Raw genomic sequence first — 122,871 nt, forward strand, 5'->3', positions numbered from 1 at the left:
CTGAGACGTTCATTTCAGTGTTCGGTGTCATCCCGGCAGGATCTGACAACTCGGTACGCTCGAAACAATCTGGAGTTTGGGCTCGACCATGCCACACCACAACACACGATCCGGGGGGTGTAAATAATAATATTGGATTTGATAAACATCTAAACATTTATTTTCCAGAGCTACGTATTCTCGAGTACATTTGTCAACTATTAACATACGACGGGCAATGGTTTTTAGTGTAGCCGTATATATGTGTGCATTTAAAAAAAAAGTAAAATTTACATGTTTAAATGTTTCCCCCCCCCCCGGCCCCAGGAGTTGAGTTGGTTTGGCCCGGCGTGACGACATCTCCAGTGGCGGCGCAGGGAGCGCGTGTTTGACTGTCGTGCCTCCACCTCAGTTTCTCTCTCGCCTGTCCGCGCGAAACCCTCGGGCCACGGACAGAGACCGGGGCAAACCCAGGCACTCTGGACACCCCCCGTGCATCACGCCGTCGACGTCTGCGTCCTCCACGTTGCAACGCGAATCAAAGTAAGGTAGACTTTGAGAAAGGAGACGCAAGCCTCTTGTGAGTTAAGCCTGCGGCCTACGCGAAACAGGCTTCAGCTTTTTACTCTCGCCCGTTGTGAAACGTTAGTTCGGTTTTACGTAATCTACTCGTCTCCCCTTGCACTCCAGTACACTCTTGTACTAAACTACCAACATTGCAACTCGATTAGCCGTTGTCCAAGGCACTGCTGGGTGAATGAACCAAGTCCATGCAAACACTTCGCCACCTCCGTGTGCGCTGCAGCCTGTTGCACTATAAAGTTGCTGCGTGCACTGTGACCATGTCAAGCCATAGCAACGCGGAGTGTATAAGTGTTCGTTAGAGCACAGGCAACAGTGAATTAACACGATTTTACACGCGCGACTCTCATGGAATCACTGGGTCTCGCCACGATAACGTGGAGTGTGCACGACTGGCCTCGGCAGTTGGAGCCCCCCCCCCCGCCCATATCACCGGGAATGAACCGAGATCGTCAAAATCACGGAAGCTAATCGCCGGGCTCGATCCCGTTGATAGTTGCTTGGATGGGCGACCACCTAAATCCTTCGAAGGCTGCTGCTGCTACGGAGTCCAATGCGGTGGGCAGGAGACGCCAATGCAGCAGCATCTGCTATTGTACTTATTTAGTTGCACCTCGTAATGGGTCTCACGTCCATGCCACCACCACCACCACCTTCGGCAAACCCGCACCGACCGGCTTGGTGAAGTTTGGTTAAATAACCCCCAACCCCCGTAACCCGCACGACGTAGAGAGTGCCTCAGCCAGCAGTGGATTGACTAAAGGGCTGTACGTGTATAATACATAATGTGTGCTGACATCGCGCAAGGCGTGTCACGTACGGAGTGGGATTGCCGTGTGATTTAAAATTAGTTTTAACAGCGTGCAAGATTTGCTGTCACATTCACGTACAAAGCGTTACTATGCTATTCGCCTTTTGGCGTCATCTGGTCCAACACCAGTGGAGACTAGGCTCTAAGAAAAGCCGTCTCGGGTGTGGACCAATCAAATTCAAGGACAGTGCATATTATTATCAGAGTTGTCTCTTTTGTTTGCATTTTGACTGCTTGTGTTGTGGTTATTGCAAACATGATGCCTTGAATAAAGGTGTCAGTTTTTGTGCCAGTTAAAAGGGTAAAACCTATTACTACCACTATGCTATTCTTGCGAATGATGGCAATGTGCTCAAGGAGCTAAATGTCAACAACGTCCAGGTCTGCTAGCCACGAGGAGAGGGCTTCAGGAGAGCGAGAGTTCGTGTAGTTTTGCAATTCCTCCGTTGACAGGGCGCAGACTACAGCGGTTTAACTGTATGGTCCGTAGTTTGTGCCACCGATGAGAAGATGTGCTTATTAATAATTACGTTAAGATATGGAACACGAATCCAAGAGGACAATTATGCAGTTATAGTTTAGAATTGTATCCTGCAAGTGTGCAAACTATTATAAATGTCACGAGCAATGGGTGTAGATCATGAATCGAGAGCCCTGGTTCCAATCCAGGCAATTGTTAGCGATTAAACCGGAGCCTCGAGTGTAGTTAGTTGATGGTCTCTGCTTAGTCACCAATTACTACATACAAACGATCACAGTGCATTTCTTTTTTCTGCACTGAAAATGTTAATATCATTTTGACGGTCATAGGAGAATTTACTGTCAGTGGTTGGAAATTGTTACCCTCATTTACGTGGAAACAGCGGTTTATGTGAAGGGATCAAGAGTATTTTTTTCCAGAGATCACGTTCCTGGACCGCTCAATAACGAAAGGTTGCGTTACTCTGCGAGCTATCTGAATGGGTACTTTATCACATGACATGGAAAACACAATCAGGATAAAATTGGGTAACATTACACTATTTTTTATGAAATAAATGTGATCATATTGGGGGATATAATGTCCCTGTTTTAGTCGTGGGTCCTGTGAATTTTGTCACATTTTAAAGGTGATCTTTACAAACAACGTTCACCTCCTAAACTTGTCATGTCCTCTTCTTTGGTTCTTTCGGTAAAGTCACGTAGAATGAGAATAAAATAATAAAATAAAACAATAAAATTCTCACGACGTTTCGGCCACAACACAAGTGGCCTTCTTCAGGTGAAAGGAACAACCTGTCTGGACGACAGAGCTACAGTTCATTGTAGCTCTGTCGTCCCGAAACGTCGTGAGAATTTTATTGTTTTATTTTATTCTCATTCTACGTGACTTTACCGAAAGAACCAAAGAAGATGAATCCTTGCAGTCACGGAAGCTTTAAATCGAAATTGTCATGTCCTATTATTAATCTAATGCTCGATAAGGCCATTCCCCTGCTGATGCCTCTTTCACTGATCTATAAGTAGGCGCAATCCATCTCCCACATTCCCTCTTATTTTATTTCTCCATTTGTCTTTCCCTGTCCCTAGCCGATCACCATTATGTCACCAGTTTGGCTGTTTGTTCCCTTCTTATATAATGGATGGCCCTGCTAAGAGTTCGAAGGTATTAAGTGTAATGTTTTTAATTTAGACTGCTGTTTCATGCAGTGTTTCCCATCTGCAATTTCATTATGTTCAGGATGCATCAGTACATTATAAGACATTTTATCGGTCATTTAATTGTAGTGTATGAGTAAAACACTTAATGCAGGTGGCATTGTTGTGTTGCAGAGTGCTTTGACTTGACTTCACTTGGTAATGATTGAAAATCTTGGTCAGGAGTCCACTGCCCATAATTTTTCCACGGTCGATAAAATGCATACAGTACCGTTTTGTTGAGATGGCAGTGGTGGGTTTCCATTGGATCAACTGGCACCCCACTTTAGCAATGTGGAATTTTAATCACTGGCCTCATGAGTGCCAGTCGAAGCTTTGAATATAATGAAATAAATAAAAATGTATATATCATGATGCCATAACAAGAAGAGTGCTTGCATATGAATGCCAGAACATTATGGATTCTATTTTAAAAGTTTGATCACAACTTAATGTATTCCAGAAAATGGCAATGTTTCAACTTACAATTTAAATGCTGGTCACAGTGTGTGCAGTACAAAAAAATAACCATCTTCAAACACATGGCGTAAACAGATAAAATTCAGAACTTTTAATGTACACTTTTCACTTGCATAATGTCTGGCATTTCACATTGAATTTGGCTCACAGATTGTGAATATGCTTTTATTGAGATATAGTGGATAATTGAAACAAATATGAAATATCCCATTACATACTAGTCCTTGTGCAAGTTTAAGGCCAGGTGCAAATGCAATTGTCATTTTTTGCATTGCAGTACTGTATGCATATCAATGTACAGTATTTTTTGGGGGGATTTATTTTTTTATATATAGATGTCCAATTTAAATTTAATACTGCACAGTAAAGCCTCTAATCGGTAAGCCAGTTTGTCAGGTTAGACTCATTGTAATGTTCTGACCTGCCCCGACTTGAAATCTGTGAAAAAGAGCTTTATAGCTCATAAGATTCCTCCACTATAAACAAACATGCAGATTTTGATTCTGGTTGAACTAAGAAGCTCTCATTGGCGACAAATTAATCCTTAATTTGCATACACTGAAATGTTGACCTCTGCTTCATTGTGTCGTTGATGGTAAGTGGCTTGGATTAAACTGTAGAGCTAATGTTCTTTCATAGTGTTCTTAAACAGTAAACATTTCATTGTGCATATTTAGTCATTTGTTTTTACCTCATTACTTGTTAATAAGATGTGTAAATGTAATTTAGCTGGAATAATTGCTCATTGTTATATGCAGTATTCTGGACATCCCACAGCTTTGAGAGGTTTCACTATAGTTAGGTTTAGTATCACTTCCAAATACCAAGCAAGCTCTAGGCACAAAACAATTACGATTGTAATAATAGGGGTTTTCCCCTTTTTCCTGGCAACAAAACTGAAACCTTTTATAAGGATTCATGTCTGCTTTAACCACAATACCTGCAGTACAAATGCAAACAAAAAACATACTATGATAATATATGCATTGTCCTTTAAACTGATTGGTCCACACCAAGGTACGGCTTTCTTTTGAGCCTCGACCCAATTGGTGCTCGACCAGATGACGCCAAAATGCGTTACACAGCTCAAAGACAATGCACTATCAAAGTTATGAGGGCTTGGGGTGAGCATCTACATCACTAGACTTCCTTTGCCAGTACCAAATATATAATAATAGGGTTTAATGATTGTGTTAATCCAATGAGGGTAATCGTGAACATATGGACACATCCTTTGATTTGATGCTGTGTTCTCTCCTATTCTAATTGTATAGTATAATTTCCACATTCAGCTCATGTTAACCACACTCTCGATAGGAACTACCATTATCCACCACCAAAAATGTTATACTAATTTTCTTTAAACCAAAGGGATATCGGGTCGAGTTTGACCCATGGCTGCGATTATAACTGAGGCAGATGCTAACCACAGCGCCATCAGTCCAAATAATGTATAATTTAAATGCAGTTATAAACATAGTAACTTTCCCCATGGTACTTTAGATCTTCCTTGCAAATAACAACTCTTCCAAGAGTGGTTTCACCCCGTAAAATAAAAGAGATGTATTAATTGATATGTACGAGTGAAATCATAATTTAGCAATATGCACAATGATACTAACCAGCGGTATGTAAACCCTGTTCCTGGGCATCTCCTAGGTCCATGCAACCTTGAACGGTCACTTGGTACTGTGTGTGTGTGTGAAAATCAACAAAGGCTAGACAAAAGATGGCTGAGGTTGGTGCTGGACACATGTGCTGTTATAGACTTAGTAGGTGCTGAATAACAACACTTGCCAGAACAATTGACTAAATGAAGGCTCTTTGTATGTTTGTGTGTTTGTGTGCAGACAAGGCATTGGAAAAGGAGCTGGGAGAGGAGTCACAATGCCCGTCCGAGCTCAGTGTACCATCTGTTCTGACCTTTTTGATAACAAAAGCAACATATCGGCCATTCTTTGCGGACACACATTCCATGAAGAGTGGTATGTGCCTACATTACATTACAGCACTATTCATACGTATAGGTGGGATCATCTTTAAAAACATTAACACAAATGTCAATTTCTGGCTCTTGAGTAATTATTCATTGGTTTTTTCGGTAAAGTCACGTATAAATTTTGATTTAAAGCTTTCGTGACTGTAGTAATTCATATTCTTAGCTCTTTCGGTAAAGTCACGTTAAAGGGAAACAAAATAATAAAATATATAAAACAATAAAAAATTCTCACGACGTTTCGACCATAACACAAACGGTCATCATCACCGGTCATCATCACCGTTTGTGTTATGGTCGAAACGTCGTGAGAATTTGTTATTGTTTTATATATATTTTATTATTTTATTGTTTCCCTTTTACGTGACTTTACCGAAAGAGCTAAGAATATAAACAAGTCACGTATGTAGGAATACCATAACACATTAAAACAAATCAATCACGACGTTTCGACCGCAACACAAGCGATCTTCATCAGGCGTAAGAAACAAATCACGGAGGTAAATACAACAAGAAGATGAGAGACGAGAATTGAACACACCTAAGGAAAAAAAACATGTGATACACAACCAGTCAGGTCAACAACACAGTTAGACACTTGCCTGGCGGACCACGAATTTCATAAGAGTGTTAAATTTCGTGTTCAACCACTGGATTGAATATACCAGCATAGACAGAGTGAACAAATACGAGGTACAAGTCAGAAATACATATACAGAAACACCAAGAGGCAAGGACGGACAGAGAAGTAAGGTCGGATGAAACGGAAGCCTTAAATAAGAAGTGAAGGCGGGGGGAGGGGCCAGAGAGAAAGGGCGGGGCAGGAGGAATCACGTGCTGCTACTCAGCAGAGGCGGGGGGGGGGAGGAGCACGTAAGGGGCACACCACGTTTAGGACAGAATTGTAAAGGTAACTTCCCCGTAGAAGTGTGTTAATAAAGAGTTAAAGCTTTCGTGACTGCATAAATTACTCATTGGTTTTTTCGGTAAAGTCACCTATGTAGGAATACCATAAAATTATATTAAAACAAATCAATCACGACGTTTCGACCGCAACACAAGCGATCTTCATCAGGTGTAAAAAAACAAATAGCGAAGGAGCATATAGAGCGACACCAACGCAACACGTAGAGAGCGTTAGACTTACACGGAGGTAAAAACAACAAGAAGATGAGAGACGAGAATTCAACAAACCTAAGAAAAAATTATGTGATGCAAAACCAGTCAGGCCAACAACACAGAGTTAGACACTTGCCTGGTGGACCACGAATTTCATAAGAGTGCTAAATTTCGTGTTCATCTTCTGGATTGAACATACCAGCATAGAGAGAGTGAATAAATACGAGGTACAAGTCAGCAGAAATACATATAGAGGGACACCAAGAGGCAAGGAGAGGACAGACGGACAGAGAAGCAAGGAAAAAGAAAAAGGGCCAGACAGAGGCCTTAAATAAGAAGTAGAGGTGAGGGGGAAGGGCCGGAGAGAGAGGGCACGGCAGCAGAGGCGGGGGAGGTGTGCTTACTCCTGCCCCGCCCTTTCTCTCTGGCCCCTCCCTCCACCTTCACTTCTTATTTAAGGCTTCCGTTTCATCTGACCTTACTTCTCTGTCCGTCCTTGCCTCTTGGTGTCTCTGTATATGTATTTCTGACTTGTACCTCGTATTTGTTCACTCTGTCTATGCTGGTATATTCAATCCAGTGGTTGAACACGAAATTTAACACTCTTATGAAATTCGTGGTCCGCCAGGTGAGTGTCTAACTGTGTTGTTGACCTGACTGGTTGTGTATCACGTGTTTTTTCCTTAGGTGTGTTGAATTCTCGTCTCTCATCTTCTTGTTGTATTTACCGCCGTGATTTGTTTCTTACGCCTGATGAAGATCGCTTGTGTTGCGGTCGAAACGTCGTGATTGATTTGTTTTAATATAATGTTATGGTATTCCTACATACGTGACTTTACCGAAAAAAAACAATGAGTAATTTATGCAGTCACGAAAGCTTTAATTCTTTATTATTTCTTGAGTAATTCCTGTCGACTTTTTAAGCTATTGATGTTGCTGGATTATTCACAGGGTTAATGTTTTTTAGCAAAGCACTGTGTGCCATCATGACTCGGATTAAGGGTTCAAGATCTAAATACTTTGAATGTGTATGAAATAAAATAAAATGATCAGTTTCGGTGTTATGCTTCTCGAGCAAAGGTTAGTTATTGTGTAACGTTAGTGTAAAACTGATTTAAGGATATTCACAGACAACAATTAACCTTTGGGTCCATAGTTTTGCTCACTGGGAGAAATTGAGTAAGAATCTTAAAGAGCAATGAAGGTGGACAAAAGGAACAGTATATAACGTTATATTATTCTGACTTGTCCTCCTCACTTCTTCACAAAATGGGCCTCAGGTGTAACATTGTTTTGTTTTATCTCACTTTTCACGGGAAATGAAAAATGCTCAATATGGCTTTGGAGGCTCATGGGGTTAACTTATGTCCATATCAGAGATACTGAACCAGCACTGCTGAGACTTGGGCTTTGAGTCCTGGGCTCCCAATGGAAATACGTTTTTCATGCGTATTGAGTTGATGGTCTCCACCTGGTCAACCACTGATTGCAGCGAAAAATAATGATAATCTTCGGAGCATAACACCGAGGGATGCGTCTTATCCGGCTCAGTGGTGGGGTATTTAGAGTTGCTCGACTCAAAATTGGGAGCCTGAAAGTAATATCCCACGTGGGGTTTGACCCAAGCCCATCAGCTCTCCAGGGACCATAAATTAAAATACTATTTTGTGGGAAGTCAACAGTGGTGCTATGGACAGAATGGACTTTGCCATACAAGTGTTGAATGGCTGTCCGTGGCTCAGGGCAGTCGGTGCTTATGAATACTGCCCAGTTGAGCAAGGAGACACTGACTTGATTTAAAATGTACAATTAATAAACACTTTAATTGGCGAAAGGGTGTACATGTATGGCTTCGCCTATTTCCTTGTGTATGGATAATGCTTCGTATATATGTTTTACTTACTGTTGAACTATAATCAAATTAAACTGTGAATTTAAAATCAAATTGCAAATGTCATAGGACTTTGTGATGAAGACTCGTCACATCACAATGATTATAGCTTTTTTTGTCACCATTAAAGTTTAATTTCATCTGTATCACACATTCTTGAGACAGCTGTGTAGAACGCAAGACATTTTCATTCTTTGTCTGGGACTGGAGCCAAAAATCATCTTTTGGGCATAATTTAATGATTACATTAGGTTCTCTCCGAGGGGTTTTAGAGAAAATTGTGAAAGGTCATACTGCGCATGTACATTAGAATGGTGTAATAATGATAATAGTATCACCCCCTTACAGAAATAGCCTTACACTGTTCACTTTCAGAAAAGGTCAGGAGGACAATGGTTATTCTACATGCTTTTGCCGGGTGGCAACTGTTTCTGTATAAAGTGCAAGACGTATGAATAACATGTTTTCTGACACGTGTCTCTCTCTTTTAAAAAAAAACAAAATAGTTTGACGCACTGGCTGCAGACTGCTGCCCGCAAAACATGCCCACAGTGCCGCGTCAGCGTAAGTATTTCTTGCCTCTTCCAGATTTCTCCGCGTGAAAATATGTCAGTTTAACACGTAGGCTTTCGCGACCAATATTATTCATAATAAAGGTTTTTGGGTTAGATCGCGTTATTTATAAATGTGTCGTAACCCTCCACCACCCGACACGGCCAATCGGCAAAAAAGTGTCACGTTGACAAAAGACAATTGGTTCTCTACTTTAGCCCACCGGTGTGTTGAAGAGTGAATCCACAACATTTACAGTTTGAATACGACGTTTCGCTGGTAATTACATCCAGCATCATCGGGCAATTCGCCAGACTGGTAAAGCCCTCACTTGCTCCCGGTCTTAAATAGAGCAGCAGGGTGACGTCATCATTTAACTCATTCAGGTGCAGTAATTATATAATCGATTGGTAATCAGTCAATGGTTATGATTAGTACTGAGTTGTTAGTTGTAATATGTGTTATTGTGATTATATGCTACGTTAGTAATCTGTAAATTAGTATGTGTTTCCCCTATAAGGAATTGTAATGTATTATTTAATAGTATGCTTCCAAGCCGCACTAAGCCTATAGCTATCAGAGCGATTAAAGTAATTTCTGTTTCTCTCAATTTCAATGGATTCTCTAATTAGTCTTTGCCAGTAATCATTAGTTTTACACAACACTTCAACGTTATCAAAATCAATTGAGTGTCCTTGTTGAAGCATGTTCTGCCTCTGCCGACAGTTGTGTTTGAGATAATTTAATATTTATTTGGTGTTCTTTTAGTCTTATGCTGATGTTACGTCCTGTCTGTCCAATATAGCATCTACCACAAACAATTCATCCGATATACACCTTCTGTTGATAATTTAGGTAATTCGTCTTTAGTGCAAGATACTAGTTTTTTAATTTTTTGTACTTTACCAAATCTAATTGTAATCTTTTGCTTTTGCAAAACACGGGATAATTGGTCAGTTACTCCTGAGATATATGGAATTTTAATTGTTTTAACAATCTGATCGCTTTCAGCAGTGTTGCATTGCGATCGTGATTTGGCATTCAGTGCTCTGTTAGTGCTCTGTTAATTTGAAAATATGTATTACCCCATGGCAGGTTACTCAACCAACGCCTCCTGAGAGAGTTGGTAACAAGCCCGAAGCTTGGATGGGCATAGATTGGCCATCCTAGCTGAGACGCTTGCATTAATAGATTATAGTTTTTCGGGCCGTTTTGAAGTGGTAGGCCTCGTGTGGCTGCTGGCCTTTGGAAATTAAGTCAGGGGTCATAGCCGGTGCTACAGCATCCTCATTTGAAATACAGTACAGCAAGTCCTCGCTTAACTAAATGGGGCTGCCGCATGAACCGTATTTGCACTGAGCGAGAGTAATTTTTGTCGAAAGGTAATAATGAGAGAGTGAAAAAGATAAGGGAGTGATATGACACTGCGCACACAAAGATGCCGGAACAAAGAGTGCGGATGAGTAGGGGACGCCATGTATCACAGCGCTCACCAGTGCAGTACCAGCTCCCAGCATCACCCAACGATGCTGCCACTCCCTATGCCGCTCATAAAAGTAGTCCCTGACGCGCTAGACTTCTGGCGCCATCGCGGGCACGGTACACTTTAAGCGAAAACGTTCCATTTAAGAAAAAAACGCGTTAAGGCGAAGACGCGTAGTGTAAGCGCGCGTTCATCGAGGATTTACGGCACTAAAATAGTCACTCCATGCCTGGACTTGTACTGCAGCATTCTTTATTGTTTACCAATGGCGGCGTGATCTTCACTAATTATGATGTGTTTCAGGACACGTCCTAATTACTTAGATCATGATGGTGTGGAATCCAATTGTGAGTGCTGCATCCGTGGCACGTGATTTATACTGGCTCCTATCAAAACGCCATCTTTCAGCAGCCCTTAGTACTCGGCATACGTCAAGAACACAACAGCCCATCTGTCAGAATGCAGGCTGTAATTTCTGCTGTTAATAATGAAGAGGACAGTCAATTATGTGGTTTATATGGTTATCCTGAACATCCGCGTACTAGAGTTTATGGAACATCTGTGAATTTTAAAGCATGAATTATAATAAATGCTGAGGTGGCTGGGTACCTTAGGGGCTTCATGTCAGAGCACTAACTCAGCACCTCTGAGAACTTGGGTTTGAACCCAGGGGTCGGTCACCTGATATTTAACTGGGGTCTTCAGTAGTAATTTGTCACATCCCGGCCAACAATAGCTGTGCAAAACAATACTACATTGGTTTTAACACGTATAAAATATGGGTGATTCTGGTGATTTCTGGGTCATATCAGGGATTGCCACTAGATAGCATGCTATAACCCTGTTATCATTTCATTTAGGCAAATTCAAATTTCAACTTGGGTATTGCCCATAAAATAATTCTGGCTCATACAGGAGTCACCCATGTTAGAATTTCGAGATTCAAAGATGATTTCTGAAAGAATCGTCCGCTAGTAATCACTTAGTTAAATATTCATCCATGGTGCATGCTGCTGTGCAGATGCATTATTTCCAAGAGGGGAGCCTCTTTTGTGATCATATCACAAATCCAAGTCTCAAACGATATGCTTACTAAATTTAATATCCTAATAATAGGTATCTCAGAAAAGAGTCACGAAGTACCCATGCTTTAATGAGCATTCTGTGATACGTTTCACTGTTGACAGCCCTGAGCCAGTGATAGAAAATACACAGTTGTCTGGTAGGAGTCAGTCTTTCCAGAATGTAAGCAGTATGCTATTCGTCAACTAAAACAGATTGGCTTAATCTGAAACAAGAAAGGGGATTGCTTATAGAGCTGAAAATAGATGTAAAAATTAAATCGATTGTAATATATGAATAGGCTCATCCATTTAGCATCGGTAACGTGAGTGCTGCTTTCATACTTTATATGTGCAAGTAAAAATCGGCCAACGTTTATTTAAGCTCGGAGCTCATCATACTTTTGGGCCGTCTAAAGTGAGCACCATTTGGTAAGGCTGCATCAATGAGAACGAATTCAACAGTGGCTGTACTGTGCAGAAACTGATACCACAGCAATGTAGAATTCCCACTTATGGCTCGGCGCTACCAATTGAGATGAGCGCCACCCATTGCTTGTTTGAACATGGATGTTTTTTTTATGTTGCATAAAATGCCTCCATAATGGTTGAACATTGTGTAAAAAATATATTGATTCCCCCCCACCCCCCGATTGTGCTATAAATGTCAAATGTTGAACAAAGCACTTTTTCCCCCCATTAAGGATAACCCCCTGCAGACCTCAGAGAAACACATCTTGGCAGGGAACCGCTTCAGAATGAGACACCATGGGGGCCTGTCCCAGTGTATCTCAATGAATCGCGGTTACCTGCAGGCCCAGACCAAGGTCACAAGTGTAACCGTGACATTATTTACTTGTGACGTTAACCAAAATGAAAACGCATCATTTTTTTTAACCATCTTTTCTTACCAGCACATCATCAAATAAACACGAGCAGGTTGGTTCGTTGACACGCAACACCGTTGAATATCACACGTGGATCATTTTTATGGCTTTGCCCTTATCCAACACAAGAGTATTATTATGAGATTGATGGCCCCTTATCCAAAGCCTTTGGGGCACTGCTGTCACCCATCTACCCACCAACTCCTGAGTTTTGATTCTCTGTCGGCCCACAGGTAATGGCCTTCACTGGGTGTAGTGTAATGAGGGCCTGACTGACAGTGCTCACTGGGGTGTTATTCCATGACTGAGCTCATGGCGACGGTGAGCAGTGGGGGAAATCCTTGAACTTATACCAAATTATATCCTGTAGAAATGAGCGCTATCTGTGGGCTGTTGTGTCTCGCTGAATAGAAACATGCGGGCCTGATCACCTGCGCTGTGCGCAAGATACAGGGAAAGCTTTTGAGTGTGTTGTGGTGGCACGCGCTTATAAACAGGTGCTTTGGTGGCACGGTGGTAGGTGGCTCATGAAGAGAACATCAAGTGCTGTGGCACTTCAAACTTTTTTGTATTGTGTCAGACATTCTGTAGCGCAGTTCTCCTGAAAATGTTGCCTTCATTAAGGATTTCCAAGCTATCCAAGTTATATTCTATTTACATGATCTTTTGTTGATCCTTGGAGAAATTCAGGTGTTTGAAGTTGAGCTCTGGGTCTAATTAGATGCTAGCTAAGCTGCCCGAAGCTTCCAGCTGCCTTTCGTAATGATTTTTTTTTAAACAAAGTATTTGTTTACACTGCACGAGCACAAATATCCAACGACTCAACGCATTCATAATTAACACTGGTCTTAATAAGAAAGATATATATAAACAGGTGACGTGTCAAGGCAATGGCCCTTCCAGTGATTAAAGAGGCCAGAGACGAGAATGACAGGTGCTGACAGGTGCCATCACATGCCCAAATCTGCCGGTGCTCTGGCCAGCACTCAGTGAGAATGGTCATTTAAATCTGGGAGTTCAAATAATGACTGGGTTATTCATGTAGTGGGGAGCGTACCAGTGACCACTTATGAAAACCGGGTAAAACTTGAGGACTAAAATCTAGTTGTACTATGCCCATCGACACTAACTGCTCAATAAAATGGACACCAATTAAACGCGAAGTCAACAGCAGATGTGCTTTGGAGAGACTCGTCCCTGTTATTGTAATTTGAAGTTTCCACAATCAGCTGTGAGGTACCACGACTTGAGGTGCGCATCACCCAGTGCTCATTTGAGCGGAGGAAGAGTTTGACATGAGCTGAAGTATCGTGAGGTGGATTTACAGCCACGCACATGGCTGTAGGGACTGCCCTGTAAGGAAATAATGTGATGTGTCTCCATGGCAATCGTATCCATTGATTTTTATGCTAAAATTAGCTCATCTCTTAACATGTGGTGATGTATTGAAAATCAATTTGCATGTTAATAAGCTTTCCACTTAACGATCAACTGCTAAGAAGAATAACCTGAATCCTAACAAGCCTAGCCTTTATCCTTACCCGAGTATTAGAAGTAACACACCTAAAATGCACCCTAGCATATACCCCTTTGCTATAATCCTAACACGCCTATAACTAACAAGCTAACTCTAAGCAGGACGCTTATTTAACCTGACATAATAGCAACATAGGATTTCCCGTAGCTATTATTTTGAAACAGTCGTATGCTTTTTTGAGGTCCCCCGAAACATCCACGGCTCATTCTAAGTGCTTCTTCATTAACGACGTGAAGGTTAACAATGTTCAGTACAACCCTACCTGCCTCCGAAACCACGCGGGCTTTCGTTTGCTTGTTTGTTCCATCGTTAAACACCTTGCCTGAAAGGCTTCATTACATTACCTCTCTCACCTCTTTTAGGCCTCTTCCTAGCCGAATAAACCGATACCTTATCCTCACCATAACATATCTAGCGTTTGCTAGTCACCCAGTAATATGCTGAACTCTTAACTGTTAAGTTAATCTGCAACGAAGGCTTTTCTGGTTTACTAACTGCTTGACGTACCTTGTATATTTCCACATGTTAAGCTATCATTTGTGGCCAGGTCGCCTCTGAAAAATGAGTTAATAGCTCAGTTCAGTTTTATTTGTACGTATTTACATTTTTTAAGTGATTTGTTAACCTTTCCTATACTTTGCACTCCTATCGTGTTTTTGTATTGTCGTAACGATCTGACCCGTCCCCGACTGGACACCTGTCAAAAAGTACTTCGTAGCCCATCGGATTCCTCCAGTATAAATACATACATATTCTGATTCTGAACTGGAACGTTCACCTTTTAGTTTATTATGAATGAATGCCATAACAAATACCATCATGCACATTCCCAAAATAATGCTTTATCTGCCAATCCAACCAGCTTTGATGCATAAACTGCAACTGGCAGGTGAACATTTGACCCCAGTCTCATGCAGATGTCTTAAAATGCCACCTTATAATATACTGACCACTCACTGACATTTGCTGACTGCATCATGGGAGTGTCTGATTTATAGCAGTACATTTAGTGTTATTTTGGAGCATAAATCAATAAGTGGATGGTGGAGAATGTCAATCTAATCGTGGTCTGGATTTCAAAGTGTGTAACAGCTGTTCTCTCCAGGGTGTGCTGTGTTATCTTTTCTCATTTTTTCCATGTGCTCTTGTTTTATACATGTCATTTGTACTTTTTTTAAATTTCAGGGTACGTAGTCTGCTCTCATCTCGGCGTTTTGTGTTCTATTTTACAGGCGTGCTGTGTCCTTTCTTAGGAGTGTGGCTCTATGGTTTTGCCTTTTGTGTGTTAAAGGGGCCACTCTCCAAAAGGTCTGATTGGTTTATATTTTTATGTTTTGTGGCAATACAAGTTTCGAAGGTGGCCAGTCTATGATTTGTTCTCGTCAGTGCGGTTCGTTATTTTTATTATTTGTCTCGGGTATTGACACCTCCATGTTACTTAAATTGTGAATGAATGCTGTTTGCAAAACGTTCTTTAAAAAGTAATATTTTAAAATGCTTTTTTTTAAAACACGCTTTAATGAAATGTACCGTACGAGTAACGGCAGAACTCCACGACTCCAGGAAGTGGCCCCGAAGGGACCGTGGTGATTTACAGCCAACGTGAGTTGAGCGTGGACAATTAGACCCAAGCCGAAACATAAGATATAAAAAAGATTGCTTAAATATATATACTTTTTTATTATAGAATATAGTATTGTCATCAGTATGACATAAGTATGCCAAGTTTGCAGTCGATACGACATTGGGAAGTGGGTTAAAATTAAGTTACAAGATTTGAGGATATGACAACTGACAGAGTTGAGGATACAACAGACGGAGTGAGTTAAATAAAAGCGTGTCAAAAACAGGGGGCTTCCAGTGGTTTTATGGTGGGTGTGTGTGTGCGTGTGTGGCCTGCGCGTGTGTATGTGGCAAAATGTTATTCCCTAGTTTCCTATCACATTACAGCAATACTTGAAACAAAGGAATTGACCTTACGTCTTCATCAGGATTCTGAATAATAGTCTTGAGTACACAGTAGGGCATTCTTGCACTCATTGAGCACTTGCTGGATAAATATTTGAAATCTGTCTTAATCGTCAGCCGCTGTTTATCCGCTGCTGGATGAAAATACCCCGAAGGCAGCGCCACAGTTCTCCGAGGCAACAATCCATCTGCCTCGTCCACCTGACCTGATCTGATCATCGTGGGAGCGTGAGAGCAACAGAGTGGAGGTTTAGGAGTGGTAATTCACTAATGAAGCCCTCGGGGGGGGGGGGGGGGGCAAGAGATGGAACCGTAATATATAATAGATATCTTATAATAATGTCAGATATCGGGATAAATGTGTATATTCAGAGACTCAAAATCATGTTTCGGATAGAGACGGAAGGTACGTGAAAAATATGCAAAGAGAGTTTTTAAATAGCCGTGACAATGCAATTGTGATATTAACGAGGAACCCTTACAAATTTGTCACCTTGGTTGAAGATTCTGCCCATGTTTTGCGTGAAGTATTTCACAGAGCCGATATGTGTAACTCAGAGGTGTGAAGAGCGGTTAATTGTTGCAATCTTTGTTCTCCCCTTTGAATGTCAGCACGACGCTGGCTCTGTGTGCTAAACATAGGCATCTTTGTGTCTGTGTTGTCCTGACCTCATGCCGGTTCTTGCGTGAGAGGTGCATTCTCAGCATTGTGCACAGGAGGCACTCTGGGAATCAATAAAGTTGAAGGAATGCAACAATGGCATGTTTTGCCCCTTGTCAGGAAATGAATGTATCATCAATATTTCACTGGCCACAATTACACGTTTTTCACGTGGTTTTTCGTGCAGAAAAAAGTATTTTGCCAGTCTGGTATTTTGTTCCCGCTGTTGTGAGCAAAAGTTACAATGTGTCGGACATTGATCATTATTTTTACATGACTGGCTAATTTTGTCCTGTGGTGCTGTGGTTATAATCTCCACCTTATACCTCATATCCTGATTGGGGATCGACTCGAGTCATCGCCCCAACGTATGGCCTTAAAATGAGCATTACCACCTTGTGGTGAGTCAGTAGTGGTTGCCCGATGGAGGGAGCGGGCCCCCCCTCCCAACAATGAGTTTTACATTTCCACCACTGGTTTGGGATTGCCAGAAAGGATGAGTACCATCAACACATTCTTATTGGAGCATGACAACTATTTTGACTTGAGTTTTTCGTGCGAATGCCCCGCGTTTATACGTTGCGCTGTGAGATGTCTACCGTCGTTCTGTGTTCACAGGTGAATGCCCACAACATAATCAGCAAGCTTTTCTTTGATGTGGCTGAGGAAAGTAGCTTACCGTTGGACCCAGAAACACTGCAGGTAAAGTCCTTCAACTGGCTAATCATTTCAAGGCTTGTGTGACTTGAAGGTGTGGATTTGTCTTAATTAGTGAGACTGAACCTACTTTCGCCCTGTCATTAACAATCGCTTAAACAGCCAAGTAAAATTGTGGTTAGAATGATCGATTTATATTCGGAAGCAATGGTGTGGGTTAACATTCTAGTCAGTTTTTTGTTACTCTATTCATAAAAAAATTAGTATCTTATTGTCCTTACGGCGTTTAAGCCTGACCGAGACACCTTCAAAATTGAAATGCATGGATGTAATATTTTTGGTCATGCACCACATTTGCAGTAATAATACATGGTAAAGGGCTTACAGGAAATGTCTTCAGAAAGACACATTGGGCCATATATCTATTTGAATGCATATTGCATCGTTATTTCTCTTTGTTTTTTTTTACAAATATTCGTTTTGCGAGTGTAAATGGTGAGTGCAAGTATTGGTATTCAAGAACTGCATGTGAAAAACTGCATGTTAAATTAATTCCTTTTCGGAGAAATGCATTTGCATACATATATACCGGATATGCAATTTAAACAAAATAAGCTATTTAAATTTTATACATCTTACAAACATTGAAATAGCTTGTTACCGTTTTTTTTGTAGCCTCTCTGTTTGCATTTATAGTGGCACTATATACATGTTGGTGAGATCCAATTAAAAATGGAACAAAAGCTTCTTCATTTATCTTCTTGTGTTCGCATTCGAGGATTTACACTTTGCAGATTAATTTTAACTCCGCTACAGCTGGGCCATGTTGTTTTAATCTTTAGTCTGGTGGGTGCTTGATAGGAATGTACAATACAGTGCTCCTCAAATCCACATTCCAGTTTATGGATAACCAAATAGATATGTTCATACTTATATTAAATTAATGGAAATGTATGCATAACGTCAAAATAATCCAATAGTCTTCATATTCAAATGAGCCTTGGGCTCTGCTCATCCCTGTTGATGGCTCTGAGCCAGTGGTGTGAATTTCACTTTCCTTTGGCAGGGCCCATCTTTCCACAGGATAAACGTCATTCCAGCTGTGGATAAATCAAATATAATATATTTCTATATTATATATTTACTTTTAACACAGTTGATGAGCAGAGGTTCAGCGGAACCGTAACACCAAGTGGCCAGCAACCCACGGCACTGCCTTAAGTTACAGTAGATAAGATTTAACACGTTTCTTCAAAAGAACGAGGTTTTTAATTGGAGTTTATTGGGGTAAACAACTATGGGGAAGAATTTCAGATTTGTCCTAATTACAAAGGAATAAAGCCATTAAAGGGAGGTGTTGTGCCCTGCAATGTGGTGGCTGAACGCAGCGTGGAAGAATCAGAATCTTTATTTATCCTGGAGAAATCTGATGAGCGATTCAGCTGTTAGATGTCCAGTATCTCGCAATCAGATGAAACAGCCAGTCTTGTAGACCCGAGTTCTCTTAACTTGGGTGGAGCCATCGATGAGTAAAGTTTACAGGAACGGTAACCATTGTAGGAGCACTAAAAGAGTGATGAGGCAACTGGCCGCCGGTAAGCGAGTGACTGGAATGAGCGACTGCCTACCATTAGAGGACGTGCCAAATACAGCGAGAGCAGGGAAATACTGCATCCGGTACTCGGCCAACAATCTCAAGCAGGGCCAAAAATAGCGCAGAGGCCCTTGAGAAAACCTCTCGTGTGAAGCACTGGTACTTGGCCACTCGGTGTGTTCAGACACCGCTACTGAGGACACACCGGTGTATCGACCAGAATTGGCGATGGAACATATCATACAGGGATGTGTTTCAGTGGGGAATTCACTTTGCTGGCCAAGCCCCTACTTACAGAGCTTCATTTTTAGCCTGAACACCAGGCAATGCTCCAGGCAGTCTATCTCACCCACAATTGTATTATTATGCTGATCCTATGTCCCCGTTAGGAATCATTTTCAGTTGTAAAGGATGGATTCCACAATTTGAAATCGTCAGAACTTCCCAGCCATCGTGAAAATTGTATGAATATGAGCATGTCTTTTAAGAGGTATTTTAATTTCAGAAAGTATGTTCAACCCAAATAATCTTGCTTGGTTCAATGCCATTCGGGCTTACATAATGTCAAAATAACATACAGATTGTCACTGTATTTGCTTGACGGGTTCTTTTATATTTTAAATGAATGTTTTCCATAACTTTCTTGTCTGCTGGGCAGCATGCATTGCTTCCTGCCCACCAAGAGACGTGACACCGAATAGCACGCATACATTTTTAAATAGCATATGCTTTACATAACCGTTAATACCCCCAATGCCATACGCACATTTATCCTAATGATGCATTAACTCGTTGCCCTATACAGCTGAGGTATGCCACTGGGAATAATTTATGTTTGACAAAAATACAGAAGGAAAAATCGACTCGTATGATGTCGCTCTTGACCTTCTTGCTTCTGGGCTGATAATCCCTCAAGCTTTAATCACATCGGGGGGCCCGCTGTCGTCATCTTGCTTGGCTCGGATTGTGAACGTTTGTGAGTTTTAATTCCCTCTGTGGGAAGTTAAGTTTGGCTTTTGCCCTGTCTTCAAGTAATGCGAACTTTCCACCACACTGGCTCAAGGCTGCCAACATAGCTGAGCGGTTGTCCCCATGCTCTTTTTTTTGAGCCGGGAGAAACTTTGACGTCTTTCACATTTAAGTCGATTCAGTTTGTATCTGATCAGTAATGAAGCGAGCACCAAATTAACATTATTGAGGTCGGCTCATACATGTTTTAAGCCCTAATTTTAATGGTAAGAAAAAACATTTCTTAAAGATTACTTAACCAGCTTCACCATGTTGATATTTGGAAAATAAATGCATCAATTTATAGGAGCATTGGTGACGCACACACATGCATACATATTTGATATTGTGACTGCTTTTTAGGGAATTAGTAACGATTTATTGCTTTTGAATGAAAATATGGAGTCATTATTTGTTCATGTATGCTCTTTTAAACATATATAGAACAGTGTATGCCATTGCTCTCTTTTGATCTTTCCTTTGACCCATTTTAATCGATATACTTGTTTCGTTTTAGAATGAATTGGACAAGGTTAAAGCACAACTTTTGGTGAAAGGTGAGTCGGAGCATTTAATAAACATGCAGGCACTGCATTATAGTTTTAGGCACATACGTATGATGTCACCCAATGCATATGAGAAAGCAAGCTTCAAATTACTTGAATCACACCCTCCTCACCAATGTGTGCTACTCTTTTGTGCAATAGTCAGCAGCTGAGAATGTCATTGTAATCTTTTGATATTTGTATATAGGTCTAGCTCAGAAACCACCTCCTACCTCTCTGCATCTATGCCACAACCATGGCTATGCATTGACCTCAATGCGTTATGAAACTCCGTTGAGCAACTGATGCATTTTGAACGATTGACTTCACAGTGCTTCGGCGTAACGATGCAAATGAATACACCCTGGAGGCATGACCTTGAATTGAACAAACTTGAGTTTTAAGTGGCGCAATTATGTTTTTGTTTTTACTTTAATCATTGTTTCATGTTCAATACCTTTTGAAATAGAATGTTAAATTGTAATACAATGCCATCAAATTCGTTTCGCTGAAAGCCTTGGCAAGTAATCAACAATGGATGTGGCTGGTGATTGAAATTGAACTTCTGATCTTCCGAATGAGATTTGAATGCTCTGCCAAAGTGCTCCCCGATAGGATATACACATATATACGCATACACATACGCAAATAAAAGACTAGAATATAATATAACTCAACTTTAGTCAATGAGAATTGTCATATTTTACTTGACATTGTGTCAAGTTGACAATGATATTGACTTTTAAAAACATATTTCAAGCAAATCCAATTTTATATTTTACGTCACATGTTATTAACCCAATTTCACATTCTTTACATGGTGAGATTTTATGATTTTAAAATTAATATTGTAAGGAAATTGCCTCCAGCAACGTGGGTGCCAGGAATCAATGCATTATTAAATGCTGTTGGATTCATTTCTAAAAACGCATGAAATATTCATCCACGTTCAGGGACTGCATGAAAGGCATTTTGAAAATCTAGTACATTAAGCCACATTACGGAAGGTGGGATGGACCATTAATTTCCAACATCTTCTCCCATGCAAAGACATGCCACAAGGACATTGGCCCAGTGATGCTATTACAAAAATGGGACATTCTCAGACTGAGAAGTGTCTATGAACCCTTATTTTTAGCGTCTGTTAAATCGGTGTCCTCATGATCAAACAAGATTTGATTGTTTGTATTTTTCTTTACTGATTCTGTGCAAGGGCTGGACATTCCACATGCCCATGGCAAGTACAATTCCTTACCCTGACCCACCATTGATTTTCCACCAGTTTGTGAGCGCCAGTCAAGAGAATATTTGTTCTCATTATTTGGAAGGATTGACCTACCAACAGGACAATATAGTTCTCACATTCTCTATATTAGCTGTGAATAATCAATGGAAACTTGCGAAAGCTATATCTAATAGTTGTACTCGATTAAATGTTAGTCTTGGCAGTGGCGTACAAGCACAACACTGCCAACTGACAGTAAAGTATAGTGGGCTAACCACGCTACATTTGAATTTCTCTGCCTGAATCGGGTGGTGGAGGGTTTTAAGAACACACACTCGGCCAGATAATTCCATGAGCCAACCCACAAATCGATGAACGACAACAAGGGGGAATTTGTTCACCAAAAGCACCGTTGACTTCCGCGTCCTCTCAGAGAAGGAATTGACGGAGGACAAGAAAGCGATGGTGGCCCTGCGGGACTCCCTGGGGAAGAAGGCCGCGCAGGTGGAGGTGGCGCACAAGCAGCTGCAGGAGAGCGAAGACACCTGCGTAGCCCTCCAGGTACAACATTCCGTCGCCAGTCGCCAACTTGCTGTCCGCCACTTTGGGCTATCCGCGAATCGCTTCCGGAACTCTTCACGACTGCTGCGTCGAGGAGGAGAGAGAAAGTCACGAGAGAGAGAATGGTGATGCGAGAAAGTGATAAGATGAAGTGATAATGCACAGCATCATCATGAATTAAGCTAAGTTAATTTATAAGCTATTATTACATTTAGTTATATATGTTTTTATTTACTTTGTTTATTCTAACCAATTTTTATTGTTGTATAATATTTTTCATGTATTTAATAGCTTATTTATGTATTTATTTTAATCGGTTCAATATTTTCCGTGACATTGCTATTCACGAGCATCTCCGGAATGTGTCCCTGTATTGCAGTGGAAACCTGACAACAACGCATTGGCCCATTAATGGGAGCCTGGTGTAGGTGATCCCATAGAAATTGTGTTTCATGCTGTGCATATTTAAATATAAATATGATACACTTTGTTTGAACATGTTAGACTTTTACACACTGCTTATATTTATTAGGCCTCATTATTGTGTTTGCATAAATGCGGTATCTCCCAGCTGTTTGGAAACATGCACATTTTTCCAGTTTTTTAATTCCGCCAAGAAATGTGGAAATTTCCTCGAAGCCTACAAATAAATCAAACACATTTCCTCACGAGCATCTCCGGAATGTGTCCCTGTATTGCAGTGGAAACCTGACAACAACGCATTGGCCCATTAATGGGAGCCTGGTGTAGGTGATCCCATAGAAATTGTGTTTCATGCTGTGCATATTTAAATATAAATATGATACACTTTGTTTGAACATGTTAGACTTTTACACACTGCTTATATTTATTAGGCCTCATTATTGTGTTTGCATAAATGCGGTATCTCCCAGCTGTTTGGAAACATGCACATTTTTCCAGTTTTTTAATTCCGCCAAGAAATGTGGAAATTTCCTCGAAGCCTACAAATAAATCAAACACATTTCCTCGCAGCAATTTTTCATATTGCGATTCCAGCTTTGACAATGGTACATAATTGTCTGTCAAGTATGTCACATATCTATATTCCAGTAGATAATGCACTTTGGTAAATACTTTTGAAATGACCAGGCAGCTGCTGGAATAGAGCCGATGTGTCTGCACAAGCCGGCAAGTAACATGCCCACTAATATGCCGTTAAGTCGATAATTCACGTGGCTTCAGTGGGACAGTCAACCCTGCCTTGAGGGTTGCTTTCATAACGTGACTTTACCGAAATAACTAAGAATATGAATTACTGCAGTCACGAAAGCTTTAAATCAAAATTTGTGTTATTCATTATTGGTCATTGCGAACATTGATGTGCATTCTGCAGAAACAAATGAAGATTTTTGAGAAGCAGAATGCAGATGCCAAGGCAGCCAAGGCTGAGCTTCATCGCCTTCGAACCAAGATGCAGAGTATGGAGAGGTATTGTACAATCGTGTCTTTTTTGTTGTAGAGCCACCCATTCATTCTTGTCAGTCTACGCTCATTAAGAGGTGGCCGGGTGGCTCAGTGGTCAGAACATGGAGCTGGCACCGTTGAGATCCTCGGTTAGAATTTAGGCCTGTGATTAAACCACCTCCCTCAAGTGTAGTTAGTTGGTTGTCAAGAGCCCGGGTCACCTGTGACTGCACAATAATACCATCGCATGACATTTGTCCTTGCACTTTGGCCAATTCTAACGCTGAGAATGAAAATTACTGGTTGGATTCTAATGCATAAATATGACTCTCAGTGGCGGAGCAGGCGGGAAAGTGTTGCCCCCTTTTGTGGAAAAGAGATCACTTAAAGATATCTCATTGGCAGCTTTGTGATGTATGCTTCTGTGGGCTGTTCTGTAATGTGAAGGGATGCACTGTTATAAGAGATCTATACGTGGACTTGATCACTTGATATGACACAATATCACGAGTGTAATACATTTGTGGGAAAAGGTTTAAAAGATAAAAGCAAGTCTACATTCGCTGTGTGTGTGATGATGATTTGTTGGCACGTGTGTCATTGCTGTGAATTAATGTTAGTGGGAGTTTCAGTCGATGGCTTACGCGTGCATTTTGTGGGTGTTGCTTTAGGCTCGAGAGCTTTCTTAGTGCACAAGGAGAGGAGGTGCAGGCCCTGGTTCGAGATGTTGGCAAGGGTGCATTTGCTGTGGAACATCTCTCCATCTACTGCATTTCTATGAAAAGGTACCTGATGTCATCCTCACCATCACCTTTGTTACTGTTATGATAATTAACAACGACTGGACACACTGCGGCTTGGAACCTATGCCACTAAGATGGCAGTTTGGGGAGGGTTCAGTAGCTCGGCTCTACGGTGCGAAAGAAGTTCAACATCTATACAGCTCACATCAACCTTGATAATGGCCTCAAATCAGGCCATGAAATCAGGCCATTATCAAAGCATATTTAGAAAGTAAAAAATATTATCTTCTTGGTTCTTTCGGTAAAGTCACGTAGAATGGAAATAAAATAATAAAAATAAAACATAATAAGATAAATTTCGATTTAAAGCTTTCGTGACTGCAATGATTCATCTTCTTTGGTTCTTTCGGTAAAGTCACGTAGAATGATAATAAAATAATACATTGATAAAATAAAATAACACAATAATATTCTCACGACGTTTCGGCCACAACACAAGCGGCCTTCATCAGGTGAAGGGGGGCGAGACTGTCTGGTAGGACAGCGCTGGAGTGAAAGAGCCACGTTCAGATACGGCCTTTAAGCTGTGTGAGAGGAACAAAGCGCCTTGACAAAGGAATTAGCATATAATTTAGCATTGAAATGGCTGAATGATTAGCTTGTGACTGGTCACAGAAATAGCTATGTTAAAAGTTAAAGCATACACACCCGCAGAGGCACCCATTGTTAAAGGGATTAGCATAGAATTTAGCATTGAGAAAGCTGAGTGATTAGCTTGTACCTGCTGCAGAAATAGAGCTTGTACCTGCTGCAGAAATAGCTACGTTAAAGTCAGAGCATACACATTCACCGAGGTCCTTAGTACAAATCAAACAGGAGAATTTAGCATTGAAATAACTAGGCGAATCCAGCATTGAAACAACTGAGTGATTAGCTAGTGACTGGTCACAGAAATGACTACACATCTGAGCTATTCACAGTACTATATAGTGAACCAATAAAAACTAAAATATAAATTACCTTCATGTTATCAATAAACTCTATATTCTCCAATCAGCTAAGCTACCAACAATAAGTCGTTATATATCACAATGCTATATGGCGAAAAAATGTGTGGATTCTTACCCTCAAATTTCAGCACCACGGATAGCTACGGGCCCCGTTCAGACGGACGAGTTCGTCCATGGTCGGAACAGAGGAGGGGGAGAGAGACAGCTGCGAGGCCCTAGTATGCTCCATATTGTAAAACTATACCATTAACCGTGGTGTGAGAGGTATTAAGAGGCAATGCTGGCGAAAGAGCTGCGGTCTGAAGGTCATCGTAAAAATACAATTAATTAAGAACAGAAATGATTTAAAACATCTTTCCAGTGGTTACTAAGCCTGAATCCATCTTCTCGGTTGAAATTGTCTCTGTGCTTGTATATGTGAATGGCCTCATGAACGAATCTCTCATGGTAGCCGGTTGGTTTCAATTCCATACACCCAGCCATCAGATTTACCATGGAGGTCGAAAAAGATGGCAAACTACCCTTTTTGGATGTCTTAATTAAAAGAAGACATGATGGTTCAATGAGCCACTCTGTCTACAGGAAAGCTACCCATACAGATGCTTACTTGAAACCGGATTCCCACCACCATCCATCCCAGAAGAACTCCCTCATCAAGACTCTATACCATAGAGCCCAATGCATTTCCGACCAGGAACACATTACCAGTGAACTCAAGCACGTACACCAGGCTCTCAGGGCTAATGGCTACTCCGACTACACAATCCGCAAAGCCATCACTCCAGTCATGAAGAAGGATCCTCTTGTGGAGCCACTCAAAACCATCACCTTACCCTACATTGCAGGGGTCACTAAAAAGATCTCCAAAATCCTGAACAAACACAAGATCCAGGTCCGATTCAACACAGTACATAAAATCCGTGATTTAGTTCCATCTGTAAAAGATGCTGTTCCAGACATACAGTACCCGGGCGTTTACAAACTAAAGTGCCTCTGTGGTAGTAGCTACATTGGAGAAACCAAAAGACATATCTCGGACCGCATCCGCGAACACAAAGCAGACTTGAAACACGGTAGGACGAACTCCTCTGCCGTGGCAGATCACTGTTATAATTCAGTGGGCTCACATGACATTGACTTCTCCAAGACGGAGGTTCTTTGCAAACCAACCGGCTACCATGAGAGATTCGTTCATGAGGCCATTCACATATACAAGCACAGAGACAATTTCAACCGAGAAGATGGATTCAGGCTTAGTAACCACTGGAAAGATGTTTTAAATCATTTCTGTTCTTAATTAATTGTATTTTTACGATGACCTTCAGACCGCAGCTCTTTCGCCAGCATTGCCTCTTAATACCTCTCACACCACGGTTAATGGTATAGTTTTACAATATGGAGCATACTAGGGCCTCGCAGCTGTCTCTCTCCCCCTCCTCTGTTCCGACCATGGACGAACTCGTCCGTCTGAACGGGGCCCGTAGCTATCCGTGGTGCTGAAATTTGAGGGTAAGAATCCACACATTTTTTCGCCATATAGCATTGTGATATATAACGACTTATTGTTGGTAGCTTAGCTGATTGGAGAATATAGAGTTTATTGATAACATGAAGGTAATTTATATTTTAGTTTTTATTGGTTCACTATATAGTACTGTGAATAGCTCAGATGTGTAGTCATTTCTGTGACCAGTCACTAGCTAATCACTCAGTTGTTTCAATGCTGGATTCGCCTAGTTATTTCAATGCTAAATTCTCCTGTTTGATTTGTACTAAGGACCTCGGTGAATGTGTATGCTCTGACTTTAACGTAGCTATTTCTGCAGCAGGTACAAGCTCTATTTCTGCAGCAGGTACAAGCTAATCACTCAGCTTTCTCAATGCTAAATTCTATGCTAATTCCATTGTCAAGATGTGTATGCCTTAACTTAGCTATTTCAATGCTAAATTCTATGCTAATCCCTTTAACAATGGGTGCCTCTGCGGGTGTGTATGCTTTAACTTTTAACATAGCTATTTCTGTGACCAGTCACAAGCTAATCATTCAGCCATTTCAATGCTAAATTATATGCTAATTCCTTTGTCAAGGCGCTTTGTTCCTCTCACACAGCTTAAAGGCCGTATCTGAACGTGGCTCTTTCACTCCAGCACTGTCCTACCAGACAGTCTCGCCCCCCTTCACCTGATGAAGGCCGCTTGTGTTGTGGCCGAAACGTCGTGAGAATATTATTGTGTTATTTTATTTTATCAATGTATTATTTTATTATCATTCTACGTGACTTTACCGAAAGAACCAAAGAAGATAATAAGATAAAATTCTCACGACGTTTCGGTCACAACACAAGTAGCCTTCTTCAGGTGAAGAAACAGGACTGTCCAGAAGACAGCGCTTGAGTGATCACTGCCAAGCATGGACAGCGTCTTTTAAGCTGTGTGGGAGGAATTAACATATGAATTAGCATGTTAATATGAGGGACAAGCTTCAGAACGGAGGGGGGGGGGCGATAAAAAAAATAAGAAGACAGCCACAGTGTGCTGCTCTGTCCTGTGTTGCGTTGTAACTCTGCTACAAACTGGACTACTATACACTACAATATTATACCTTCCAATCTAAACTACACGGTATAATATCATATCCATAGACAAATTCCACCTTTGAATTATACAATGCTTATTATACACTACCCTATACTTTTTTACTATCAAATATTAGACTTGTAATATTACACTATGTCTTATTCTGTCAACCCTACTGTATACCACACTGCTGTATATTCACTATACAATTACGATACTATATATTGCCTTATGAATTATGTTAAACATTGCAATGTTATACTATTTATTATTATACAACATGCTATAAACCATACCATTGACCGTCGTGTGAAAGGTATTAAGAGGCAGTGGAAGTCGAAAAAGATGGCAAGCTACCCTTTTTGGATGTCCTAATTAAAAGGAGACCTGATGGTTCAATGAGCAACTCTGTCTACAGGAAAGCTACCCATACGGATGCTTACTTAAAACCGGATTCCCACCACCATCCATCCCAGAAGAACTCCCTCATCAAGACTCTGCACCATAGAGCCCAATGTATTTCCGACCAGGAACACATAGCCAGTGAACTCAAGCACGTACACCAAGCTCTCAAGCCTAATGGCTACTCCGACTACACAATCTGCAAAGCCATCACTCCAGCCATGAAGAAGGATCCTCTTGAGGAGCCATTCAAACCCATCACCTTACCCTACATTGCTGGGGTCACAAAACAGATCTCCAAAATCCTGAATAAACACAAGCTCCAGGTCCGATTCAACACAGTACATAAAATCTGTGATCTGGTTCCGTCTGTAAAAGATGTGGTTCCAGACATACAGTACCCGGGCGTTTACAAACTAAGTTGCCTCTGTGGTAGCAGCTACATTGGAGAAGCTAAACGACATATCTCGGACCGCATCCGTGAACATAAAGCAGACTTGAAACACGGTAGGACTAACTCCTCAGCCGTGGCAGATCACTGTTATAATTCAGTGGGCTCACATGACAATGACTTCTCCAAGATGGAGGTTCTCTGCAAGCCATCCGGCTACCATGAGAGATTCGTTCATGAGGCCATCCACATATACAAACACAGAGACAATTTCAACCGAGAAGATGGATTCTGGCTTAGTAACCATTGGAAAGACGTTATAAACCATTTCGGTTCTTAATTGATTGTATTTTACGGTGACCTTCAGACCGCAGTCCATTCGCTGGCACTGCCTCTTAATACCTTTCACACGTCAGTCAATGGTATGGTTTATACCATGTGGTATAATAGTATAACATTGTAATGTTTAACATAATTCACAAGGCAATATATAGTATCGTAATTGTATAGTGAATATACAGTAGTGTGGTATACAGTAGGGTTGATAGAATAACACACAGTGTAATATTACAAGTCTAATATTTTTTAGTCTAAAGTATAGGATAGTGTATAGTAACGCATTGTATAATTCAAAGGTGGACTTTGTCTATGGATATCATATTATACCATGTAGTTTAGATTGGAAGGTATAACATTGTACTGTATAGTAGTCCAGTTTGTAGCAGAGTTACAACGCAACACAGGACAGAGCAGCACACTGTGGCTGTCTTCTTATTTTTTTACCCCCCCCCCTCCGTTCTGAAGCTTGCCCCTCATATTAACATGCTAATTCATGTCAATTCCTCCCACACAGCTTAAAAGACGCTGTCCATGCTTGGCAGTGTTCACTCAAGCGCTGTCTTCTGGACAGTCCTGTTTCTTCACCTGAAGAAGGCTACTTGTGTTGTGGCCGAAACGTTGTGAGAATTTTATTCTGTTATTATGTTTTATTTTTATTATTTTATTTCCATTCTACGTGGTGACTTTACCGAAAGAACCAAGAAGATGGATCCCTGCAGTCACGAAAGCTTTAAATCGAAAAATATATTTTTTTAACTATCTTTTTGCTCAAACTAGCGATGGTGTGATGCTTGCGTTCATTGCCAGTCCTGAGGCATTTGTGAAAATTTAACATTTCCGTGGCCAGGATCAGTCCATGCAATAATTCCTTTTGTTTCTTACAAAGTGTGGTGCTCACTGTATCGACCAAGGCTGGATAATAGGCTGAACGAATCCCCTACAGGACTTTAAACTCATGACCTTCTGATTGTGATTCATGCTTTCTTGCCACGTGGCTACTTGGCTAGATACTGATAAAGTCACGTGTACATTACCGTGATGTCACCTTCACAAGAGCAGGTTATTGTGTGCTGGTGTCATGACCCAGTTTTATGAATGTTAAAATAACCTCTGTTTTGAAAGTTGGAGATAATTAATAATAGCGGTCCATTCTCGTCACATTTGCCATCATAAGAAATCCAATTCCTTAGCCTGGATTAGGGTCTGGAGGGGGGAAGATTCCTTTTGACCACTTTTTTTAAAGGTGAGCATTTCGCATTCACATGACGAATGAATTGGCCCTTCCTAACAATATGGCACGTAGGCTAGCGGCTGCTGTTGTAAACGTATATTCATTTAAATGGGTAATAGTTCATGTCTTATCTAAAAATATGTTAAACTTTAAATACACCTTTAAACAAGGCGCATTATTGTCAGTGCACGTTGAGCACGTTCATTTCAATATTTTGCACCATCTCTCATAAGTGAGGTCACACGGGAAATAGCTTATCCCTACACGCATTGTTACCAGCTTGGCCCAAAAATCTTAAGCGAGAGGGATAGATGCAGCACTCTCCTGACCACAAGAACATAAGTTCAAATCCCGGTCAGAGTTGACTTTGCCCTGACATCCCTTTGGGGTATAAGAAAATGAGCTTCACATGGTGAGGCTGCTCTATTTTAAGAGAAGCCAGCTGTTGTTGGGGTAACGAAAGACTGATCTCTATGGAATACAAATTTAGAATATTCACGGTTTCGGATCAGACGGTGGATGTATGCACTGCCCATTGATAAAAACAGGGCAGAATTCTTTGAATGTTTTCCATTGGTAAATTCACTATGTTCCAGGGTCAATAAAATGATTGTCTGCAGACTGACCCTGCCATAGTAATGTGGACACCAGCGCAGATGAGTGCTGCAATCATTGGTCGATGGCCAATAGAAAGATTTCACTGACTTCACTATATTCTTTAAAAATATCAGTTTAGCATTTTTAAAGAAAAGTATTCATTGGTTGAGTATTGTACATTTTTTGTATTCTAAAAATCAGCTGCACGAAAAAATACATTGTGATATTAACATGCATTTATTTTCGATATAATTTAGTAAATTTAGTAAAAACTAAATTAGTTTAAAACATTTTAAGTTCATTGTTGGTATGTATTTTTTATTATCCCAAAGTTTTTGTGTAAATGATATTCATAGTTTTTAATGTTTGGCTGTGCATAGATATGAAGGAAACTTTAAATAATGCAATTATTTCTCAGTGAGAGCTAGATGTGGTTGATGTTGCTACGTCTATAAATTAGCAATTTTAAACGAGAAGTAATTGTAATTGTGTTTCCAAATATCAAGGTCTGTAGGATCTAATATTTAGCATATGCTAAATGTGTTACTGTTAACAAAGCATGAATGCCATATTCTTTGATATTTAGACATTACAGTAAAACCTTGGATTGCGAGTAACTTGGTCTGCGAGTGTTTTGCAAGACGAGCAAAATTTTTAAATAAATATTAATTTGATAAGCGAGCGAGGTCTTGCAATATGATTAGTACGTATACGCTTTGTCTGCCGAGCGTCACGTGATCACAACTGATATACGAGTGCTTTGACATACGAGTGCTTTGGATTACAAGCACGTTTCCGGAACGACTTATGCTCGCAATCCAAGGTTTTACTGTACTTTATATTTAATCATCCCGTGTGCTTTATTTGATGTTCATGGGAAGATGTAATACAAAAACATTATTTCATACCTACGTGACTTTACCGAAAGAACCAAAGAGTATGGATTCCTGCAGTGATGAAAGCTTTAAATCTAGATTAGGAAGTGTATCACATTGTGTTTTTTTAAAATTGCTTTCCTTAGGGAGTATGACAAACTGAAAGAGAATCTCAAATTGGTGGTAGAAGAAAAGGATCGAATGCAAAGGGAGCGTCTTTCATTCCAAAGTCGGGTAAGATGCTGGCTGCTGCTCTTAAGTGTGAACAGGACCTGGTGGCCAATTGTGTTGGATGCCACAACACTTCACTGTCACTTAAAAGCACCGCACAATCTGCCTTTACATCATCCTGGTCCCCAGCTTGCTGATAACGCACGGTTAGACAACGGCCAACACGAGCCCCATGTGATGATGTGCAAACATGTTGAAGCCCTCTATCTGGCAAGGTAAAATTCCTACATCGCTCCATGTCAATAAATGACTGTTCATTTGAGAGCCTTTAATAAAAAAAACCCTATTTTACGATGATGAATTTGATTTTATTCCAAGGATATAATTGCGATTCCAGGCTAGGAAACATGACTCGAAAAAGCACTCACCCATCGTTAACTTGTGTGGGTGGTATTGTGGATTTCCCCATAATACTGCATAGAATAAATAAATGCATTTAATCCGGTCATTTTGTATTGCTTGATATTGTTGTTCTCGCATGTCTTGTTATCCAGCTGCAGAGAGTATCCGCAAAGTTAGAACAGACAGAGGAGCAGCTGAAGGTCACCACGGAAGACGTCCAACAAGCAGACAAGGAAATTCTGGTACTCCCTGGCATAGCTGTTTAATATAAGAATCCGTTCACGTAAAATTGCTTCCGTGCTCAAACTAGAATAGGGCGGTGCTAACCTTGTAGTGACGCTGAACCACTTTCCCATGGTAGGAGGCCAGTCTCTCTGTAGGAAATCACCGAGTACAGCGAACCCTTCATATCTGCGGGTTTTATAATCGTGTTTTTTTGCATATTCGCGACAATTATCCGAGTGCTATTTGAAACTCCTGGGGGGGGTTCTCTTTTCAATATTCGGGGCCGTAGCACGCTGCTAACCATCAAGAAAGTGACCTATTTACCTTTCCTACACTTTGCACTCCTATAGTGTTTTTTGAAATTGTTGTTTGTTGTAACGTTCTGGAGCGGTGCTAATCACGTAGTGACACTGAACCACTTTCCCACGGTAGGAGGCAAATTTCTCCGTAGGCAATCGCCGATTCCAGCAAATTTTTCCGATTCACGGGTTTTACAATCGCAGATTTTTGCTCTTTTGCCACAGTTATCGGAGTGCTATTTGACGTTCCTGGAGTTGTGTTTTCTATATTTGGGGCCGTTGCACGGTGCTACTCGACAAGAAAGCGATTTGCTTACCTTTCCTATGCCTTTGCACTGCTGTCGTGTTTTTTTGTACTGTTGTTGCTACGTACTGATCTGCCCCCCCTACTGGACATCTGTGATAAAGGGTTTTGTGGCCCATCAGATTCCTCCAGCGTTATAATTTAATATTCTGATTCTCAGTCCGCCTTCGTGCTCCGCACTGTTTACAGGCGGAGTGCTTTCCTTGACGGATTTTTTTTGGAATTGCGTACCGTGTAAGCATTCGTTTGTTCATGAAAAATTAGAATAGGTTTTACCCTTTCTGGCAATAAAACAGGAGGTGTTAAGATGTTCAAACACCAAATGGGATACATTTTTGAAGGAATCAAGTCTGCATTAATTACACGTACTTGTGGTGAACATGCAAACAAACATCCTCTGATAATATACTTGCATTGTCCTTGAAACGGATTGGCCTACACCAGAGACGGCCTTCTCTACGGCCTAGTCTCACCAGTGTCATACCATACTATGATACTGGCAAAGAGGTCCTGCGATGATTATTTATTTATATTTGCACTTTTTAAAATGTGTTTATTTTCATCATAATTAAAGGTAAGTTAAATAACACAATACCGTATAATATACTTATTAATTTATATATACATACAGTTTATATGTTTATGTTTAAATGTCATATATATTCTTAGCTCTTTCGGTAAAGTCACGTTGAAGGGAAACAATAAAATAATAAAATATATTTAAAACAATAAAAATTCTCACGACGTTTCGACCATAACACAAACGGTCGTCATCACACCTGATGAGAATTTTTATTGTTTTATATATATTTTATTATTTAATTGTTTCTCTTCGACGTGACTTTACCGAAAGAGCTAAGAATATGAATTACTGCAGTCACGAAAGCTTTAAATAAAAAAATGTCATATATGTTTATGCTGCCCCTTAACCATATTTCCCTGTAGCTTTGAATATTGATTTTCGCGGATTTAATATTCGTGCCATATCCCCAGCGAATACTCTGGGTTTACTTTAGTGCTTACTTACCCACGTCTGACTGGGATCCCAACTCGCAACCTTCCAATTGTGGGTGGAGCGCTAAACACGGCACTTACCCGGCCCATATATTAGCGGTATACGTGCGCTCACTTATGTATGTATGTATGTGGTGAGCGGGAGCTCGGTTGTCAGCACACTTCGCTGCAAACCCGGCGACCCCAAGTTCTGTTACCGTGCATGTCCAACATCGGTGACACATGTCTGATCCGGCCGTGGGCCTCCCCTCGGTCGACCGAGTCTTAAATTAGTATCTGGTGCTGTGTCAACATTGCCACTCGGGAGACAAAAGCGGCCGGGCGTGGCGCTGGCCACCCACTCCCTAATGCGCAGTGCCGGCCTTCATAGGTGCTCGTTAATATCGCTTGCTCCTACAGCCTGTTAAAGGCTGTATGGGGGATTTTCCTATGTACATAGGCATGCATATGTAGGACCGTGCCATCATGGTGAGTAGGATACATGTTCTTTCGGTGAAGTAGGTATCAAAATAAAAATAAATGAAATCACGACGTTACGATCGCAACACAAGCAATCATCATCAGGTGGGAAAACGACAGCAAGAAGATGTTTTTGCTGAAGTGGGAGAGAGATGCCGTGGTAGAGAGGTAATATAGGTAAGAGAGGGGGGAGGAGCCAGGGAGGGGGGTAGGGGGAGGGGAGCGTTGCGTGGACGCCGGGAGAGGGAGACGTGAAGCTTGGACGGGGGGGGGGGGGGAAGTGGGGGGCAGGGAGTTGCAGCAATGCCAAACGCTAGGGATGTCGACTCAGCAAAATAAACTAGTGCCCGGTAAATATGGTGGAACAACCATAAAGTATTTAAGATTTTACCTGGTTAATAACATCCTTCCAATGATTGCTTAATTTGTATCCATTTTCTGTATTGACTCGGACCTGGATCTTGTGTTTGTTTAAGATTTTGGCTATCTTTTGGTAACGCCTGCTATGTATGGTAGCGTGATAGTTTTGATCGGCTTTACCATACATAGCAGGCGTTACCAAAAGATTGCCAAAATCCTAAACAAACACAAGATCCAGGTCCGATTCAATACAGTACACAAAATCCGTGATCTAATCCCATCTGTGAAGGATGTCATTCCTGACATGCAATATCCTGGAGTCTACAAACTAAGTTGCTCCTGTGGTGATTGTTACATTGGGGAAACGAAACGACATGTCTCGGACCGTGTTCGCGAGCACAAGGCAGATCTGAAACACGGCAGGACTAATACCTCTGTCGTGGCTGACCATTGCTATAGAACTGTGGGCTCTCATGATATTGTTTTTTTCCGAGACCAAGGTACTCTGCAAACCTTCGGGCTACTATCAAAGGTTTGTTCATGAAGCCATCCAGATATATAAACATAGACATAACTTCAACCGAGAAGATGGATACAAATTAAGCAATCATTGGAAGGATGTTATTAACCAGGTAAAATCTTAAATACTTTATAGTTGTTCCACCATATTTACCGGGCACTAGTCTATTTTGCCGAGTTAACTACAGCCCTAGCGTTTGGCATTGCTGCTGCATGGGGGTTGGTTGTTGCCTTTATTGGTGCTGCTGCTTTGTTCTAGCGTCCTCCCACCCCCCCCCCGTGCATCCCCAGCACTCCCAGCCCCGCCCACTCCCAGCCCCGCCCACTCCCAGCCCCGCCCACTTCCCCCCGTCCTAGCTTCACGTCTCCCTCTCCCGGCGTCCACGCAACGCTCCCCTACCCCCCTCCCTTGCTCCTCCCCCCTCTCTTACCTCTATAACCTCTTACCACGGCATCTCTCTCCCACTTCAGCAAACACAATTGTTGCTGTGGTTTTCCCACCTGATGATGATTGATTGTGTTGCGATCGAAACGTCGTGATTTTATTTATTTTATTTTTCTACCTACGTGACTTTACCGAAAGAACCAAAGAGTATGGATCCCTGCAGTCACGAAAACTTCAAATCTAGAAGGATACATGTTACTCCTTGATCGCTTGTTTCCGTTCCTGGCCATGGGTGGGTAATTTGTATCTGAACCCAGTGTAGTGTTTCACAGGTTGGATTTTCACAACCACCATGAGGTAAAGGCTTAAAGTGGTGACGCTCACCCTTAACCTAACCTTTTATGTCGGTCATTATATGTTTACACTTTACGTACTTGCAGACTACAGAGGCAGACTGAGAGGCCTGTGTGTGTGTGAGAGTGTGTAGGCAGCAGTGCTACAGTTGTAGGAATCTGTATTCAGTCCCTGACCGTGCGTAGTTTACAATAGGTTTGGATCTATCATAGGCTGCCTCGGGGTTAAAAAAAAAACAAAACATCAGATTTGAGGAGACAATGTTAGATGGGCATGGAGCTGGAAATAACAACCCCTCATTGCTAACAGCACTCACTGACATTCTGTAAGGCTGGAAAGGAGATTTTTTTTCTTTGTGTGTGATTGTGTGTACGCATCAACATGTCTTAGACTATCTGTCAGTGTTCGTTGTGTATTGTTCACTGATTGTGATATCCATAATCTAGGTTTTTTGGGTTAGATCGCGTAAATATAAAGTTGTGCTGTACTTGTTCTGGTTACGTGACAAACCTTACTAATTGGCTGTGTCGGGTGGTGGCGGGTTTAACGACACATTTATATATTTACTCGATCTAACCCAAAAAAAACCCTATATTATTGATGATATTGGTTGCGAAAGTCTACGTGTTAAACTAATTGTGATGTGCACAATATTTAGATATGACGGTCCACCTTACTCTAAATAGTGAAGTAAAAGTGTTCCCTTCTTCATATACGCAATGGGTGATGATCATCTCCATTATTAACCATTTGCCAGTGGTGACAATTCCACATTCATTTGGCAGGGCTTATTTTCTCTATAGGACAACGATCCTTGACTTTCCCATGTCGTGGAACTCATAATGTCGACTTAGTAGGCACCATGGTTTGAGGCGACTCCTGTGGATAAGCTAATAAGTCTGTTAATGGTTATAGCATGCCAACAAAAAATAACAAAAAGCTACGGCGTTTCGATCACAACACAAGCGGTTTGTGTGTGTTGCGATCGAAACGTCGTAGTATTTTGTTATTTTTTGTTATTTTATTTGAACCTATCTCCGTGACTTTACCGAAAGACCCAATGATATGAATCCCTGCAGTCACGAAAGCTTTAAGTCAACAATTTATTTAATTGTCCATACACTGGCTAGAACTTCGACTCATCAGACTTGTCCTTCAGAGGCCGGAGGACAAGGTGATTGGAAAGCGAGTGTCCCTGTGCGCTGTGACAGTTTGACAGCATTGGCTGTGTTGAACCAGCAAGGGCCCTCTGCGCCGCGGTTGACCAATTGGAGAATCCTTCCTTCTTCTAGGCTGGGCAGAGACGATAGGGGTACGACGCGTTGCTCGGCACTTTGCCGGCATGACAAACACGGTGGTAAAGTGGCTCGGCTGTGGACCAGTAGGTACTGGAGGTTTGGGGCCTGTATCCCGCAGGGTTTCAGCAGATCGTGGATCGGGTCTGTCTTTCTATGGTTCATCTTTAATGTGAAAATGCTGAGCTCTTGCTTGCAATTCAGAGAGAAGCCAGATTGGGTCATTAAAACGTTGTTAGTCCCAATGAACCAAGGCTAGGTGTATGCATTTCCACCTCAGAAAGTCATCCAAGTTCAGAGAGGAGACACAAATTTATGTGATTCCACTTTGTGCCATGAAATAATGGTTTTACAACCTAAACGCTCTCATGGTAGAAAGACTGCACCACCTCCCCGATCATTCTGACCTCCCACAGAGAGCGATCTGCGCAAGTAAATTTGTTTTTTTATGTGACTATGGCACCAAGTCGTTGTGCTTCGTCCCAACGTTTAAGAAGTCACTTTAGACAGTGGCAGATGTCATTCAGCACTCAAAACCGGGACACATTCTAGACAGCTTTCTGCTCCAATATAGCAACTAACATTCTACAATTCAGTTTTTTGGCTGCTTAGTTGCCCAACTACATGCCCTCCACTGCTGTGTCATATCCTCTTTTGCCTCTGGACATTGTTTTTCGATAGGGGAGAGTGGCTGTTGCAAAGTGTGCTGGTTGATCTGGGTTCTACTTGGTGTTATAAACTATGTTCCTAAGCTTGTTGTGTTATTTACCAGTGCACACAAAAGTCCCAGCTAATCCCTGATGGTGATTTTGACCTCAGAATCTTTCGATTGTGAGTCCAATTCGGTAACCGCCTTCCGATCCATTGAGATGTAGAGTGTGAGTGCACGCAAAAGGCAACCTTTGTCACGTTGCATTTACTCGGCGTAGATTTGCTCACCTTCCTGTGTGGTGGCTCTTTGTGAGGCCTCAATTAATCAAGCCCACCTGTCACCGCGATCCATCACAATTCTTCCGCTTACCTGCGTGGGTAGGAAAGATCGTCTGTGCCCCCGTGCGTAGCCCTATCAATCACGGCGTGAAAGATTTCCTGTCAAAACATGTCACCAGCCACCTGACACTGACTCATTATCGGGGACCAAGCAGGCATGAGAAAGTCGTCAAGGGAACATAGCAAGCACACGTTACGACTTGTGACAGAGCGCACAAGTCTTAACGCATGCAAGACCCACTGAGCTACATAGCTGTTTTTTTTTAGATGTGACCTGACCACAAATGATAGCCCATCGAAGTATCTTATCGTGTGGAAATTAATAGCAGCTAAACGTTCTTGAAGGCATGTTTCTAAATGTGAAGGGGAAAAACCGGAGGACCTGGAGAAAAATAGACGCGCCTATTAACCTGCTCGCTTACATATTCACCTGTCGACCCACCCAATCCCTTACTCGCAAACTCACGAATGCACTCAGTAATGCACTCACTCACGTGCTCAGCCACTCCGTCACCGTTTACGTGGCGTTGGCCAATATACGTGGAACTCATTGCTGGCCACTGTCTGCAGTTTGTCACAACCTGAGCCAGTTCCGCAGTAGACTCAAGATGGACATGTTCTGTAAAGCCCACAAAGTAAACCCACGGGGCATTCATGATATCTTTTTTACTCTAAGGATTGCACTTATGCCAAATGTGGCAACTTGTCTTTTCGGTTCGTTTATGACTATTTGTCAATGATTATTCTCATTTTGAGCAGACATACTTCGCCTTGATTTGTCCTTTCAGTTTTCCTCGTGTCTGATGTAATTCCTAATTTCTAAATTCTTCCGATCTGTGTTTTGTAGTGCACACTACGTGCGAGCGGTGCGCCCGCATGCTGTTAAACGGGGAAATGTGTGCTCTGGATGCCGCGCCAACCCCTGCATGATTTATATTTGGTAGCTGTGCACCACACACGGTGCTCAACTTGTTCGCTGATCTGCACGCTGTTCTCCTTCTCTGTGCGCCTTGTTGCGCTCGCCCAGCTCCCGCTATGCCTCCCGGTGGCAACACAAAACCCGGCTGCTTGCTGCTGTGTTGGCGTTGCCGACGCTGTGCGCGACTCCACATGACACGCACTTGCTTAAACGTGTCAGTCATACAGTGAGGGAAAAAAGTATTTGATTCCCTGCTGATTTTGTACGTTTGCCCACTGACAAAGAAATGATCAGTCTATAATTTTAATGGTAGGTTTATTTGAACAGTGAGAGACAGAATAACAACAAAGAAATCCAGAAAAACGCATGTCAAAAATGTTATAAATTGATTTGCATTTTAATGAGGGAAATAAGTATTTGACCCCCTCTCAATGAGATAGATTTCTGGCTCCCAGGTGTTTTTTATACAGGTAATGAGCTGAGATTAGGAGCACACTCTTAAAGGGAATGTTTCTAATCTCAGCTTGTTACCTGTATAAAAGACACCTGTCCACAGAAGCAATCAATCAATCAGATTCCAAACTCTCCACCATGGCCAAGACCAAAAAGCTCTCCAAGGATGTCAGGGACAAGATTGTAGACCTACACAAGGCTGGAATGGGCTACAAGACCATTGCCAAGCAGCTTGGTGAGAAGGTGACAACAGTTGGTGCGATTGTTTGCAAATGGAAAAAAACACAAAATAACTGTCAATCTCCCTCGGCCTGGGGCTCCATGCAAAATCTCACCTCGTGGAGTTGCAATGATCATGAGAACGGTGAGGAATCAGCCCAGAACTACACGGAAGGATCTTGTCAATGATCTCAAGGCAGCTGGGACCATAGTCACCAAGAAAACAATTGGTAACACACTACGCCGTGAAGGACTGAAATCCTGCAGCACCCGCAAGGTCCCCCTGCTCAAGAAAGCACATATACATGCCCGTCTGAAGTTTGCCAATGAACATCTGAATGATTCAGAGGACAACTGGGTGAAAGTGTTGTGGTCAGATGAGACCAAAATGGAGCTCTTTGGCATCAACTGAACTCGCCGTGTTTGGAGGAGGAATGCTGCCTATGACCTCAAGAACACCATCCCCATCGTCAACATGGAGGTGGAAACATTATGCTTTGGGGGTGTTTTTCTGCTAAGGGGACAGGACAACTTCACCGCATCAAAGGGACGATGGACGGGGCCATGTACCATCAAATCTTGGGTGAGAACCTCCTTCCCTCAGCCAGGGCATTGAAAATGGGTCGTGGATGGGTATTCCAGCATGACAATGACCCAAAACACACGGCCAAGGCAACAAAGGAGTGGCTCAAGAAGAAGCACATTAAGGTCCTGGTGTGGCCTAGCCAGACTCCAGACCTTAATCCCATAGAAAATCTGTGGAGGGAGCTGAAGGTTCGAATTGCCAAACGTCAGCCTCGAAACCTTAATGACATGGAGAAGATCTGCAAAGAGGAGTGGGACAAAATCCCTCCTGAGATGTGTGCAAACCTGGTGGCCAACTACAAGAAACGTCTGACCTCTGTGATTGCCAACAAGGGTTTTGCCACCAAGTACTGAGTCATGTTTTGCAGAGGGGTCAAATACTTATTTCCCTCATTAAAATGCAAATCAATTTATAACATTTTTTGACATGCATTTTTTGTTGTTGTTATTCTGTCTCCTACTGTTTAAATAAACCTACCATTAAAATTATAGACTGATCATTTCTTTGTCAGTGGGCAAACGTACAAATCAGCAGGGGATCAAATGCTGTTTTCTCTCACTGTATCTCTCTGTGCATTACTGGTGGCGCGCTGTCGACGGCACGCAAGCCAACGGAGTGACCTTTCGCATTGGTCATGACGTTGCACAGAAGACGTTTTCCTTCAAAGTGGCTCCGTCCTCAAGCATATGCCTTCCTGGGCTAGTGCTAGAATTGCCATATTCCAATAATACTCTTATTTAAGCGCACAACTTTATCAGGTGATGGACGCTGCACTTTCCGTCGTTTTCATGCAGGGGGCGCTGTAACCCCACACGCCCCCTGCATGAACGACGGAGGCGCAGGGACAGACGCTCGATTACGTTGGAATCGATCTGCAGACGGCGGTATTCTCGCACGGCCAGCTCTATGTCGCCTTATCTCGATCCCCGCAATCCCAAACAGGTGAAAGTCCGCATCGAACCGAACCCCCAGCAAGGCCATCTACTTAACGACGAGAGAAAATTCACACGAAATGCCCTTTTCAATTAAGTCTTCCAGATGGAAAATTAAGTCTTCCAGATGCAAAATGATATAAGCTTTTAATGAAGAAATACAATTATCTCATTCAAAACATAATACGGATGCTTGCGTGAACGTGTTGTTCGTGTGCAATTTTTTTCGTGACTTTCCTCGCCGAAGGCCGTAAATGGTTGTGAGGGGCGCCACAGGCACCCGCGAACAACCCCTAGTCTATATATACACACACGCACGCACACCGGACAACTGCCATGTAAAGTTAAACATATGTAACTTGTCTCCTTTCTCAAATGAGCCACAGGGAAGTGGTCATCTCCACCGTTTGCTTCCGGGCCAGCGGTGGGAATTTCCTGTGTCCACGGTGGGGACCAGTCTCTCCAGAGGACATCGACTCTTGACTAGCCACAAAACGGTTTAACATTTTTAATTTTTAATTATCAATCCTTGAAGGATGACGGGCAGACGACACCCTCCCAACAGTGCTCGAACCGCACAGCACCGTTTGTGAATTGTCCCCAACAAAACGTATTAATTCACCCAGTTCTCCATTGTGAAACAGCACATCTACCGGGACTGCCTTTATCGGCGATGCATTGATGAGCTTTTCTTTTTCGATCTAGGTTCATGTTATTTGGGGGGAAAAAATGGTGCCTTATTGAATCAAATAATAATGGCCATTATTTGTGTCGCATAATGACGAGGAATGAAATTAATTGCCCTTCACACAATTCGAAGGATTGTGACAATTTGGGGTCACGATTCAACTCAAGAATGGACATTTTTTTTTGCCATCGCAATGCTTTTAGAATTTTTGAGGCTGCAGGCTTCATGCAAAGCAGTATAACACACACATTGAAGTAATTGCTTCATAAATGCATGATTCGATACGTGCGTCACGAGCATAATAATAAATGTCGGTTAATGATTACAGTTATCTTGCCTGATAATCGATTAATCTTTCCTAATAATTTCCCAGCACAATGTATCTTGTTTTCCCTGCACCCCTCAGTGGGGTCTCCGCTCTTGATGTTGTCGGACAATTGGATGTGTTTATGTGTCCTCCCTTGTAGAGCCTTAAGAAGAAGGTGGATTTCCTGCAGAAGACCCTCAGTTCACCATGCCGAGCTAATGAAGCCATCATCCGGCTAATACAGGAAAGGTGAGTAATGGAGCGGGTACAAGGACAGAGATTTTTCGGGCAAGTGGCGTTAGGTAGCACCATTGAAGGTCGGCACGGCACATAAGGGGGTTGGGTGGTCAGCACCACGCTTGACGGCTGTTGTTTCCCCAGTGGCGATGTTTACACACCTTAACCAGGTCGAGTCACACACCTTAACCAGGTCGAGTCACACACCTTAACCAGGTCGAGTCACACACCTTAACCAGGTCGAGTCGACCTAGGGGAGGCCCAGGACCCGTTCAGATAATCGTCACTGGTGCTGGTGGCCGTGAGCTGGATTCTTACATTCTTCTTGCTTTAACCCAAGCCACCCTTGCAATAGAAGCAATGTTTCACGTGTCTCAGTGGGTTTATTTCTTCTGATTAAACAGGATACAATAACACGAACCATTTACTACTTGCATAGAACCACTTACTTGACTGACCACGGGGATGTGATGAGTTTATGTGCTGAGTCAACTCCTGACCATGATTTGTGTTCTGTGCTGCGCTGATTATTTAATGTCTCAACCCCTGGCATTGGTAGACATATGCAGTTGGTTGGTCCATATGTGCAATCTGTCCCAGGCTCGTGACCTAAAGTGAGTTTGTGGAGCCACCGTGTGGTAGCTCTTGAAATAACCTGACGTGATATTTAATGCAAAGTGGGACAGGCTCAAAATAGCACTCATGCAGTTTGATCAACGATAGCAGATGGCACCATACATTTGGTATTTATGACAAGAGATTAAACATTTTTTGCGGGGGGTGGGACAGCTTATAATTTTAGCAGCGCACAGAGGTGTGAATTGAATGTATAAGAGCTCTCGGCCCAGACCACCAGCTTAAAAGAACCTGAATGAATATCGCCAAGACCAATTCAGAGTTGAGAAAATGTGGCCATCCCAACAGGAAGCAATGTAACAAAAATACATAACTGTAGACCGTTTTTTTTTAATCATTTGGACTCGTCGGTCAGAGTACAGTTAATGTTTGCTGCTGCCGTATGCCTCTGGGAGCCCCATATATGGAGAGGCCTTGTGAGCACTTGCCCCAGAGTAATGATAATTTATATCTGTAATTGAAGATAATTTATCACAAAGTCATTAATGTAGACTTGGAAACAAACAGCTTTCACAACACACTTTGGTGTGTGTTGAGAATAGCGTCCTGAATTCACATTTCAGCTATTGGCAAAAAGCTGTAACCTTTTGGTGGTTTGGTAACTTACTCTTTGGTTCTTTCCGTAAAGTCAACCACAGAAAGAAAACTGCTGAAGTAGTCTTTGTTGTTCCACCTGATGAAGATTGCTCATGTTGCGATCGAAAAGTCGTGATTTGTTTTATTTTATTTCTGCCTATGTGACTTTACCGAAAGAACCAAAGAGTATGGATTCCTGCAGTCACAAAAGCCTCAAATCAAGGTTTGGTAACTTGTTATTACCTTCCTCTAAGCCTTGACCCAGTTTCGGAGTTCAAATCCAAGACACCCACTGGACATTAAACACGCACTCATGTTTTGCGTATGTGGTGTTCTTTGTGCAACAATCTTTTCACTGGAAGTAATCTTAATTTTGTCATCCGTGCCAATTGCTTCTCACAACGATGGTCACACGCAAATGTGTTTGCTGAATTCAGGCCGCCGCCTTGGTGGCACCGTAAGCGGCCGCATTCCTCCGCAATGTCACGAGTTCAGATCCGAGTCTGGGTTCGACTCGGAGCCCCATCCTTCTCACGGTGGAATAAACAAATTGCCTGCCGGAGAGAAGCCAACCGGGGTTGTCTTATGGAGAGACTGGCTCTTGCCCCTTCACGAATGTCGTATCGCCACTGCTGGCTTTTAGGGGACACCATCGGAGGTGAACACGGTCCAAGCCTCGTGAGAGCAGGGGAACCACTTGGACATTGACAATGTTCTTCACTCTAATGGGCTTTAAGAGCTTTTTTAAAATCTATATACGGGTGCTACGTTCCATTAGGTTTTAGAACAATACAGAGGAAATTCGATTTCTCAAGCATCTTAATGTGACCGCGTACCAAGATGCTGTACAGGGAGTGAGGCACTTGCGTGCGCCTTGGGGCTTGTGATAGAGGAAGGATTATTTTAAGAAGCCAAGGTGGTGATTTTTGTTTGGTGAAGAGCAGGCTAGCACATGGCAGAAAGGAACGGAAGACTTAAATATCAGAGGTCATGCTCAAATACAGTGAGGGAAAAAAGTATTTGGTCCCCTGCTGATTTTGTATGTTTGCCCACTGACAAATAAATGATCAGTCTATAATTTTAATGGTAGGTTTATTTGAACAGTGATAGACAGAATAACAACAACAAAATCCAGCAAAACGCATGTCAAAAATGTTTGAAATTGATTTGCATTTTAATGAGGGAAATAAGTATTTGGCCCCCTCTCAATCAGAAAGATTTCTGGCTCCCAGGTGTCTTTTATACGGGTAACGAGCTGAGATTAGGAGCACACTCTTAAAGGGAATGCTCCTAATCTCAGCTTGTTACCTGTATAAAAGACACCTGTTCCTCAGAAGCAATCAATCAGATTCCAAACTCTCCACCATGGCCAAGACCAAAGAGCTCTCCAAGGATGTCAGGGACAAGATTGTAGACCTACACAAGGCGGGAATGGGCTACAAGACCATTGCCAAGCAGCTTGGTGAGAAGGTGACAACAGTTGGTGCGATTATTCGCAAATGGAAGAAACACAAAAGAACTGTCAATTTTCCTCGGCCTGGGGCTCCATGCAAGATCTCACCTCGTGGAGTTGTAATGATCATGAGAACGGTGAGGAATCAGCCCAGAACTACATGGGAGGATCTTGTCAATGATCTCAAGGCAGCTGGGACCATAGTCACCAAGAAAACAATTGGTAACACACTACGTGGTGAAGGACTGAAATCCTGCAGCGCCCACAAGGTCCCCCTGCTCAGGAAAGCACATATACATGCCCGTCTGAAGTTTGCCAATGAACATCTGAATGATTCGGAGGACAACTGGGTGAAAGTGTTGTGGTCAGATGAGACCAAAATGGAGCTCTTTGGCATCAACTCAACTCGCCGTGTTTGGAGGAGGAGGAATGCTGCCTATGACCCCAAGAACACCATCCCCACCGTCAAACGTGGAGGTGGAAAAATTATGCTTTGGGGATGTTTTTCTGCTAAGGGGACAGGACAACTTCACCGCATCAAAGGGACGATGGACGGGGCCATGTACCGTCAATTCTTGGGTGAGAACCTCCTTCCCTCAGCCAGGGCATTGAAAATGGGTCACGGATGGGTATTCATGCATGACAATGACCCAAAACACACGGCCAAGGGGACAAAGGAGTGGCTCAAGAAGAAGCACACTAAGGTCCTGGAGTGGCCTAGCCAGTCTCCAGACCTTAATCCCATAGAAAATCTGTGGAGGGAGCTGAAGGTTCGAGTTGCCAAACGTCAGCCTCGAAACCTTAATGACATGGAGAAGATCTGCAAAGAGGAGTGGGACAAAATCCTTCTTTGAGATGTGTGCAAACCTGGTGGCCAACTACAATAAACGTCTGACCTCTGTGATTGCCAACAAGGGTTTTGCCACCAAGTACTAAGTCATGTTTTGCAGAGGGGTCAAATACTTATTTCCCTCATGAAAATGCAAATCAATTTATAACATTTTTGACATGCATTTTTCTGGATTTTGTTGTTGTTATTCTGTCCCTCACTGTTGAAATAAACCTACCATTAAAATTATAGACTGATCATTTCTTTGTCAGTGGGCAAACGTACAAAATCAGCAGGGGGTTCGAATACTTTTTTCCCTCACTGTATGGTACGAAATTGTTCACGGGACTGTGTTGGGCTATTGTGTGACGTTTGAGTGAATGGCACCACAGATGCATAGGTTGGAAACAGGTGGGATGATGTATGCACGAATGTATGGGTAGATTGGTGAAAGATGAAGGAAGATGAGCTAGTCCAAAATGTAAATGTTCAATATTAGTACATAACCATTAAGAGTAACAGACAACTGCATGGATGATTCATTATTAATATTATGCTTATTTACCCAGAAATGCCTCACTGAGTCTCAATACACTCTTTGAAGGTCCTGCCAAGTTTGCAGAGTAGGGGGCAATTTTGCTGCGTGTCATCTTAATTGAGTAATTTACAGGTAATTTTTCAACATTGGGATTTCTTTTTGCCAGCACCATTTACATTGACTGGGATTTTTTGTTTATTTGTTCTTTAGCTATGATAGGAAACCGGAGAACCCAGTGGAACCCCATGCGGAACAGGGGGTGAATATGCACAGTCCACACAGAAAGGCATCCAGGACATGAATCGAACCCAGGCTCTTCTTTGTGCGAGGCACTTGTGTTACCACTGCGCCTCCCCTGCCACCCTGTAGAGGGAAATTTAGTCGGTCATGGGCAGAGGAAGAGAGTAACCACAGTGATGCTGTGTCGGTTCTGCATACATGCAGTAGATAAGGCGATTGATTGATTGATGGTTGGGTTGGACCATGTGACGTGCAGCCCAGCGCCACTGGAGCTGCGGAGGCCAGAAAGGGGGCAGTTCGTGCATCTCGACCCGGACGGATTCTACAGCCCGGACACGCCGGAGCCGCCTCCCCAGCCGGGCACCTCCGCAGGCGGCCCTGCCAAGCGCAAGCACGCCGACGGCTTGGCCGAGAAGTACGGCCTCCACCCCAACTCATTCACACGCACACACACGCACTTGTGTGTTCGCGTGCACATACACACATGTCTCTCTCCCCGTGGTCTTGTGGGATTTTTCTCTGGGTCCTCTGGCTTTTCCCTCCATATTTATAATCAATATCGCGCGTTTAGAGTATATGGCTGTTTTGCAATTTTCACGTAATAAGCCACTTCGTTGAGCTATCATTTGTGGCCAGGTCCTTTATGAAGCGGAGCTATATGGCTCAGTGGGCCTTACCTGGTAAAACATTTTTTTTTAATGAGATGAGATTGCGAAATGGATTAGACTGATGAATGCACGTTTAGAGGAGTATATGGCTGGATGGAGTCGATGGACAAGTAGAAGGGTGGATGAGTCAACGAATGGATGGCTGATTACAGGGGGTTCAGCTGCGTTGCCATTGTGGCTGTTAAAAGATGATGTGAATCTCTCCGCAGGAAGATGATTCTTCATAACAGGTGCAGTGTCTCGATACTTCTTTAGAGATATTAGCCACACTTGACAAAAAAAAACAAAGATCCCCCCCCATATAGCCTTAACCGACTGTTTGGGCAAGGGCTCATCGCGAACAGCACCTATGAAGGCCGACGCGGCACATGAGGGTGTGGGTGGCCAGCACCAATGCTGATGTTTACACACAGAACCTGGTACTCATTTGAAGCTAGATCGACCTTGGAGAGAGGCCCGGGGACTGGTAATGCTCTCTGATGTTGGCCGTAAGCAGAAATCGAACTTGTTAGCAGCACGGTGAGCTAACCGCTACATATATACTGCCTCCAAACATTCACACATGCAGCAGTGTACACATACCCACGCCTGCAAGCACGTGAGTGCACGAGCGCACTTGCGCAAGTGTACACGTGTGTACACATCTAACCACAAAGGCAAAGAACCTTTAACAGACTGCTTGGGCAAGTGCTGTGCGCGAGCGCATGGAATCTTTGCTAAGCTGGATTCACAATAGAATTGTGGCAGAAACCCATACAGTTATCTCCGTTAGAATCACATTTTTACGTGGGAATATAAATGGCCAATTAGAATTTGGGGTTGAAACATGGGATTTGAATGTAGTTCCTTGACCATCGCCCCACCCTCCTGGTATGCAAGTGTGATCAATTCCCCACAATTCACACAAAAACACATGGATGCAATGTGTAATGTGCATTGCTTGGTAATGGGAATAATTTTATTTTGTGCTAATCATGTGAAAACTAGTTATTTAAAGACTCACATTGCAGGCATTCATCGTTGTCAATATACGTCTTGTTTCCACTCCCGTTTCAGTCGACAGGCTGCCATTCATTTCTCCGAGCTTAATAAAATAAGTACCACTTTTGTAAGAAATTAATAGTGGTCATTCTTCTAAGTACAGAGTGGCCCCTGCCATTAGAATATAGAATTTATATGACTGGTCTCGGGACCACTGACAGAGTAGAGCACTGTTGTCTTGTTCGTTAGAGCGGGGCAACGGCAGATTTATTTTAGGTTTTACGGCTTAACAAGCATCTGTGTCGCCCCTTGCGCCAAATCGCTTAAACAGTGCTTGTTGTTCGGATAATGTCCGTATTGCAGGCAATTTGTGGCCTACGCCCCATTTGCCAGCTACAAAAGCAACAACGGAGAATGTATTGCTCCGTTTTGCCTCGGATGGTTGAACGGAAGGGGCTGCTGCTCGCAAGAGTAATGGTTTGCTGTAATGAAGCTTGGCACGTGAGGCTAACTGCGGTGTAAATCACTTAGGGGGTTGGGGCCTTCGTCATGCCTATCTAAAATGTGGTGTGCCCAGAGGTTAATTTCCTTACTCGCCTGCATTTTCGTCAATCTTACCTTTTAAATTATAGGGTAAAAATAAAAAAAAAATGTATTGCTTGTAATTTCTTCGTCGGAGCATTGAGCCTGCCTCTGACGTTGAGGGACCCGAGGTTAAAATGCGGCGTTGTATCCATCTGTGATTGAAACCAGATGTTCAGGTCGAATTATAAATGATCGTCTCAAGCCAGTGAGCTGCATGGAAGAAACCATAATGTAATCTCCTGGTGACCATACGTCTTAGAGAGAACTCGTATCTGTTGCCCACCATGAACCAATGCTGAAATGTTGAAAATTCCACCTTTGTGGGAAATGTAATTAGGAGGTTGGTGATTATTCACTCTTACCTTTCTACAAGTAAAGAACCCCCCCTTTTTTTAAATAAATTTGTGGATGGGCCACTGTATTGTGTTAAGTTGCATTGAAAACTATACATTAGCTCATACAGTGCACGGTCAATATTTAAAATGTGCTTACGTGAGGGGACATTTTACATTCCCAGAGCATAGGCCAGTCTATCGGGCAATGTTGACGCTTTCTCAATGAACCCCCTACCAGGACCCAAGCTTGTTGTAACCTTCGACATTGCTAGCAAGTGCTACTGCCGCAACTTTGGACGGGATTGTTACGCGACGTAAAATGTGGCAGCCTTGGCTGTAAAGCGTGGACTTCACGATAGTGCTACGTTACACAGCACACTCTTCATAATGTTGCACACGACACACACACACACACAGATGATCGCCACACGTGTAAAACTGTGTGCTTGTGTTTCTTTTTGTGCGCATTTACAGAGCCGCAAAGCTTAGCAAGGCAGCTCCTTCTCACAACAAGGCAAGTTCTCACATTGGACACACACACACACACACGCGCATTCCAACGTTTAACATTTCACTGCTGGATGAAGGGTCTCCTCACACATGGCTGGCTGAGAGAGACATTTGATCATTATTTCAGCAGTACAGGTTTGTCAAGGTGGGTGGGAGAATGCAAAAGAATAGGGTTTTTTTTTTCCTGTACTGCTGTCTGCTGCACACAGCACATCTATTGCACCTGTCCTTTGTGCATTGTGGTCACCCGTCTTTTGTGCATTGTGGTCACCTGTCCTTTATGCATTGTGATCACCCGTCCTGTGTGCATTGTGATCACCCGTACTTTATGCATTGTGATCACCTGTCCTTTGTGCGTTGTGATCACCTGTCCTTTGTGCGTTGTGATCACCCGTCCTTTGTGCATTGTGATCACCCGTCCTTTGTGCATTGTGATCACCTGTCCTTTGTGCATTGTGATCACCCGTCCTTTGTGCATTGTGGTCACCTGTTCTTTGTGCATTGTGATCACCCGTTCTTTGTGCATTGTGATCACCTGTACTTTGTGCATTGTGATCACCTGTTCTTTGTGCATTGTGGTCACCCGTCCTTTGTGCATTGTGGTCACCTGTTGGGCATTGTGGTCACCTGTCCATGCACTAATCCAGCCTCAACCCGGCTTTGTTGCTGGGGGGGGTCTGGCGGAATCAGGCACATTAACGGGTGTTGTGATCTTGGGGCTTCATGTAATTACTGAAACAGTATCGATCTACGGCAGTGCTCTCAGATTGCCTCTCAACAATTTCTGGTTCCTGGCCACAAGAGAGGTGTTGCCCCCACTGTGGGGTTAAAACGCCTCGCCATCATGCGATGGGCACAATGGACTGACCATGGGTCTGAAAACACCAAAAGCGTAGCCATAGTCACAGGGCTCTCCCACATTATGACTCGGAGCAGTGGTTCTTGACCTGGTGTGCACGCACCCTCTGGGGGTGCGTGATGCCCTTTCTGGCGGTGCGAGGCATAGCCAGATTATTTTAGAAGGTAAATCTTCAAAGCGCAAATTAAGCACGGGCACCGAAGTACAACTACTTTGGTTCATGAAACCTACGTATTTATTAACATTCTACATTTTTTAACAGTTGGGAACCATAGGGGTGCAAGGCTGTGGTAAAGGTTAAGAACTGCTGACTTAGAAGGATGGTCACATGGCCCAGCAGGAGCAATCCACAATGACCTGCATAATGAAGTATGGTCAAACAAATCCCATGTGGAGGCCTTCATCCAGCACTTCAGAATCAGAATATTTATTTATGCTGGAGGAATCCGATGAGCTATGAAGCTCGTTTTCACAGATGTCGGGGCGGGTCAGAAAGTTCTAGCAACAAACAACACAAAAATATGATAGGAGTGCAAAGTGTACGAACGGTAATCAAATCACGAAAACTATTTTTTTATTTTTCCAGATAAGGCCCACTGAGCTATAAGCCTATTTTACACAAGCGACCTGGCCACAAACGACAGCTCAACGAAGTGGCTTATCATTATGAAATGTCTAGCAGCCAAATAATCTAAATAATCTGAATGCATGTTTCTAAATGTGGTGGGAAAAACCGGAGGACCCGGAGAAAAAAATCCAAGTGACCACGGGATCAAAAATGCAAACTTCAAATATGCAGACGTCAGGGTCGGTATTGAACGCCCCCGACCTCCTGCATACCAGGCGAGGAATATACCATCACACCACCATGGCAAAGGGCTGTAAAAGCAGTGGAAATTAATATGACGTTGGCTTATGCTTGTATACCACGAACCATGTAGACTCACGTGCTTTATTCAAATGTGTTAATGTAGCATTTGTTTTTGTACAGTCATGTGTCTAAGGCGAGATGCAAATTATCATGAAAGTGGATGGCCATAATAACCTCAGTGTTGCTGGCTGGCTGAAACTGGGACACATGCATTTGCTGAAAAATATTTGTTATGTTGTATTGGGATGTTTTATACTACTGCAATATGCTCAGCATAGTAAAGGTTAAATATGTGGGTAGGAATAAGTGGACTGATGTTGATAAATTAGGTGGGATTTATTGTAATTTTCAATCATTTAAATGTGTGTGTGTTTTGTGATTAATAATTTAAGAATTTTTCAATTATTGAGCACATTATGTGTGACAGTGAATGTACTATGTGGAACACAACGTGATTAATTATTCAGTGTCAGCATAGATGTTTTCTTATTAAATAATAATTATTTTAATCTGGAAGATATTTATACACTTTTTTCAAACGGTGTTTATTACGCACAAACACTGCCATTATTAAGTTGATAATTTATAATAATTTCGGCATTGTTGAGAAATCATTTCTATAATGTATGCATGAATGTATGATTGTGTGTGCGTGTTATATGTGGGCAGGCATTTGTATTATGGGGAACTGTGGGGCAGTGATTAGTGCACTCCATTACAATCCTGGGTAATGGATTGCGTTCCCAACCATGAATATGTAAATCTTAATCTTTCCTGGGCCTCCCCCTAGGTTGACTCGGCCACAAACGAGTGCTTTCTCAAATGTTTCGTGCTTACACACAGATTTGGTCAGAAATTATGCTGTCCACAATACTCGCTTTGCGTGGTGTGATTGCCTTAATAGGCGCTGGCTAACTGCACCTTACGAGACAGCCTTAAAGGCTTAAGTTGAAGACATTTGTTTTACGTAAATGCATTATAAAATTTGCACTGTGACAACAAGCCGAACACATATGTGCTTAAGTACAGCACAGTTATTTTTAGTATGTTACATTTTACATATTTTGTACACTTCCAAAGCCACATTGTATCAATTATTATTTGCAGCTAGTACTGTCTGTACATTTGCCCGCTTGTACATTGCATAAGGATTTGGCAGTAAGTGTGATGATGTCATCGCGTCATTATTCAGGCCTATAGAGTGATGTCACTGCAGCATAGCCATATGTTTGTTTTAAGAGACGATGACGTCTTGTTGAATGGGTTTCAATATAAGTACAGGCAGCCCCCAAGATACTAACGTCCGACTTACTTACGAACGAACCGCCGTAAGATGTTATTATTTTTACCGTCCGACCTGAGAACGTTCGGTCGTACTTACAAACCGAACCGCGGGACTATTTTGTTCGGCGGAGCGATCCTCCGCGAGACGTAATGAGTCCCAGCACAACGCCCCTCCCGACAAGCAAACCAGCACCAGGACTCAAGTTAAGTGAAAATATATTTTTAAAAAAATATTCTTTTCACGTTACTTTATGTTGTAATTTTATTTACTCTACAGTATTTATTAGAGTATCGCATGCAAATGTACAATATTTCTTCTTATTCATGAGTTGAAAAATGATTTCACTTTTTTGTTGAGCCATGACACATTTCAGAACGGGTCTCGGGAGCGTAACCCGTTGGTAAGTCGAGGACTGCCTGTGAATGGGAAAGCACAGCCTCCCAATAGTTCAACTCTACCAATACGACACGGGTCACCATTCTGGACGATTTTGGCTCCCTTACGTTTGTATTGGACGTTTTGTTAATATTTTGGGCGCGAATTGTTGATTGGGAAAGGCGACGATTTAGCTAAAAATGTCGTGTAGAGATATTTTTTGTTGTTGTGTGACTTAGCGGTTTGCGAGATGCAGCGCGTGACGGCCAGACTGGTGCATCTTATGTATAGATTCGTTGGGTGATTGAAACTGGCAGAGTGAATTTACAAAGATCAAATTGTAGCATGCACAATCTCTTCATTGTGGGAAGTTGAAAATAAATGTGTGGGGAAAACAGAATGTTTCACCCCGCATTTAATGGCTTTAAAGTAATTGCCAAAATAGCATTGTGAAAATTGTCGTAATTTTTGTACTTAAAAGTTAGTGTACATTGATATTAATGTGTTGCAATTGCAAGTGCTAGCAGTAAACGTGATTAAAAAGTTTTGATTTAAAGCTTTTGTGACTGCAGGGATTCATATTATTGGTTATTTCGGTAAAGTCGCGTAGAAGGGAAACAATAAAATAATAAAAATATAAATCAATCAATATAAATCAATAAAATAGTTTTATGTTTTTTTATTATTTTATTGTTTTCCTTCTACGTGACTTTACCGAAAGAACCAAGAATGTGATTGAAAAGGTTAATGAAAAGTGAATCGCATAAAAGTACTCTGGAAAAAAAAGAACTGGAAGCCTGGGGGAGTTCTGATTATGTTCCAAAGCATTGTGGGTAATGCTGAACACATTTGTGGAATAATTAGAATTGCGTTGAATAATTAATTGAACGGTTATGTTGAACAAACGACTTGTTATATCACATTGTTAAAAAGAAATGTTGGAATAAATTTAGCATGATAAGTCAATTATATTGTGGCTTATGGCACTGCTGTTGGATGCCCATAGTCTGGAGAATGCATATTCATGAGTTCATGATTACCAGTGGGATTTAAAAAATAATAACACAATGGGCTTTGTCAATTTGTTTTACAACGCTTGCTTCGGAGATGGTGAAATCAAAATTTGTTGTAATCATCTGCTTGTCTCGTTTGTTCAGGTGTACGTTTGCATTTCTTGTGCTGTGCTATCTGCAGTTGAATACGTTGAAGGGAAATAGTTTGATATTCGCCATAACATACACACGTGGCTGGCAATACAATTATTTGTAGTAATCCAGAATTAAATTGCATGCGTCCTTGTATTTCTTTCATCCGTTATAGGTTAATGCTCATCAGTGCTCGGCTCGCAGAAATCTGATTTTGGCGCGGCAAGACCTTACGATGGGGGGGGGGGTGATTCGCTGCTCTCACCCGAGTGGGGATCGCGTGCAGGGGCATGAAGGTTTATATGGGGATTTAGCGAGTTTACATCCTGCTCTTGGTCCAACTTAGCCACCCCGCTAGTCCATCGTCTCTCCTAGGGCAATACAATTAGGTCGTCTGTAGGAGGTGACGATGATTTTCTATATCACCCTGCCAGAGGAATATGGAATTTCGAGCAGTGGCTCAGAGAAGCCACCTGAGCTCAATTTACTATCCCTGTGGGTCATTTGTGAAAAGGAGAGATGCTGATATTTTTGGGTGCGTCAAAGGTTTCTATAAAGTGAGTGCAATGTGCATTGCAAAGTTTCGTAATTGTTTGCTTGCTAAAGATGCGAACATCCTCCCCATGTTAACGTTGACCACTTTTAGATAGCAAATTGTTATTCGGTAGTCTTTGCTTTTGTATACTTGTTCACTGCATTGATTGCCTGCCCCATACACAGTCACAGCGTGTCCCTGCCAGCATTGGCACAGGGATGTGCTCCTATTCATTGGTAAGCTTGACGCGTCCGTGTATATTTCATAATGCATACCGTGGGGGAGCCGGTCTCCTCGGTACAACCGCTGTTGATGTCACAAGACTGGAGATTGTCTGGCTGAGCTCACCCTCAATTGGAATTTGAACCTACGGGAATCTAAGTCGAGTGCTCTAGCCACTGTGCCACACAGCTGGAAGACGCGCGTAGTTAAAGTTGGAATTTAATTTGAAGCAACAATTTTATCGTTTTCATATAACTGCTGAAATAGCATTTTGTGGATTATACCACCGAAAAATATGATCATGTTTTTTTATCTAGGGTTTATTATGGTGCTCATATTTCAAATGTATTCTGATTAAATTGTGCACTTCTCACGTCGTATTTTTGTTTACATGAAAGAAAAACAAATTAACTTAAAATTGAACATTAGAAGTTTTCATTGCAAGAAGATAGCACAACCTAATCCATATTGCAAAAAAATAATGTTTAAGTCAAACCTGATAAAATGGCCAATTCTTATTCCTTTTGTAGATTACATTTTTAGCATGCATTAAATCTTTTCTAGTTTGGTACGAAAGATCTGTTTTATAATTTATCGTACATGGACAAATGCTTGATTAAAATTTCGTATGTGATATCAAAGCTGCTTAGCATTGCCTTTGGCACTTACTTTGACATGAACTTTGTGTTTCAATGTTATATGCTGCTTCATGTCAGGACTGTTTTATTGATAATTTACCCAGCTTTTTTATATTCTTGGTTCTTTCGGTAAAGTCACATAGAAGGGAAACAATACAATAATAAAAATATAAAACAAAATTCTCACGACGTTTCAACTGCAACACGAGCAATCATCAGGTGTGAAAACCACAGCAAGAAAATTTGAAAAAAGTGGCGGGTTTTTTTAACGTTAGCACCACGGAGAGCGATTTGGCAGTTATTCAGATGGACGAGTCCATCTATGTTCGGAAAAGAGGAGGGGGGAGACGAAAATAATGGATGCGGTCTGAAAGCCGCCGTAAGCGTGAACAATCAATTAAGACCCGAAATGGTTTATCAAATCCTTCCAATGATTGCTAAGCCAGAATCCATCTTCTCTGTTGAAATTTTCTCTGTGTTTGTATATGTGGATAGCCTCATGAATGAATCTCTCATGGTAGCCAGATGGCTTGCAAATAATCTCTGTCTTGGAGAAGTCAATGTCATGTGAGCCTACTGAATTATAACAGTGATCTGCCATGGCCGAAGTGTTGGTCCTACCGTGTTTTAGGTCTGCTTTGTGTTCACGAATGCGGTCCGAGACATGGCGTTTGGTTTATCCAATGTAACTACTACCACAGAGGCAACTTAGTTTGTAGACACCAGGGTACTGTATGTCCGGAATCACATCTTTTACAGACAGAACCAGATCACGGATTTTATGTAATGTGTTGAATCGGACCTGGATCTTGTGTTTATTCAAGATTTTGGAGATCTTTTTTGTGATCCCCGCAATGTAGGGTAAAGTGATGGTTTTGAAAAGCTCCTCAAGAGGGTCCTTCTTCATGGTTGGAGTGATAGCTTTGCGGATTGTGTAGTCGGAGTAACCATTAGCCTTCAGAGTTACATTGGAGAAACCAAACGACATGTCTCGGACCGCATTCGTGAACACAAAGCAGACCTAAAACACGGTAGGACCAACACCTCGGCCTTGGCAGATTACTGTTATAATTCAGCAGGCTCACATGACATTGACTTCTCCAATACAGAGGTTATTTGCAAGCCATCTGGCTACCATGAGAGATTCGTTCATGAGGCTATCCACATATACAAGCACAGAGACAATTTCAACCGAGAAGATGGATTCTATCTTAGCAATCATTGGAAAGATTTGATAAACCATTTCAGTTCTTAATTGATTGTTCACGCTTACATTGGCTTTCAGACAGCATACATTATGAAATTTCGTCTCCCCCCTCCTCTTTTCAAAATATAGATGGACTAGTCCTGGGTAAACTGCCAAATCGCTGCGCGTGACGCTAACGTTTTTTTTTTAAATAAATAAATGCGCCGTTTAAAAATACATTTATGCAAACCAACACACCTGAAGATGACCGTTTGAGTTATGGTCGAAACGTCGTGAGAATTTTTTTTATTGTTTTATATATATATTTTATTATTTTGTTGTTTCTCTTCAACGTGACTTTACCGAAAAAACTAAGAATATAGATGGACTCGTCCATCAGAATAACTGCCAAATCGCTCTCCGTGGTGCTAATGTTAAAAAAACGCCACTTTTTTCAAATTTTCTTGCTGTGGTTTTCATACCTGATGATGATTGCTTGTGTTGCAGTCGAAACGTCGTGAGAATTTTATTGTTTTATATTTTCATTATTTTATTGTTTCCCTTCTACGTGACTTTATCGAAAGAACCAAGAATATGAATCCCTCCAGTCACGAAAGCTTTAAATCAAAATTTAAACAGCTTTTGTTTACATTTCATGAATTCATATTGCTTTTTAAGATTTAAAATAATTATTGTTCAGGGATTGGCACGCTGTTGTACAATTATTTACATTGCAGTTTTTGGCTGACGTACGACATCAGAATAATTTGAGAAACATTCTAGGAGTGTTAAATCTTGCATAAAATTGATCCTGTCAACAAAGTGAAAGTGTCTCACTTCTTAAACAAGCAGTAGGGTGGTGCTTGCATCCTTTTCCAGCTCTGAACAGTGGCACATTTTTATGGTAATGGACAGTTTTTCACATAGGGCAAACACTTTTGGATTACATAGAGTAGTTGTATCGACCTTAGAGGGATGACTTGCTGGACGCTGTTAGACTTGGGAGGTAGGTTTTGTGACTATGCTATGCCTTGTGGAAGTGTTGAGGCAGCATTTCAGACGTGGGTTCCCAGGAACATTGTGTCGTGAAAGCGGAGAGCGCCCTGCACGTACTTAAAAGCCTCTTATTTACGTACGTACTTAAACGCTCATAATTAGACCATCAAGGAAGAGCCTTGCCGGCAGACATTGATGGCTGCGATGACGACGAAGCTGAGCGTTATCTTGTTCTCTTCATTTGCAGGATGAGAATGACAGCGAGGATGATATCAAGATGTCGCACTTTCTGAAGACCTCAACGCTGTTCAAGAAAAGGTCATACGTGGGCACACCCAAGGGCTGCTCGACAAAAGGCTCGGTGCGTACGAACAGGGCATTGACGATGCACGAACAGCGGTCAGGGGGGGGCCCTGATCTCTGGGATAGCCGAGCAAAAATATTTAGGATGCAAAACCTCGCCACCCTTGTCCTACTTGAAATCACCGTTTGACCTCCTTTTTTATTTCGCGTGCTTGCAGTTGCTGGCTACGCTTCGCAGATTTTACATTATGAATGTATTTTTTTTGTATGTGATGTGTTCTCTTAGCCTCGTGTGTATTTTTTGCGCCGGTCGTACCCCCCCCCCCCCACCAATTGTTGATGCACGACCTTGACCATGTACAGCAGTATTTGAAAAATAATGTTAATGTTGTTTCGCCATAACCAGGTTTCTGTCACCGGGTCCCCATCGAAAATGAGCATTTCTTGATAAATGGGTTTTACCTCTGCCAACATAAACCCAAAGCTATGTCGTGCTGTTGGCTCACAAGCTCAACTGACCATCACACAGTTGAGGGATATATTGAAGTGACAGCAGAAGTATTTTGCTTGAGCCATTGGCTAACTAGCTGGATATGTATTTACATGAATTCTTCACCTGAGAATGATGAAAAATAATATTCAAGAGAAATACTAATAATTGTTCCTTTCTCTGTGTTCAGGTGCGGACAGGTTTTGATGGGATGGGAGGAAGAACAAAGTTCATTGAACCTGTATCCTTTTCATGCATTGTCAAGAAATATGGCATTATCAAGTATATGAACACATTTGTCTGGATATGGAATGTATTAATGTATCTCTTTCCTGCCACTGTAAGGTCACACACTGTACAATATAGTAACATGGTACTGCATGTTTCGAACTTGGAACATTTCAATTTCGCATTTTGGTCAAGGATTAGCTCAGCCCATCGTCAGGTCAATAAAATGAGTATCTTTTAGTGGGTAGTTATCAATGGGTTTTCCTACAGAGAGGCTGGTACCCGTCATAATTTTGTGGAATTCACACCATGAGTGCAGAGCCACCAGTGGAGATCAGCAGTATCCCACCCCATGCAGCCCAGCACGAATTTCAGCACAAAATATAGGTTTCAAACAGGAGTACTATACTAAACTGAACTTTTTTTTTTGACCAGGTAAGGCCCACTGAGCTCTTTTTCAGAAGCGACTTGGCCACATGGATAGCTCCACGAAAGTGGCTTATCGCGTGGGGAATTTAGAGCAGACGAACAATCTGAAGCGCTTTTTTTCTAAACATGGAGACAAAAACCGGAGGACCCGGATAAAAAATCCACGCGACCACAGAGAGAGAGAGAGACGCGTAAAGTCCAAAACTATGCTCCACTGAATGGCGGTCAGCCCCTTGACTCGCTACCGCTGCAGACCAACGTGACTGAAATCCGCCCGGTGCTGGTGCCGATTAAGAAGAAAGTGGGCCGTCCACCCGGCGGGCTGGCGCGGTGCCCTCACAAAATAACCGTGCCGGAAAACCAGCCCAAGCTAGACGTCTTCCTCCAGTGACGACGTTGCACCGCCACCACCGCCTTGCAGTTCACCCTCAACCAGGGGTGGAGCCAGGATTTTGACTTTGGGGGGGGGCTGACTTCAATATTCTGAGATATCCAGTGTAATGTTTTTCAATGGGTGCCACAAATGTATAAAACACATTTTACTGGATTTGAACGCAGAGTTTATTAATAGGTCGGAGCCGCTGATGTGGCTAATAAGTTTGATAAGTTCGAAAGGCTGCCGCTCAAGCAGCCTGCAGGGCAGCACAAGGTGGCAGCCTGCAGGGCAGCACAAGGTGGCAGCCTGCAGCATTTTGCAGCAGCCGGATATCCGGTTATCCCGATTACCGACTTTCCCAAAATTTCAGGGGGGCTGAGCCCCCCCCAGCCCCCCCTATGGCTCCGACCCTGCCCTCAACTCCCTGCCCCCACCACCCCCCCACCCACCTTGGCGTCCTGGGCATATCTTTTTGTATTTTACCAGGTAAGGCGCCACTTGAGCTATAAAACTATTTTTCAGAAGCGACCTGGCTGTCACAAATGATAGCTGAACAGAAGTGGCTTATCATCATCATCTGGAAATGTATAGCAGCCACATACTATGAATGCATGTTGATGATTCCGGAGGACCTGGAGAAAAATCCACACAACCACGGGGAGAGACATGCAACTCCAAATATACAGCAGCAGGCGTCAGAGTCAGGATCGAACCCACGTCCTCTGGTATACCAGGCGAGGTAGTTAACATCTCATAGCCACCGTGATAATGATGATGAGAGAGAGACACAAACTCCAAATATACAGCACGCGTCAGGGTCGAGATCGAACCCACGTCCTCTGGTATACCAGGCGAGGTAGTTAACATCTCATAGCCACCATGATAATGATGATGAGAGAGAGACACAAACTCCAAATATACAGCAGCAGGCGTCAGGGTCGAGATCGAACCCACGTCCTCTTGTATACCAAGCGAGGTAGTTAACATCTCATAGCCACCGTGATAATGATGATGAGAGAGAGACACAAACTCCAAATGTACAGCACGCGTCAGGGTCGAGATCGAACCCACGTCCTCTTGTATACCAAGCGAGGTAGTTAACATCTCATAGCCACCGTGGTGCCCCAGTCATTGGCAACCTGTGGCTCCAGAGCCACATGCGGTTGCTCTTTAAGGACTGCTTCTTGTGACCGTTATTTATTGAGGACCGCCACCGTCTCTCATCCCACCCGACATGTGGGTCACGGACCCCCCTGGTGGTCTGAAGGGCTGCTACAGACGGGTCCGCGGAAAAGAAAAGCAATGACGTCCGTCGCCAAGGAATGTGCAATTTTAAAAGTCCGTCGTACTTTTGCGGGGTGTACGGAACGAGCATTTTTTTTGTGAAGGTCAAGGGGGGCAGTCCTACGGAGAGAATGAAAATTCCAGACTACTTGGGGGCATTCAACTGTTCTGCCCTGTGGCTTGTTCAGATGTGAAAACGCTTTTACTCTTGTCAATAGCTAACGTGGGTCATGGTTACAATTTGTGACCATAGCAATTGACTCGCAGTTGGAAAGTGAATTTGGAGCCTGTTCTTGGGTTCTAGTTGTATTAATGCCCTTTTTAACTATTTGGGAAACCCTCGGACACTTTTTTTTTACAGGAAGGCTCTGCATTGGCACGTTTAGCCAATTGTGTTAAGTGTTTGGCATGTGGCAGGAAATCTTGAGTACCCAATATTTAGTTTCAATTCACATAGACCAGATACGTGCAATCAATTTGGATGCAAACCCATTCTTGCTAAGCCATCTTAAAGCCACCTAGGGCTTAGGTTGACTCTGTCCATATATTCGCAACCTCAGTGCTGTATTGTTGGAAGTCAACCATCAGCGGTTGTCGTATGCAGAGAGCATGGGAGTAAAGTTTACATTCCTGCCTCAGGGCAACCAGCGCAGGTGAACGGTAGCTCAATGCTCGCTTAAGCAGCCTGCTGGAGACGCTGATGAGTCGGGTAATACGAATGCTCATCGTGTGTGTCATTTGTCAAGTGGAATATTCGATGGACTAGAATGCAAAGAGGAACATTCCAAAACAAATTATTATATGACCAAAAACTCTGAACAGTTTCTTTAGATGGTTGACTCCATTTGTGAGAAGAATACTTGTGATGTGTTAGTTGGAATATGTTGGTGTTAGCTGGAACATTTATATTGTTGCTGGTTGGTGTGATGGCCCAAACACCACCATTTGGTTACATCTGTATTTGCAACAGGAGTTGTTTACCACATTACGACCAATTTTTCTTAATTCTTAAATGTCAGTTATTGATGGATTTTCGAATTATAAATATCACGTTATGACCAGGTGGTGCAGTGTCAGAGCATTCGCAAAGGTTGGAAACTGAAATCCTTGTCAGGGGTCAACTTTGTCAGCCCTCTATATCATTAACATGAGCACCACTTTATGCGAAATAATTATCTCAGGGCTACCAACAGAGATGTGATCGCCACCCACTGCTGTGCTAAGCATTGAGACATCAGTGCTCCCGAACCCGGTATGCAGGAGGGGCGTGGGTTCGATTCCCCACCCCCTGACGTCTGTATATTTGGTGTTTGCATGTTCTCGCCGTGGTCGCGTGGATTTTTCTCCGGGTCCTCCGGTTTTTTCCTCCACATTTAAGAAGCGCGGATTTAGAATATTTGTCTGCTATAAATTTCCACATGATAAGCCACTTCGTTGAGCTATCATTTGTGGCCAGCTCGCTTCTGTAAAAGAGCTACATTGCTCAGTGGGCCTTACCTGGTAGAATAAAATTGGTTTCGTTGTAGCTTTTTAGTTTATAGATTTGTGATACAAAAGTTATTTACCTTTAAGAGCCCGAATCACTCTGGTCTTGAATCAAGCCACACAATTCTCCATAGCTTTATAAGACAATTCGTGCCCACGTAAGTGATTAGAATTGATCAGAAAGCCTGCATTTTAACAACTACAACAACATCTTCTTTGGTTCTTTCGGTAAAGTCACGTAGAATGAGAATAAAATAATAAATTGATAAAATAAAATAATAATATTCTCACGACGTTTCGGCCACAACACAAGAGGACTCCAGCGCTGTCCTACCAGACAGTCTCGTCCCTTCACCTGATGAAGGCCGCTTGTGTTGTGGCCGAAACGTCGTGAGAATATTATTGTGTTATTTTATTTTATCAATGTATTATTTTATTCTCATTCTACGTGACTTTACCGAAAGAACCAAAGAAGATGAATCATTGCAGTCACGAAAGCTTTAAATCGAAACTACAACAACACTTTGATCAGACTGTGTGCGTGTACATTTGTTGACTCGTCCGTGAAGCTTCACAGGGTGGACCAGACTTGTTGGCCCTGTGATTGCCAGTTATTGGAACATATTTGTACATTATTAGGAGCCTCGAAAAGATGTAGATTGAGCATTTTCAAATTCTACTTGAACGCGTATCTATTTTTAAATGCATTGTGGTTATTGTTTTGTATATTCTGGACACATGATATTTCCCGAGGCGATATAATTTGTGTGCTTACATGCTTTCTCTTTCATTCAAAGTCTTCGAATCTGTTTTTGTTCACCCATTTCAAAACTTTCCAGATGTTCTTACATATAAATACAGCAGTCCATCAACATTGTATAACATGCGAGAATTTAATAAAATGCTATTTCTTTACTCGGTTCTTTCGGTAAAGTCACGTAGATAGAAAATACGTTTCGATCGCAACACAAGCAACCGGTCATCAGGTGAGACAAATAGAGCAGGAGAACTGCTGACGAAGGAGGATCTCCTGCTGTGTTTGTCTCACCCGAGGACGTTTGATTGTGTTGCGATCGAAACGTCGTGATCTATTAATTTTCTATCTCTACGTTAATTTAGTCGAAAGAACCAAAAAGAGTGGATTCCTGCAGTCACGATGGCAATTTCTTTGTATGGCTGTTTTTTTTCTCCCGTCGTCAGTATTTACTCAATTTGTGTTCATTCAATTTGCGACCTATGTCAGATTGCATATTTTAGTACCTCCAACACCAAAGGTACTTCTGCTTCCAGCGCCCTTATTACATTACGCTTAGCAGATTCTGGCCCCTTTGAACTGGCGCGTGTGAGGGACGCCAGAAATTCAATGACAGGATAGAGTCATAATTCCATTGCATCGTAACGTAAGCAACACGTTCTAGAATATGGACAGCCGTGCAGGCATGGCGCAGCGCTGGTTCCCAGGACAGGCATTGGAGTGGCACCACAAGTTAGCTAAACCGGTGGTGATCAGACCAAGGCCGATACGTTGCAGGTTCTGGCACAAGGATGGATTGGTGAGGTGGAATGAACGGCGCTGAGCCATAATGACTTTGTGAACTTGACTGTTCACATTTGCATTTAAAAATGCTCATTTGTAATAACTGCCACGCGCCGTGGTTTTTGGAGCACTCAACTTAGTCTGGAGCTCGTACATTTAAAGTCCCTATTGGGTTAAAGTCAGCCAAGCTTAATAGTGGCAGTCCTACGGAGAAAGTGTCTCCTACCATGACAATGTGGAATTTCCATCGCTGGTGGAGAGAGGGGAGCGCTTTTCCATTTTTTTTCCATTTATTTTGGTATGGAAACTGATCTAATAACCAAATGTACTTTTGAACGGTTGTTGAACAACAGTTGGAACAATTGAACGGCAGAGGGCACTGAAGTCCCACCGAAGGGCTCTTGATTTCACACTCGGGCAAGATTGTGGACTGCAGAGCGCCTTCGATACGTTTTTTTTTAAATCCACGGCAGCACTTTGAATGCAAACCCGCGTACTTCATTCACCGTGCAGCTTTCTTAAAACCCCAGGGCATGGAGGGGGGGGGGGGGGGTCGACAACCAAAATAAGGAATTCGGTAAAAAGTCGCTATTTCAAGAGCCGCAATGCTCTGCGGTGAATCCGAGGCGACGGTGCTGGCTAAATAACGTCACGGCCCTTGAGGAGCCGTCGCAGTTTGCCGGCCCACTGCCCGAGAGAAACCTGCCCACGAGTTATATATATATAGAATGTATAAGGTGGAAATATAATTGTGCCATTCAAAAGGTGTGCTGCAATGTCTCTTACGCTTCACGACTCCACCGGCATCTGGTGTGTTCATCCCAGTTGTCTAATGTCATCCAGTGTTCTCAAATGCGTTCTTAATTTAGTTTAATCTGTCATCTGATGCCCTGTTTACAGCCATAAGGGCCAGTGATGCTGATGCCACACGTCCATGGCAGGGGTGAATATATCCACGTGACAACCGCTGTTGGCTTTGCCCACGAAGCCGGTATTCCATTGATTGACCCCACCCCCCGTAGGGATGAAGAACTTCGTTCAAATGACCATGGGGCATACGCCCAGCGGTGGGAGAAAAAAAATCCACATTGCTGTGGCACTGTCCAGTCTCTTCCGTAGGAGTGCTCCTCGTGCGTGGACCCCTAACGGATTGTAGTTGACCCCTGAATGGAATAGTAAAGTCTCAACTGTGTGTAGTAAAACATTGAAGTCTTTTTTATTTTTACCAGGTAAGGCACCATTGAGCTATATAGCTCTTTTTCAGAAACGACCTGTGTCCATACATGGCAGCTCAACGAGGCTTATCGCGTGGAAATTTGCAGCAGCCAAATACTCTCCAAACGCGAGATGTTGATTCTAAATGTGGAGTGAAAACCCGGAGGACCCGGAGAAAAATCCACGTGATCACAGGGAGAGACACCGCAAACTCCAATTAAACAGCAGGCGTCAGGGTTGGGATTGAGCCCACGACCTCCTGTATACCAGGTGAGGCAGTTAACATCTTACCACCGTGGAAATGTAGTCTGGCTCATCGATGTGGGTTATTTATGCATGCAATATAAATACGGGAGAAAATGTAGCAACTAGGGTAATAGAATGAAAATTAACGTCCATACTTAACTTTATTTTTTACAATGTATTTTCTTTTTTTAAAGTATAAAATCACGAACTCAAAACTCGCAGCGGTGTTGACTGCATTATGAAACAGTCGAGACTGCATTTGCCAGCTGTCGTTGGATGGTAATTGCTACTGAAGGGTGTCTATTTGCTTTGCACCGCCACAAGTTACGGGGGTTCAGCATTGAGGACGCGCGATCGCATTGCGGAATTCAACGGAGACATCGGTTTTTTTTTATGAGGAGCGCAAAACACACGAACCTCGCTTGCGAATTAAAGTAACGCCGGGCCGGTAAATCATCGTTATTCGGAGTGACGCTTCATTACTTAAAGAGGCATCCGATGAAGCGGTGAGAAACTACGCGTGTTCCCGCATAAATGTCATTCTCGCGCAATTTATTTTTGACGCAATGAGAGGCAATGCACACTGATGCATCATCGCTGTGTGTGTGACGCCTGCTTGCATGAGCACGCACGCCACCCACTGCCTCTCTTCCCCACAGGGAATTGCCAAATCGTGCCTGGCAGGTCACGGGACAAACCCCCAGGTGGTGCCATGGGGTTGGACTGGCTCAGATAACTCCCCGATGTGCCGCCTGGGGTCGCTTACTGTACCCACTTTCTCACTCCCATCCACAGTGAGTTATACGAAGTGGCTTTTTTATCTCTCGTTATTGTTATTGCCTATCCAAAACCTGTCCCGCTGAAGCAATACATCTCTCTGGATCAGCCCTCTTGTGTGTTTGTGTGGTTCTTTTGGGTACCTGCGGCTGGATGAGGGCCTCGGCAATGCCTCGTGAGTGTTGGGAGTGACTTTGCCATATTTCACCCCTCGCTGGCCACTCTGGGTTGTTGAAGGTGGCGGGAATAGCCACGGGGGGATAGTAAAGTACAACAATGGGGATGTATCTGCAACCCCCCCCCCCCCCCCTCTTTACAAAAACAATGGGCTTACCGCAACTTTGATATCGGGAGGTAATGTGTTTATCGTTTGCGCAGTTTACTGCACGATTGCTATGGACGGGGACCGATTGAGAATACCTTAAGGTCAGGGTTTGTGTCTGTGGAGAAGGGTGGAAACCTGAGGGAGAACATTGTATTAAATTATTTTACAAAAAAAATGTTCTTTGACTCAACGCTCGTGAAGTTACATTTTTTGTCCGAAGAATCAAATTGCATGCCCAGGAAATGTATTTCGAGGAAATATGTTACAACCGCTCTCGGTTATCATAAGGCGTCATAACAGTAGATGTGAATGCAATGTAAGTGGTCATTAATTTTAAAATCGCTCTTTTTTCAAAATAGTGTGATTAAAGATAACCCGACCCAAGGCAATGTGTTTCTTGGCAAAATGTCCCATTGCGTTGAATAGTTATTAAGACCTTTTGCCCATTAATGATGTATGTATGATCATTGTGTTGCATATGTAAGTTGAGTGCACACGCACAGCCCCACACGATGGCAGTCTTAAGTTACAGAGGCAACGCTCTAGTCTGTTCCTGACTGCACTGATTCATTAAACAATTATTGCTTTCCATTTTGAAAGCAAAATTACGTACGAATCGCAAAAAAAGTTGATTGTCCATGAGCAGAACGTGTTTAATCACTTCACAAAGTAACAACGTTTTGATTAAATAAGTCAATTTAAATGTTGCGAAAGCCCACAACACCTTCATTAAAATGTAATAATTTGCATAAAATGTATTTAGTGCGTACACATTGATGCCATTAAAATGTGATACATCGATTCCAAATGTGTGAAATGTAATCTGAACTAGGGCTTATAAATCAGAAAAAAATCATCCACAGTACTTATTGCAACTCACGGGACATCTTCCAAACAAAAGCATTGGCAAGCTGCAGCGTGTAGAACAATTATCTGGCGCGTGCACGTGACGGCACTGCAAGGTCCCACCGTGCCCGCCCAGTGATCGCCGAACTGCATTGGCTACCGGTTGCCGAACGAACACATCGTTGTAAGGTAGCATTCATGGCACACACACACAGAGTGCTCGCCACAAATGAATCACAATACCTCGTGGATCTCAAGTTGCATAAACCATCATCACGCGAACCGCGCTCATCCTCACAGCAGCAGCAGCAGCGGCTTTTGACTCGGCCATCGGACAAAGGCGGTGGTCACCACACCCCACGGCACTTTCAGATGCGCTTCTGCGACCGTCTGGAACGCTCTTCCCATATATAAGGAAGACACTGGGAGCTATGCACTTTTGAATCTAGATTGAAAACTCATTTTTTTTTAACTGCTCGTTGTTGTGTTTAGTTTGTTGTCCTTCCCCCACACGTCCGATTAACGCGGTTGGCAACGTACGGTGCGAAAGAAATTCAACATGCTTACATCTGGTTGATGATCGTGTCCGGCTAACGAGATGACACCACGTGCAATGACGTATTTGGGATGCGAGTGCATGGCGTGGGATGGAATCCCCATCGCAAAAAAAGGCTTGCCATTTAGCGCTGGTTTTTATTTTATGTATCACGGAGTTTTGGCCTAACACTTTACACTAGTTTGCCAGTTGTCATCAGGAATCATTTGAAAAATGTGATGCGTATAAAGTGCTGTCCCCAACTGTTATCTACCCAATCTCTCTCTAGCCTCTCCATGTGCTTCTGAAGAAGGGCCGTATCCAGAAACGTGTGCCACCACGCTGGCGAGATGTTAACTCCCTCGCCTGGCATACAAGAAGTCGTGGGTTCGATCCCCGCGGTAATGCCCTGTATATTTGGAGTTTGCATGTTCTCTCTCCACACCCCCACGTCTGCACTCACCCCCCTACACCACCACCACCGTGGCTGCCGTTCCCAACAACCACCCCCGCGGTGTCCGTGACAAGGCGGAACACACTGCGGTTGAACGCCGTTTAAAACGCGGCCACGTGGCCACGTGGCCACGCGGGTCACGTCTCGCCACGTCCCCTTTGAGGTTCAGTGGCGATGTCTGTCTCACGACAAAGATGTTGCTCGACTCTCTTCCTCCTCGTTTCGCCTTCCTCCTCAAACACAGCTACAGCTGAACAAAACTACTACTGCTAAGAATTATATAAGCATAGGCGTTTAACCCTCACTTGCACTAAAACAGGCGTTAAAGATGTTCAAACATGCACCCGGTAAACATATTTGCATTGAATTTGAAATTGTTTCAAAGACAATGAGTATGTCATCAGAGCATGTTTGTTAGCATGTTTGTTCGCATGTTTGCCACAAAGTACGTGTGGTGAATGCAGGCGTAATGCTTTGCAATGTCTCTATTTGGTGTTTGAACATCTTAACGGTTTCAAACACAAAGCGCACACATTATAATGATATCAGAGCATGCAGTCGTTCTGCATGTTTGTCGCCACGAGCACGTGCGACTAATGCCCGGCTGTCGATTCGCCTTGTGGATGTCTTAAACATCTCCCGTGCCATTGACAACGAAGGGTGAAACGCCGACCCGCTTTAATGTTTGTAACCATCGTCTCGATAACTGACATGAAGGTTCCACAGATACAGCCACAGACCCCCCCCCCCCACCCACTCTCCCCCCACCATCTCTCTCTGGGAAGCCGTGCCGGGAGGTTTGGGGGGGGGGGGCTCTGCCGGGTGCCGGTAGCCCACGCCTCCTGCGTCCACTGCGCTCCCTGCCTCCTCCATAATCAGTGGCGGGTGTCGGGAGGTCATGCAGGCTGCTGCTGCTGCTGCTCCTGCTGTGTTGTGTGTGTGTGGTATGTGTGTATGTGCAGTGTGTTGTATGTGTATGTGTGCAGTGTGTGTTGTGTGCAGTGTGTGATGTGGGTGTGTGTGTGTGCAGTGTGTGCAGTGTGTGTTGTGTGTGTGTGCAGTGTGGGTGTGTGTGATGTGTGTGTGTGTTGTGTGTGATGTGTGCAGTGTGTGTGCAGTGTGGGTGTGTGTGCAGTGTGGGTGTGTGTGATGCGGGTGTGTGATGTGGGTGTGTGCAGTGTGTGTGCAGTGTGTGATGCGGGTGTGTGTGTGTGTGTGCAGTGTGTGATGCGGGTGTGTGTGTGTGTGTGCAGTGTGTGATGCGGGTGTGTGTTGTGTGTCTGTTGTGGGTGTGCGTGTGGGGAGCGGTAGTGTAGCGGTTAGCACGCTGCGCTACGAATCCGGCAACCCGGGTTCGATTCCCGCTCACGGCCAACACCGGTGACGATTATCTGAACCGGTCCCGGGCTTCCCCTAGGTCGACTCAGCCTCAAAAGAGGGCCTGGTGCGCTGTGTAAACATCGCACACTGGGGAGACAAAGGCGGCCGAGCGTGGTAGTGTTGACCACACACCCCGTGCCATGCGGGCCTTCATAGGTGCTGCTCGCCCACAGTGATGGGGACTTTTTTTATCGCCGAAGATTTCCCCGGTCGCCGCGAGACTGGGATTTGGTCGGAGTCGATGTAGTTATGCGTCATCTCCCACGCCAATCGGCTCCATTTGGGATATGTATTTGTTTTTTTGGCAGGCATTGGCACACGAAAAGAAAATTACCGGCAACTTGCTGTGTTTGAGAGCCAGGTTTAATAGTGGCTGACAACCGAGACCCAGACGCAGAATTGCCCCCCAATCTGTCCAACACTCCCCCACGACGCCGGACCCACGGCCGCCCCTTCACCCATTCGCCTCTTTGCTGTATTCTGTTACCGTGTCCAATGATTTTCAATATGACCCCCACTCCACCACCACCACTCCCACCCACCCCCTCCCCCCCCCCAGAATGAAATTGTGTGAAATTGCATTAGGGACCGTCTCTCGAGAGAGCCCCCCTGCCAGATGGATGTGTTTGCACTCTCACTCCACCGTGCACTCGGCAACCACGTCCCGAGGCGCCTTGTTGTTATCTGACCACATTAGGCGCGAGTGTGTGTACTGAGCAATCTGGGGGGAGCGGTAGCGTAGCAGGCGGTTAGCGCTACGCTGCGCTACGAACCAGGCCACCAGCGTTCGATCTCCGTTCTACGTCCACCAACACCGGTGACGATTATCTGAATCGCTCCTGGGCCGCGCCTAAGTCGACTCAGCCTCGAATGAGTACCTGCTGCGGTGTGTAGTAAACATCGCCACTGGGGAGACAAAGGCGGTAGGGCGTGGTGCTTGACACCCACCCCCTCGTGTGCCGTGCCGGCCCTTCATAGGTGCTCGCTAACAGCACTTGCCCCTACAGTGTGTTAACGCTATACAGGGAATTTTTGCCTTAAGTAATATTACACCATGTTGGGCCCTGGACAGATGTGGGGAGGAGATGTGGAGGCAGATACGGAGAGGGAGATGGAGAAAGACATGCAGAGTCTGATACAGACACACACACAGAGAGAAAGATGGAGAGATACCGACAGAGAGTGGCAGACATAGCCAGAGAGATGGAGAGATACTGACAGAGATAGACAGAGGAGACGCAGAGACAGATGAAAAGAAACAAGGAGAGAGATTGACACAAACTGACACGGATAAAGACACGGAGAGATCCTGGCACACAGAGAAACACACAGAGAAACATAGCTTCCAACACAGAGACGTTCAATGATAGAGAGAGATAAACAAATTGCAAGACATATGCAGACACCAACACATAACGAAGACGTGGAGAAGAGACACGACAGACGAATGTCCACTCGGAGGCCAGTGCCGAGTCACCTCGTGCTGCACAGGGACAGCTGCCACTGGGGGTGCCCTTCAAATGCTTGACATGAGATGTGATACGTTCTTAGTATCGCCTTTGTTTCTGTGAGTGCAAGTGTAGAAAAAAAAAACTCGAATGTCTGTGTGTGTGTGTAGAGGGGATTATGAGCGGTAGTGTAGCGGTTAGCGCGCTGCGCTACAAACTCGTCCACCCGGATTCAATTTCCGCTCACGGCCAACACCAGTGATGATTATCTGAACTGGCAACTCAGCCTCAACATGTGTACAGTGAGGGAAAAAAAGTATTTGATCCCCTGCTGATTTTGTACGTTTGCCCACTGACAAAGAAATGATCAGTCTATAATTTTAATGGTAGGTTTATTTGAACAGTGAGAGACAGAATAACAATAACAAAATCCAGCAAAACGCATGTCAAAAATGTTATAAATTGATTTGCATTTTAATGAGGGAAAAAAGCATTTGACCCCCTCTCAATCAGAAAGATTTATGGCTCCCAGGTGTCTTTTATACAGGCAACCGAGCTGAGATTATGAGCACACTCTTAAAGGGAATGCTCCTAATCTCAGCTTGTTACCTGTATAAAAGACACCTGTCCACAGAAGCAATCAATCAGATTCCAAACTCTCCACCATGGCCAAGACCAAAGAACTCTCCAAGGATGTCAGGGACAAGATTGCAGACCTACACAAGGCTGGAATGGGCTACAAGACCATTGCCAAGCAGCTTGGTGAGAAGGTGACAACAGTTGGTGCGATTATTCGCAAATGGAAGAAACACAAAAGAACTGTCAATCTCCCTCGGCCTGGGGCTCCATGCAAGATCTCATCTCGTGGAATTGCAATGATCATGAGAACGGTGAGGAATCAGCCCAGAACTACACGTGAGGATCTTGTCAATGATCTCAAGGCAGCTGGGACCATAGTCACCAAGAAAACAATTGGTAACACACTACGCCGTGAAAGACTGAAATCCTGCAGTGCCTGCAGTGCCTGCAAGGTCCCCCTGCTCAAGAAAGCACATATACATGCCCGTCTGAAGTTTGCCAATGAACATCTGAATGATTCAAAGGACAACTGGGTGAGTGTTGTGGTCAGATGAGACCAAAATGGAGCTCTTTGGCATCAACTCAACTGGCCGTGATTGGAGGAGGAGGAATACTGCCTATGACCCCAAGAACACCATCCCCACCGTCAAACATGGAGGTGGAAACATTATGCTTTGGGGGTGTTTTTCTGCTAAGGGGACAGGACAACTTCACCGCATCAAAGGGACGATGGGCGGGGCCATGTACCGTCAAATCTTGGGTGAGAACCTCCTTCTCTCAGCCAGGGCATTGAAAATGGGTCGTGGATGGGTATTCCAGCATGACAATGACCCAAAACACACGGCCAAGGCAACAAAGGAGTGGCTTAAGAAGAAGCACATTAAGGTCCTGGAGTAGCCTAGCCAGTCTCCAGACCTTAATCCCATAGAAAATCTGTGGAGGGAGCTGAAGGTTCGAGTTGCCAAACGTCAGCCTCGAAACCTTAATGACTTGGAGAAGATCTGCAAAGAGGAGTGGGACAAAATCCCTTCTGAGATGTGTGCAAACCTGGTGACCAACTACAAGAAACGTCTGACCTCTGTGATTGCCAACAAGAGTTTTGCCACCAAGTTCTAAGGCATGTTTTTCAGAGGGGTCAAATACTTATTTCCCTCATTAAAATGCAAATCAATTTATAACATTTTTGACATGCGTTTTTCTGGATTTTGTTGTTGTTATTCTGTCTCTCACTGTTCAAATAAACCTACCATTAAAATTATAGACTGACCATTTCTTTGTCAGTGGGCAAACGTACAAAATCAGCAGGGGATCAAATACTTTTTTCCCTCACTGTACCTGGTGCGGTGTGTAAACATCGCCAATGGGGAGACAAAGGCGGTTGGGCGTGGCTCTGGCCACCCACCCCCTTGAGTACCGTTCTGGCATTCACAGGTGCTCGCTAACAGCACTTGTTCCTAACGTCCGTCAAGGCTATACGGGGGTTCTTTGTCTTTTGTTTTTGTGTGGAGCGCCTGGAGCGTGAACGGAACTTGCCCCTAAAGTCTGTCCAGGCTATCCGGGGGATCTTTGTCTTTGTTGTGGAGTGGATGTTCGCGCGCGTCTGTTGTGAGCGTGTTGCCTTTTGTGCGTGTGACGTCACACAGCCACGTACGCGAGTGAACGCGTTGGTGACGTCACGTATTAATATCTATACACGAGCAGCAGCACGATGAGCTTTTTTGTTCCGACTCTTGCGTAATTATGGATCGGGTAATTTGTCAATAAAATGCCATGGGAATCATCTCATTCCACCACCCTAACTCACTTCCCACGAGATCAGTGTTGCAGCAACTCTTGGCCTGGGGAGGCATAAACAGTCCACACAAAGAATCCATTTGTTGTTGATGATGTACAATGCTTGGAATTAAGCATGCCGACTTAAAACTTTCCTGACTGCAGGAATTCGTATTCTGTGGTTCTTTCGCTTGTGTTGCGATCGTAAAAATTTTAATCACTTTATTTTTTTATAAACTTTTTCTAATCTACGTGACTTTACCGACAGAACCATCGAATATTGAAGCATGCTGTCATTTGCTTTGGTTATTTCGGTAAAGTCACGTAGAATGAGAATTAAATAATAAATTGATTAAATAACACAATAAAATTCTCACGACGTTTCGGCCACAACACAAGCGGCCGAAATGTCGTGAGAATTTTATTGTGTTATTTTATTTTATCAATTTATTATTTTATTCTCATTCTACGTGACTTTACCAAAAGAACCAAAGAAGATGAATCCTTGCAGTCACGAAAGCTTCAAATCGAAATTCATGCTGTCATTATTTATCTCGCTCGCGCAATCGATGTAGGGGACCAGCCCTTCTTATAATTACGTTTCGAATTTACAACGTGAGTGTTCGCGATTCACAAGGCGAGTGCGCTCCCGTTCATGGTCAGCGCGTGCTGTGTGTTTCAACTCAGCAATGCACCCCCAGGACGAGTGCAGGGGCAGATGAGCGGCAATGCTGTTCTAGAACTTGACTCGCGATTGGGAGGCGATCAGTTCGCATCCCATTCAGGCGCCGCATCCTCGCGCGATGGGGGGGGAAATGTAACTGATGTTAGGATTGCGATTTGCATTGCATGGCGCTTAAATATGACTGCATCAAAGTGTGTTTACGGAATCTGTCGAATGTAACACATGGGCACACAACATTATCATTGGTGGGACATTTTTTTAAAAATAAAACAACGTAATTAAGCGGACGAGACTCCTTCCTTCGCATGGAAGAATACCGCGTGGCCGACGGGATGCGTACATAACAACCCGTCATTTTACGCGGGAGGGATGAAAACATGGGAAAGCGGGCGTGTCGTCGTCTGTTTATTGATTTCATTACCCAAGGGTGGACCGAGAGGAGGTCGCAAACAAAAGATGATGAATATTGTGAAAGTAGTGGGCCAAGACAGCAGCAGTCACCCCCACACACAAGCCGCAGATCCGCGAGGGCGCAGGAGACGGCGGCTGTCACCGCCTCGACGCGGATCTTCTCGACGGATGATCCCCAGTTGATAGGCCAGGGGGGGGGGGTTACATTTCAAGAGCCGCCAATACGAGACGGTGTGGTCCTTAATGAATAAATAACCTCACGAGGCGGAGCCCACCGCATGCAGGTCCGCAGTCGCAGGTTACCCACCCCTACCCATGGTGAACTGAACTTCCATGGTGAACTGGACTTCTATGGTAAACTGGACTTCCATGGTAAACTGAACTTCCATGGTAAACTGGCCTTCCATGGTGAACTGGACTCTCATGGTGAACTGGACTCTCATGGTGAACTGGACTTAGTCAGCGGTCGGCAACCACAACAACAACAAGAGCCATTTTTTGGTTTTCGAATTTCGAGAGCCACACTGCAGCCCTTAAGAGAGTCACCGTATGCGGCTGGGGAGCCGCTGGTTGGCGATCCCCCTGCGCTAGGCGGTTCAAGGATCGCTTTAAAGCCACAGTGTGCCCGAGTCACACCGACGGATCCAAATAGCCGAGCTCCTCGGGTGGACACGAACACCGCTGACTCTGGCCCGAGCGAGCGCTGCCCTCATTGATCCCCTTGAGTGTGGAGACACTGCGAACTCTCCGTTTGATTTTACACAGGAACGTCTGGGTAAGTAATGAAAAAAAGAAGACACCCTGATGTCGGGAGGATCCTGCGATTGGGATCTCTTAGGAGGTTGGAAGAATTTAAACTTGAGTATCTTAAACAAAAAAATAAGCCAGGCACAAATGTGGCGAAATTATTTGAAATCCACACGGATTGGTGACAACCCCATTTGCTGTACTGCCACGCCCTAACCACCTCAAGGCCACACGCCAAACTCATCTTATATTTATACCACTCATACAAGGGTGATGAGTGGTACACTGAGGGTAGCTAAATAAAGGTGATGCTGTGAATAAGGATGAGGTTTGGGGAGGGAGGTTTTAGTAGTGGGTACGGGAAGGATGGGCCAGGGAGAAGACTTGGGGGTTTTCAGGGAGGAGCAGAAACTCGACGGGGAGGATGCTTCTCACGCTTCACGTGAAGGCGAAGTTGGTTCCAGTGCAAGGGGGCAAGTCGGGCAAAGGAGCAGAAACGGAGATTTTTGCACGACGAGAGGAGGGAACGGTGAGGAGTAGCGGGAGAGATTGAGAGCGGAGCGGGCGGGAGGGGACGTAAAAACGGTGGGGGCAAGGCCGCCTGATCTACCGCATTTCAGGGATGTTGCGTACCGCACGCGTCTGCCGCGGGCACACCGTTGGCAAACGAGAAGGTCCATCATCACGCACCGCCTCTTAGAACAAGCAGCTGGCTCTCCGTGACCAAAGTCCGGCAGCCAGGATGCGAATTGACAAAAAAATATAAAACCCCAGCGCGGGGCGGTGCGCCGGGAACCTCGAGCCTGCTCTCTCGCGCTCTGCGTTCTGGCGAGCAGTGGTTGCACAGCTGCCCCTGTGATTGCATTAATTAGGGCCTCGCTTGTCAAGCACTCGGCTCCCAGGGCATCTCACGGGCTGAGAGAGCCGTTCCGTGTTGCGGCCGAAGAGAGAGAAAAAAGAGTGCGCCTGATTAATGCGAACCAGAGCCGTGTCTGAATATGCTCGCCGGGCAAGCTGGCAGATGTCCGGAGTTGAGCAGGGCTATGGGGAATCAGAATGTTTATTTATACTGGAGGAATCCGATGAGCTGTAAAGCTCTTTGTAAAAGATGTCCAGCAGGAGCGGGTAAGCACGTTACAACAACAAACAATACAAAAATCACGATAGCAGTGCAAAGTACAAGAAAGGTAAATAAATCACACAAACACAACCAAATACAACACCAAACCATTCCCATCCTACCAGACAAAGCCCACTGAGGTATTCACTTCTTTTTCATAAGGGACCTGGCCACAAAAGATAGCTCAGCACAGTGGTTTATCATTTGGACATTTATAGCGGCAAAATAATGTAAATAGCCTCAACACATGTTTCTAATGATAGGTGGAAAACTTAGCAGCAATCCATGCCACCATAAGGTAACGGTTAGCACACTGAAATTGCAGTTTCAACAACGGTGCAAGTTTCTTAAATCGCACCCAGCAGAAGTATGCATGGGCATGCCACACACAGCCAGAATCAGAATCAGTATTTAAACTCCAGGAGAAATCACAGATGTCCAGTAGAAGGGGTCAGAAAGTAACAAGAACGAACGATGCAACAACAACAATAGGAGTGCAGAGTATAGGAAAGGTAAAAACAAATCACTCACAAAATATACTTGAGAAGGCCACTCGAATCTGCTCCAGTGTTTTTTTCTCTCAAGGTAAGATTAACAAAGGAGAGTGAATGCCGGATAGCCGAAGCGTGTCCATACGCATACACGTCAACAGTTTAGCCGCATTCGGTATAGCCGCATTCCTTGTGCACCAAGAGAGTTCTCAAGTCTATACGGCGTACAGCCGTTTCAATACGAGCAAAACAAACCTTTTTTTTGGGTCTATTTGTTTGTGTTTCTCCCTTGTGAGTTTTGTGGGATGAATGTTGAGATTTATACGGGAACGGGGTGACCAATAAGGTCTGAATTGGTCTGTAATAAGGGAGGGAGGGCACTGATAAGGGGTCGACAGGTATAACGTACAACATGTGCCGTTAACCGGTGGTGACAATTCTACATTCCTACGGCGGTGGCCGGTTTCTACAAAGGGACAATCACGGTTTACTTCTCGCAAAGTGGTAGGTATTTTATCGACCGTGGGCAAAACGATGGGCTGAGTACAGTATATTAATTCACAATCTTAGTTGTGTGATTTTTGCCCACAGTGCCACCCAACTGTATGCTACTTTTTTTGTAGAAAATTAATCGTAATAATTTGCAAGCCTCTGTCAATCCACTGCTGGATAAAGACCCCGAGCCTTTAGGTCATGGGGGCTGTTCGACCATACTTCACCACACTAGTTACTGCTGTAGCAGGGGGAAGAAGGAACCCAGAACTGGGAATTAAACTCGGATTGCCAGGTGCATGGTAGAGTGTACTCACTACTGCACCACCACTCCATCCCGTATGTTTATAATACCGTACTACATATTGTACAGAGTGACAATGCTGAACTCCTTTCGCACTGTAAGTAGCCAACCCTGCTAATCGGAGGTGCGGGGGAAGGACAACAAACGATTGTTCCAAATAAATGAACTATAAAGTTTATTGTTGAAAATTTTCCCAAAACATACCAAATACAGACTATCATCATCATCATCATCGTGTGTTGCACAATTGATTGGTATCTTCAATGAACTCGGGCCGCTAAATGCCCTCTTAGTTTTAGAGACCAGCCGAAGCGACCTTGTGCACAGCACGTGGGCCATACTTATTAAAGAATGAACCGGGCAGTTAGCCGTCATCTCAACAAGCCTCCGGCCACTCCACCCCACCCCAGCTCAGCAGTGTCAGATGACGAGTGTCGTCATGGAGCGTTCTGGGCATCAATAGTTGCCATTGTGTCGACACACCGGCACAGCAGCACGAGACGAATCGGAAATTAGCACCCACAACAGCACGGGCGAGCGCGATTCACGCGGCCGCGTTGAGATGACATCCATTGGAAAGCGCAGCGAGAGCAGTGAAAGAGGCCACTTTCATGAGAGCCACAGGCGGGCCCCCAACTGGCCATGGGGGAGCAGTCCCTAGGGCAAATGCCCGCAGTGGGCCAGGTCAATTCCGAGGGCCGGTGGGCCGGTCTGTGTGCAGAAATAGCCAAATGTGATCAGAGTATTTTTTTCTTTTGCAATTAAAATATTTGACTACCTCCTATGTGTACGCTTCATTGCTTATTTACGCTCTCGGCTGGCACATTCGGGCGCCCCAAAAAATGTTTCCTCACGGGTCCCATTAGTTTTTAGGATGCAGTCCCGAAACGGGGCCCGATGAGATCGCAACGGCAATTTGGGCCCCGTGCGTCTCCAAATGCCGGCCTGGGCCGACAGTCCCAGCCCGTCACTGTTACCACAAAGTGCCGCGGGGGGGGCTGTCGACAAAGCCGTGACTCCTTCCGCGGATGTCTTTGGAAGTCACCAGACAGATGGCAGATTGCCACTTGGATCCCACCTTTGTGCCGGTAATGCTGTAGGCCATGATTATTATCGGTGCGCACATCTGCAGTAGACGTTAAATATCCCGGGGGCTTAGCTCTAAAGAAGAAGGCACTGTTTGCCAAAGTGCTTGGCTCACGTTTAAAAAGAAATTGCTCATTAATAACGCCAGGATAAAGGCGCAGCCCTGTAATTGCTCGCTCACGCCACTGCTGGCGGAAGGGCCTCCACTGAGCATTAGGGGGCAAGGAGGGACACGAGAAGAGAGACTTGAGGAAAGAATGCATCACAAGAGAGACACGAGGAAGGAGCAACATGACGAGAGATAAACTAAACTAATTTTAATTTAGATTTTACTAGGTAAGGCCCACTGAGCTATATAATAAATAATAGCTCAACGAAGTGGTTTATCACGTGGAGATTTATAGCAGCCGAATACTCTAAACACATGTTGATTCTAAATGTAGAGCGAAAAACCGGAGGACCCAGAGAAAAATCCACGTGACTAAGGTGACAGAACATGCAAATTCCAGATATACAGCAGGCGTCAGGGTCGGGATCGAACCAATGGCCTCCTGTATACCAGGCGAGGTAGTTAACATCTCCTGGCCACCGCGGTGCCCCTTGCACGCGAGGTTGGAGAATGACAAGGAGAGGCGTTGAGCGAGTTCTGCAAAGAAAGCGGCAGGGAGGGAGGGAAGCCCCTCCGCTACCCCGATGGCCTTGGCGATCACGACTCACGCTTTTGAGAATGCACCGATCTACAACCAAGGGAACGTGGAATTTCCACCCTTGGCTCAGCCAATGTAAATTAACGATTCCCCGTTGCATTTGCAGCGGGGCACTGTGACTTTAACTCGACTGCAGGAGCCTAAGATTGCAACGGGCTTGAAGGTGCGCGAGCAAAATAGCAAAGCATTGCTGTAAATCACCGCATGCGTAGAAGTTCAATTGCATCGTAATCTAATTTGAGCGCGAGTAATGATTACAGCTAGAAACCTGGAAATCCGCAGGAACGATTGCATTCGTTTAACGGTCACAAAAGCATTCAGAGGCAATGATTAATCAACACCAGATACAAGCCCTTAATCGAATTAAAGCTGGAGCACGGGTGAAATATCACACTATCGCGTTCGAACTTAGAACGGAGGGGAACGCAAGTTAATCCAATTTAGCACTCTCACAGGTATCCGTTTTCCCCGTGGCAAACTCCAGAGCTCCCGAATTGAATCGGAGTGGCGTGCAGAATTCATTATTAAAGTGGCCGCTCGACTCGGGACTCTTGACGCTCGCCACTCTTGGCTCCGCGCCAGCTCCACGTGCCACGCACGTGTCATCTCCCCAAGTCACGCGGCACCTTCAGCCCCTTCCGTTGCCCTGAACCCGACTGAGGAGCGAGTGCTGACCAGAGGCCAGGCCCTCTTACCTGGGTAGGGATGAAGGGCCTTATGCCGCCAGCCCGGGGTTCTCTTTCTCCAGCCTCACACCAATGTCTGGCAGGCATTGAGATTTTTTGTGTTTTTAGCAATTCGTTTCCAAGGGATGCTTCGTTTGTGGGAGGGCACTTGGGCGCCGCGTTGGCTAGATGTTGACTACCTCGCCTGGTATACAGGAGGTCGTGGGTTCGATCTTGACCATGACCCCTGTGGAATATTTGCATGTTCTCCCCGCGGTCGTCTGGATTTTTCTCCGGGTACTCCGGTTTTTTCCCCCTTCACATTTAGAATGAACGTGCGTTTAGAGTATTTGGCTGATATAAATGTCCACGTGATAAGCCACTTCGTTGAGCTTTCATTTGGGATAGCCAGGTCGCTTCTGAAAAAGAGTTATGTAGCTCAGTGGGCCTTACCTGTGAAAATAAAAAGTTTAAAATAGTTTTAAGTTTATACAGCCAACATCGCCACTCCATAACACACACATATATAACATACAAACATTTACAACAGCGATTGGCAGTGAACTCTGGTGCTAATATTGATCAACTTCCGAGGCGAAGATGATGGCTGCGGTGGTGGTGACGAGGCTACAGATGATCATCCCTCGGCATGAATCGCCGCTCATTTGAAACTCATCCGTAAGAGAGAAAGACACGCACACAAAAAATAAAGATCCCCCGTGTAGCCTGAACAGACTGTTGGTGCAAGTGCTGTTCGCGAGCACCTATGAAGGCCGGAATGGCACACGAGAGGGTGGGTGGCCAGCACCACGCCCGGCCGCCTTTGTCTCCCCTAGTGGCGATGTTTATACACGCATCACCAGGTTCTCATTTGAGGCAGTCAACCTAGGGGAGGCCCAGGCTCGATTCAGACAATCGTCACTGGGTGTTGGTGGCCGTGAGCGGGCATCGATCTCAGGCCGCCGGGTTCGTAGCGCAGCGTAGCGCTAACCGCTACACCACCGCTTCCCATGCACGCACGCACGCACACACGCAGGACAAATCGCGTTCAGCACAGATCACCGACGCGTGCCCACTGCGGCAGGAAAACACGCGCTCAGCTGGAGGTGGCTGGACGGGGGGGGTACGGGAAGGGGGTGACATTTTGAGACTGCACAGAGCTGTGTCTAAACAGAAGGAGCCCTCTGTGTCTGTCTCGTGCCAAGGACGTGGCTTTGAAGTGGGCACCCCGCTCCCCCCCACGGCCATAAAAGCGGCGCATTGTGCCGCTACCAGCGTGATGCAGAACTCGCGTCGGCAGAGGTCCGGGAGTCAAGAGGTCTGACACGGCTCAACGAGGTGTGACGCGCAGGCGAGCCTTACCTCCCCTCCTCCTCCTCCTCATCTCTCCTTGTTTATCAAAGGGCTTTATCTGGTGACTCCTGTCTGGGACCCTGGACACAGATGGGTGGCCTTTTGCTGGATTTCATTACCGCCTGTTGACTTACAGCCGACGCGCGTACGCGCCGGCGAGCAAAGTTCAACGCGACATTCGATGGCCTCGCCTCTCTCTCTCTCTCTCCCAAACCTCCCTCCATCCCCGGCGGCCGGTGACGAGGTTACACACGGCGCGTTCATCTCTCTGTGCATTCAAGTTGCACCGCGACAATTTTGCTCGCAAGTCGAGTCGGGGGGGGGGGTGAGGGGGACGTTGTGTAGGTCCATCCTCTTATCAGCTGCTGATGATAAATTAAAACTTTTGCCGAGCAAGATATCGTAGGGGTTTTTTTTTTATCAATTGACGTTGTCTGCGTTTTGTCTTCGGGGGTTTGTTTACGTCAATTAGCACCACAGCTACTCGGGGCTCCGGTTAATCTCTTTGGTTACGCGGTTCATTATCGATAGCTGGTTTGTTTTTGTCAAGCTTCGGAGGTTTGTGTGTGCGCGCAATCTACAATGGTTTGTGCATTGAAGCCAGCGAGTTTCTGGGTGCATTTCTATAGATAAAATGATGTCAATGCAAAAGTGCAATTGCAAATGTGGCATCGTACCACCCCGTGCGCAGAAGGGCCCATGAAATCACAGGGCTTCTGCGCAACCGAACAATGTGCTTTGCCCAGAGAAGCACACGGTGGAACGTCTCCCGAGATGCCCTGGCAGCACCCACAATGCTCCTCCTCAAGATTTGGCGATGCCAACGCCAGAAGCGGTGGCCTGTGCAGACTATTGGGCAAAGACCACCGTGTAGAGGCTGCAGAGGAGGACACGAAGAAGACCCCCTCGCATATGCATTTGAAGCGCCTTTGCATTTTCTTCTTCTTTGGTTCTTTCGGTAAAGTCACGTAGAATGAGAATAAAATAATAAATTGATAAAATAAAATAACACAATAATATTCTCACGACGTTTCGGCCACAACACAAGCGGCCTTCATCAGGTGAAGGGGCGAGACTGTCTGGTAGGACAGCGCTGGAGTGTCCTACCAGACAGTCTCGCCCATTCACCTGATGAAGGCCGCTTGTGTTGTGGCCGAAACGTCGTGAGAATATTATTGTTATTTTATTTTATCAATTTATTATTTTATTCTCATTCTACGTGACTTTACCGAAAGAACCAAAGAAGATGAATCATTGCAGTGACGAAAGCTTTAAATCGAAATTTAACCGCCTTTGCATTATAGATGTGTATTCGTGGTTACACTCGGCAGCAAATTGCAGCATGTGTGTACATTTCCAGCCCCGTGTGTTAATCCACTGCTGGATGGAGAGGGGGGTAGAGATCTACCCCCCAAGCAATGCGCGTCGTGGTGGGGGTGGGTTATTTAACCATATTCTAGATTTGAAGCTTTCGTGACTGCAAGGATTCATACTCTGTTTTTTTCGGTAAAGTAACGTAGGTAAAATAAAATAAAACAATTAAATCACGACGTTTCGGAGGCAACACAAGCTTCCGTCTTCAGGTGGAACAGTCACAGCAAAATACTTCACCACACTGGGTCAGCGTGCGTTGGTAAACGTGGGGAGCTTAGAGGTAGAGTACAACGTTTTTCTGTGCTGTACTGCGCCTCGACTATCCACAACGTTGCCCCGCAGAAGCCTATAGCGCCTGCTATGCATGATGGGTCACCAAAAGCCTGCTTAGCTTCCTAGTCGTGACAATAGGCCACATCCCAGGTGACATGAGCACAGAGCCGGTGTGTGTGTGTATGCCTCTCCAGACAAACGAACACACAAATGTTGAGCCAATTAAAGATGCCACGGGCAAGCATTGCATTACCTCGCTGACCTCGACAAGGAGCATCAACCATCATCATCACGCGAACTGCGCTTATCCTCGCAGCAGCAACAGCTTCTGGCTGCTGGCTCAGCCATCAAACAAAGGCGGTGGTGGTCACCGCATCGCGCGGCGCTTTCAGATGCGCTTCTGCGGCCGTCTGGAACGCTCTTCCTTCCGATAACAGGAAGCCACTGGCGCTATACACTTTTAAATCTAAATTGAAAACGAATTTATTTAGAACTGCTTTTTGTGTTTGGTTTGTTGTCCTTCCCCCGCGCCTCCGATTAACGCGGTTGGCTACGTACGGTGCGAAAGAAGTTCCACATACGTACGTACAATGCCAGCCACAGTTGAGGATGACTTGTCGCCACTTGTTTTAAATTGAAGGGCTCACAGACCACTCTCTGCTCATCTCTGCCCCTTATCTAAGTATACCGTGGTAGAGGCTTCGAGTGAATATATACAGCCAGCATCCTTGCAGTGGAGTTGTTCGCTCACGTCAAGAATGACAAGTAAAGTATGCAAGTGCTTTATAACTCACTGCACGGTAATATGTAACTCTAATAAGATTACCGCGTGGAATCACATTACCGTGAATTGTACCGGTTGACTTTCTGTTTCACGATTACTTTAATTATGGGAAAAAGTTGAAAATAATTTGTCCCCCCAAAAAATTAAAATCCCACAAAGGTGTAAGTGAATGTGCCTAAAGCTTGTGCCTAAGGCAACAAACCAATAGGCCACACTCCCAAGGCCACGCCTGTAAATCACGCCCCAGCGATGTCCATCGGTTTCAAGGAATGCACATCATAACAGTAATCAAATACTTTATTCAGATCATGTTACTTTGAAAAACACCAGCCACGGGATGATAATTTACTGTTAAGATACCTCAAGCGGTCCAACACTTAAGTTGCAGGATTAAAAATGTTTGAACGCATGTGTCGATGCGCTTTTGCAAATGCACGTGTCAGCTGACAACTTGGGCATCTGATGGGCGCCGTTCAATGTCGATGTTTTTCCAGGTGAAATATTTGAAAGAAAAAAATACATATATTAATAACGAGAAGCTAATTACTTTTGAAAAGTCGCCCTTCCAACGCGGGTTGTACATTAACTATGAACCGTCACTGTGAGCGTTTCTCCATCTTCGCTTATTAAACTTTGAGTTCATTTGATAACTGGAATAAAATATCATTATTTTTTAGTTTAATACGCAGGCTTTCGCGACCAATATCATCCATAGTAGTTTTTTTTTAACCTGGTAAAATTTAAACTAGTTTAAAATAGTTTATACAGCAACTATCGCCACTCTATAACGCGCATATATAACTTACAAACTCTGAACAATTGGCAGTGCACTATGGTAATAAAAATGTATCAACTTCCGTGGCGACGACAAAAAAAACCCTGCATTTTCGGCTAATTATTTTTGTATGTATTTATAATATCATTATTTTCATGCATCGAGCGTCTGCTGCTGCTGTGTCCTGGTACAGCGCTTTGAGATCCTTGATGAAAAGCCGCTATATAAATGTAATTATCATCATGATTTTCCAACCGTGACACGAAACGCAGCGGTGTTCTGCAGCGAGCTGCTCCTCGTTCTTGGCGAGACGCTTCACGTCCACATTGGCACCCTCGCCTTTGACGACTCTCGAAAATTGTAACACTTATAGTCGTATTAGTAGGGCTTTATCGACCAATATTATCCGTAACATTTTTTGTTGTTGGGTTAGCTCGCGTAAAATAATACATGTGTCGTTAAACCCGACACCACCCGACCACAGCCAATTAGTACGGTTTGTCACGGAAACAAAACGTGGCAATTAGTTACTACTTCAGCACACCGGTTGTGTGTTGCAAAGTAAAGCCACGACATTCACAATCAGCTTCATGAGGCGATTTGCCGGAATTGTGGAGAATTTATTCTCCAACGCACAACCGGTGTATAGTACTTGTAACTACGGTAATTGGCACGTTTTGTTTACGTGACAAACCTTTCTAATTGGCTGTGTCGGCTGGTGGCGGGTTTTATCGACACACGCATATATTTACGCGATCTAACCATAAAAGAGAGGAAAAAAAGGTACCCCTTTGTTATGGATAAGTCTTGAAAACTCCCCCGAGTGTGAGAAATCCACGCGTCGGTGGTTCGGCCTATTGCACATGTGGAATTCTCACGGCTAGCTCCCGGGCCATCTCGTCAGCAATGAAAACTGCCCCGTGCCGACTTTAGCACGGAGACGTCGCTTCAAACCTGCTCCGACCCTTTTAATGCAGCGTGCATGCGCGTGCGTCACCTCGCATGCCCTCCCCTCCCATGAAGCTCAGGTGACACGGCTTGTTACTCTCCTCTGATTAAGCTGACCCCCTTGCTCGCTTGCAGTCATGTCGTCATCTTGAACTTGAGATGTGTGCAGGTCAGGGTTGCGGGACCGTGAAAGCCCAGCCACTCAACCTAATGACATCATTTTTATTATATTTTTTTGGTTATTTATTATGCCATTGTTTTTAGGAGCCTCTGCATGGAAAGCGAGCGACATGGAAAGTGAAACGATACCCTCTGCATTACCAGACAAAGGCTCAATCTGGGGTATTTTCAGTAGTTTGTGTTTTTTGCCAAATGTGGCCAAATTCTCTAAAGCAGTATTTGAGAGGCTGCACTGTGGGGAGCGGTGGTGTAGCGGTTAGCGCTACGCCGCGCTACGAACCCGGCCACCGGGGTTCGATTCCCGCTCACGGCCAACACCAGTGACGATTATCTGAACCCGTACTGGGCCTCCTCTAGGTCGACTCAGCCTCAAATAAGTACCTGGTGCGGGGTGTAAACATCGCCACTAGGGAGACAAAGGCGGCCGGGCATGGTGCTGTCCACCCACCCCCTCGTGTGCCGTTTTGGCCTTAATAGGTGCTCGCTAACAGCACTTGCCCCAACAGTCGTTCAAGGCTATACGGGGGATCTTTGTCTTTTTTTTGTCAAGTAGCCAATTTCTCTAAAGAAGTATCGAGACACTGCACCTGTTGGCGATTTAATTACGAAGAAACATCTTCCTGCGGAGAGATTCGAATCATCATTTAACATCCACAATGGCAACGCAGCTTAACTTCCTGTAAATTGATCAGCCATCCATTTATTGACTCATCCACCCTCCTACTTGTCCATACTCCATCCAGCCATCTACTCCTCCAAACCTACATTCATCCGTCTAATACATTCCTCCATATCATCTCATTAAAAACATTATTTTACCGGGTAAGGCCCACTGAGCTGAATAGCTCTTTTTCAGAAGCGACCTGGCCACAAATGATAGCTCAACGAAGTGGCTTATCGCGTGAAAATTGCGAGCAGACATACACTCTGAACGCATGCCGTTGATTCTAAATGCGGAGGGAAAACACCAGAGCACCCGGAGAAAAATCCACACGACCACGTGGAGAGAGAGCACATGCAAACTCCAAAATATACAGCGGACACCAGAATCGGCATCGATACCACTAACCTCCTGTGCACCAGGCGAGGTAGTGGACATCTCGCCACTGCGGCAACCCATCCAATCCGCCATTAATCAATTCATGCGTACGCCGATTCATCTGGCCATCGATTTGCGCGTCATACGGTAGCCTAATTCCCATGAACGGTAAGCGCACCATCACTCATCATGTGGCTAGGAGATGTTAACGCCCTCGCCTGGTATACAGGAGGTCGTGGGTTCGATCCCGACCCTGACGCCTGCTGCTGCTGTATATTTGGAGTTTGCGTGTTTCTCTCTCTCTCTCTCATCATCATCACAGTGGCTAGGAGATGTTAACTCCCTCGCCTGGTATACAGGAGGTCGTGGGTTCAATCCCGACCCTGACGCCTGCTGTTGCTGTATATTTGGAGTTTGCGATGTCACTCTCCCCGTGGTCGCATCGATTTGTCTCACGGTCCTCCCCCCGGTTTCCTTCCCCCCCACCCCCCACAATTAGAATCAACTTCACGCGTGTAAGAGTGTTCGGTCGCTATAAATTTCCACGCGATAAGCCCAACGAAGTGGGCTATCATTTGCGGTGGCGAGGTCGCTTCTGAACAAGAGCTGCAACAGCTCAGTTGGGGGCCTTACCTGCTAAAAATATAAAGATGAGTTTAAATTTCGATTTGAAGCTTTCGTGACTGCAGGGCTTCAGATTCTTGGTTCTTTCGGTAAAGTCACGTAGAGGGGACATAATAAAAATAAAACAATACAATTCTCACGACGTTCCGATTGCAACACAAGCAATCATCATCAGGTGTGAAAACCACAGCAAGAAAATCCGCCACTTTTTTTGTTTAAAGACCGAAACACAACAGACCACTCACCTGGCACTGTACCCGTGCAAACGGACAGTCAGGAAGTATGTCAAGGCCTCACTGGATTGGTGCAGGGAGGCCTAAAAGTTGATTGGCTAAGGACAGATAATTGAATTTGATTGGCGGAGAAATTCAAACATAAATGGCGGGAAACGAGGGTTGACTGACTGACTGGGGGGCGGGGCCGGGCGGGGCGGGGGAGACGGTTGGCAACCGTTGGAGGAGGAGGACGGGGATTGGCTGAGGGAAATGGAGTGAGCGAAGGTTCGAGACGTGGGGATATAGAAGGGTTTCGCGACCAATATCATCAAAAATAGAGGTTTTTTAGGTTACATCGTGTAAATATATAAATGTGTCGTTGTGGCTTGGCTCTCCAACACACCGGTGTGCTGTACTATTGACGAATTGGCACGTTCTGTTCACGTGACAACCCTTACTAGTTGGCCGTGTCGGGTGGTGGCAGGTTTAACGACACATTTATATATTTACGCGATCTAACCCAAAATAACCTCTATTGTGGTTATAGAAGGGGATAAGCACAAGGGGGAGGGGCGTTTCGGAGAGTAGACGAATTTTGTGCACGAAAAACCGTTGTGTCCACAATGAAGGCTCTTAGTAAAGCGAGAACGTGTGTCGGCGCCATTACAAATGTACGAGTCGAAGCGGCTGCACCACGCCTGTGGTGAAAAGCGGCGTGGTCAGCGGAGCAGTTGGTGGGTGCATGGTGGCTCACGTCCAGAAAGAGTCACGACCAAAAACTGACAGACCTTGGACCCAGGCGCGGGGTTTGCTGGCTCATGGGAATCGCGCGAGTCGCGGGCCCCCCGGCCGTAGCGAGAGGCGCCCTGCGCCCTCATCGATTGGCCATGCCGAAGCCGGCACGGCAAATTCGCCCGGTGGACTCGGCTGTGACCCCGGATGCGGATCTATCCGTGTTCATTGGCCCAGAGCAGAGATTCCGAACGTTGATTTTTCCACTCCCGCTCGGGAGAACTGATTTTCTGCGCGGAGGACGGGGCGACAGAAACACCGCCGCCGCCGCTGCCGACTACCTGAACGGGACGGGACTTTGTTCCTAGAGGCCGACGGTTTGCATCCGGGTGTGGAACAGAACGGCTTTTATCAATAATCCGAATCTTCGGTGAACTGTGGGCACATTCAAACCGGGCAGGATTCGAGGCGCATGCCTGCGGTCCGGCGCTCCGGAGGAAGAAGGTGACCTTGTCGAGCGGGGTGGTCAGGGACACAAACGGTTCGTGAATGGATTTAAGAGAAAAATAATTTCGGGGGAGATAAATCTCCTCAGGGATGGGCCGGATACTTGGCCCTCTGGTACATTCAGCACTGTGCTCAGCGAGGTTTTTGCTGCAAGAGAACCTCGTGTGCCATTCGTGGAGGCGTTTAAACACACTTCACCATTCTGCTGAGTGTGGACTGGTAAAATAAAGTATTTTAATATCGATAACAATATTAACGGGTTTTTTTTACATACCTTTCTGCCACGTAGCCTTGCAAATGAAAGTATTCATAAAACAGTAATCGACCGGTCATATACAATTCACGGTAATCTGATTCCGCACTGACGCAGAACAATAATAATCATAACAAGGGATTACTTGTAACCCTATTGGGTAATCTGATTAGAGTTATACATTACTGGGCAGTGAATAATTGAGTGCTTGCATTCTTCACTTGTCATTATTGACGTGAGCTAACGACTCTACTCCCGTATTGCTTGCTGTATATATTCACTCGAAGCCTCTACCACGGTACACTTAGATGAAGGGCAGAGATGAAGAGAGAGTGGACTGTGAGCCCTTCAACTTTAAACAAGTGGTGGCAAGTCAGCCTCAGCTGTGGCTGTATGTATATCTTATTTCGCACCGTATGTAGGTGCGGGGAAAGGACAACAAACGAACGCAAAAAAGCAGTTCCTAAAAGGAATACGTTTTCAATCTAGGCCTTGCGCCTCAGCCTCGCTCATGGATGGCACAGTGCCACTGGGTGGCCAGGCCGTGCCACGCCGATGAGAATCGGTGCGGCGTTGACCTCCTTCAAGATAAACTCCTGCAACATATTTCTACAGGACCCTTTTTGCCATAATACAAGTTTTTGGGTTAGATAGCGTTTTTATGTGTCGCAACCCTCCACCACCCGACACGGCCAATCAGTAAAAAATGCGTCACGTTAACAAAACGCTAATTAGTTACTTCTTCAGCCCACCGGTGTGTTTGAAGAGTGAATCCACAACATTTAAATTTTCAGTACGACGTTTCGCTGGCATCTTTGGGTGATTTCCGACAATTCCCAAAATACAGCGGCACAGCGGGGGCATTGCCCTGGCACACTGGTGGGTGCAGTGTGCCACTGGTTGATCTTTATGACCGCAAGGGGGAATCTTTATCTCTTTTTTTTATTTTGGGTTCTCAGCCAGCAGCTTAACAAAGGCTGAATGTGCGTTTGCAGTGATGCCTGGTGAGACGGCTAACGTCCGCGTACTAAGCCTAATTTAACGTGGCCTTGGGCACGAGCGGGGCATGTCTTCAACAGCACTGGGCAGGGGGTGCTTTTCGGCTCTGTAGGAGGGCGAGGAGGAGGAGGGACGTGGGGTTGACTCGGTGGGGGGGGGGGGGGGGGAAGGAAAATAGTCGCCTCGAAGCGAACGCAGACGAGCGAAGGTTGCAGCTGGAACTCGTTTGGGTTAAATATCACGAGACGCTTTATAAATACGCGACGCACGACCATCGCACCCCCCCCCCGCCGCGGTGGTGGGCTGACAGATCCAACCTTCCCTAAGAGGTCTCATCCCCGAAAACGCAATACCTAGGTTCGCCGAGCGTTTATTTTCTCACGTATACCTCGCCAAGGACCGTACGGTTGGGTTATTTTAAAATTAACAAAAATATTATTTATATAAAAATAATAACCGGGCTCAGCGGGACATTCTTCATGCTGTGCCCGTGAGCGTTTCGGAGCCGCGCACAAACGAGAAATTTGGGCCAACTCGTGGGCTTCAAGCAACGTGCTCAACAAACGCCGGGTCGGCAAACAAAAGTCACGCGGACTCCGGCCATCCTCGCCGCCGCAGCCTTTGGCTGGCCATCGAACAAAGACGCTGGTCACCGCATCGCGCGGCGCTTTCAGATGCGCATCTGCGGCCGTCTGGAACGCTCTTCTTTCAGATATCAGGAAGCCACTGGAGCTACGCACTTTAAAATCTAAATTGGACACTCATTGCTTTAGAACTCAGTACCTCCGATTAGCACGGTTGGCTATGTACTACGTACGTATGTTCAACGTACAGCATTAGACTTGAATTATATTTTTTCAATCACGTTTAAACCTCGCATTTCAATGTTAGAGGACCGCAGAGCTTGGGCAATTGTTACGCGCCGGCTCGTCGCCCCGTAGCTGCTGCCATCCCGTCCCCCTCTGTGGTTCCTCCTCGCGCCTCCGAGTCGTCAATTCACCTCTGCCTTGGAAAGCGAACGTCCTCTGTGCACGTTACAAGTTGAAGTTGTCGTAGCTGTGGCGACGATTATTATTACTACGACTACTACGCAAATCGTGAGCGGCACCAACTTTCTACAATGAGCGTTGCGCAATAATAAACCGTGCCAATTTTGCACGAATGGACAGGTTGGGGGATGCGGGGCCACGGCCTTGGTGCTGGGCTGTCGCCTATCAGTTTAGGGATTTGACTGCCGGAAATGGGGGCGAGTAAAAACCTACACCCACTTTTGCCCGCTAGCCCCCGCGCACGTGCGCATGTGTGTGCGCGTGCGTGGGTGCGTGCGTGTGCGCGTGCGTAGCTGCGTGCGTGGGCGCGTGCGTGGGTGCGCTCGCTCCTCAAGGCCGGTGCAGATTGACGTAGCCGGTGCGTGGCATTCGTCAGGGGCCCTCTGTGTGAGCGATCGTCGCACTTTCCACGTGGCCACCGGCCTCCTCGATTTACCTCCATCGCGAGAGTGCCTCGGGTGTGTGTGTGTGTGTAGTCGTGCATAAGGGGGTGTGGGTCAGGCCACCCTATGCTAAAGAAGTTCAACGTACGTGCAGCACGTTTAACGCGTAGTAGTGGAATTAGGCTTTTGCGACCGATATTATCCGTGGAAGAGTTTTTGTTGGGTTAGATGGCGTAAATATAAATGTGTCGTTAAACCCGCCACCACCCGACACAGCCAATTTGTAAGGGTTGTCACGTAAACAGAACATGCCGATTTGTTACTAGTTCAGCACATTGGTGTGTTGGAGAGTGAAACCACAATATTTACAATTCGAGTACTGTGAGGTTTCACCGGTAATTACGACCAGCCTCATCAGGAGACAGCCAGAGTTGTGGACAGGAATGTCCTGGCCGGGAATTGGCATCATCTGTGTTCGGGTGGCGGCGGAAATAGATTTTTGTTTGCGAGATCTGGTGCCAGTGTTACTGTCGACTGCACGGTGGTGATAATAGACCCAGGCTGACTGAGAAATGTGTCTGGGTTTTGTCCTGCAGTGGAAGAGGTGGTGACCCCACTAAGTTGTTTTTGTCATCATAATAATAATAATAATGGTAAAATTAAAGTCTTTTGAGTAGAGAGTTGGCGCGGCGGTGAGTATAATGCGCTATGAAGCCAGCGGACCTGACATCACACCCAGACCAGGGGCCCTCTTTTCACCAACCTACACTTACCAGCTTGAAGCATGGTCAAATAAGCCCCCCTCCATGACTACACAAGGCATTGTGGAGGCCTTGATCCACCATTGGATTGACTCCAAACATAATAATGTACTAACTATTCAGAGGAAAGTTTCACATTATTACCGATAATTATTTTGATGTGTTTTTTTTTTGTTAAATAATTTAGGGACGCTTCAATGAGCCTTCAGATGCCTTTTTCAGAATCTTGCTGCATCGGTTTGCTTGTCCAACCTATTTTTTTTGGGAGCGTGTCGCTAATCTCAGCAATCCAAATGTTTTCGCGCGCCACGATGTCGGTGGTCAATCTCCAGCGAAACGTCGGAAAAAATTGTTGGGAAAAATATTTTTTATTCCGTTGACCATCAACACACCTCCAGGTTTTACTGGACAAAAAAACAAACCCCCAATCATTTTGCACATTTGCCCACGTGACAACTCGATTTCATTGGCTCCGCCGGGCAGCGGAGGATGCTAGCAAAGCGTCGACATTAGACCACGCAGGACAATCTAACCCAACGGAAACTAATTTAACGTCGCGAAAGCCCTGCTTGTAAAATGAAACCCAGACTGCGCACACAAGGGGCGATAAGGTCCAACTGTGGGCCGCAAGCGAACGACCCTCTCGTCGTATCACATCCTACAGACGCTGCGTCTCTGCTCGTGGGTGCCACGTGGATATCGTTGCTCCATCCACCTGCCCTCCTCGTCCCTCTCCATCTCAACATCTCTCCGTCACCTCTTCTGCCCATTGCGTCGACAGTCACTGATGAACAATGGCCGTTGTTCATTAACAATCTAGATTGATAACTAATTTCTTGAGAACCGCTTTCGGTGCTTAGTTTGTTGTCCTTCCCCGCGCGCATCCGATGAGCGCGGTTGGCTGCGTATGGTGCGAAGGAAGTTCAACATACGTACACAGAGGCGCACAGACACCCAGAGCTATGGAGACCCATAGATACCCGCACAGACACCCATAGAGACCCACAGATAAGCACGGTACGCTACGTACGGTGCAAAAGAGGTTCAACACGCATTTGAAGTCTCCCACGTTTTTCCACTCGTCCGCCTGTCGAGCCACCCTGTCTGCGTGCCTCGTGCGCCCTTCATCTCTTCCGTGTACGTCGAGTTTCCTCGCTGAACTCCCCCTCTGCCACACGAAGCGCTCCGCCTCCCTCGCTCGTCACCGCCCGCGCTGCTACACCCGGGAACTCATCGCTTTCCTCCGTCTTGCGTGCACTGTGTGGACGCTGAGACGTCTTCTTTCGCACCTCACGTAGCCAACCGCGCCTGACCGGAGGTTCAAATCCGAAGCGTTTTACGTTTTTACATCGACACGCAAGTGAGCCTCACGCTGCAGTGGCAAAATCCGATTCCCAAGTTTGCATTGCGTGGCACCAATGCTGCTCAATTTCCCTCCCCCCCCCAAAAAAAAACAAATCCACTCCCAGTAGGCCGTATGGACGATGGGATGTTTATTGTTATTTATTTGTTATTTCTCACGCGGTGACACCGGCATGGGGAAAAAGAGGCGTCGCCACCCGCTTACTGCTGTCGCCAATCTCCCGAGGGCCCTTTGGATGGACGCTGCTGGGAGTTGATCGGGCGCGCAGCTCATATTTGACCTTTTGTCAGCAGCTTTTGCTTCCTTTTCCCCCTCTCTCTCTCTCAATCTCTCAATCTCTCACTCTCTCTTCAATCCCAGCACGATCCGCACAAATCCTGCCCCCTTTGCTTCAGATCATCTCGTCACACTCGTAGCGCAGGCGCCACATGCAGCGACATCTGCAAACGCTTTAGGCTGCGAAGGGCAAGCCAGCGCTCATCAAAACCACCGTGGCAAGGTCACGGGGGTCATCATCTGTGTTCTCCTGCTCCCTCCTCCTCCCCCCTCCCCGTCTTTCCTGTTTCCTTTCGGAGCCCCCGGGGAGCCGAAGCTTTCGGCTCCGCCACGCAGGAAGGCCGAGCGGGGAAACCCGAGAGGCAAATGCAGCGATGTCGATTGGTCTCGGTCGAATTTGGGGGTGGGTGGGCAAAATCAATTGGGATGGTGAGGACGTGTGTGTGTGTGTTGAACTTCTTTCGTGTGGGCTGAACTTCTTTCGCGCCGTACGAAGCCAACCGTGCTTATCGGAGTTGCCGGGGGAGCGGGGAAGGACAGCAAAGAGACGCAGAGCCACACACACAGACACTGAGACAGTGAAACACAGAGACACAAGGAGAGAGATAAGGAGAGAGATATGGAGAGAGACACACACATACACTGAGACAGAGACACATTGAGATACAAGGAGAGAGACACAGAGACACGCCGAGACACAAGGAGAGAGAGAGAGACAGATACGGAGATATTCCAAGACAGAGAAAAACACGCACAAAGATCAAAGATCCCCAGTATAGCCTTAACAGACTGTAGGGGCAAGTGCTATTAGCGAGCACCTATAAAGGCCGGCACAGCACACGAGGGGGTGGGTGGCCAGCACCATGCCCAGCCGCCTTTGTCTCCCTAGCGGCGATGTTTACACATCGCACCAGGTACTCATTTGAGGCTGAGTCGACCTAGGGGAGGCCCAGGACCGGTTCAGATAATCGTCACTGGTGTCTGCCGTGAGCGGGAATCGCACCCGGGTCGCCAGGTTCGTAGCGCAGCGTAGCGCTAACCGCTACACTACCGCTCCCCATAGCAACAACAACAACAACCGCCATTCGCCACTAAGTGGCGGTGACGTCACCACAACGCTTGTGCCAGGCCATGTGCACCCTGAGGCCACGTGAAGTGTCGAACGCCCGCTGGCAGGAGGTCACGGGGCAGACCCAGGTGCCACGGGTCGACTGACTGAGATGACTGGCTGATGCACCACCTGTGCCCCCTACTGTGCCAACCTGCTGTGCTTTAGCCACCCGGCGCTCCGCTCGTTGTTGTGAGCGTTGCTCCTCCGCCCTCCGTTGTTGTTGGAGGGCGACTGCCTCCAACTGCCCAGTAGCATCCTTCACGAGCCTCCTCCACAGAGGCCGATCTTGACATCCGCTGGTACCAGTCATCGGCAAGTCCACTTAGCTCCACGTCCTCCTGTACCACATCACTCCATCTCTTCTCTAGCCCGTGCCGCGCCCGTTTAGCCCCCTCGATCCGGCCGAACAAAAGCTGTTTCGGCATGCGGTGGCTGGGCATGCGGGGTACATGACCCAGCCAACGCAGCCTTCCCCGCCGGAGGAGCTCACCGATGGGACCTTGCCCAAATCTTTCAAGGTTTTGTGAGCTCCTCACACAATCCAGTCTGGTTAAACCCAGGATGGATCGTAGGCAGGCCAGCCTGAAGGTTTCTAACCGGCGAAGATGTTCCATTAAAGGGGTCCACGTTTCGCATGCGTAGAGAAGGGAGGGAATGACCGTGGCCGAGAAGACCTGAATCTTAGTGCGGAGCGACAGACCAGGTAGCTTCCACACAGCGTTACGCAACCGATGAAAAGATGTTGCCGCTCGACTGATTCGGAGTGAGACCTCTGCTGGTAAACTGGAGCCAGTCATAAGCACACTGCCCAGGTATGGGAAACTCTCCACTCTCTCCACAACTGCCCCATCACCGATTGGGAGTTGTGGGGGTGGAGTGTCCGATGGTACAAAATACCCAGGCAGGTGCTTAGTTTTGGTGGGGCTGATGGTAAGGCCCCACCTCTTAGTGGCACGCTCCAGTCTCAGCAGCAGCATCTCCAACTCCTCCTCTGAATGAGCAGCTATTACCAAATCATCAGCATACATAACGTGGTTGAGCAATAGGGAGCCATCCCTTGACCGCACCCGGGCATCGATCAGCCTCCCATTATATCTATACCATATGGAGATTCCCCCGGTACAGCGATTGAAGGCTTCATGAACTACGTGGTCAAAATAGATGTTAAATAATGTGGGAGCCAGAGGATATCCCTGTCGCACCCCAAGGTGTAAAGGAAATGGCTCTGACTCCCGGCCACGTAGTTTTACTCGGGCCCGCTCACCATCATGAAGGTCCTTAATGATCGTGAGCAGAGGATCAGGTACTCCAAAAGCACGAAGAACAACCCAGAGCCCAGGCCTACTGATGGTACCATAGGCCTTGACCAGGTCAATAAAGCAGAGATGTAGGTCTTGTTGGAATTCCCTACACCTCTGCTGTAGCAGAAGGACATAAAATATGGCATCTGTGCAGGACCGCCCTTTTCTGAAACCGCATTGGGGCTCCGCAAGCCTCTCCTCAGCGTGCCTGGCAAGGCGATGCTGAATAATCCTTGCCAGGACCTTTCCCGGCACACTGAGGAGTGAGATGCCCCTGTAGTTGTTACAGTCTGTCCAGTGGTCCAGACCGTTGTTATGATGTCATATAGGGCAGTCTGTGCACAAACGCCACCCTCCCTCAGCATTTCGCTTGGGAGATCATCTCTGCCCGCTGCCTTTCCTGGTCTCAGACTCCGGATTGCCTTCATTACTTCCTCAACAGATGGCACCTCAGCCAGCCACTCACAGGGGGTGACTTGTCCGGCAAAACAACCCCCTACCTTATTTGGTTCTTTTGGTAAAGTCCCCTTCACCTGATGAAGGCCGCTTGTGTTGTGGCCGAAACGTCGTGAGAATATTATTGTGTTATTTTATTTTATCAATGTATTATTTTATTCTCATTCTACGTGACTTTACCGAAAGAACCAAAGAAGATGAATCCTTGCAGTCACGAAAACTTTAAATCGAAATTTAACCCCCTACCTCCTCGCGGTGCCGGACGGGCAACTCTGTCGTGGGCAGTGCTGTGGGGAGAGGTCCAATTTTTGATTGGCTCCTCCCCTCATGGCATATGTGTCCACCACAGGGGCTAAACGAGGGCTCTGGACGGGTGGGAGGGGCTGGTAACCCCTCCACCTTCAATTAATTACCACTAAACCACGAGTTAAGCTCCCCATAGCACAACAACAACAACAACAACCGCCATTCGCCACTAAGTGGCGGTGACGTCACCACGACGCTTGTGCAAGGCTATGTGCACCCTGAGGCCACGTGAAGTGTCGAACGCCCGCTGGCAGGAGGTCACGGGGCAGACCCAGGTGCCACGGGTCGACTGACTGAGATGACTGGCTGATGCACCACCTGTGCCCCCTACTGTGCCAACCTGCTGTGCTTTAGCCACCCGGCGCTCCGCTCGCTGTTGTGAGCGTCGCTCCTCCGCCCTCCGTTGTTGTTGGAGGGCGACTGCCTCCAACTGCCCAGTAGCATCCTTCACGAGCCTCCTCCACAGAGGCCGATCTTGACACCGCTGGTACCAGTCATCGGCAAGTCCACTCAGCTCCACGTCCTCCTGTACCACATCACTCCATCTCTTCTCTAGCCCGTGCCGCGCCCGCTTAGCCCCCTCAATCCGGCCAAACAAAAGCTGTTACGGCATGCGGTGGCTGGGCATGCGGGCTACATGACCCAGCCATCGCAGCCTTGCCTGCCGGAGGAGCTCACCGATGGGACCCTGCCCAGATCTTTCAAGGATTTGTGAGCTCCTCACACAATCCAGTCTGGTTAAACCCAGGATGGATCGTAGGCAGGCCAGCCTAAATGTTTCTAACCGGCGAAGATGTTCCATTAGGGGGGTCCACGTTTCGCAAGCGTAGAGAAGGGAGGGAATGACCGTGGCCGAGAAGACCTGAAGCTTAGTGCGGAGCGACAGACCAGGTAGCTTCCACACAGCGTTACGCAACCGATGAAAAGATATTGCCGCTCGACTGATTCGGAGTGAGACCTCTGCTGTTAAACTGGAGCCAGTCATAAGCACACTGCCCAGGTATGGGAAACTCTCCACTCTCTCCACAACTGCCCCATCACCGATTGGGAGTTGTGGGGGTGGAGTGTCCGATGGTACAAAATACCCAGGCAGGTGCTTAGTTTTGGTGGGGCTGATGGTAAGGCCCCACCTCTTAGTGGCACGCTCCAGTCTCAGCAGCAGCGTCTCCAACTCCTCCTCTGACTGAGCAGCTATTACCAAGTCATCAGCATACATAACGTGGTTGAGCAATAGGGAGCCATCCCTTGACCGCACCCGGGCATCGATTAGCCTCCCATTATATCTGTACCATATGGAGATTCCCCCGGTACAGCTATTGAAGGCTTCACGAACTACGTGGTCAAAATAGATGTTAAATAATGTGGGAGCCAGAGGACATCCCTGTCGCACCCCAAGGTGTACAGGGAATGGCTCTGACTCCCGGCCACGTAGTTTTACCCGGGCCCGCTCACCATCATGAAGGTCCTTAATGATCGTGAGCAGAGGGTCAGGTACTCCAAAAGCACGAAGAACGACCCAGAGCCCAGGCCTACTGATGGTATCATAGGCCTTGACCAGGTCAATAAAGCAGAGATGTAGGTCTTGTTGGAATTCCCTACACCTCTGCTGTAGCAGACGGACAGAAAATATGGCATCTGTGCAGGACCGCCCTTTCCTGAACACACAGACACACACACACACAAACACTCTGTGACAGGCGGTGGAGAGGTGGGGAGGGAGGGTGGTCTCTGATTATCGTGTGAATTAAATAGTCGCGACGGTTCGTTGATTAACATATCATTTGAATTTCCGCAGCCTTTGATTAAACATTTTTTTTTCTGCTGCTGCTGCGACTTTGTGTGTGAATTCACCACTATAGTTGTCGCTTAAAGTCGCTGTCCTTCAACCCGGGGGTCCGCGTTCGATGATTTAAAACGCATTATTGTATCCAAACCACGTGGATGTAGTACTGGGCATTGTTGGCATAATTAATGCCCTCTGTCTTATCCTAGAAGGTACCGCTGACTCTCAGAACTCTTTTTGCGGGAGTGTCTTGCAGGCATTGAGATTTATTTTTTGCTGTTTTGTTTGCGGGAAGACATTGGAGCACCACGGTGGCTGGGAGATGTTAACCATCTCGCGTGGTATAGAGGAGGTCGTAGGTTCGATCCCGACCCTAACGCCAGCATATTTGGCGTTTGCATGTCCCTCTCCCCGTGGCCGCGTGGATTTTTCTCCGGGTCCTCCAGTTTTTCCCTCGGCGTTTAGAAACGTGAGTTTAGAGTATTTGGCTGCTATAAATGTCCACGCGATGAGCCACTTCGTTGAGCCATCATTTGTGATAGCCAGGTCGCTTCTGAAAACGAGCTGCATGGCTCAGTGGACCTTTCCTGGTAAAATAGAAAAACAAATGTTTATAGTTTTTTTTTATTTTAAAAACTTACTTATACTGCACAAGGAAACAACACCGGGTGTCGCTTTAGTTACATCAACTTTTATACTCAAATTGCATCTCACAAACGCTGATGTACCACAGGCAAGCTGGAAGACCGCAGCCAGGCGGTGAGCTGGCGCCAACAATCGCCCAAGCTCTGCGGCCCTCTATACATGAAGATTGTTTTTCAGCCAAGCAATGAGTATGAATACATTTCAACCACCATATCTCTGCTACTTCACACGAGACACGTGGAATGTTCGCCACTGCCTCAGGGCTGCCCAAGCTCAACGAACACTGCCCCAAGGCACGGTTGAAGTTGGAGAGGTATATTGAATGAAAGTAAAACTATCCCCCCTAGTCTCAACGGATATATATATATATAACTCATGGGCGGAGTAATTTACAAGTCAGATATTTTTTCAAAATGTATTATACGCACCGGCGATTCCTAATATGAGCGACAAAGCAAATATAGAAGTCAAACGCCACCCATGATTTTACTTTGAATAAAATCTCAGTCCAGCAATAGAATGATAACGATGACATTAAATACTTCATAATGCAGCTTTTATTTTGGGTTTAGATCGCGTAAATATATAACTGTGGTCGCTAAACCCGCCACCACCCGACACAGCCAATTAGTAAGGTTTGTCACGTAAACAGAACGTGCCAGTTCGTTACTAGTACAGCACACCGGTGTGTTGGAGAGCCAAGCCACAACATTTACAATCAGGAGTACGGCGAATCGTCGTAGTAATTACTGGACGATATCGCTCGTGAAACGCTACACGTTAGACTGACATTAAATACCGCAGTTATTTACAGGAGGAGGCGTCGAGGGACAGACGGCACGCTGAACACATTCCGAGGCGCGTCTCATCGACCGCAGTTAACGTCTCTGGCTTCCAGACCTCTGCGGCGAGCCCTTATCGTCCACCACACGCGAGTCGTCGTACTCTGACCCATCATCATCACTGTTTACATTCGGGCTCACGTTCCCAAGATGCCAAACGGCTCGCTCAAGTCGCCTCTCAGCAGTCGCTTTGCACAGCGCCAGATGTTTCCAATGGGCCCTTCTCCTCCTCATCGGCCGCGCGGCAGACGTCGCGCGTGGCTTCTGAAGTCTACCGTGCGCACAGGCGCCGGAGCGGTCGGAGGCGTTTTATGGTGGCTAATTAAAGCAGGGCCAAGGGGGTGGGAGCTCTTACTGCCACCACGCGCACGTTGCCACACGAGCCCAATGGAGCGGGACGAGGGGCTTAAGACCGCAAACCCAAGTGGCCCCTCGTGCGCTTGGACCCACGTTGACCCCCGTGTGCCTCTTCACTGTGCGGAGATGAAGTGACTCGCATGCGCGTAATTATCGCTTTGATCTGTTTGTTTGTCTCACGGAGATTTACCCCTGGGGGGGGGGGGGGGTGGGCGATTTCGTGCGACGCGACGCTTACGGCCACGTGAACTGAGACGAAGGTGGCACCGGCTCACGGCTCCTCGAGACATTAGCGGAATGCGGCTTAAAAATAAATGTGAATGATTATTATTTGTGTTATTTTAATACGTACAAAAAACAACAACGAGAGGGCCTTTAATGCCCAAAGCGAAGCGTTGTTTCATCCGCACATGTACAGCCACGGTGCAGACCCCTTCACCGTTGGCCCAGCGGGGTGCATCGTTAGCCGTGAAATCGCAAAACGGCGGTCGCGTTAGCTGGCTGCGGATGGCTGCAGTCCGTGGGTCCACCGCCAGCTCGCTCGCCGTGAACTCCCGGCCACGTTTGACCCCGAGCAGAGAGAAGCAAAAATGGAACGGGGCAGCGCTGATTTTCCGCCGGTGGCTCGGAGACAGTCGGTGGAAATTCAACATTGCGACGGCGAACGCCGATTTATATCATTGTATGGAGCGTAAAGTGGTATCCTATTTAATACACCCCTAATGTGATGATGGGTGAAGTTAACCCCCTGACTAAAAGCACCGGGGTCTGCAGCCCTTCAACGGAGTTGAAAGAGCAAAACGACACGAACTCTCTCCTGAAGCCCTCTTGTCGTGGCTAGCGGACCTCAACATTGGCACCTAGATCCTGCACATATGGCTGCCACATGCAAGGACAGACGGGAACTCGCGTTCAAGTTAAAAGTCAACAAATGTTTTAAATTTGGCGCTGGATGGTGCTAAGCACCACTGTACTCTGTAATGGTGCTTAACAGACCAGACTGATTTAAACCAGATTTCCTGTGAATTACGCCGTACTAGTTTTGGAGTCACATAAAAAAAGAACACTACGTTATTTGAGTGCTGTAGAATCATTAAAAAAACAGCTCTGAACTGTGGGTTGTTTCAGTAAAGACATTTATTGGCAGCTCACGTTGAATTACAAAAAAAAGAGAAATCTAAAGAAAAGCATACCTTCAGATTAATTATTTAAATGGTTTATGTGAATCCAAAATACGATTATAATAAAAATACATAATATTTTGTGTTCGGCCTGGGATAATTAAAAGCTTAACAAGACCCCGGTAATACGGTATTCTGTTTAACCTATCATCTTAATCCTGTAATTATCAAAATGAAAAGTTTATTCTAGATTATTATAGTTTACCGCCTCACCAATACTGTCTCTACCCAAACAAGCTTAGCCTGGTGCTCATTTCCAAGCGCAATCAGGATGGAATTCCTCGTTCCTATGGCGGGGGCCAGTCTTGGAGGACGACCACTGTTGATGCTCACAACGTGGTACCTATTTTACTCGACCCTGAGGGACGATGGGCTGAGTTTACCCTCACGGAAAATCAAACTGTGAGTCCGGTGTCATCGCTTACACACAAATCTTGGCCTGCGTTGGAAGAATCAGCAGAATTTTATACGTTACTTTAGAATTCATAACATAGAATTGTTGGGCTAGATCACGTAAATATGCATGTGTCGTTAACCCACCACCACCCGACACAGATAATTAGTGAGAGAGTTTGGCACGTAAACAGAACGTGCCAATTTGTTACAAAAACAGCACACCAGTGTGTTGGAGATTAAATCCACAACATTACAACCTGAATATTACTTTATAATAACTTGCTTTTTTAGCTTCCATTTTTTTTCGTTGTTACAACAACAAGCAATATATTGTACGTAAATTATTATCTCTCACCGTTCAAATGTACATAATACGTTTTGCGTATTTGAATTTAAGTAATGGCTCCCCCACCGTTTTTTTTTAACAGCCGCCACTATTTGTGCCTTAAACATCGGAGGGGGTTCGTGTTAGTTTAAGGAATTTGAGCGAACGACCGCGGCTCACGCTGTTCCCCCCCCCCCCCCCCGTGCTGACAGCAATAAAAGTGCAGAAACATCGAGCACGTGCCACACACAAAACGTGGCACGTGCCACACACAAAACACGACCGGGCCGCCCGTTATTGGCCAGACGCCAGCACGCGATTTCAGACGGGCGGAGACTGGCGCGCGTGTCTGGAAACTCGGAGCGCGCAACACACACACACATCACACACACACACATCACACACACTCCACACACACACACCATACACGCCACGTACACATACACACACACATCACACACACCACGTACACACACACACCACACACATCACACACACACCACGTATCACACACATCACACACACACTACGTATCACACACACGACACACACACACATCACACACACCACGTATCACACACCACGTACACACCACACACACACCACACACCACGTACACACAGACACCACACACACACCATACACCACACACACACACCACACACACTACACATACACACACCACGTACACACACCACGCACACACACCACACACACACCACACACACACACCACACACACACATCACACACACACCATACACACCATACACACACCACGTACACATCACACACACCACACACACACTACGTACACACACCACACACACCACGTACACACACACACTCCACACACACACCACACACACACACACACCACACACATCACACACACACCACGCATCACACACACACCACACACACACACCACACACACACCACGCATCACACACACACACCCCACACACACACCACACACACACACCACACACACACCACACAAACACCACGCATCACACACACACCACACACACACCACGCATTACACACACACCACACACACACCACGCAATCACACACACACCACACACACCACACACACACCACGCATCACACACACACCACACACACCACGCATCACACACACACCACGCATCACACACACACCACACACACACCACGCATCACACACACACACCACACACACACCACGCATCACACACACCACACACACATGCACACACATCACACACACCACGTACACACACAGACCACAAACAATCACACACACACCACGTATCACACACACCACACACACACCACACACACACCACGCATCACACACACACCACACACACACACCACGCACACACACCACACACACACACCACGCATCACACACACACCACACACACACCACGCATCAGACACACACACCACACACACACCACGCACACACACCACGCACAATACACACACACCACGCACCATACACACACACCACGCACACACACCACACACACACCACACACACACCACACACACATCACACACACACACCATACACACCATACACACACACCACGTACACATCACACACACACACACCACACACACACAACGTACACACACACACACACCACACACACACCACGTACACACACACACACCACACACACCACACACACACCACACACAAAACACACCACACACACACCACACACACACACCACACACACACCACGCATCACACACACACCACACACACACCACGCATCACACACACACCACACACACACCACGCATCACACACACCACACACACACCACACACCACGCATCACACACACACCACACACACCACGCATCACACACACCACGCATCACACACACACCACACACACACCACGCATCACACACACACCACACACACACCACGCATCACACACACACCACACACACACACCACGCACACACACCACACACACACACCACGCATCACACACACACCACACACACACCACGCATCAGACACACACACCACACACACACCACGCACACACACCACGCACAATACACACACACCACGCACCATACACACACACCACGCACACACCACGCATCACACACACACCACACACACACACCACGCATCACACACACCACACACACCACGCACACACACCACGCACCATACACACACACACCACGCACACACACCACGCACCATACACACACACCACGCACACACACACCACGCACACACACACCACGCACACACACACACCACGCACACACACCACACACACACCACGCATCACACACACACCACACACACACACACCACGCACAGACACCACACACCATACACACACCACGCATCACACACACACCACGCACACACACACATCACGCACACACACACATCACGCACACACACACCACGCACACACACACACCATGCACACACACCACGCACCATACACACACCACACATCACACACACAACGCACACATCACACACACCACGCACCACACACCACGCACACACACCACACAAACACACACACCACACACACCACGCACACATCACACACACCACGCATCACACACCACACACACACCACGCACCACACACATCACAAACACCACGCACACATCACAAACACCACGCACACATCACACACACCACGCACATATCACACACACACCACACATCACACACACACACCACACATACACACACCACACACACCACGCACACATCACACACACCACACATCACACACATCACACACACCACGCACCACACACATCACACACACCACGCACACATCACACACACCACACAAACACCACACACACCACGCACACATCACACACACACCACACATCACACACACCACGCACACATCACACACACATCACACACATCACACACACACACCACACAAACACCACACACACACACACCACGCACACATCACACACACACCACACATCACACACACACCACACATCACACACACCACGCACACATCACACACACACCACACATCACACACACACACCACACACACACCACACACACACACACCACACAAACACCACACACATCACACACATCACACACACACATCACACACACATCACACACACCACGCACACATCACACACACACACCACACACACACCACGCATCACACACACACACACACCACGCACACATCACACACACCACACACACACCATACAAACACCACACACATCACACACACCACACCACGCACACATCACACACCACACATCACACACACCACGCACACACACACACACATCACACACACACACCACACATCACACACACACACATCACACACACACACACCACACACACACACCACGCATCACACACACCACACACACACACCACACATCACACACACACATCACACACACACCACACATCACACACACCACACATCACACACATCACACACACCACACATCACACACACACACCACACACCACACACACATCACACACACCGAGAAATGGGCGCCTTGCTTGCCATTTTGACTCAAAAGCATCCCTGACCTCGCTTCAGCCACGAATATTCCACCAGGTCCATTGAGACCCTCAGGTTGTGCGCTGCTCGCTGTCACCACGATCTCAAGCTTCACCTCCCCGGGGGGGGGGGGGGTGATGACGACGCCTTTGCAATTGCGACACCAAAACTCTGTAACTCGAGGTCGGGGGACTTCGGTGACTTTTCACGAATCTTCAAATCTCGATTAAAAACGCACATGTTTAAAGTGGCTTTCTCTCTTTTTTGTTATGTTAAGCCGTCTTTCGAGCTTCCTCTTCTTTCCTTGGTTGACGTTAAACTATTTTCCGCCTCTGCATGCGTAGCGTCACGTTAGTTTAAGGGCGCTTTATACATTTAAATTATTACGTAGAAGGGAAACAATAATATATAAAAAATATATATATTTGTTATTATTTTATTGTTTCCCTTTTACGTGACTTTACCGAAAGAACCAAGAATATGAATCCCTGCAGTCACGAAAGCTTTAAATCAAAATTTAAATTATTGTTAAGCGCGGGCATAAGGCGGTGTGCTGGGTGTCTCAAGTTGGGTAGCCCACCTCGCTGGGGTTGACCCCGGCACAGTCAGTCTGGGGGGATCGGAGTCTGTGTGTTCGGGGTGGCAGGAATTGATTCGTAACCAAGATCTGGTAACTGGCATTGTGCTGAACGTTATCACAGTACACTTGCAGCACAGTTCTTATGTTTAAAATAACAAAACTAGGCTGACTGAAAACGATGTCTGTGTTTGGTTTGGGGAAAAGGTGGCGATCCTACACAGAGGGGTCACTTCTGAGCCGACCGCCACAGCACTGCTGAGATGCGGGGGTTTTAACTCAGCAGCCTCCGCGGTTAGACCTTCGTGATTAAACCTCCGTGATGACACCGGAGTCTCGAGCGTAGCGAGTTGCCCTCCTCAGCCTGTCCAACGGCAATTGCGCAAATAAACCCACGGTATTAAATTCGAATTTTCCCCGAATTCAGAACGTTGCTGCCCTGACTAATTAAAACGCGGGTTGCATTTGCACGCGACGTCGACACTTTTTTTTTTTGCAGGAGATCTAAGTCGCGTCCTCGATGTGGCTAAATGCGCCTAGCTCTTCTGGCGCACGTCATTGCGTTGAGGCGCCCCATGCCGCTGTCGAGGTCTGATAGCGACGAGAGGGCTCCGGAAGGAGCTTCGTGTCCTTTGACGATCCCTTCTCCGTTGAAGGAGCGCGGACAGAAAGTGGTTCGCTATACGGTCCAGAGTTTGAATTGCATGGCGCCAGTAACACCGTGGCCTGGAATAGACCCCATTCGTAAAGGAGATGTGTGCATTGGCCCGTCGATGCGTCTAACGGTTCCTCCACCGGCGTCTTTACGGAGGAATGTCAAAGCCAGGAGGCAACGATGATGTTTGTATCTTGAACGAGGATGTTTTTTTTTTACTTTGGACATCCACGTTGTTCCACTCTGTTCGCCAGCGGTCTTGCGGTTCTGGGTGAGATTCCAGGTTGGTGACGGCGAGATTCTGGACTTGAAGAAAGAGGCCCAACACTGCTAGACTAAACGAGCGCTGGCCCATTATCTCCATCGGGCCAGTGCTGAAACTCCACATCCTACGGCATGCCCCAGTGTTTCCACGTCGGACAACGACCACTGACTCCCCGCGAAGAGGTTGACCGTTTTATTGACCCGCAAAGGGATGATGGGCCAGGTCTATCCCCCAGATAAGATTTGGATTTCATGAACTTTCCATTCGACCATCGAGCACTTAAACACCCAATGCCAGCGGACCAAAGAAATAGTTTATACAGCAAGTAAATGTTTCAGTAAAAATAAAAATAGCGAAGTGTGCGTAAACGCGTTCACATCTGCTCTTTGCCTGATGCAATCTGAGTCCACAGTTGACATTATGTTCGTCAGTAGACGGGGCCAAAGGATTTCTTTTGTTGTTAAATGATAGCGTGGAATATTATTAACTGTGGTCCGGGCCAAGATTGATTTTGCTGTTGTACATGTGCCGGCCGAGCTGGGGTTTCGAGTTCTTATCTTGTTTTCATTAACGCTGAGGCTGGATTAGATCAACGAACGCGCGCCGGGCCCGTCTGAGTTCAGCAAGGCGGCTCCCTTTTCATTTCTCAAGTCAAAGTCGCGTGACATCATCGCGAGGAGGGCGATCGTGTCACGGTCGGCGAAACGAGCGTTTGTTTGCGGCAACAACAACAACAACAACAAAGGGAAAGTCAAGAAAGCTGCGGTGAAGTGCGCTGTCTCACTGCACCGAGGAAAATAGTTGGAAGTTCCATGCTCCTCTGGCTGATGAGGGCTGGCCTCTCGATAGGATGGCCGCCAGCTGACTTCCAATGAAGAGGTGCTTCTTTTTTCATTGACCTTGGGTGGAAATGATTGATACTCTTTGGTTTTTTTCGGCAAAGTCACGTATAGGTAAAATAAAATATAAGAAAAAAAAACTGAATTAAATCGCGACGTTTCGGAGGCAACACAAGCTTCCGTCTTCAGGTGGAAACCATCTGTATCAAGTGAAGAGAGCTCTAAGAGACCCGAGATTATATACAGGCTAAGGGGGGGGGGGGGAGCCAGGAAGGGCCGTGGGGGGGGGCTAAGTTAAGCCGCCTTTTGTTATGCTGCAGGGGGTTAGGGGAGACGGAGAAGGGGATGGCGAGCGGTTGTCGAAAATGAGAGAAACCAACTGAAAGAAATGGAAATGGCTGTACAATTATAAGGCAGCCAAAGTTTCACTTTGGTTGATGACATCTTTCCAGTGATTGCTTAATTGAAAGCTTCAAATCTAGAATGGAAATGATTGGTTTAGTCGATCCTCAACCGGGGTTTGAACTGACAATCGTGCTGCTTTTGGGTTTGCTGCCTCCGAACGCAATGCCACACGGCTGTCGAATATAAAAGCGCATTATTAGCACAATTTTTTTTATATACACACACACAATCCTGAGTATATTTTGCATCGGAAACATTTTCCACATTGGAAAGTACCAACAAGGCAGACGTTCATCATTAAAGAATATATATGAGTATGGGTGTAAATGTCCCTACCATGGAAATGTGGAATTTCCACCACGGGCTCATCGTCGCCAAAACAATGCTGAGAAACCACCCCGAGCTTGGCGAACCCCATTGTGGCTTCTTTGTTGTTGTTGTGTGTGTGTGTGTCACTTTGACGTTTGTTGTTGTGTTGACGTTTGTTGTTGTGTTGTTGTGTTGACGTTTGTTGTTGTGTTGTTGTGTTGTTGTGTTCACTGTTGTTGTGTTGTTGTGTTGACGTTTGTTGTTGTGTTGTTGTGTTGACGTTTGTTGTTGTGTTGTTGTGGTGTTGTGTTCACTGTTGTTGTGTTGACGTTTGTTGTTGTGTTGACGTGTGTTGTTGTGTTGGTGTGTTGTTGTTGTGTTGTTGTGTTGTTGTGTTGTTGTGTTGACGTTTGTTGTTGTGTTGTTGTGTTGTTGTGTTGTTGTGTTCACTGTTGTTGTGTTGTTGTATTGACGTTTGTTGTTGTGTTGACGTGTGTTGTTGTGTTGGTGTGTTGTTGTTGTGTTGTTGTGTTGTTGTGTTGACGTTTGTTGTTGTGTTGTTGTGTTGTTGTGTTGTTGTGTTCACTGTTGTTGTGTTGTTGTGTTGACGTTTGTTGTTGTGTTGTTGTGTTGTTGTGTTGTTGTGTTGACGTTTGTTGTTGTGTTGCTGTGTTGTTGTGTTGTTGTGTTCACTGTTGTTGTGTTGTTGTGTTGTTGTGTTGTTGTGTTGTTGTTGTGTTGTTGTGTTGTTGTGTTGTTGTGTTCACTGTTGTTGTGTTGATGTGTTGTTGTGTTGTTGTGTTGACGTTTGTTGTTGTGTTCACTGTTGTTGTGTTGTTGTGTTCTTGTGTTGTTGTGTTCACTGTTGTTGTGTTGTTGTGTTGTTGTGTTCACTGTTGTTGTGTTGTTGTGTTGTTGTGTTCACTGTTGTTGTGTTGTTGTGTTGACGTTTGTTGTTGTGTTGTTGTGTTGTTGTGTTGACGTTTGTTGTTGTGTTGTTGTGTTGTTGTGTTGTTGTGTTCACTGTTGTTGTGTTGATGTGTGTTGTTGTGTTGTTGTGTTGACGTTTGTTGTTGTGTTCACTGTTGTTGTGTTGTTGTGTTCTTGTGTTGTTGTGTTCACTGTTGTTGTGTTGCTGTGTTGTTGTGTTCACTGTTGTTGTGTTGTTGTGTTGTTGTGTTCACTGTTGTTGTGTTGTTGTGTTGTTGTGTTCACTGTTGTTGTGTTGTTGTGTTGACGTGTGTTGTTGTGTTGTTGTGTTCACTGTTGTTGTGTTGTTGTGTTATTGTGTTGTGTTGTTGTTGTGTTGTTGCCACTTTGATGTTTGGTGACCACAACGGTGACCGCAATGGAGCGCCGTCGACAATGACGTCACCGTGTCCTGAGCCCCCCGCCCCTCCCACCTTCGCTCGCAAGAATACTTGCAGATATGGGCGTGAGATAAATAATACCGGAGAGCTTCTGGTAAATAAAGTCCTAATTGTCTCGGAGCGGAGAGACGCTTATCCCGCTCTTGACCCTTTAATGTATATATATATTTTTAATGTTTTGACACAAGCCCCCCGGCGCCGAGATTTTTTGCAGCTGCGCTCGCGAGACAAAACCGCGATCGAGTTTCGCCGGGCGCAGGCACAAACGCGGGGTACCGGGCTAATCGCGCGACGCCGAGAACGCAGCCAATAATTAATCATGACTCGTGCCGGCTAGGGGGACGAGCCGCAATGCGGCTCACGAGTTTGCCACGTCCTCCTCCTCCTCCACCACCACCACTCCGTGGTTTGTCGCGTCAAATGCTCGTGACGATTTCAGCTTCGGTTCGCAATTCGATTGTTTTTTTCCCAGTCGGATTGCCGCGTGCGAGTGAAATTCGTGCACGTTGGACTTCTTTCGCACCGCCGCATGTAGCCAACGGCACTAATTGAAGGTGCGGAGGGAGAACAGCAACCCTAAACGGAAAACTCGGTTCTAAATAAATGAGTTTTAAATCTGAATGCAAAAGTGCACAACTCCCGGTGGCTTCCTAACATCGGAGGGAAGAGCGTTCCAGACGGCCGCAGAAGCGCATCTGAAAGCGCCGCGCGATGCGGTGACAGTTTTCGTTCGATGGCTGAGCCACGAAGCCACTGTGAGGACGGACGGAGTTTGTGCAGTGGTTTGTGCTGCTGCTTGCCGAGATCAGCGAGGCATTGTGGTTCATTTGTGGCAAGCACTCTGCGTGCCGCAAACACCTCCCTCCTCCACCCGTCAACGGCCGATGAACGAAGTTGCCACGTAATGGTCAGACGTGGCCGATTCGTTACCGCTTCAGCGGCAGCCGCAGCAGCGGCAGCAGCGGTCGTAACGCGACATTGGTCTGGAAGGGCCGACGCGGTAAATTTGGACGATTTCGTTTTGTTTCTGGCGGTGTCGGTTGGTGGATGGTTTCATGGGCAAAAAAAATGCAAGGCCGGACCATTACGTGGCCTCGCTCAAAGGTCGATGATGTTTCGTTGCAGGAAGCTGCCAAAAATGTATAATATCAGCTGTTTAAGAGCAACGGTGGTCGTCGAAAATTGGAAGCAGTTTCCGGCTCAAATGAGCATTGAGGCGTTGGTGCTCATCACTTGCTTACAGTCCTGAGCTGGTGGTGTCAATTGCACATTCCTATTACGGGAGGGGGGGGGGTGGAGGGCGAGTCTCTGCATAGGATAACCACCGTTGACTTTCCCCCACAAAGTGGTGCTCGTTTTATCGATCCTGAAGGGATGATGATGATGGGCTGAATGAAGGAGTAACCACTCCCTCGCCCCCCAAAGAGGGATTTGATGATGTGTGGAGCAGGGACACTCACAAAGTTTTGATTGCTGTCACCCTGAGACACAGCTGCCAATTTCCGGACTGTACAGGGGTCAAACCAGGACAGATAGCAAACTTATCGTCAAATCCAGCCTTATTAGGGCCCTACTCTATACACAGATATGCCACCATAATGTAATGGTTAGCACACTGAAATTGTAGTCTAAACAATGGTGCAGAGTTTCTCAAATCGCATTCAGAAGAAGTTTAGCATGGCTATGCCACAGGTAGTCAGAATCAGAAAATGAATTTACACTGCAGGGGGAATACGATGTGCTATAGGCTCTTTTTCACAGATGTCCAGTAGTGGCGAGTAATAACGCAACAACAATACAAATACAGAATAGGAGCGCAAATTATATGAAAGGTAAACAAATAACTTCAAAAAAAGTATAAACAAATAATATTATGTTATCTTACCAAGTAAGGCCCACTGAGCTGTTGGCCTCTTTTTCAGAAGCGGCCCAGGCCACAACTGATAGCTCAACGAAGCGGCTCTTCGTGTGGTGGATTTAAAGCGTGGGTACTCCCACCTCTTCAAAGATGTGTCTGGCCAGCATTGACGAGTAGGCCAAACACCCGCGCGAGAAAGAGATTGCTTAGAGCTTCGTCAAGTGGAGACGCTCCACTAGCGAGGATTTGAGCAAGCAATTGCAGGGCTGCATCTTGGCCCAGTAGCACAACATTTTCACCACCACCACCATCACCGTGCCGATCCACCACCGAATGAAGGCCCTCTCCACGTCCGTCACCATCAAATTTAATTTGCCACAAAAAAAACATTGCGTAAATTAGTCTGAAGAACGCATCCTATCCAATTCGCCGAGTCCAATTTGTGGCTTTTACATCAAACCGCCAATTATTCGGACACTTTTGAAGGTGCCCGCGTGATGCGGGGTGCGCGCAGATGGATGGCACTTCGTATCTACACACAGGTGGTGTGTGGGCGGTCTGTTGCCGCGAGAGGCCACTCGCTGCCCTTCACTTATCCGTGCGATCACGGGGTGAGTGCGCGTAAAACGGAGAGGTCAATCCCCCTAATCTCTCCCCTAGATCCCCCCCCCCCTGTCCCCCCGTGCATCAAGCAGCTTTGCGACTAAGCAATCAACAACAAAACGTGATGGAACGGTGGCTCCGCGCGTTGACGTTTCTGTCCCTGGAAATGATAAACCACCGCCCACGCTGTCCACTGCTCAGTGTCATTTCAGTGAGCGTGTAATCAGGTGGCATCGGCAGGGGGCTACAGATGCCGTCTCGTCAGAAATTAGTTTGAAAACGCATTTCTTTAAAACTGCTCTTTTGTGATTCGTTTCTTGTCCTCTTCCCCCCCCCCCCCCGCGACGCACCTCCGATTATCACGGTTGGCTACGTACGGTGCGAGAGAAGTTCAACATACTGCCCATACATAGTGCTTGTGTGGGTATCCTATTTATTAATCCTGTAATCCTCTTTGGTTATCAATGACAGCCTCGGCTGTGTATCATTTATAATTTCAGGGGGGTCCTGCTTCATCAATCTTTTGGCGAATTCCTTTTCTTTTCATCCACGTGGCAAGACAGGAGGCGTGACGTAGACTAAGGGGAACAAGCCCAATTGAGAGTAACCGACTTGCTGCGCCGCCTGCGTCACAGGCGACTGCGGTGACCTGGATCAGAACCGTGGCACGAAACGATGACTCGACGCCCGGTCCACAAACATCGAGGAGGAGGAGGAGGTGGAGGAATCGTCCCAGCGACGCACCGCTACCGCTCCTGCTCCGAGCAGCTCAGTGCAAAGATGACGATTGTTGTGCCACACCAACATCAGCCATACGAAGTGGAAGGGAGAATTGTCGAAGACGATTATTTAATCCGCCTCTACGACGCTTTGGGGGTTGTGTTTGGTTATTTGAATGTGTTTGGCGGTACACCGGTGGTGCACGGAATATAAAAATAAAATATTGTTTATTTTCCCGCAATTTGTAACCCCGGTCACAAAATCTTGTGGGGTGGTGGTGGTGGTGAGTCAAAATCAGTCTCTCGTGATGTCGGGAGAAGAGATGTCATGAGCGGGGAAGCTTCACAGTCTTGTTGCCGTATAGCAGCACTCAGCCTGATGACGATTCGCTGGCTCCGTGTGCCGAAGGCGGCGAGATTTTGACTCCTCGTACACTCGACTTGGGCGGACGGTTCCTCAATTCAACGGGACCCAAATCAAGGGTCAATATTGACCCTTGATTTTTTTTTAGCAAGTTTTAGAATACTGAAAAAAACCTTCGAATCGTGTCAAACTTGGCGTCAGGGTCAAGTAAAGACTGATAAATACAGCTTTGCTGATTCCAATTTTTTAGACTTGTCTGAGAACCGGTGTGTTACGCTGCACAGGTGTACCGGCAGTAGGTCAATTTTCTGGTTCCTCTGCTCCATTTTGTTCCACAATGCCAAACGTGTACCCAAGAGAGCCTCGCTGAGTCTCAATGTCCTTTTCAGGAGGGTCCTGCCAAGTCTTTTTGCAGTCTTAGGCTGGGAGGGCGATGTTGCCGGAACTGGTGTGCAATCCCAATCGAGCAACTTGCAGCATGATTCTTCAGCAATTGGATCTTTGGTCAACATCAGTTGCGTCTCGTGTCGTAGCTACGATAGGAAACCGGAGCACTTGGTCGCGAAAGCCCACGTGTTAAAAACAAACAAATCATGCAGAACAGGGAAAGAATTTACAAACTCCAAGCGCTTCTCGCTGCGAAGCGAAAAGTTCCATTACGACGTCAGCCTTGCTGCCCATTCGTTTAGAGAGAGAGAATTGTCCAAACATCCCGATTGCAGATGTTTATATGCAAGGGACCCTATCCCCATTGCCATGACTAACAGAGATGCACCTGCCTATAAACACGTGGCGAGTCACCAGCGTTGGCCCAAGCAAAGCCCGACTCCGCTGACGAGACACTGAATGTCGAAACCTGTCCAGAGTTTGCTCGTCTCGAACCAACAACACTGCTGAATTCACGCAATTCCCCCAAGAAGGCCGTGCGGCGGATGGGATGCGTAATATTATTTATTGTTGCGTGGAGGGACGGGTGCGTGAGTTTGTCGTCTCGTCATTCATTTACTTGCTCGTGCTCTCCTGCGGTGACGCTAATGCAGGGGCGGAGCCAGGATTTTGACTTTGGGGGGGGGGCTGACTTCAATATTCTGAGATATCCAGTGTTTATGTTCTCCAATGGGCGCCACAAATGTATAAAAAATGTTTTATTGGATTTGAACGCGGAGTTTATTAATAGGTCGGAGCCGCTGACGTGGATAATAAGTTCGATAAGTTCGAAAGGATGCCGCTCAAGCAGCCTGCAGGGCAGCACGAGGTGGCAGCCTGCAGGGCAGCACACAAGGTGGCAGCCTGCAGGGCAGCACAAGGTGGCAGCCTGCAGGGCAGCACAAGGTGGCAGCCTGCAGGGCAGCACAAAGTGGCAGCCTGCAGGGCAGCACGAGGTAGCAGCACAAGGTGGCAGCCTGCAGGGCAGCACACAAGGTGGCAGCCTGCAGGGCAGCACAAGGTGGCAGCCTGCAGGGCAGCACACAAGGTGGCAGCCTGCAGGGCAGCACAAGGTGGCAGCCTGCAGCATTTTGCAGCAACCGGATATCCGGTTATCCCGATTACCGACTTTCCCAAAATTTCAGGAGGGGCTAAGCCCCCCCCCCAGCCCCCCCCTGTGGCTCCGCCCCTGCGCTAATGATTGCGTAGCGTCAGTTTAACACGTCGCCTTTCGCGACCAATGTCATCCACAATCGCGGTTCTTTTTGGGGGGTTAGATCGCGTAAATATATAAATGTGTCGTTAAACCCGCCACCACCCGACACAGCCGATTAGTAAGGTTTGTCACGTAAACAGAACGTGCCAAGCAGTTACTGCTTCAGCGCACCGGCTGCGTGTTAGAGAGCAAACATTAACAACAAGCAGCGGTTAGCCAGAACTGTGAAGACGTCTTCCTGTTCTGCTCTTAAATAGAGGCGTAAAAAGGTGATGTAAAACCAACTTGATCGTTAATATTATTATTACGGACACACCACCGTGTTACAAACGAGTCGTTTGGCGGTTGATATTTCAGAAGCGAACACTGGCACGGTGACGCAACGTGACAGCAAAGACGCCCGCCCAGAGCGGTCAAGTGCCGATAGACCACTTGGCGTCGGTGTGGGTCAAGCCACGATCACTGCTCACAGTACGCGAGAGAGAGAGAGCCCGGGCATTTTGCGCAGGAATTGTTCCCAAGTAGAAGTCTACTTCACGCCGCCGGAGACAAGGCTAAGATCCCAATTCGCAAGGGTAAAATATCCTGGGCCACGCAAAATGGACAAAATAATACAAAGACCGGGAACAGCTGCGAAACGAATCGAAATCGGAGGAAAACAAAGGACAACCAAATATAAATCACGGCAAATAAACAAGCGCATTGCAGCAGACGTGGAAAACTGTGCACACACTTTAAATGGACATAACATAAAATAAACGTCCTCGAACGAAAATTGGCTCGGACAAAAAAAATGCTTTTAAAACCATTCAGGGTACCGAGCTGAAGGGGCATTACCACGGAACGAGGGCGATTGTTGCACCATTTGCGTAAAGAGCGAAACTGCAAGCGAAGTTGTCCTCTAGAATCGTCAGTTTAGCGTCAAATTGTGATTTAGACGGAAGAGTAGACAAACTACATCTTTAAAGCGATTGCGAGCTTGATTCTCAATTCCTCCGATTCCACCGTGGACCATTCCTGCAGGGATCACAATCATTATCCTAAGTACGATTCATATTAAAACACTTCCATGTCCATGCTTATGAATACGAGTTAGCATTGTCTTTGTGTGTGCGTTCATTAATGCGTGAGCATGTAATCATCTGGTGGTGCCAGTGGTCCTGTTGATAGCCCTGGGGGTCCAGCGGTAGTTCCGATGATCCCTTTGGTAGTTATGGTGGTCACCGGTAGAGAAAATAGTAGCTCTAGACCTCCCAATGTTATTCCCGGTGCTAGGGTTGCCACATCTCTGTACTGTACGTTTAACTTCTTTCACAGCGTACGTAACCAACGGCGCTGATTGTAGGTGCGGGGGAAAAAGACAACAGACGAAACGCAACAAGCAGTTCTAGAGAAATGAGTGTTCAATTTAGATTTGAAAGTGCCTAGTTCCAGTGGCTTCCTAATATCGGAAGGAAGAGCGTTCCAGACGGCCGCAGAAGCGCATCTGAAAGCGCCGCGTGATGCGGTGACCACACCGCCTTTGTTCGATGGCCCAGCCAGAAGCCGCCGCCGCTGCTGCTGCGAGGATGAGCTGAGTCCGCCCGATATTTGATGCTTTTAGACGACATCCGCAAGGTGCTGTAGTTCATTTGTGGCAAGCACTTTGTGTGTAATGAGCGCGACCTGGTAACAGTGTGTTCATTCGGCATGTTTGACCGAAACAGTCCAGCAATTGGAATCGGTTTTTGGGTTTCAGGAATTGATTGATACCAAGATCTGATACGGGTATTGTATTGACCTTTAATGACAGTGTCCTGCAGAGTGTTGATAGACCTCGTGCTGACCGAGAGAAATAAAAAAAATATATTAAACGTTGAGCACCGCCCCACGCTTTATTCAATGTTTTATTTTTTTGTTGCATGGAAAGTCCCGTGTAGCCAGTTACCCGGCTATAATGTGCAAGGTAGACCCGTGGTGCTTCAGTACAGGCAAGGTCAACATCAGAGTGGCCCTTGCGGAGGAGCAGGCAACCATGGAACAGAACGTGCAGGCACAAAACAAAAAGTGGTTAAAAACAGTTTCAACAAAATCATCTGACACCACTTTGTTTTAAGAAGACATTTGAGTTTATTTATATGACTGTTATCTGCCTCACTCCGACGTGTAAAGCTACAGTTGCATGAGCTCAGGTGAAAACTGCGTTGAATAGCTTTCTATTGGAATGTTAAATATCGTAACAAACAAACAAAAAAAGTGATTGCTTTGTCTTAGCGCATGCCAAAGTGCTCCGTCTGAGTCAAACGTGGGCCAAATGTTGTTAAATAAAGTGTTTCCATAGAGTAATCGTGATTCGGTGCCAAAATCTGTCAAATGTTACACGAACCCCCAATAAATCTGCGACTTATATAACCCGCCGTATCCCTGGCCCGTCCTGATTTCCAACGAAGTGAAAAATAGTTCCATATTTTTGTAAATCGCTTCGGTTGAATTTTTTTAAACCAAACCAGCCGGGGGAAGGCGCCCATCAACATTGTCCCACATCCCGCTCACGCTCGACTCGAATTCATTTCGGATAAGTTCTGCAAACTTGTGGATTTGCGAACTCGATTTTTTTGCGACTGCTAAACAAAATCTGGCTTGCGTTGTGGCACGGGCTCGGCACAGGACGCGTTTACAATTGCTCCGTTGATGTGAAGTCTCGGTGCGATTCTAGACTCACCATTTTGCCTCCTTGAACTTATTTCGCAGCGTACGTAGCCAACCGTGCTAATGCTTGAGTCTCAGAGCGCTTCACACGCGATAGGAGCAGATTTGAAAGGGGCACCCCCATTGGCAGCTGTCCCTATTCGACACATGGTGACTCCGCACCTGGCGTTATTCTTCCGATAGGGGGCCAACGATTGCTGCTGCTGCCCGCAATCCCCACTTGATATCACGTGACCTTGCAGCCACAGAAATGCACATCACTGTCACGGGGAAACGGTCATCGTTGTGTGAGCCACACCAGCCCGATTCGAAGTTTGGCAGGAAAAACAACAACCGATGATTGTCGTTTCAAGAAGCGACAGAGAGAGAGAGAGGGAGAGAGCAACGTTTGGGATAGCTTGTAGCTCTATTTTGATTTAAAGCTTTCGTGGCTGCAGTAATTCATATTCTTAGTTCTTTCGGTAAAGTCACGTTGAAGGGAAACAATAAAATAATAAAATATATATAAAACAATAAAAATTTTCACGACGTTTCGACCATAACACAAACGGTCGTCATCGTTTTCGAAAGTTAATTGTGGAGGGGTGGGTACAGCAGTGGGAGCGCTCCTCTCTTCATGTGAAAGGTGTGAGTTCACATCTTGGACCGGGGGTTGACTCAGCCTGTTGTCCACGTGGACAATTTGACAGTTGTCGTATTAAGGCGGCCCTTGTCACGAGAAGACGTAAGCTTCCACCGTTGGACTTCGCGTGAAACAGTACTCGTTTAATGTATACACAGGAGGGAGGGTGGCCTGGGTCAGACCCTAACAGGTAATGAACACTCGACTTCCGATTGTGAATTGAGCATCCTGGATCAATGCCATCTTGGCTGGATCTCATTTCGATCAAATCAATATCGGGCAGTGCTCACATGCATTACTCGACCCTGAGCAAAGTGCTACAAATTCCACATTCTTATGGCAAGGGTCAGTCCCTCCACAGGACAGTCACTGCTGAACTTCAACACAGTGGCTATCCGTACGCGTAAACGCGCTTTGAAAACACGTGCACTTTACACACCGGATATAGCTAAACGTCCACACAACTGGATATCGTTTTAATTGCGATTTATCCAGTAGTGTTTCGTTAAATGCTGTCGAGCTCAGGAAGTATGTTCAGCTATTTTTATTGCCTTTCCCTGAAGCCAGCGGCTCTTAGCCTGGGGTGCGGCACTCACTGAGGGTGCGTGACGCCCTTTCTGGGGGTGCGGGACATTCTTTTAGAAGGTAAATCATCGAAAAAAAAACGAATTATGCACGGGCACGTAAGTAACAACTTTGTTTCATCAAACCCTTACGTGTTTATTCACATTATACACGTTTAACGATTGCAGAGCCGCAGTAAAAGTGAACAACCACACTGCCTCGTGCCGTTACTCGTGGCCTGCCCCCTGCAACAATCCAGCACTGCACACGTGTGGCTCCGGGGACCGAAATCACCTCTTGACACGGCAGCTCTCTCTCTCTCACTTCAGCTATTTTTTTCTTGCTGTGGTTTCCCACCTGATGAAGATCGCTTGTTCTAGATTTGAAGTCTTCGTGGCTGCAATGGTCCATATTCTTTGGTTCGTTCGGTAAAGTCACGTAAGTAAAAATAAAAAATAAAGTTAATCAAATCATGTTAACTTTATTTTTTATTTTATACTTACGTGACTTTACCGAAAGATCCAAAGAGTGAAGATAGCTTGCGTTGCAATAGAAACGTCTTGATTTGTTTGATGTTATTTATACCCACGTGACTTTACCGAAAGAACCAAAGAGTATGGATTCCTGCAGTCACGAAAGCTTCAAATCAAGATTGGAGCAGTGCTATTCTGCATTCTTTTTTTTTATTAATCTGGCATCAGTTAACGCACCACCACCACCATCATCACGGGGGCACAGACGCGCTACGTCTGTAGCACGGCGGGCAGCGCTCGCATCCAACGCCGATGGTGCAAACCAAAGTGGAAGCCGCCTCCCCCCCTCCCGCCCAGAACGCGAGGGACCCGCGAGACGGAGGAGATATCGCCGGAGAGACGGGTTCGCTTTTCATTGGACGGTCCCAGCTTACAAAATGTGAGCTCGTCCCTACCCAGCTCGATGAGCCACGGTGGCTAGGGGATGTTAACTCCCTCCCCTAGTATGCAGGAGGTCGCGGGCTCGTTCCCGACCCTGAAGCCTGCTGTATATGTGGAGTTTGCGTGTCTCTCTCCCCGTGGTCGTGTGGATTTTTCTTCGGGCCCTCCGGTTTTCCATTCCACATTTAGAATCAACATTCGTACAGAATATTTGGCTGATATAAATTTCCACACGGTGATGAGCCACTTCGTTGAGCTGTCATTTGTGGCCAGGTCGCTTCTAAAAAAGAGCTACATAGCTCAGTGGACCTTACCTGCTAAAATAAAAATAGTTTATCGTTATAGGTTTTCAATTCACACGGAGTTTTGGAATTCAATTCATACTTCCTGCCCTGCAAACTGGGATCGATACTCATCCTCATTGACGGACCTCGCCCAACGCTTTTCAACTGCACGACTGAGCCACGCCATGCCAGGGCCATGCCGAGCCAGCCCAGCGCAGCTCAGGTTATTTTTCCACTGCAGAAACCGATGGCTGCCACTGAGGTCACACCGCACACACAGAACGAGCTCGTTAAGGCCCTAAACCACCTATCCACTCGCCCCTGTTTTGCCTGAGCCACATGGGATGGATTTGAAGTTTCCAGAATATCACGGTTTGGTTTCAGCTCCGGCTCGGCATAGAAAGTGGAACGCCGTCCGTGTCGTGAGTGGCCCCATGCTCGCTCGGCAAAGATGTGGCCACGGGGAAAAATGTGTGCAGGACACGGCAGTTGTGTCGTGCTGTCCTTGGACCAAGTGTCACCACATGCACCGTGGATTCTACATCACTGCCTCAAGGCCACCAACGAAATATTCGCACCGTCCCCCCCCCAATGCTTGCCTGTAAACGGTGATGCACACTCAATTAGAATGTGCTCCAGATAATTAATACGCGCAGAATAATTCAGCGGTGCACCCCCGCAATCTGGTGATTTGTAGACATGGTCTGGTGGATCACACGAGCATGGAGCCATCTTATTTGCGTGACTCCCACCTGTACGGCAATGTTGCTGACGAATGCCGCAGGAACTGTACGGAAGGCGTATTCGTCAGCAAATTCACGCGGCATTAATGTATTCAATATTAGTACTGTGTGTGTGCGGACTCTTTTTTGTGCGCGTACATTCAATGATGCTCACATGTAAAAATACAATCTTAAGAATGAATCAGCCACACGTTCGACTATGAGCACCTTTCTGAAACAGAGCCTTGTATGCATAAAAAAATGTTATGGGTGGCTGGCGTTTATTGATTGAGCACGTCGGCACGTGAAATATTGATGGACTCTTCAAAGAAGAGTGACGCAATTTGGTGAGCGCTTGTGAGGATGACACAGAGAGAAACGATGGCTCCTTGTCCCATATAGTTGTGAAGCTTCATTGTGGCAGGAGGCCAACTTACATACAATGCGGCC

General features: G+C 45.7%; 1 protein-coding gene across 1 annotated transcript; it reads left to right on the plus strand.

The window, feature by feature from the left end:
• Positions 1-315: 315 nt before the first annotated feature.
• Positions 316-64,203, plus strand: TRAIP (TRAF interacting protein). The gene is made up of 16 exons (XM_076074260.1): positions 316-522; positions 5,380-5,514; positions 9,042-9,099; positions 17,303-17,386; positions 20,461-20,500; positions 22,147-22,274; positions 23,629-23,723; positions 24,371-24,484; positions 32,011-32,098; positions 32,590-32,679; positions 42,906-42,994; positions 47,511-47,669; positions 50,298-50,337; positions 58,693-58,806; positions 59,429-59,479; positions 60,149-64,203. Exons 2-16 carry the CDS (start codon positions 5,417-5,419, stop codon positions 60,284-60,286), a joined length of 1,386 nt encoding a protein of 461 aa, XP_075930375.1. The 5' UTR covers positions 316-522; positions 5,380-5,416; the 3' UTR covers positions 60,287-64,203.
• Positions 64,204-122,871: the final 58,668 nt, after the last annotated feature.

This window comes from Petromyzon marinus, chromosome 46 (assembly GCF_048934315.1).
Source record: "Petromyzon marinus isolate PM22_M1 ecotype Great Lakes invasive population chromosome 46, UKy_Petmar_22M1.pri1.0, whole genome shotgun sequence".
Taxonomy (NCBI): domain Eukaryota; kingdom Metazoa; phylum Chordata; class Hyperoartia; order Petromyzontiformes; family Petromyzontidae; genus Petromyzon; species Petromyzon marinus.

Coding starts and splice junctions, on each gene's coding strand:
- TRAIP (XM_076074260.1), top strand. CDS start 5,417: ATGCCCGTCCGAGCTCAGTGTACCATCTGTTCTGACCTTTTTGATAAC. Junction 32,099..32,589: donor GTCTTTCATTCCAAAGTCGG/GTAAGATGCTGG, acceptor CTTGTTATCCAG/CTGCAGAGAGTATCCGCAAA. Junction 58,807..59,428: donor GCTGCTCGACAAAAGGCTCG/GTGCGTACGAAC, acceptor CTCTGTGTTCAG/GTGCGGACAGGTTTTGATGG.